The 144,179-nt window shown below is 40.1% G+C and overlaps 6 protein-coding genes and 1 long non-coding RNA gene across 7 annotated transcripts in view; 5 read left to right on the top strand and 2 right to left on the bottom strand.

Moving 5' to 3' along the window:
- LOC143317356 (peroxisomal acyl-coenzyme A oxidase 3-like) overlaps positions 1-17,230 on the top strand; it is a 28,743-nt gene extending 11,513 nt beyond the window's left edge. The window contains exons 8-19 of the mRNA XM_076725490.1: positions 295-383; positions 2,333-2,429; positions 2,811-2,993; positions 3,192-3,314; positions 3,404-3,524; positions 3,607-3,729; positions 4,223-4,336; positions 4,641-4,756; positions 6,318-6,492; positions 6,583-6,650; positions 7,173-7,259; positions 14,116-17,230. Of these exons, the coding sequence (XP_076581605.1) occupies positions 295-383; positions 2,333-2,429; positions 2,811-2,993; positions 3,192-3,314; positions 3,404-3,524; positions 3,607-3,729; positions 4,223-4,336; positions 4,641-4,756; positions 6,318-6,492; positions 6,583-6,650; positions 7,173-7,259; positions 14,116-14,235 (1,416 nt within the window). The 3' untranslated portion in view covers positions 14,236-17,230. The remainder of the gene's footprint in view (positions 1-294; positions 384-2,332; positions 2,430-2,810; positions 2,994-3,191; positions 3,315-3,403; positions 3,525-3,606; positions 3,730-4,222; positions 4,337-4,640; positions 4,757-6,317; positions 6,493-6,582; positions 6,651-7,172; positions 7,260-14,115) is intronic.
- An 8,382-nt stretch (positions 17,231-25,612) lies between these two features.
- htra3b (HtrA serine peptidase 3b) lies at positions 25,613-45,217 on the bottom strand. Its single transcript, XM_076724909.1, has 10 exons — positions 44,550-45,217; positions 35,429-35,528; positions 34,811-34,943; positions 33,493-33,582; positions 29,347-29,541; positions 29,111-29,143; positions 28,780-28,894; positions 28,643-28,700; positions 27,575-27,670; positions 25,613-27,455 (listed from the first exon to the last, which is right to left on the bottom strand). The coding sequence occupies exons 1-10, from the start codon at positions 44,962-44,964 to the stop codon at positions 27,287-27,289; spliced, it is 1,404 nt and encodes a 467-aa protein (XP_076581024.1). The 5' UTR covers positions 44,965-45,217; the 3' UTR covers positions 25,613-27,286.
- A 13,144-nt stretch (positions 45,218-58,361) lies between these two features.
- sh3tc1 (SH3 domain and tetratricopeptide repeats 1) lies at positions 58,362-82,436 on the bottom strand. Its single transcript, XM_076725672.1, has 19 exons — positions 82,325-82,436; positions 80,990-81,061; positions 79,782-79,912; positions 79,220-79,325; positions 78,848-78,988; positions 74,296-74,494; positions 74,102-74,178; positions 70,490-70,685; positions 70,261-70,391; positions 68,994-69,027; positions 67,536-68,890; positions 66,864-67,004; positions 66,555-66,776; positions 66,255-66,435; positions 65,761-65,911; positions 64,353-64,475; positions 63,938-64,088; positions 61,417-61,613; positions 58,362-58,616 (listed from the first exon to the last, which is right to left on the bottom strand). The coding sequence occupies exons 1-19, from the start codon at positions 82,434-82,436 to the stop codon at positions 58,362-58,364; spliced, it is 3,975 nt and encodes a 1,324-aa protein (XP_076581787.1).
- Positions 74,771-77,785, top strand: LOC143317514 (zinc finger BED domain-containing protein 4-like). The gene is made up of 2 exons (XM_076725673.1): positions 74,771-76,538; positions 76,695-77,785. Exons 1-2 carry the CDS (start codon positions 74,949-74,951, stop codon positions 76,965-76,967), a joined length of 1,863 nt encoding a protein of 620 aa, XP_076581788.1. The 5' UTR covers positions 74,771-74,948; the 3' UTR covers positions 76,968-77,785.
- Positions 82,437-86,156: 3,720 nt separating the features above from the next.
- On the top strand, positions 86,157-95,530 carry znf16l (zinc finger protein 16 like). Its single transcript, XM_076725496.1, has 3 exons — positions 86,157-87,000; positions 88,436-88,627; positions 91,740-95,530. The coding sequence occupies exons 1-3, from the start codon at positions 86,250-86,252 to the stop codon at positions 92,444-92,446; spliced, it is 1,650 nt and encodes a 549-aa protein (XP_076581611.1). The 5' UTR covers positions 86,157-86,249; the 3' UTR covers positions 92,447-95,530.
- Positions 95,531-105,202: 9,672 nt separating this feature from the next.
- Positions 105,203-126,842, top strand: sstr1b (somatostatin receptor 1b). The gene is made up of 2 exons (XM_076724249.1): positions 105,203-105,458; positions 122,768-126,842. The coding sequence occupies exon 2, from the start codon at positions 123,948-123,950 to the stop codon at positions 125,052-125,054; it is 1,107 nt and encodes a 368-aa protein (XP_076580364.1). The 5' UTR covers positions 105,203-105,458; positions 122,768-123,947; the 3' UTR covers positions 125,055-126,842.
- Positions 126,843-139,718: 12,876 nt separating this feature from the next.
- Positions 139,719-140,293, top strand: LOC143316739 (uncharacterized). The gene is made up of 3 exons (XR_013076600.1): positions 139,719-139,872; positions 139,960-140,030; positions 140,233-140,293. It is a non-coding gene; the product is annotated as an uncharacterized LOC143316739 (long non-coding RNA).
- The last annotated feature ends 3,886 nt before the right edge of the window (positions 140,294-144,179 follow it).

The raw sequence follows: 144,179 nt of genomic DNA, 5'->3' as shown, positions 1-144,179 counted from the left end.
AAACACTTCGATTGTTGAAAGGTGGTACTCCAAGTCTTTGTCGTGGTGGGCCAGAAAGGAAAGAGGCTTGACATAGTTAGCCCTGTCCTTGCTTTCATCATGTCCCGTAAATGATAGCTCTTGTTTACCCAGATACAATCGATCAGTCCTTTTCCTTGTTGAGATGTCTCCAAACATTTTCAATAGCTCCATTGATTCCAAGTGTCCTGCTGTGGTAGGCTACACCCTGAACCGGTCGCCAGTCGATTGCAGGGCAGTGTCACATCCAGTGAATCTATAACAAATGTGCTGCAGGTGAGAGATCCCAAGACCCTACTGGCTCTGCCTGGTGTGCTTGTTGGAGACATGGGCAAGAAACTGGGCCAGAACGGACTGGATAATGGGTCAGTGATAGCACATTACAGAATAACAGTACATAACAGTTTGTAAATACTATTTACAATTTTTTTAGGATGATGTTTCTTTTTATCCCACTCTTTTGTATATACTTGCTGTTTTTAATTTGCATGCACACTACTCTATCCGCTTTATTGATGCTGCTGTAATTTGGAATTTCCCCTCGCGTGAATATCGAATTGAATTGAATTGTATTGAATTGAAAACATTAGCATTGTTTTCTTTCAGTGATTTTTTTTTTTTTTTTTTTTTTTTTTCACGCCTTTGGTCTGATATGAATTGCTTTTTACAGTGGCCCAAGGCTCTGAATGTGGAGAAAGCATTTTCACCAATTTGTCAACACATGCTGTATGCTGCATTTAGAAATGTACCACTAATACAGAAAACACAAGACAATACAGAACCTGCTAAACTTGTGGCTAGAAAATGATGCATATGCAGATGTATAAATGTTAGTGTGGTGGTACAGTATACTGTATGTTGAGAGTTTTGATACACAGTGTATGATGTTGAGTAGCAAAGAGAGGTAGACTGTATAGTCCCCAGCTGACATTGTGTCATTATAGATGCTGTTGAGTGCAATGCAGTATATACACTCTCTAGCTTTGAAAAATACATAATGTCATAGTCTTAAATTTTTAGAATTCTACCGATTGAGTCTGACAAAATAACAAAATAAAATCGCAAGTCAGAATTTACTCGCTAGCTTTCTCTGAAGTGCTATGGATGGAGTTTGAAGCAGTTGAAGAAACAGTGTAACTGTTAACTATTTATGAAACTTCTAATAGAATAAAACAATACAACTGTTAGGTCTGAAGACCACTTAACCAAATGACTCTAATGCCAAGGCACAGAGAACAAAAACACAGGTAGCCCTTTAATGGTCAATAAGTAACAAAGGAACAAATAACCAAAATCTCTCCACAGGAGGAGAAACCACAAAACACAAAAATCACTATCTAACTAAGAGAGTCCCGAAAACAAAATAGCACAAAACTACAGAGGCGGCAGGCAGGAATAATAATATACTGACAGTCAATAAGCAGCAGCTGCATGGCAGCGCAAACCTCACCAGGAACGGTGACACAGGGAACAGAGATCATAAGCTGAATTCAGGATACCAAGACGATCTGACAACCAGAAGCAAGAAATGCAGAGCTTAAACACACCTGCCCGCCACACCTCCAAACCTACACAAAACAAAGAGATAATGAGACACCCAAAACACAAAAATACCAAAAAAAAAAAAACAAAAAAAAAAACCCAGAACCCCCACAACAACACTGAAAGATCAAACTTAGCATGAAATGAGTTTGATTAAATTCCATGTCAGTTTACCTACCATGTTTATTTTCTAGTTTTGTTTTCTTTCTTTACATATTTCAAGATCAGGATCAGGATTGTTGCAAACTAAGTTAGAATTCAAAGTGCTGTGGTTTTATCCATACACCATCCACTGGTCATGTAAAACAGCAACATGTGTTCTTCAGTGCCTCAATAAAGCCACTAGATGGAACTACATTCATAGCTTATAGCAGAGGAATGTAAGATTCTTGAAAACAATAGAAACTGACACTAAAACATGCAGAAGAGGTGACTTTAAAAAAGCAGTTATCTCCAGTGTATCATTAGGCATTACGCATAGGCAGTCCAGTACATTGTGGGCACTCAATTCAAATTATGGAGCAAGTCATACCATTTCCAGCCTTTACTATGCCTGCTACGCCTGAAGTGGATTATCAATTAACAGATGACAGAAAATGAATCTTGAATCAATATTCATTCATTGTTTAAGTTTAAATATATCAATTTAATATTTGTTGTTTCACAAATCACAAATATTTGCTGCTTAAAGTTTAATTTCATTTTGTTTGTGTGTTTAATAGTATTTGTTGTAATTCTGACATTTATTCTTTGATTGCCTTTTTCCCATCAGATTTGCTTTGTTTCATAATGTGAGGATACCTCGGGAGAATCTACTGAATAAGACTGGCGATGTTACTCCTGATGGACGCTATGTTACCCCATTCAAGGTTAGTAAGATTTCCACTCTTGGCCAAAGAAAGCACTCCGGAGACATTCTAAGCACCAATTTTAGTGAGTTTTGTCAACATAAACATACATATAGGCAGCAGGATAATCCAATAAAGGCATAAAAGAGCCAAAATAGGTTTTTGTTATAGTGGTTATAAAAATGTCATTTATGGTGCTGTTAGATTGCTGCTAGACCTCCCCGTTATTACAACCTGCCTGCCTGCATGCCTCCCTATGTGTGCGTCAAGCAGAAGAACAAACTTAAAATGTCATTATTGAAATGATAAATGCCAACAGATATTGATCCTATATAGGTAGATAGATATAGATATCCTTTTTCATTATGTTGTTTTCCCATGTCTCTCCATTGTGTCTTTCAGAACCCCGACAAGCGTTTCGGGGCATCTCTGGGTGCTCTGTCAGGTGGCAGGGTGTCCATTACCAGGATTACTCTGGTCAACCTGAAGCTGGCTGTTATTACGGCCATCCGCTTCTCAGCCATCAGGCGACAGTTTGGTCCCAAAGACACAGAGGAGATTCCCGTTTTGGAGTACCAGTTACAGGTCAGAATGCAGGGCATGGATTTTAAAGTAAATCGTACCGTATCAAACTACAGAGCCCCTTATCAGAGTTGCAGATATAAGCCATGTCACAATTTTATTTCATTTTGTCGTTTTGTTGTTATTCATGTTTGTCTCTCATTTTGAGCATGGCTGTAAATGTTTACACAAATTCATTCGATATGTTGCATGTTGTTTCAGCAATGGCGTCTGATCCCATACCTGGCAGCAGCATATGCTCTTGAACACTTCTCCAAATCCATCTTCATGAACTTTGTTGAGTTCCAGATTGGACAGATGATGAAGGACAAGAGTGACAGACAAGTCAGTAAACATGAGGGCATGTGTCCTTATCTAGAGTCATCATGTTGAATGAACTATAGTCTTATATATCTGCTGTATGCATTTTCCAGGCAGAGATGGGCAGAGAAATTCATGCCATAGGCTGTGCCAGTAAACCACTGGGCTCATGGACTGCTCAGAGGGGAATCCAGGAATGTAGGGAGGCCTGTGGTGGACATGGATACCTGGCCAGTCGGTATCAAACATATAGATACTCATACACACAAGCACACACTCAGAGACCTATCTAACTTATGTTTTGTCTCTCTTTCAGTGAACCGGCTGGGTGATCTGCGTAATGACAATGATCCAAACTGCACATATGAAGGAGACAACAATGTCTTGCTGCAACAGACCAGCAACTACCTGCTCAGCTGGCTCCATGCTAAACATCATGGTCATTCCCCTATGCACTGATTGATTATTACAAGGTTTTATTGTTGTCAGTTGGAGGTGATGGTGATAACTGAGTTCTGTATATGGGTTGTGCCGATTGCTGATCATATCGCTCGTTGATGATTGACGCGTAGTTGCTAGTGCTGAGTGTCCAGCCTGCTAGCATTATAGCAGTTAGCTTGCTAACCACAGTAGCTTGCCAAGTATCACTGAGTAGCCAAGCTTGCACGGTGTCTGATCCCATACGTGACAGTATGGGATCAGACACCATTGCATCATAACCATTCACCATCTCATTTGCAAAGTGTGCAGTTGAACTTAGCTGTGCTACTCAAATTCACTTAAGCCCTTCAGCCTGCATTGATAATCTACAAATAATTTCAAATATATGTTTGATATTTTTAAAATATTAAGGCTGTGTGGGTTTTGTGCTCTTATTGATCGTCATGTGCAAATCTGATTGAGTTTTGGTTGCTATTGTTTTCTGGTTTCAGATGGTGTGCAGATTGAGTCTCCTCTTCACACTGTGGATTTTCTAGATGATTACCGCAAGATCCTAGGAAGCAAGTTTACAGCAACAACGGTGGACCAGTGTATGGACTCCGCAGGTATTCCAATATTTGAGCGTGTCAGGTTTGGATTCATTCCATATGCTGTTTCCAAACCTTTTGAATTGTAAAACTAGAATTAAGAAGAATTATTTCCAGTACTGTAATACTGTAAAAGAAATACATACAGTTCTTATTTTGGCATTGTGAGAGGTATTTCACATTCACTTACTGTGAATGTCTAATCTAAAGAAACAGTATCTGTAATGATTTCCCAGTTCGTTGATCTTCAGGTGAATTTGATTAACAACTGGGGCAGATCAGGCCTTAGAAAATCTGTAACCTTTCTGTGATACAAAATCAGTGCCAGTGGCAGCCTATAAGTGGCTGGTGTGCTTCCTGCTGGAGGAGAGCCAGAAGAGGCTGGAACAACAGAGGGTCTCTGGAAAGGATGAGTTTGAGGCCCGGAACAACAGCCAGGTAAGACGCATGCACACACACACACTCTTGCATAGACCCAGTGGCCTTTTGGGTCCCTTCATGAATACTCTCAGCTATGCCCACAGCTCAAGCTGAAAACAAACTCTTGTACCAAGTCATTAAAATTCTACCACTGCCACCAAGAGCCACAAAGCAAGCAATGCCACTATCTTATCCCCAAGCTGCTATCCCTGACAGTAGTACAGGCTGTCAGCTATACAATATAAGTCATCCATATTGCTGTTACCAGTCAATCATCTGAGTATAGTGAGCCTGAAAGCACAGGCAGCAGAGAGGAGAGAAAGCAGAGAGAGTAGCCCTTTGATCCCAGTGATACCAGTTGAACAGTTAGTCAAGGTTTTGCATTTGAAGCAGTAAGACAGAAGACAATACATTCCTGCAAGGTTTGGGTTTGTCTAGTTTGGCTATTTAGCTGTATCACATTCCTTTTCTGTAAAGTAAACATGTTCACCTTTTCATAAAATCAGTGTGCTTTCAATGTCACTTTTCATGAATTGACCAATCACAGACTGGATGAGGTGTAGACATTAAAAAATTGTTGACATGCTACATTGGCAGCCTCAGGGGCAGAAAAGTCAGCACAGAGGTGCCAAAAACTGCAGTTCCATAAAAAATGGTCTCCATAGATATCAAAAACCTCTATAGCTAATTTCCATGTTCATCACAACTGTACAGAGTGTGGATTTTTATACAACTCATAAGTTATGCATAACTATTATTATGCATAAAATGCTCAATTGTCACCAACACCAGTTTATCCAGCTAGTTAAATAATTACCTGAAGATGTCGATTAAGTTGTCGATGCTTCACTTAAAGTTTCTTTGGAGCTGGCTGCTAGCATGCTTGCATTAGCTGTGGCTTCTGCAGGGCACTTGGATTTCAGGCCATCAAATACACTACGTTCTTCAGCTTTCAGATATATTTTGTGTTTGACCAGGTTTCCTCAGGCTAGACGTGTTGCCCTAGCCAGCTTTGCAATTCACATTAAAAATATTGCTTGTTGTCTGCAATGAGTTTTGAAAAGTGTAACCACACTTGGGACAGTCTTCAGCTCACCCTGCTTTGCAAATGTGGTTTAATACCACAGGTCACATAATTCTGGGGGTAGTGGATTCCCTTATTTGATGTCACTGCACAGTCCTCCATTGCCTTATGTCATGTTTGTTTCATACTTATTGAATAAAATCTGGAAACTCCAGTGTCACTTTTCAATAAGCTAGTGTGGCAGCTTTGTCCAACTTCCAGTCTTTGTTATGTACAATGCACCAGAGATATCACTGTGTTGGACACAGATTGATACACAGAAAGATAAAAATGACATCATTTAATGATTAAAAAAATGTTATGTGAAGTCTCAGTTGATATACAATGAGTACCACCTACGACGTACACATGGTTAGATTTTAACTATGACTATGACAAGAGTGCCTTCATGTTGTACTGCTTTGCTTTTACACCTGAGTTTATAGCAGAAGTAAAAGGTGTGTATCTATTTGTTTGTGTGTGTGCGTGTGTGTATGTGCATGATCATATGTTTAGGTTTACTATTGCCGTTCCCTGGCTATGGCCTACATTGAATACAACTGCCTCCAGAGATTTCATAAGCTGACTACTGATCAGGACACACCACCTGGTCTCAGACCTGTACTAAGCAAGCTGTGTGCCCTGTATGGGCTGTGGAGCCTCAGCAGCCACATGGCCACTCTGTACCAGGGTATGTACCATCAACTGTATACTGGGTGCATAAATGTAGATAACCAGTTCCACTGTATTGATATTTGTAACACACATTGTTCCTGTACAGGTAATTACTTGAGTGGACGGAAGCCTGCAGAGTTGGTCCAAACGGCCATTCTCATTCTCTGCTCCCAGGTACAGAAACATCTGTCTTTGTGTCTCTCTGTCTGTCTCGCTTGCTCTTGGTTTGCGCAACTCACACCAGTTATTTTTTGTTATAAGTAGGTGGACTGGAAGGCATTATAAACATGTAATTAAGTTACATTACTCTTGACAGATGTGAACCAGAATTTTCTGAATCACCACACTTTGTGAATCACAGCCCTCTACTGACCCATTTAAACAGAGCTGTGGCCCTGAGTCATACCACTTGGGCCCAAGTCAGACTTGAGTCACACTCATGATTTAATAAGACTTCATCTCAATTTATATTTGTGTATGTATTTTATATTTGTAGTGTAGATAATACAATATAACACACCATCCTCTGTATTTGTTAGTTACACTGCATTTTATAGTGTTTACTGTTATTAGCTCCTGTCCTTACTTTCTGTCTTCATAAGGCTGAATGGTGAAATTATGACTCTGGCAGATGCTGCTCCTCCACCTGACTTTAAGATCAACCTTATCTGCTCTGTCTCTGTGTCTCTCCTCCAGCTGAAAGATGATGCAGTAGCATTGGTGGATGTTTTTGCACCTCCTGATTTCATTCTCAACTCTGCTATTGGCAATGCTGATGGACAGGTAAAGATGTGAATACCTGAAGCCTAATTATACCTCAGTAAAGACATTTTTGTATCTCCAAATCTTTGCCAACCAGCTAAATACTCAAAGAAATCACTTTTGCTCTATAAGTAACTATTAAACAGTGGCCAATCTGTTGTCTTGACATCACTCCTGCAACATATTGTATAATGACCCAGTTAGAATGAGGTCATAGCCAAAGCTATGGATGCCATGTGGGGGACAGTTAGTGGATTACACAAATCATCACCAACAATCAACAAGACGAAAAATGTAGCTGACCACCTATCCGTGACCATAAACCAAGATGATGAAAAGAAATCATTAACGTACATTAGCTAAGTTGGCTCTGTTGTGGGTATATATTAATGAGGAAATCATAGCCGAACAACAAACCAGCAACTGTAAAAAATCAGGGAGCTAAATACTTCTTATTTAGTATAAGATGTATTTTGCTGAACAGAATTTCCTCAGCTGTTGATAGAAGACTTAATCCTTCAGTTCATAAGAAACATTCCAATTCAAAGTCACCAAATGTAGAGACAAGGGCTTCAATAGAAGAGAAGGGAAAAAAAGGTTGTTGTTGTGGACAAATATAAAGTTGTTAACAACAAGCTTATTATCGTGTTTTCATTACCTTAGAATGAGCTTTTTATATCGACAGAGGGAGCAGGTCCTTTTCCACGGAGTCTGCCATGTTGCACTGCCATGTCAGTCGCCCACAATGGACAAACTAAACAATGGAGCGTCTTTTGTGCTTTTTGTGAGTTTCATGCCCACTGTAGGTTCTCCTATATCCTTGTAATTAAACACTTTATAATAGCTGTTTGAAATTGATACATTTTTGTGATTATGTTTCAACAAAATCTATAATATTCTAGTGGCACACTCCACCCCCCATACAAATCCTTAGTTATGGACACAACATACAGTGAACCCTCTGTCGATGCTTTTTTCAATTTAATTCCACATGCTTTGTTAATATTACATTTAGGAACATTGTTGCCAAAATTTGTTAATAAGAGTAGAAATTGTAAAAAAAAAAAAATGTTTGGTTTGATGAGGTGTCAAACCACAGACCAACCAGTGGTAATGGTTACAATTACTGAGTCACTGTGACCAGTAATCATGTAAGCATGCAGTTGTTTTTTGCCTAACCCTAACCCTCTCAGTCACTCCTCATTCCCATGTTGTCCAGCTCTTAGGCATAATATAGTCTGGTAAAATCTCATTACTGGAGGAAGACTGCAGAGCTTTGGCTGCTGTCTCTCCCTCTTCCAGGAAAACCCACATAGCGCTGTGTTTGGTCATAAAGCCATAAATTGTGTTTGACAATGATGATCCTCTTTGCACTGTCTGAGAACGTCCTTCTCTGTAAGGCTCAACTAGTGTTTGTTTTCCCTGATAAATTACAACATCATGCAAACCCACAGGGTATTCTATTACTCTGTGTCAGCTTCAAGGTTAGTCATGTTTTTTTAGCAGCAAATTTGGTTCAGATGTTTTATTGTATCTGTAATATTTGACAAGTTTGAAAAAGTTTATAGTTTAATCAAGGAACCTGCTAATATACTGTCTCTCCATTCTCCTTCATGCTCCATTTTACAAGTCATGTACAACAAGGTCTCTCTGAGTGTCTTAACTATGAAGAAGTCAGATATAAAGCAGCAAAATAAGAGCAGATGACTAATGGGCAGTACTATGAGAAAAATGCATGACCAGGCAACATAAGATTCAAGTTTCCTGTTTCTTCTGGAGGCTTTTTTAATTAGTTTGTTTAAAAGGTATGAGCATGTCTGAGGTGCAAATAGCTGACTTTGGTATTGCTTTATGTATTTATGTCAGTTGTTTTTATATCCCGAGATCTTGAAACTTCTAACAGTTACCATGAGAGAGGGAATCGAGTAAGCAGGATTGAATGCAAGATTGGCATTGAATGGATCTGGCATTTTGCTTGCAGCATTTTCAATAACTTGACATATTAGTAACTGCAAATATTGTGTACATTGAGTGCACTTCTTCAGTTGATGAGCGCAACAAATTTCTCTCCTTTGTTGGTCAGATAAATGACATAGGAGAAAGTATCATTCCCTCCTCAAAATGTTTCAAAACTGTTCTTATTGAATTACCTCAACCCTATAAAAGATTAGATAGCCAAAGTCATAGGCTTAATTACTTACCTAATGTACCTATGTACTTATTTACAACATGAAATCACCCCCCCATTTGCAGGTGGGTGCATGTGAATGTGCAGTGTTGACATTTGTCCATGGCATTCTTACAGGCATCACATAGGCATAGGCTACTGCATCAAACTGGTAGGAACTAAGTCAGCAGACTTTACAGAGAGGTAAAGGCAATCACTGTTTTCATTTCTTTTCCAAATTGTTAGAAAACTGCATCGTCTTTTTGTCACCAAAAAAGCAATGTTGACATGCAAATGTAATGCAATAGACTGGGGTTGCTGTTTTGCTTATCGCATTCGAATATTGTCTACTGTACAGCAGGTTGAAAATGAAATGTCAAGCTTTTTCATTTTCATTTTAATATGTCATCAAACACCCATATACAGTACTGTGCAAAAGTTTTAGATAATAATTGTTAATTTTGTTTTATTTATCAATTTACAAAATGCAAAGTGAGTAAACAAAAGAAAAATCTGAATCAAATCAATATTTGGTCTTACTATCCTTTGCCTTCAAACCAGCATCAATTCTTATAGGTACACTGGCACAAAGTCAGGGATTTTGTAGGATTATAGTCAAGTGTATGATCAACTAATTATACAATTATTAACAGGTGCTAATGATCATCAATTTCACATGTAGGTTGAAACACAGTCAATAACTGAAACAGAAACAGCTGTGTAGGAGGCTTAAAACTGGGTGAGGAACAGTCAAACTCTGATACCACGGTGAGGTTGTGGAAGACAGTTGTCAAAGGTCGTACACCATGGCAAGACTGAGCACAGCAACAAGACACAAGGTAGTTATACTGCATCAGCAAGGTCTCTCCCAGACAAAGATTTCAAAGCAGACTGGGGTTTCAAGATTTGCTGTTCAAGCTCTTTTGAAGAAGCACAAAGACATTTGCAACGTTGAGGATCGTAATGACCGGCCAAGGAAACTTAGGGCAACACATGAAAAACACATCAAGCTTATTTTCCTTTGAAATCGGAAGATGTCCAGCAGTGACTTCAGCTCAGAACTGGCAGAAACCAGTGGGACCCACGTACACCCATCAAATGTCCGGAGAAGTCTGCCCCGGTCTTCATGGAAAAGTTGCAGCCAAAAAGCCATACCTCTAAGACTCTCCAACTGTTGCACAGACCATCTGACGACCACCTGGCCCACCCAGCTGATGCTCCTGCAGATCCGACTCATTCCAGTCTGGAACCCACATCAAAAATGTTGTCTGCCAACACTGCATCTTTCCCACCAGTGGTGGCTAGTGGCGCTCCAGTGGCTCGCCATTCCACTGTGCAGCCAAATTAGTGGCCTTCATCCCTGGACAGTGACCTCCTCTTCCTGTCATAGGATCCTGAAGAAGACTGTGCTCAGATGCTCTGGATGTCTTCCTTGCCCTTAGCCTGCAGGAAATCCTGCCAAGAGTATATACAGCCATCGTCTCATCATCAACTCTTCTCCCTCGCCACATTAATACTAATACTGATTCCAAAATCAGGGACATGCATTTCTTCAATGCAGCCACTCACTGCCTCGCTGGAACCATGGTCATTGTTGTCCTGGATAAACTCCTGGGGCTGCTGCACTCACTCCCATCCTCTACCATTCAAGTGATTGTCCATGCAGGGACAATCACTCACAAAGGTTTTAATCTGCTTTGGTATTGTTTGTCCCTCCTCTGTGCTGACAGAGTCCACCCAACTGGCTGGGAAGCCAAATGTGAAGAAACTTTCAGCTAACTTGCAGCATGCTGTACAATCTGCTCTGCATGATTGACTGTTTACATCCCACACTCCCTCCCCAGAACCTCCATCTCCACCTATAGTGGCACCTCAGAGGTGTGTTTGGAGAAAAAGGATAGGGAATTTCATGAGAACAGTACCTTTTCATCTGTTAAGCACAAGGGTGGAACCATCATGCTTTGAGATTGTGTTGCAGCCAGTGGCACAGGAAACATTTCACTGGAAGAGGGAAGAATGGATTAAATACCAGCAAAGTCTTGAAGCAAACATCACACCATCTGTAAAAAAGTGGAAGAAGTAAATAGGATGGTTTCTACAACATCCTAAACACAACTGAAAATCCACAATGGACAACCTCAACAGGCATATGCTGAAGGTTTGCGCCACAGAACTGAAAGTCTCTTAACTGGTTACAAAAAACCCTTAACAAGCTGTGATACTTGCCAAAGGAGGTGTTACCAAGTACTGACCATGCAGGGTCTCCAAACTTAGTTTGGTTAGATCTGTAACTTCATGCTGTCAGGTCAGGTCATCGTTTACTTGCTTAGCTATCCACAGTAACAGAAATTTTGACCACTGGTACCGAAACTTTCACATCACTCTAAATACATAACATAAACAAACATATTTGATAAGGATCCCTTCTAAGGTTATTTAAGAATAGTGATCGAGATACATATCTTGAGCCTGACATTTTACAATATAAAAGTCAACTTGCTCCCTGGTAGACAAACTATGTACTGAAGACACTGTTTCTAAATGACCTCAAATGATTCTTCAGCATTTCTGTACTCAAATTTCTGTTTACTTATCAGCTGACACAGATATTGATACCATTATCCACCACCACTCAACAAAAGTTGGGATGCTGTTTAATACATTAAAACTGAATTCAATCACTTGCGATCCAACTGTATTTACCTTTAACAGTGTTACCGAACCCATGTGGCATATCCTTCATACAGTCCTCTGTTTCACAAAGTGATGATCCTCACTCCATCCTTGTTTGTGAATGACCTTTCAAGGATGCCCCTTTCATGCCAAGTCATGATACTATCACCTGTCACCAATGACCCCGTTTATCTGTGGAATGTTCAGGTGTTTGCTGTGCAATATCCCCAGTCTTTTGTTGCTTTATTTTAGAAACATGCATCATATACGTTTTGACATAGGGTACCTGTAGGACAGGTAGACAAGATGACTAATAATGCAGGATTCAGCTCAAGACTCTGGTTATTTCAGTTTTGTGATTTAGTAATGCATATTCCTAAACAAATTAGCTGTGTGTCAAATTGGTCGAAACCAACTGATACACAGTCAGTATGGGGCCTTTGGTGTCCCTGGGTATATGAGGCCCTAGAGTAGTTGTCTGCACTGCCTGACTGATAATTCATGTTGTCATGGATATGAGTCATCATTATGATTTATTATTAGTGTTTATATGATTTATGGTGGTGGTGAACTAGCAGCCTGTCCACAGTGTAACCTGTCTCTCGCCTAATGTCAGCCGGGATCGGCACTTATGGATGGATGGAGGGATGGATACATAGAAAGCGGATATCTCCTGTGGTATACATGTGCAAGTAGTTGCTCCCATGCAGTCTGGAAGCACAATGGAGGCGCAATAGATACACAAACACAGAGTTTAGTCAGCACCTGACCATTGGTCACGTGTCATGTCCTTCTCATCCCCCTTCCTGTAAATTTAATAACACCAAATAATCAGAAAAGACAAACAGTGTGAAGTCAGAGTTACTCAGCCAAGTTTCTCACCAACACATCTTGCTGTGAATCACTCCTGCTCAGCTGCGGTCACATACAAATACATAGTGAGGTTCCAAGCCATAATGAATCAAATGTGTTTGGGCTGTTTGTCTGAAACCAGGAAGAGATATGACATTTGGATGGGCAGAACTATGTTTATAGTGTGCTGAAGATGATAGCTTTGCCTCTAATTTTGGTTTGTGCAGATCCAACAGTGAGTTTGAATGCAGGTTTTTGATGTCTTGTTAGGCAGGAAGTGATGATGACAACTCAGATTATTCAGGAGGGAAATGCTTTCAAATCAAAACATGGCATGAAGAAGATCCACCCACACCATAACCAAAAGGTCACAAGTTCAATCCCCTTTTCTTCTCGTATTCAACAATATTAATTTGTGCTGTTGTTATGCCCTTGGACTAGACACTGAAGCCCTAGATATCTGGTCGACCACTATAAATAACCCATATTCACATGGTGGTCATTTTCCTCTGACACAGCCCTTAGTAGGATAACAGGTAATGTTACCATTCAACCAACAGCTAACGTTACCATTCAGCTACTTCCGGGCTAACATAGTGTTACACGATGGGAAAAGTGTTAATTCTGAAACAGCAAAGCACATCTTGGACGCATTTATTTAAGCCTGGAAATAAAATGTATTGGATGTAATCAAGCTTGCAATGTAACATAACATATTGTAATGAAGCAGGTGTGTCTTTCCAGCCTCTTCATGCCATACAAAACACTCACTGCGAAAGTACTTGGATTATACTCAGAAATACATCACACATATCTCAAAAACCAAACCAAAAACCAGTGCAATTAAAAGTGCCAACTGTAGAGGATTTACATGTACATGGCCGTGAATAACTTATGCATGGTCATTGGGGGGTGTTGTGTTGTGTGTATATCTGACTCTGTAGCTGTGGCACAGGTCAAGGGCTGTGTCCTGGATCTCCAACTGCATCTACTGGCATCACAACAGAAGGGTGCTTTAGGATATGGTTCCAGTAATTTAGCAGAAAGTTTTTTATTAGCTGGGATATTGAAAGTGGAATAGGTTACAAGAAACAGAAGATTGGATATGAATCAGGACCTTTTTCTCAACAGTGAGCACTTAAAAACACCTTCTCTGACTCATCTCTTTGTGTCTCTTTCATGCAGCTTTACAAGAACTTGTGGTCAACAGTGATGCAGGGCAGCCAGGTGCTAGAGCGGCCATCCTGGTGGAAAGAGTTCTGCTCAGACAGGCCTGTGGTTGGATCCCTCCGTCCAAAACTCTAGACCCTAGACACGTTTTGAGCCACAACCCTGGACATGTGTTTGGAGTGTCCAAATTCTAGGTGTAAAATTTGTGTCAGTTGCAGCACAAAATGAAGATAATTCTGAGTGTCTGAGTGCCAAAATCTTATATGCACCCTGTCAAGTGTTTATTATGAAGGGAATAGTAAATGAGTGGTTTTGGACATGGTCCTGGGCTAAAACCAAAAACCCTAAAATGCTTAAAATTCTCCAAATCTGGTACACTCTGAAGAAGTGTGGATGTACTCAAGAACCCTTGAACCCTAACACACAGTTACACTGATGGAGAGAATGCCAGAGAGCGGCAGTGACACAACAGCAAAACAGCTTAAACACCAACTCTCAACAGTTCATTTGTCTTTTTTACCCTACTAAACAAACTTTTGCTGGAGAAAGGTGAGTTGCTAGCAGGTTGTTGCTGTAGCTGATAAACTCATTATCTAGTAGAACAGCTTTTGAGCTGCTTAAAAATTACTTGCAAATGACATTGTTCCGTTTAGAGGATATGTGATCCTTATGCTTCACCACCACTGCTAACATAATAGTCTGGCTTTCAGCTACAGTTACCAGCATACATGTATGAAGAAAACTGCATACCATGTTTCAAATGGTTCCCCATTCATTCAAATGTACTCTCAGTCACAAGCCAGGCACATGCCCTAAAAAAAGTCTTTTCAGACTTACCAAGACGGCTGACTTCATGACTCCGTGCACACATGAATAGCATAAAAATAATTTACTGATACAGTTTTTGTGAAACAGCCATTTCTTCTGTAAGGCTTGGCTGTTTCTGGGCAAAAGTGGGCAAAAAGTTTTTTTGGGCCAGTGGTCATCATCTAATGTGCGTTTTCAATTATGACCTCTACACCAAAAATCACCTCACAGCTCTGCACCGTGTCTACGCTTGACTGTCAGTCAGTCGTGTACAGTACCACAACCATTCAGAGGCTTGGAGACCAAGGGAGCCTTTCTAGTATATCTTCAAATACCCCTTTCCTCCAATAATGTAAGTGTATTGATAATATATTTGAAAATCATTTGACATACAACACCAGTCAAAAGTTTGCACACACCTTCTCATTCAATGGTTTTTCTTTATATTTTTCATTTGCTTCATTGTAGATTATGATTAATACTGAAGACATCCAAACTATAAAGGAACACTTCCTCCTCCATGCTTCACAGTGGGAACCACACATGTAGAAACCATCCGCTCACTTTTTCTGTGTCTCACAAAGACCTAGCGGGTGGAGCCAAAAATCTCAAATTTGGACTCATCAGACCAAAGGACGGATTTCCACTGGTCTAATGTCCATTCCTTGTGTTTCTTGGCCCAAGCAATTCTCTTCTTCTTCTTCTTCTTCTTCTTCCTCCTCAGAAGTGGTTTCTTTGCAGCAATTTGACCATGAAGGCCTGATTCACGTAGTCTCCTCTGAACAGTTGATGTTGAGGTGTGTCTGCTACTTGAACTCTGTGACACATTTGTGTGGGCTCTAATCTGAGGTGCTGAGAATTTGCGGTTTCTGAGGCTGGTAACTCTTATGAACTTATCCTCTGCAACAGAGGTAACTCTTGGTCTTCCTTTCCTGTGGTGGTCGGGAGCCAGTTTCATCATATCTGTTGATGGTCTTTGCAACTGCACTTGAGGATACGTTCAAAGTTCTTGAAATTTTCCAGACTGACTGACTTTCATGTCGTAAAGTAATGACGGACTGTCGTTTCTCTTTATTTAGTTAAGTGGTTCTTGCCATAATATGGATTACAACAGTAGTCAAATAGGGCTATTCACTGTATAGACCTTTGTACAAACCCTCCCTCTGCACAACACAACTGATGGTCTCAAACATATTAAGAAGGCAAGAAATTCCAGATATTAACTCTTGACAAGGCACACCTGTTAATTGAAAACCATTCCAAGTGACTACCTCATGAAGCTGATTGAAACAATGCCAAGAGTGTGCAAAGCTGTCATCAAAGCAAATAGTGGCCACATTGAAGAATATAAAAAATAAAAAATATAAAACATATTCTGGTTTGTTTAAGACTTTTTGTTCACTGCGTAATTCCATATGTGTTCCTTCATAGTTTGAATGTCTTTAGTATTAATCTACAATGTAGAAAATAAAAAAAAAATGAAAAAAAACATTGAATGAGAAGGTGTGTCCAAACTTTTGACTGGTACTGTATATATATTTTTGTCACTCCAAGAAGGGATGACTTTTGAGATTTCAGTTGGACTTTAAATAATCTTTCCTTGTACTTAACCACACTTCATGGATATGGTGGACAAATTATGCAATTATACAGTTATAAAAGAGATATAGTGATTTAAAAAATTTGTGGCATCTGCTTTAATGTAAAGGTTTGTGTGTCACAGGAATTCAACAACCGACAGTCACTATTCTTTGTACTACAGCATACGAACCCTGATTGTGTGAATTATGTATGTGAACCATTCATAACACTGGTAATACAATTTGCAGTGTCAACAGTGTCCATGTCCTTATGATCTTGAAGGTATATTTTGAGATTTTTAAATGATAAGAAATTATTTCAAAGCCTGTGGTTGCTTATCTGTATGATATCACTTCTGTTTCATGATGGTGAAGTAAAGATTTGTGGATGTAAAAAAGGAAATAAAAAATGTTTCCACAGTATGTATCACTTAAACACTTAAGTCACACATACATGTGTTCACATACATGGTTGTAAACACACTGCCAAAAAATTGGACTTGTAACACAAATGATCTTGAGGTGAATGTTTTCAATAGCATTTTTTTCTCAGATTGTCTGCATTCAGTGTTGATACAAAGCAATTGGTGGATACCTTGTTTTGACATTTTCTACAATTACAAATATTTTTCCACAGGTTTTCACAGACTTAGATACAACCATGGGCTTTATGTGGCGACTTCTTGCAAAAATCTTATTAACTTTTGTTTGAGCCAATGGAAATGTCTTACAATAAATACCTCAAAATTGAATGGGTATCTAAGTGTAATTTTTTTAGATGTATTTTTAAGTTGATGGAAATTAATTCAATTCAAATCAATTTTATTTGTATAGCGCCAAATCACAACAGACACTTTCCATATAGAACTGGTTCAGACCGAACTCTTTGTCTAGAGAGACCCAACAATTCCCTCATGAGCGAGCATTTGGAAACAGTGGCGAGGAAAAACTTCCTGTTAACAGGCAGAAAACTCAGGAAGAATCAGGATCTAGGTGGGCGGCCATCTGCCTCGACCATATAGGTGAGAGACAGCGAGAGACAGACCGAGAGAGACAGACAGAAATGCAATCACAGTAACAGTGAGGGGATGTAATAATAGTAGTAGCAGTTGCAGTGGATGTCAGACAGGGTCATGGCAGAAGACGTAACTGTACTTTACTGATCCACAAACCAGATTCAGCCACTATGCGTGGAACCTGCGAGATGACAAAGCACAAAGACTCTGGGGAGGAAGCTAAGTTAGTAGCATGCCATGGAAGGACAGGAAAGTGTGCAGATGGAGAGGGAGAGAAAAATGGAGGAGCTTGGTGTATCTTTGGAGGTCCCCTGACAGTCTAATCCTATAGCAGCATAACTAGGGTCTGGTCCAGGGCAAGCCTGAGCCAACCCTAACTATAAGCTTTATCAAAAAGGAAAGTTTTAAGTCTCCTCCTAAATGTAAATACAGTGTCTGCCTCCTGGACAAACACTGGAAGATGGTTCCACAGGAGACAATCTTGATAGCTAAATGCTCTGGCTCCTGTTCTGTTTTTGGAGACTTTAGGAACCATAAGTAAGCCTAATTGAGTAAGTGAGTAAGTACTCACTTAAAACACGATTTTTCTGCTGACAATTACTCTTTCCATCAGTGAGAGAGAACAGAGAAATTTTGAAGTGTACATTTTCTGCCCCAGAGTGATGGTCAGACAAGTGGTCATTTTAATGGAGGACTTGTGAACAAGAAGGCTCACTAGCCTGTGAATTTGGGAAGGTGGGTGTCCTGGCAGTGGCCACTCAAGTATTAGTGCCTTGACCTTAATGCAAGCAGCAGCAGAGACCAAGTGGAACATCATTAAAAGTGTGTCATGACAAGCTAACAAGCTAAACATTACCTACTAAACATCAGCATGTTAGCAGTGTCATTGTGAGCATCTGAGCATGCTGACGTTAGCATTGAAGTACAGCCTCACAGAGCTGCTAGCATGGCTTGGTCTTGGTCTAAGCTAAATTACAGCTTAGCTTGTGGCAGTTGACAAAATTAAGATGTTGCTTGCAGTAAGCGGGAAAACAGATGTAGGCAGGAGGGAAATGGGAAAGGATGATGAAGGATGGGGGGAAGTATCGGGTTAGGGGTGAGGATAATGGCTGAGACTGAACACTAAATAAGATGATATGAATCACATTGTTGGCTGTGGCTGTTGCAACAAATCCTTTATTGCTTCACAGTGCAAAGTGTCAACATCTTGTCATTATTCTCGTATTGTGGTTTATAGATTTCTTTGGAGAGATGGCAGAAAGACTGACCTGGATTTCAAGATGACAAATCCTGGTTAATGAACTTTAAAACATTTACTTTTTCCTTTTTTTTTTTTTAATGTTTATGATTTACAACCAGATATCAGGGCTCATATGTGAGAACAAGTGTTGTGTCATAAAGTCACTGAATCATGACAATAAAATCACTGCAGGGGTGTTTTGAGGCCACAGACTTGGATGTACTCTGTGAGCCTTACGGAGGTGACATCAGCTCAATGACTGACTGCATAAAAAAGTACATTAACACCTGTGTTGATAACATCATACCCACCAAGACTGTCAGATACTATCCCAATAACAAGCCCTGGATCACCAGTGACCTGAAGGAGCTGCTGAATAGGAAGAAGAGAGGCTTCAGGGATGGGGACAGAGATCTACTGAGTATTCTATTTTTATTATTATTATTATTATTATTATTATTATTATTATTATTATTATTATTAGTAGTAGTAGTAGTAGTAGTAGTAGTAGTAGTGCCATTTTTGTTGTTTTTTCAACAATTTATGTGCAGCATTGTTGTTTACAACATGCATATGCACATAAATATCTTGACTTCAAAATATGTTGAATTTCAGACCATACAGCTACCAAGAAAATGTTGTGTTTAGACCACAGTGATCAGAATCATACAATCAAGATAAATCCTATTTGTGGCAGTTGGTGGCAGTAATGCGTGATAATGTGACACCACTTCACCATTAAAACACAGAAGAAGACAATTACCAACCAAATTAGTGGCTAATCTGGCTGGCCTCTGTGTGCTAGTTATCAGCTGAGCCAGTTGCTGATCCAGTGGGTTGCCAGGTTAGACGCAGGAGTTACCACCTTGGTCGAATGAATAGTCAGCTTCTCATTTCCCTCTGCCTCCTTTTTGGTTGTAAAGATCGTAAAGATTAAAGAAAGTAAATGGTTAAAAGTTCAACAACTAGGATTTGTTGTCTTTAAATCCAGGTCTGTCTTTCTGCCAGCTCTCCAATAAATCTATAAACCACAATACCAGAATGATGAATAGATCTTAACTCACTTTGCGTTGTGAAGCAATAAGTGATGAGCCACAGCCAACACTGTGATTCATATCAGATTATTGAATATGTTGTCTCAGCCAGAATTCTCCCTTCCCCTTCCCCCAGCACACACACACACACACACACTTCAGTTATGAATGTCTACTGGAATTTCAATTTTGAATAACTGGTTTTGATAAAATATATCTGAGATTATCTGCATACCCTTTTTTTTTTTTTTTTTCATAAAGCTGGACTTACATAAAACAAAGACAAAAGCAACTGGCAGTCAGTGTGAATGCTTGTTATCAGGTCATTTCAGCTGGCACTCATTCATTTCACTGACATGTTACATTTATAGTCACAGCATCCCCACATAATGCCTGTTTGAACCTACCACAGAACAACTCAGCACAACCATGTCTGCTTTTTCCATATTGAGGTTCTTGTCAGTGTTTGAAACTGTGTTTTTAGAACCAAACAAATAATGTGGTCTCAAATTAAAGGACATATGCTCATGGAAACGGGGACAGTCTTCACTGCTAGGGAAACAACAAAAATAGACTTTTAGACATGTCCATCGTTTGTTCATCCAATTTCTACCACAAGCTAAGCAAGGTAGCCCAACTGTTCGTCTCCACAGTCAGTTCCTCCAGCTCCCCCTGGGGTATCCTGAGGTGTCCCTCAGGCAGATGGAATATGAAGGAAAGAACTAGTGTGAAGGAACAGCAGCTCTGCTGAGGTCCTTCTGGATGTCCTACCACATCTGCCAGCTCTTTCTGGGTCCATATGGGAAAAACACCTCCAGTGTTTTCTTTGTTTAGGTCATATCCAAGTTAGAAGCTCAGAATACCTCTATAGGGATGTGGATGAATCTGATCAGATGCCTCAACACCTGAATTGGTGTCTTGTCACTGTGAAGCAGCACTGGAACTACTCTAAGCTGAGATCCTCACCCTGTCCCTAAGAGTAAGCCAGACATAATGGATGCTAAATTCAGGCACTTGTACCCATGAAAAATGATAAAGTGCGCATGTGCTGACCGTGCATGCAGCCTGTTGCAGTCGCTCCTATTTCTTTTCTACGTTTTTCGTCCAGCTCTACTGGGTGACAAACTGGCAGCTATGCAGGTGGATGGCCCCCTAGTGTCCTGGATTGTGGACTACTTGACTGGCAGAGCACAGTATGTGCGCCTGCAACTCTGTGTGTCAGACAGAGTGGTCTGCAACACTGGGGCCCCACAGGGGACTGTTCTCTCTCCCTTCCTCTTCACCCTCTACGCCACGGACTTCAACTATACACACAGAGACCTGCCATCTTCAGAAGTTTTCTGATGACTCTGCGATAGTTGGATGCCTCAGCAAGGGTGATGAGGATGAGTACAGGGCTGCTGTGGACAACTTTGTCACATGGTGTGAGCAGAACCATCTGCAACTAAATGTGGCAAAGACTAAGGAACTGGTAGTGGACGTGAGGAGAACCAAGGCACCAGTGACCCCTGTTTCCATAGGGGGGTCGGTGTGGACATTGTGGAGGATTGCAAGTACCTGGGGGTACATATTTACAATAAACTTGACTGGGCAAAGAACACTGAAGCTCTCTACAGGACGGGCCAGAGTCGTCTCTATTTTCTGAGGTGACTGAGGTCCTTCAACATCTGCCGGACTATGCTCAGGATCTTCTATGAGTCTGTGGTGGCAAGTGCTATTCTCTACGCTGTTGCATGCTGGGGCAGCAGACTCAACAAACTGATCCGTAAGGCCAGTGACATTGTGGGGATGGAGTGTGACTCTCTGTCGGTGGTGTCAGAGAGGAGGATGCTGACTAAGGTACGGACTATCTTGGACAATGTCTCACACCCACTTCATGATGTGCTGGCCAGGCACAGGAGTACGTTCAGTGAGAGACTCATCCCACCAAAACTCAAGACTGAATGCCACAGAAAATCATTCCTGCCTGTGGCCATCAACCTGTACAACTCCTCCCTCTGAATGGCCCTTGGACTTTTCACTGCCTGATATTATATTATACTGATACATATTTGACCAAATTCAATTTTGCACATCCTCTGTATATACTCTGTTCATTTCAGTGTAAATATTTGTCTCAGTATAAATATTTTGTTTTATATTTGCTTTTTATATTTTCTTTCTCTTTTCTTCCTTTCTAACTTTATTCTTGTAAGGAGCACCTGCACAAAAATAATTTCCCCCCGGGGATCAATAAAGGAATTCTGATTCTGATTTGATTCTGAACTAATTTTGACCACAGGTGATGGTTGATTAGCTTGTGAACACCTTCACCTTCAAAGTTAAGTTTAGTCAATAGTGCAAAATAAACAGGGCAATCAATTGCATTCAACAAAACATTTGATTATATAATATATCCAGAGAGAAGGCGGATATGTTTTTCTTTGAATGAGCAGTCTTCAAAAAAAAACTCTTTTGACCCACTACATGGAGGGGAAGAAGCAGAAAGCAAGCCAGGAAGGTGTTCAAAATAGCCATTGCATTCTTCCACTACAACAGTAGGAAGAAAATTAGATCTGTACACCTGGCTGTGAGCACTCAATAAACTTCACTGGATGGTCATTGATTAGAACAGCCTCTTGAAAGGCAGTTACAGGGTCACATTACCTTATCATCAAAATTTATTGCAGCTATATGTGCACTCAGTTTTTCCTGTTGCTGTACATTTGGCCATAATCTCTTGATGTAAAAGAGTCAGTGCTAAGAACAGGCTACTAAGGGCAATATTGGCTATGACTAGCCAGCAAATGCTAGACTGAACTCTGTCATCACAATAATGCTATTTATCATGGTATAGTAATTCGTTTGAAATAACCATACTGTACCATACTTCATCACATTTTATTATTCTCTTCTTTTATTTCTAACTTCCCTACAAACAAAAACAACTGTCTCACATGAGACAACAATGTAGTTTAAAAACAAAAGACTCAGAAACAGTAAGAAAAAGTAAGACTAATTTCTTTGAAAATGGAGGGTGGATCATCGCCATCCACTGTCACTCTGTGTTAAGCAGTGCCGCTGCTCCTGGGGTATCCTGAGGTGTCCCTCAGGCTGCCCACAGAGACACTTGAGCTATTGTCTAATATGAACTCCAGACAATGTCTGCAGATACCACAAAACCAGAATGATGAATAGATGTTTACTCACTTTGCACTGTGAAGCAGTAAGTGGCAAGTGCCATAGCCAACAATGTGATTTATGCAACCTGTACGATGTCACTGATGACATGATGTTACATCTGCTGACAACAGCGACTGATCAAGTGAATGACCTGATTTCTTGTCATATAGCTTGTTATCTAGCTGCTATACTTCAATAATGGACACAGTTTCACTGAATTTTATAATAAGTTTTTACTTTTATCTAACCAGTGACAGAAAGGCTATTTATAATCTGAATCTAAATTTCTTGTCACATCGCAAGCTAAATGCTCAGAAGCCACTTTGATCTCTAATCACAATGTTAACATCAGAGCTAAATTTGATAAACAGGTACACTGCATAGTTTTAACAGAGTTTGCAACCACCTAACAACTATGTGGAGCTATGTGGCTTTGCCAACAGACAAAATATGGAGATAGCAACGATATGTAAGGACAGACAATGACTTCTACAGCTGTATCTGTATTTTTTTTATGTTAAACAGTAACCACGATGACACACAAAATGCTGGCTACGCCCCTGTGTGAGAGTGCCCACTGTGTTAAAAATATGCTCAAGATCTGTCAAGAGCTGGGAAGGAAAGCGTGATTACAGCTAAAAATGATTACCATCTGCAGTGACTTCACTGAACCCCAAAGAGAATTTCCTTTGTGTTTTTCTCCTCTACATCCAGCACAGGGGAATTGTTTCCATTCAGAAATGTTTGTGACTGATCATGAGGAGAGTGCAGCCTTACTGCTGTACTGCATTACTGTGCTGAACACCTCCAAAATGTTTCCCACAAAAACGTCCTCTGAGCGTTTGTGTATGACCTAGAATTTGGACATCCACACCATCAAAACATTATAGATGTAATAAACAAAGTCCTAAGTTTGTGAAAACTTTGTGGAAAAAATTGCTCCCAAAGGCTGATGTAGAGTACTGCTTTGTTGGAAACTTATATATAAACATTTGGTTTGGTCAATGAGATAAAACCATGAGTCTATTCATACTAATAGCACAAACAGTTATGAATCAGAGCAGCAGCAGTGGTGAAACTATGTAAAAAATCTGCTTGCTTTTTATGCTCTTCATTCCAACAGAGTCCATCATTTAAACTTATTCCAAATGCATGTGGATCACATTTGGTTATGGACAGACAACTTACAATATCAGAATCAAGCCAACCATAAACCAGAAATACATGACAATACTGAACATCTGGTTAGACACAAATACGATCTTGTTGTGAGCCTTAAGAATAAAATTTGACATAAAAAAACATCAAATTTGGAAACTGCCGTCATATTAATGGCATGTTATACAATCAGCCCATTAAGAATCCACCCCCTGGATTTTTACCTCATTGTGTGTATTGTTGAGGCTTTGCCACTGTGGTGCAGTCTATCAGCTGACTAAAGGAAAGGTCTGATATAAGGGGAAATGCTTTCTATCTTTCTTATTACACCAAGCAAAAATACTACAGCTGTACCAATTAATATTTGCATAGTAAGATGGATCAAATGTAATGTAATGTTATGTGACTGTCACTTCTAATGACCCCGTTCCACAGAAATCCACAGAGAATTATCACCACCTCTGCAGTTCACCTTTGCACTAGTTTTGTAGCCTTTTTCAGCTCATTGTTTTAGTTTTATCAAGTTTTCAATGGAGCAGTATACAGTGCTTGTGTTAGAAAACACTGTCAACATCTCACCAGCAAAAGGGAAGGCCCTCCAATGGTCACTGGAGTGCTAGGTAAGGAAGCCCACTTGCATGCTCTATATGCACTTGGACAATGGTGCGCTTTGGAATGATGCCTTATAATGCCTCCGACACAAGTATTGTATATTGCCCACTTTGTTGAGGGGATGTCAACAATTCAGTCATATACAAATATACAGCATGACACAAGAGACGTCAAACACAAACAAAAATATAGCTGTTGATTCCAAGTTCAGACCCTTCTGCGCTCAGAAGAAGGAAGCAACTCAAAAAGCCTAAATGAAAACTGTAAGCAGTAAAAAGCTGGTTTCAGTCTTCACAAAGGCGAGGAAAGTTACTTCAGCTAGTTTAATTCTATTTAAAGAAGGAGTGAGACCAGTCACACACTTTCATCAATCACTGAGCCTGCAGCATTTCAGTTATTGCACACTGAAAGTTTCCCCATTTGTCCCCCCATCATTAGATTTGAACAAAACTTCACATGATGTGTGGTTAATACTTCCCCCCAGAGCACACCTAAAATGGTGAAATTCTGTCTTCTCGGTTTTGTGGTATGTTTTTGGTATTAGTAGCGTCCCAGCTTTAAGGATTTGTCACCCACTGTTGATCTCTTTTTGATCAAAGCACCAAATCAATGTAAAGCAGCATTTAAAACAGACTTTTCATGCCATTCCAATTCCATTTTAGTAGAAGTACTCTTTCTTAAATTTAAGTCAGTTCAATTCAAATAAAGGTTTTGGCTAGTTATTCAGTTTGCTATGCATTTTTTTCCATGCTTATTAAAAAAATCCAAATTCATCTTAAGTACACATTAGTTTAATTGCTTAATTTAAAAAAAAGAAAAAAAGAAAAAAAAAAATATTGTGTCCATGACACACACACACACCAACACACATTGGTACTTTTATGTTGACTGCAGGGATTTAATCAACCCAAAGGGAAGGCCTTCATGCAGCTTCTGAGCTGTCTTTTTAAGACTAATGCTGTTAAGAATCATCTATAGTCTATGAGGGAACTCAAATGGTGAGTGATAAAAGCACAGTTGCTGAAGATAACTGAATTGATAAAATTGGCATTTTTTGCACATAACTTTTATTTGATAAAACATCAATGATTTGAGTAACACAGACTTGATATCATTAATGTCTTTATCGTTCAGCACAATTCTGTCCACCTCTTAGCATTCAAGTTAGCATTGGTGCATTTATTGTTTAACATGTGCATGGGCCAGACTGGCAATCATAGCCACACACAGTGACTTGCATCATGCAACTCCATTCAGAAAAGTATCTATACATCCTTCTCCCCAGTTGCATCCTCCTGGGGGACCCCAAGGTGTTTCCAGACCAGATTGAATATATAATTCCTGCAGTGTGTGTTTTGTCTGCCCCTGTGTCTCCTCCCAGTTGGCCATGGGAAGAACACCTCTAAAGAGAGGCAAACACAGGGTCATCCTAATCAGATGTCTGAACCACCTGAACCGACTCCTTTCCACCAAAAAAAGAAACGGTTCTCATCTGAGCTTCTTGTAGTTGTTTAAGCTCCTAACCCTGGCCCTGCAAAATAAATTCTGGGTATTTATATAGACAGTCTTTCTCTTTCAGTCATCACCCAAAATTCCGGCTCAGCTCACCCTGAACCAGAAATCCCTATGGAGAAGCAATTTGGGAAGCAAATCAGGATCAGGATCAAATCAGGAAGACCAGGGACTTCTGCTGGTACCAGGTTTGGGAGAGAAAGTTGCTGGCGAGTGGTTGGGCTCACTTACACAGCAGAACATAGAGGTCAAGCAAGGGTTAAAATGCAGATCATGAACTGCAATGTCCTTGATTCAAATGTTGCCAGGGATCAACCAAACCTTTGCTGCATCTCAGGTGAAGGTCAGGTCAATAGCCATATGAGTGGCAAGTGATTGCCAGGGTCTTGGTGTGCTCACCACAGGCTAAGAAATCACTTTGAAGGGGAAACAATGTAGATGCTGTTCTGGCCATGAAACAGTGGACCAGCTCTTTACCTTTGCATGGACACTGGTGGAGATTTGTGGACCCCCACTCAGAAGAAATTTTTTTGGGGAATACAAAAATGCCTAAGAGCAAATTTGTTAATCATCAGCATACCATCATCACTTTGTTTTCAAATTTTAATAAAATTGAATAGCAAATGTTTCAATTTAACTTCACATTCATCAATTTTGCTTTTATCTTGTAATTTTTGTAATGTGCACCATAAGATGCTGCCTGACCACCATATTGCCTCATATTGAGAACATATTTTTTTAAGTATGTAAGTCAAAATGAACATATATTAAAGGGATTTGGGCTTATGTAATTCTGTAGGGTGTTAGTGTGTGCATCTGTTCCAACATTGACCTGATCTGAGCAGGTGGAAGGCACAGCTGTAAATCCTTGATACCAAAATTGCTTCACACCATGTTGTCCATGGGTTCCTTTTACTTTGGTACATTACATAGCCAGTTGCCAAAGTATCAGAAGATGTGTGCGCTTGTCAAAAGTTCCACTGCACTGGTGCAGAGCTTCCACCATCTGACATGTTCTTTCACAAAAACAGGATGGCCTAACTCTGCAAGCTGTGCTTCAAATGTCTACTGCATGATAATGTCAGGCTCAATGTTAAAGAGAAGGTCATCGTTGTCCCTTCTGACTTCCAGCAGCAGTGCTGTCTCCTCCTGCAGTGCCCCCTGCAGGTCAGCCGTGGTCATTAGAGGTCTGCCATTCAGTTTCACAATAATGTCACCATCTTTGATACCACCTCTGGAGACAAAGAGAGGGATAAAGAGAGAGAGTTACAGGTGAACCATTCATTTTACTATGGAAATGAGAGACAAAGTGTAAAGTACACTGCTTTTGTTTAAGGAATTAATGAAACCTACTTATGTGCAGGTGAGTGAGGAACAACCTCGTGAACATAAATCCCACTGGGAACATCAGGAAAGTCTGGATTCTGCTGTTTTAGCTCTTCAATTAACCTGGAACAAAGAAATACATGTTTTTTTTCAGGGAAAGTCCATTATCCAACCCAAAATTTGTGACTTTTATTTCAGGAACTAAGAGGTGTATAAGAAATAAAACTTACTGAATATTCTAATTTAACCTTCATGTAGCCAAGAAAGCCTCATTGAGATTTAAAAAAAACAAAACAATAAAACCATTTTTTAAAAAAGGATTATTATTATTTTTTTTTTACAAGTATTTACAAATGTTTTGATCAAGACAGGCTGCCAAATGTCAAAATAAAAAAAAATAAATAGATAAAATACGTAAGACTAGTTAAATTGGGAAACTTTTACAGAGTTTACAATACACAGAATCAAAAACATGTAAGCACTGATAAGACACATCCACTTAGTCAAGCAAAAGCAAAAAAGTTGCTGACATCAGCTTCTGTTTTACAAGCCATTGAATATGAAGCTTAAATAAAATACAGCCATCTAGAACAATTCCTAAATATATCCAAGAAGAAATGTGCATAATAGTTTTGCAGTGGCCTGTCACAATCATCGGAGGTCTCTTCTCACCATGTGGAAATAACCAACTGGTTTGATCAGCGTTCAAAACATGCATGCATATACATTCAAATGCTGAGAGGAAGAAACCTTATTTAGGGTTTTCTATACAGTACATTGTGAATAGAAGAGGACTCAAAGTAGATCCTTGTGGGATACCTTTGCTACTTTCAAGAACTGTTGAGGTACTTGCACAGTTAATGTGTCTATGAGTTGAAAAATGTATGATCAAAGTCAAACAATTATGTATTTAACATAAATTAAAGGGTTTTGGGTTGATGCCATTCTGCAGTATCTGACTTTGAAAAAGGCCAGCAGTTGAGTATATGGACTATGTGAAAATTAATTAGTATTAAATTAAGAACTTAAAAATGCCTTCACTCTATCCTTATGCCATATTTACCATCAAAACAATAATTATCAAATCAGACTTACGCTGGTGTGATGGTCAGCATCCTGATTCCAATGAAACGTTTCTTTATTGACCTCACATCTGAAAGAGACTCCAGTTAGTTTCTGTAAATTCAGCAGGAGACTCAGATGTTTAGTCCTAGCCCAGTGATGTCACTCACCTTTACTATGCTTGTCGAGCGAATCATTGAGGAAGCGAGTGATCCTGTCGGAGGGAATGGCAAACGAGATTCCTGCTGCAACCTTCAGGGTGTTGATGCCGATCACCTCCCCATCCTCAAATACAGAGATATAACAGGGCAACATCAAAATTGGCTATTCACACTTCTAAGGGAAAATTACAGGAAGTACAGCAGTAGAAAGGGTTTCTTAGGCTATCAAGAATAAGATTTCAGTGCAGTGGTTGTGCAATTTATGTTTGTTTAGTTTAACAACCAGGCCTAAGTGGAGAAAAGTATAGTGCTACAGTCATAACATCTTCAAAAAGCTTACCAAATTGACAAGAGGTCCCCCTGAATTCCCATACTGTGAAGGAAAACACAACAGTACTGTGACGTACAAACTGCATAAACACCTTACAACATGGCATTTTTACAATGTAAACAATTTAAATAAAGCCATGCTCCAGACTGACTCTAGCTGTGTACAAAAAAAAAAACATATACTGTGCTGCTTAATAGTAATCTTGACTGAAATCTGACAGGTTGTCTGCCTTGCTATATTCTCACATTGATAATAGCGTCCGTCTGGACATAGTCCATGTCAGAATCCCTGAGGCCCAGCTCCTTGCCGTCTCTCTGAGCGGTGCTGACAATGCCAGTGGTGACGGTGTTCTGGAGGGCAAATGGACTGCCAATTGCAACCACGAACTCCCCAGGCCTCAGGTCTGCACTGTGGCCCAGAAACAACACAGACAACTTGGTCTGGGAAGAAGCAAGGAACAGACAAAGGGTAAGATAATGCTGTAGTAGGGTATTTGAGGAACCACTTACAAGGACACACAATCATTCACACTCACATTCACACCTACAACCAATTAGGACTGTCCAATTTAGTGAGCTAGTAGTTATGTTTGTGAACAATCCAATCCATCTTTTTATCATTGTGCCCAAATTTCATAACCTGAAGTGCCATATGGTTTCCTACAAAGAGCCATCTGAGAAGCCATCCTTAGAAACTTCAACCAATCACATAAACAAACCATATGACACAGTCTATCAAACTCTTGCTGAAGCCAGTCAGGAGAAGAACAAAAACATCTTTTCCATCTAGAAAAGTCTTCTGAGCCATTCTATTCGCTGAATCGCCTGCCTTTGCTTGACCAACTGAATGTGTCTTATCAGTGCTTGCGTGTTTTACAGACAACATAATAAGCTATCTGTCCAGCAAAGAGAGGTTAGCAGTGCAATATGCCCTGGTGGATGTTTGCTACAATGGTGCCTTCAGCAAGAGAAAGTGCAGCACTAGAAATCTGTGGTTGCTTATGGATAAGAAGTTGGCATTAGCTTGAAATCTAACGTCGATTGTTGCCCAAATTCTGAGGCAGCAGTCTTTTACGTTGCTGGCTATTAGAAAGTGTTAGTCAATATGACTATGATAGAATGAATGTGTCACTGTTTTATGCAAATACAGTTCAAAATAAAGGTATTTAACTAAGAACATGGAAGTTTTCATCAACAATGACGAAGAATCAAAAGTATTCAAAACAAATTAATGTGCAGACAGTGAGGGCTGAAATCAAAAAACATATATATTTCTGCCTTTTGGATACTTTTTTCTCAAAGGACATGATTTAGATATCAAGTTAAAATGACATTCATTTTAATTTCAGTTGGAGTTTAAAAGTTTAAAACTAGCCAGCTGAATCACACAGTACATAAAACTGAGCAGTGCACCTATAGGTCAAAACCAGTTCAGAGACATTCATAACAGATTATGGTAATAACTATTAATGATCACCTCCATATGCTTTTGAAGGGGTGGGTTTCTGTTGGACTCTTTCCAGAGGAGCACTTCTCTCCAATAATACTGGGGGAGTGCAAAATATGTACGCTAACTCACAAGTGGCACATAGAGCAAAAGTATGATCCTGGTTGTAAAAAGTTTAACTTAATCTGTGCTGCATTCTTCCTAAAGCAACTTCTTTCACAGCTCACAGATCTTGTGCCAGAAGTTTATACAATTACACTTAGCACACTGTGGTTCTGGGAAACAGAGCTCAATGTGTGTTAAAAATAAAACTGAATTCTGCAAGAAACTGCAATGTTGATGACTTTAATTTGTGACGCTTGAAATTGTTATTTGCTATTTCAATAGTCCCCAAATTACAGCTTTGTGATGATCGTAAAAACAGCTGTAAAACATAACAACTCAGTAAATGTACCAGAACATTCGAAAAGTCAAATATACTACACAAAGTATAGAAAAGACAAGTTGTAAAGAGTCATGTAAGTAAGTGTCCACAAAGAAACAGGGAGGGGTTATGATGAAAAGAACGGTTGAGGAGGTGAAGAGAAAGGGTGGAGAAGAATGGAACTGAGTATAAACACATGCTCAACAGACAGATGGTGTGACGGAGGGAGAGAAGGAATAAGCTGAAACTGCTCTGTGTAGGATTTTTTAATGAGTGTTTTGGATTGTGTTTCTTTCTCCCACTCCTCCCTTTCTTGGTCCTGATCCAGCTCTCTCAGTTCTGATGCAGAGATGTCAACCTTCGGTCATGCTGGGACCTGAGATTCAACTGATATTGTTTTTTGAAAGCAGATGCTGATATTTGTGTAGTGAATCACCCACCCATCCACCCAAGTATTGCTCAAACCCACAGCAATGTATTTAATTTCTTGTGAAAATCCCCAAGTTTCCAAAGATACCAAATCAGGCTCTCCAGATGAGACACGAGGCTTCTTAGCATTTGGGACAAAAAAACAAAACAAAACAAAACAAAACAAAACAAAACAAAACAAAACAAAACAAAACAAAACAAAACAAAACAAAACATGTAGGTTAGTTCTACCCTCAGTGCCCTTAACCAAGGCACTGGCTAAGAACTGGAGTTGGTCCCAGCACAGCACTGCATAGTGGCTGCCAACTGTCCCTTTGTCCTAAACATCAGAAAGACTTTAGCCAGTGTCTCTGCTACAGATACTTTGGCAAATTTGATATTGTGAGTCGTTTGTCTGCGGAATGAATGGTTACACCTTGCATGGTGTACAAGATGCCTCATATTAGGCTGGGCTTCATTGCCCATAATGTTGCCTGATGTTAAGAGACTAAATTTAGACTTTAGACTTTAGACTTTAATAATTCAAAAAGAGTCATACAACTAACACTGACCACTCTGTGACTATTTTGGCACATGAATGTTACGTTAAAAGCATTGTTCAAAACCACAGAAGTTCCATGACACCATATAATGGCTGAATATTGTGAAAATTGTGCTCAAGACATCAAGAATATTGGGCCTTTTACATGAAGCACAAAACAATAAAATAGCCCAGAACTCAGCCTGTGTCAATGTTAAACGTGGTACGACATCATATCATTCTGGGGGCTGGTGGTCATAACATTACATAACAGCAATTTAAGGGCAAAACCAGAATTTAAGAGGTTAATGAGCCCTCCCCTGATTCTAAAAGAAACACAAGCACTGTCTCAAAAACTATAGGAAGAGCATAAAGTATGGTATGTTTATCTTTATAGCTGCAATGAGGTGTTTGCAGTCCTCTGCCAAACATGTGTTTCTCATGTCATATCTACTGCATGATCATCCTACAGCGTTACCAACAGACAACCCTCCGGTCTGACAATGTGTTATATTATAGATGTGTGTGCGGTGTTCTCATTTAGATCCTTCATTTAAGTCATACCCCAGATGTTCATCTCATGCACATCTGGTTATATGCTGGTAAAGATGAAACAGTTTTGTAAATTATGCAGTCTTGTTTTGCAGTACTCTTGCTTCTCTGTCTGTTGCTAATTTTTCTTTAGAAATTTGAAATGAATATATTTGACTCATCTCTCGCTCCTACTGTTTAATACATATATGTCTAAATGTTTAAGTGAAAAGCTTGAATCATAGTAGGCTGGAATAACTGTGACAGTGAAGACCTCATGTCTTTTATGGATAAAGTTTGTAATTTGGCAATAGTGGCCAATAGTGCTTTGCTCTGGCTTGGTAAATTGCCAAAGCCTTTTTGTTATTGGGTCTGTTATTATGTCATTTCATTCAGTATTGTTCATGAACAAATGCTGTCAAAACCCCAGAACTTCCAGAAGATTGTAAAGTGTCCAGATATATTAGGCTGATTTTCAGGCACACTATATAAAATGTATCATCATGTATCAGAATGTGACTGGATGACGATGCAGCCATAAAAACATGGCCTCTAAGAATTGTGGTATTTCACTGGGTGTAATCAGATCCTTTCCCTTTAAAGCATCGTAAAAGAAATTTCAAAGTGGAGACACCATGTTTAAAGGGAAAAATCACTCAGATGCATATCAGCACTTACTTTGCCACGTATGGAGGGGTTTTAGTGAAAGGTTCTGTTTTGCTGGCTTGTATGTAGTTGATTTTCGTGTGACTACAATGGTCTGGCTCAAATTGGTGGCAGAATTAAAACAATTTCATTCTGAATCAGGCAACTTAAATTAGTTTTCACTGTTAATTACCTATATCAATAACCACATTTTAAGATACTGTATATGTTGGGGTAATTCACTTCAAACCATGAACTGAAAGTTCATCATCATCGCTTTGCATTCATAAAATATCCATATAACATCACATAAATAGTTTGAGATGTCCTTAAGAACCCGAAGGACCCACCAAAGAAAAAACATACAAACTATATCCAGTAGAGCTGTGGACTCACCTGTGGATTGATTTTGATGGTCGCAATGTCGGACTTTTTGTCAATATCTTTGATGTTAGCTTCATATACATCACCATTATGCAGCTGGACCTTCAGGAACGAACAGAAGAATGAGATTTCAAGAAATTTGACATTTCAAATTAAAGATAATTCATTCATAGGTTTTGGATTAATCCATTTCTGTAAAGTTATTTTTATATCAGCTCCAGTATATCCAGTACTTCTTCATTTTCCTGGGTTAGTGCCCAATGTATTTCCTAAGAACTAAGTTTGTCAATTTTAAAGGTCACTGCCAGTACAATGAATTTCAAAATAGCCAGTATTTGGTGGCAATACTTTATTACACATGCCACATCCACACACAGCACAGAATTGAGAACAATTTGAGGTACAGTATCTTGACAAAATTGCTCCTCCAGTGGACATGTGGACCACAGACCACTGATTGGTTGATGACCCGCTGCTTCTCCTGAGTCACAACCATCCATGATAAACTTCTCTGCATTTGTTCATTGAAGTGCCAAACATTGGCAAGTATTTAAGCATCAAACTGTTATTCTTGCTGTGGTAAATAAACCTATGGAATAATACTGAAAACATTTGTTGACTTTAAAATACTCCACCCAGGAAAGCAATAAACATGGCAAACTTGCATACTTGTGAAGAATCTGATACTAGGGTCTCAGTAAAATCGGTTAAAGTTATCTCGCAGACAGGTCTTCAATCAATATGCCCGTCTAAGTGCATCATAAGCATTGTGTCAGTGTTGGATAACAATGACTGCACCTGAGCCAAAGGAATCCTTCCACATTTTGGGAAATACACTTAATTGCTTTCTTTTTGAGTTTTAGAAGACAAGATCAATAATAATCTCATGTTTGTGTGTTAAGTACAGAGCTAGAGTAAGGATGTAGTTAGCCTAGCTTAGCATAAATACTGACCGTGAGGGGAAACAGTAAGCCTAAAGCTCACTGATTAACATACTGTTGTTTAATCCGTATACAAACACAAATTTAAAAATTGCAAGTTTTAGTTTTACACTGAGTTAGGTGCCGTGACTGTGCTCAACCTCCTGTAGTCATTACTGTGAGGTTGCCAGCATTGGTCTCTTCATGCTGAGCAATATGTTGCACAGAGATGCAAGAAACAGTTTGATCATATAAATCATCCTAAAGCCAAAACTTGTTGTTTATACATTCAAGCCTACGATTGGCAAACTGGTTTCAATGAATAACTTAGCATATGATTTAGATGAGTAGGCTGTGAATATTCAGAGTGAAACATAAATGATGACTGTGGAGAAACAGTATTTCTATACCTTGAGGTGCTGTTGACCGGACACGGGTGTGGTGCTGGAGACTACGTGGGCATTGGTGACAATCAGGCCGTTCTCTGACATCACAAACCCCGATCCACTAGACAGAGGGATAGTCCGACCAAATAGAGGATGCCTGCAGTGTGAATAAAAACATCAGTGAATTTAGCTGGACGGAATTACAGAGAGCAGCCATGACTGATGAGAATTTTGCTAGTTCCATTATTGTAAGTTTGAAGCTTGAATAACTGTTTATTCAAGGTAATATTTTGAGTAATCATGACTAAATATTGCACTAGTGTTGATAATTATGGTCTACTCAAGAAGCGTCACATGATTGAATGGCAGCTAAAGGACCCTGGCAAAGTCGCTTGTTTCTTTGAGACTAAAAAACTTTACTGCAGATGGCACATTCTCAGAAAACAGAATGATAAGATATACAGCAGTATCCAAAGGACAGATTCAATCTACATTATGAAACCCATTAAATCTAAAAGTACAGCTGTTTTTCATGTAATCTAAAAGTTGACCTTTGAACGAGCCCAAGCTGACGTGATAACATATCCCCTACAAACACGCGCGCACACACACACACACACACACACACACACACACACATACCTGAGGAAGAGTTCGATGTGGACAACAGCAGGAGCAATTTTCTCCACCACGTCAGCTATGAAGTTGAACTTGTAACGTGGACTTGCAATTTGTGAAGGACCTATACTGGCAAGAAGAATTATGTATTTTAATAATCAGTCAGCACTTTGATTTAGCATAGAAAGAGAGGCAACAGTACAGCAGAGGCAGACTCCCAAGATCACAAAACTGTTCCATTTTTACAAGCTTCTAACCAGATGTGCATGAGATGAACATCTGTTGGTTATGTTCTGTTCTGTCTGTTGGTATCACTGCAGGATGATCATGCTGACTGGAGGACTGCCGACACCTCATTGCAGGTATAAGATAAACACACCATATTGCATATTGTTCCTATCCTCCACTAAGTCGGCTAGGAAGCTGAACTTCTTAATGCTGACAAGTGAAAGACTTACACTGGCAAGAAGAATTCTGTATTTTAATAATCAGATTAATCAAATCAATTTAAATGACCTATTATCTGATTAAGGACCATATTTTCCCATGTTTTTTGAGTCCAAGTATTTGTCCAGTATTGAATGAGAGTGCATCAGCTGGCAGCCACAAAACATGCTGCAGTTTAATCCCTCTGGGTGTTTGTGCACCGTCAATGTACGTCCACTAAAAGTGTTTGCTTTTGCCACTGACAGGCTCAGATTATTATAATAAATGTTTGACAGCATTATGGAAAGCATCCTTACACACATACCTTTTAGCTTAAGAGTAAAATCCGTTTTGTTTAAACAGAAACAGCTGTTATATCTCTCTCGCCAAAGCCACTAGACTCCATTCACAAAAACAGTAATTTTATCATCGTAAAACACACTTCACTCAGACTCAACAAAGACAAAATACGACTCAACAAAAGCTTCTGTTTGTCTTTTCACTGTTCAAACAATTATCGGTTGTAAACTCTTAATTCACTGAACCATGAGAGAAGCGAGAGAGAGGGTGACACATGGATCCAGAATATTTTCCCATCTTCATTTAAACATCTATGGACTTACATATGTAGGATTTCAAAAGACAATAGAAACTGGCTTGTGACTCCTGTCTGTCTCGCTGTGCTTTCAATGGAACCGCCACAGCTGTCTTTTTTCCACATTTGAATATTAATGCCGTCGCTGTCTGAGCTCGATGAAACACTCCTGAAGTGAGCTCAAGTAAGAGGCTTTTGTCTGGGCAGAGCAAATTAATGACAGTGTGACTCTAAGCTTCATTGTTGTGAAATGAACGGAGCAGTTGTCTGTGATTATTTGTGCATATGTGTTGTGGTAGCAACTGGCTATATGGGTCAGAGCTGGAAGTCAACCCTTCACTGTTCTAAACATTAGCATTTCACGTGAATTGAGGATCTGTTTCCTCCCCTTTTCTTACTGTGTCTTTGTGTTTCCCCTCTGTCTCCTGTCCGTCTCACCCCTGTCTGTCATGTTTGTGTATGTTTCACTGCAGGTCATGGCTGACAGGTTTGGTCCGGCCTCCTCCTCTCCTGAGCACAGCCGTTCTCAATCAGACAATCAAAACTCACCTGCTGCCACAGCATATAAGCTCCGGCGTTTCCACCCAGTATTCGTCGACACGTCAGTTTATCCACGTGGTAATGACCAAGACTTGAAGAATCGCCTGAGTATATTTGATCTGTTTTTCCTGTGTGCTTACTGCCTTCCTGACTTTTTGTGCTCAGGTGCCTAACCGCCGCCTGTCTCAGTCCATGGCCTGCCTGTCTGTGCCTAATGAAATACTGGATTTGGACACAGGCCTGTTCCTCCTCAGTCATCTCTCCAGTGTTTTGTGACGCTTCTGAATCCGTCTGTTGCACATTCCCTGAAACATTTATCAAAACCACTGACTTTTTACTCGTCTCCAGCCTCCTCTGTCTATCTGAGTTGTAGCATTTTGGGTCCTTTTGCACAAAAACCCTAACAGGAAATGTCTATCTGGGTCGTGTTGCAACCTCCTGCACTGCTGAAGCAGTAATAATAAGTTACACGTCATCACTACAGCTGCACTGTATGCTGCTGAGCCAAGTCAGCCTTTGAGGAAAATGTGGTTTGTTATTTTAGACTGAAAAGAGATTCTCAAATGACGGAATCCAACCAAAGGCTGAAGTCAGTGGGTTTCAGTCTCAACATTACTAGTCTTTACAATCAGCATGAAAAATGTTTCTAAAAATGAAAATGCCTAATTAATAATTCTTGTGTGTTGGATTAAATTTGTGATCTGAGAATAATTTCTCATTTCTCATTAGAGGAGTGATGGAATTACATTTTTTTTCGGTAGTATCTGTTCCTGTCGGCTTGTTTTTCCGCCCTATAGTGACCCAAATTTTTTTTCATTCAATGTGAATGTCGTTAGCCATAAAAAAAGGGCGAAGGATTGAAACCAGTATGAATGTCTAATTCCTTGTGTTGGGTGCCTTTTCCGATGTATTTTTAGTATTTTAATGGCTAGAGCTACCTGGAACAATGGAACAAGCTGCATTGACCTATCACCTCATAAAGTTGATACAGTGAACAGTTGCCTCTTCACACATCCAAAGACGTAGTTGTGTTTGTGCCCACCTCACTTTCCATTCAGCTCTGTTTTGGTCTCCACCAGAAATATCTGGGTCTTTAGCTGTTAAATGCCCCACAGTGTTCACCAGCAAGTCTCTAACTGTGTCTGTCTGCTGTGTGTAGTGCACAGTGAGCTTTTTGATCTTTTTCTCCCAAACAGCCTCTGCTGCTAGAAAATAGGTCAATGAGAAAAGAAAAACTGAACCAAAACAGTGCAGTCATAAAACCAAACGAACTGAACAAAGGTGAACTGAAAGACAGTAAAGAGCTCCACAGAGCAGAACTGCAGAGTTGGTGATAATTCTCTACATTAATTATATGAATTCACTATGTGCCACTTCTATGACATTACACATACTCATTTGATCCAAGTTCAATTCTCAGTCAGAATTAATTTTAGGCACCTTCATATTTTCATATCTGAATTAACATTTGAATTTCATCACATGGTCCAATGACACAAGCCATGTCTTTAAATATGTTTAGCCAGAATGTTTTTCCATTAACAAGATAATATACACTTCCATAAGAAAGAGAGGAAATGCTTCTGTTGCTTCTGGTAGAAAGCTGAAAGAAATGACCTTCTCTGTGCAGAAGGATTTCTCCCCAGAGAGACTCACCGACCAGATGGAGGGTGTTTAAAACAGCACATGTGAAAGCTTTCTTGAGCATGGAGTTTAAATCAGTTAGATTGGGAAAAGATTGAAGTGTAAACCTGAAATATGTTATATGATCATAATCTGTTTATTAATCAAGCCTTTAAAGTTGGACTAGTTTTATTTTTTGATTTTTTTTTTTTTCATTTGTGCCCTGGTAATTAGGGCAATTTTCTTCAAACTCACTTCTACTAATTTAAATGGGCATGATGGATGATTTACCGCGACCAATTTGGGAGTTGGGACTTTCAGGTCAGTCAGCCATATATTTTTAGTTTACCACACCCATAAGGATGTAATGCTCCAGTGATAAGTGTGTGTGTGTATGTGTGTGTGTGTGTGTGTGTGTGTGTGTGTGTGTGCCAGCCACATATCCTTTAAATCCAGACATAATAAATGGTTTGTGATCAAAGGGAAACATAAATAGAATTTGCTGCAACTCTGGCCTGCAGTTATTTCCTGTTTCCTCAGTTGGTATCTCTCACTGGGATGGATGTGTGTGTGCATGTGTGTATTTGTTTCAGGTGATTGTAAACTTGTGAGTGGGGACTGTGGTGATGATTGTAGCAGTCAGCAGAATAGCATTCTGTTTCATTCATCAGCACAAGTCTGTCTGCCTGCCCAACACTTTGTTCTAGAGAAACTTACTGTATCTCAACAGCCACAGCTTGGCATGAAATTTACTGTGGATATTCTTGGTCCTTAAAGAATGACTCCTGACCATTCCTTTAACATCAGCTAAACTTTCCACAATCTAATGGGAAGACTACCATGTAATTTAGTGAGCACATTCATGTTCCCCCACAGGAGGAACCCTTCTGTTGTGGACACTCCATCAACTTTTGACAAATCATGCCAGCATTATGTCAAAAAGTCAACTTTGTACTTAAGACTGAAATTTGCTTTTGATATTCATGATCCCCACAGGATGAATCATACTTGATGTGGTGACCCTTGTCTTTTCCTGTGTCACCCCCTGTGGCCTAAATCTCTACATTATGACCATTATAGAACATGACCTTTCCTCTGGTGCCACCTTGATGATTTACACATTGCCCCCGGGGAAGATGGCAGCAGTGATACAGTACCTCCAGTGCATTCTGTGCAGATTTTGTCTGTGGTAGCATGGCCATGTGTTCACTGAAGCCATTTTGAACAACTTAGACTGAATTACAACCATACCTACTCAAATATACACAGTGGTGTTAAAATCTCTGGTTTATATAGACATCACTGGTGATTTCATGCGGTTGATGGGAGTAAATCAGGATATTCAGGGTAAATATCACAATAAGATGAGCCAGTCTTTTCAGAAGCTGTCTGACCTGCACTGAACTGACCATGACCAAGTGTCCATGGAATACTTGTATTCAGATTACACTGGGAATATGGCACCACCAGATTCCAAGTCTTTCATGACTCATGTGTACGGAACATGCTGTGCACAAGGAAGTAAGGAAACATCTTCGTGCCAGAAAGATTAAGATGTAAGATGATTAAGATGGTCAACTTAGTGCACATGTAAAGCAGCAATATCGTTTTTACATTATTGATTACAACTGTAGAAGTCTTTATGCAAATTGTATTGAGATCAATGAATATTAAAAAATATATTAAAATAAGTTCATATTATTAGCCTTATCTGTCACACTGACAAACATTAGTTAAATCAAGGTAAAAGTGTGAATTTTCATATGGAAGGTGGCAAACGTAGACCAAAGGACTGTATGACGACTGTTATTGATGATCAGCAGGAATGCACAGCTGGACAAATTGAGATGGGGCCAATGGAAAGCATTGGCAGACCATTTGAGTTACTTTCATTATACTTTCAGCATTCGCAGACAGGAGTAGAAATCACCGTTCCGCACATTCCCACAGTTGAACCAAGAGCTTTAAATTTAACTACTTCACAAAGCTTCAGTCTCTGCAAGTGGATGTTAACAGTGTACTGAAATAAACTGAACTCAATGGCTGGAGGAGACTGGTGGTCTACCTTTGTTTGGAACAATGTGGTAATGTGTTTGGCTGCAGTCTGTATGAAAGGCTTCCTCCAATCAGCAGCCATGCTCTACTTTTACAAGTTTAGCATACGGCAGGAAGGTTCAGACTGCACAGTGGGAGTGTGTGAAAGAGAGACGGAGAGAATGTCGGAAAAATGAAGAGAGTAACAGAATGTAGTGAATGAAGGATAATTATTTAATGGCCCGTAACTTTTCAACCCATATGGTTTGGAATGAAGTCAAGGCTAATAAACTGGAAGTGAATGCAAAAGCGTGTACATCAGTGTAACAGAGAGGATGAGACATGTACGGAAGGGTAGACTGTAAAGCAACCGATGCTGGCATTGTTTCCAGAATACTGGTCATGTGTATGCATGTAATGAATATGTGTTCGTGCCAAACATATATAGAGCAGAGCTATAAACCTGCCATCATGGTCACTATTTTTTTAACACAGCATTTTCAATTGAATCTTACTAGGTATTTACTGTACTTGGACAGAGTTGAGTTCATTTCAGCGCTGTGCTGCTAATTAACACCTGATGCTGGGCTGGTTCAAATGGTTTCTTTACATGGCTGGAAAGCAATGGAGCAAAGGATAGTGACAGTTCTCTGGGACTGAGCTTGAAATATTGGTTGAAGGAACCAATAGAAATATGTCAGAGCTGCAAATACGCAGGGTCTTCCTCCTGAACGACAGGATGTTTAGATGGCAGCAAAAAGAGGGTAAATACTGCAAAAGAGGCTTAGTGTAAGTTCAGTCTGGTAGACTATCTCCTTGTGCATGCCCTCTAAGTCACCCTGCACAGTTTCTTGCTACCTCTGAGGTCCACAAGCCCATTCTTGTCTTCATCCAATCACAACCTGACATGCTTACCTTTAGCCAATCATCTGTATGCTGTCAAACTTTAAATATGGTCTCTCTCTCTGCTGACAAGCTGTTCCAATCCCCACCCCCATTCTCTTCACCACCTCAAGGGGAGTTTCCTTCATACTGGAAGCACCTAATCTATGAGACTGCTTCCCATGATAAACTACTTCCTGCCGAGGTCCAAGTGCCAAAGTCTATTTCCTATGTTCTCAATAAATTAAATCTTCAAATTTCTCATCCTCTTTCGTTCTTCTTATAAGTCTCTAAAACTGTGCTCTGATTAAACAGGGAACCTGGCTCTCTAACTCAGACATACACTTTTAAAACTAGCCATCTCTCTGGATGGCACTTAAATAGAAATGCCCAAATCTCAAATTTTAAGATAGTTAAAGGCTGAGGTTCAAAGTTTGTTTATGATTATTAGCAAGCACAGCGAAGCAAATGCAAAAATGATAGTGGCTAGTGGTTACGAACATGTCCAGCATGCTAACACTTGCTAATTAGCACTAAACGCAAAATACATTTGAAGCTGATAGAAACGTCATTATTTCAGCAGGCATTTAGTCATAATCCAAAGTACTGGACAGACTGAAGTTTTGACCTGATGATGGCACTAGATGTTAGAGGCTCATCAAAGGATACATTGACTGGGAACCATGAATGTCTGTGCAGAATTATGTGCCATTCCATGTAGTAGATGTTGAGACATTTCAGACAGAGTGAGTGAAAGATTTGACCTGCTGGTGGCGATGAAGGAAAAGTCATGAGATCATGAAAGTTTTTAGGATTCATCCTCTGGAGACAACGCACATCTTTAAAAAACTTGTTGGCAACCTAGTAGCTGTCACGACATTTCACTCTGAACCAAAGTGATTTGATGGACCAGATGAATAACGCTGCCACCCCCTGAGCCGCGGAGCTGTGTGGCTAAAAACTGAATTAGACATCAAATCAGAGACCTAGAATATTCTCACATTCTCCACTGATAAACTGAAAATAAAGCACTTTTATATACACAGTCATTCGCTCATCTTCTACCAGCACCAGACACACAGTGCTGATCTCATATCAGTCTGAGAGCAGTGTGTCTCAAGACTGCTGTGAACAGTTTATGGAATGAGAGCCGTCCCATTGCAGGGAACAAATCCAACTGTCTGACCACCACCAGCGCTGAGGCTGGATCTCCCCATGCTGCTTAAAGGAACAGCATTTCATGAAGCAACTGCACTCTCTGACAGAAACATTCATGTTTATTGAGGCCAACTCATGAACTGTGGGCCTGTGTTGAGGACCTTTCTCGGCCAGTCTGCAGGACAGAATAACAGCCTTATTACTTGAGGTGTGGTTAATTCTCACTGTCTGCTCTGTTTCAAATAACTGGCTCAGGTCTGCTTTAACAGTTAAACTTGCACCTGCCCTATAACAAGTGTTTATTGGTGCTGTGACGCATTACTGTGGTGAGTCAACATGATATTGTAAGAAACACTTTCTACATTTATACCTTCCACTTTTTGGAAAAGCACTAAATTGATTTTACAATGAGACTATTTTGCCACCCAGTGTCAAACTTTACTCCTGACTGATTGACTGACAGATTCTGGGATTTGACACTAGTATCAGTATTTCAGAATTAAAGACCCCATTTACACTTTGTTTGTCTTGGGCAGGTTAGATAGTTATCAAGTCTCTAAAAAACAAAGAAGCATTCAAGATGGATTGAAATCCGATTGTTTAAACTGCCTCCAGACATGTGTAATCTTTACTCAGCCCGTTGTGTAACTGTGTCAGTAAGCAGTCTGTGGAAACAGCCACTCACTGTCTGACTTTCTTCAGACAGCCAGCATCCATCTCCTCTGTCTTTGTCATAATGACATAATGCTACAAAAAAAAAAAAGAAAAGAAAAAACACTGAAATTAGCTCCAGCCATTTCTATACATGTGATCAAATACAAGGCACACTGGGCTGTTGTTGTTCTTATCTGATCCCTGATCAGTTCAGTCACTGTGTGATCTGTGTGGGTGAGGGAGCGGGGTGAGTTACCATTAGCCGTACAGATCTGTCTCACTTGTAGTTTAGAAACACAGGTCATTCATTTGTTTGTGTCAGCTTATGGACTGTTGTTAGCTCAAGCTAGCTAAACTGTTATTGTTATAGTCCAACTCAATGGTTGTACTTAATAGCCTCAAGCGCATCACCACCTCCTGCTGGACTGGTGGAGGGACAGCCCTGTCTCCGTCAAAGTCAAAGTGAACTTTATTGCCAACCAAACAATGCAACAGGTGGTTACGCAGAGGATTGAAATTGCGTTTCTCACTCCAATGTGCAAGTAATATAAAACACACAACATATAACATAACAGTGCAAACAGACGACAGCACTGGACACAACATATACAGACAGACAATGGACATATGATTTATATAAAATGTTCACAGTGTGCCAGAATGTAGTTAAATTTTGAGGTATGTTATTATTGAGGTGCAATAATAAAAGATGCAATGTATAAAGTACAAGTGCAGAAGCAGCATAAAACACACATCGCTATCGAGAGCTGGAGTGACCACTGCCGGACAGGGAGAGAATTCCAAAAGTATATTATTTTATGTTTGATTAATGAAAAAAAGGTAAAATTTAATTTAAAAAAAACATTTTTGAAATCATCTCAGATTTTATTAATAAACATGCAAATCCTATTCAGCCTTACTATATAAGTTAAATGTATTGGGGTCAATACATATTTCCAGAATGTATAATATATTAAGACGAACTAGATGTTAAAACTACTCATTTCTAGAAAGAAAAAATAGGTTTTAACTCTTTTCTTTGGTTTCATTTTGGTTGTTAGTTCGAATGCCTTGCCTAATGACTTGACCTTTCAGTATAACTTAAAATAATATAAAACAAAATGAAAGAGGGTGAATAGTTTGGAAATGGGCCCCGCTTGGTTCCTACAAATACTTGGTCCGGCCCTGTGAAGTGTGGTTCACCAAATCATGCCACCATTGCGTAAATCGTACCTGAGCTGGTCTCGCACGGTCCTTTCTGGACCTGAGTGATGCCTGAGAGTCCCTGCTGCAGAGCCTTCCTGCTGGTCGCCTTCAGCTGGCACACGTTGCCGTACGTCTTCCCGTCGCTGCCGCACACTTCGTGCCTATACTTGCACTGACAGACACCCTTGGAGAGCCGCTTGCCCGCCTGGTCTCTGCACTCCAGTCCGTCCCCGCACGGCAGGTCCTCTGTGCGCCCGCACGGCTCTCCCTCTCCCTGCGCGCACACCAGGCAACAGTTGCAGCGGTCCGGCACGTAGCCGCTCGGGCAGCTGGGGCTCGGACAGCTGCTCACATCGCACCGGGTTGGACACTTGGCTTTTGGCTCTGCGCTGGAAGAGTCCTTGAGGTAAAAGAACACTGCTGTGTACAGGAGGATTCGCATTTTTGATGGAGGATGTTGACAAGATTGAAGCAAAGAGATGGGAAGAAAAGTCTAGGCGCAGATCATACTTCCTGAGTCCTCACTTTTCATCATTTTTGGGAGACTTTACAGATGGAAATCCACGACAGAACGATAAATGTCCCCTTAATAATGCAAAACACATCGGAATAAAGCGATCCTGATGATAGAACGTGTATCTTTTAGCAGCGCGTAACTGTGCGTCCAGAAGCGGCAACGAAGCCACCAGCTGTGGTTTGAGAGAATCCAGTGGAATGAAGGTAAGTTTTCTTTCTCTTCTCAGGCTCAGTAAGCATCCACTCAGTTGGCAGGATGAGCGCCTCTAGCAGTGAAGCCAGCGTTGTGCAGAGTTCTGCCGACACGTGTCGTGCCAAAGTAGTTTCAGGGGGAAAGGATGCGCGTCCCCTGGCCGCGGGAGCGCGCACGCAGTCAGAGAAGGTGGTTACTTTGTTCTGCTTCGATTTCGCCTGTGAAATGAAAAACATACAACATGTGGACTGTTTAATGCACCGGTTTAGTCTTGTAATTTTATCAGCGAGGTTTTGCAAAGTCCAAAGTGGTTGGTTTCTCAAAATGAATCCCTTAATTCTTCTGTTTGTGTTTGAACTTCGTATTATTCATTGCACAGAACTGAGAACCTCTTGTGTTCAGAGAAATACATGTGTGGTAGACTACTGTAAGCACATGCTCACTGTAATCATTTTAAAACTGCTTTCCTCAATTAGCTACATCCACCGGACTCAAGAGGCACATTAAATACAGCACTGTAAACAATTTTTCATGCCTGTAATCCTCTTTTCCATTGCAAATACGCATTGTTCTGAATTGTTTTGAATTCTCCCTTGTTAAAGTGTAAACAGTAATAATATCATGATAATATCTATGGTGTTTATATAGAGACTTTCATAACACAAAGCCATGACAGTACTTGTGTAATTGTTGCTAATATACTGCTTCATAATTCATTCATTCATTAATTTGTTTATTTCATTAGTGGAAATTAATTTAAGTTGCATTTGTCCTTTAAATGTTATTTTATTTAGTAAATGTAACAGTGCCTTTATTTTGAAGGCTAAATTGCCTGAGAATCTCCTGAGCCTGCTCTCGCATGAGCAGTACTGTTAAGCAGCAGCACTGGGGACTTTAAGTGTACATGAAACCTCTGAAGATAAAAGGCAATTCCCTTTTCTGCAACATGCAGCCAATGAAGTATTTTCTTACTTTTCTGTTTTTTACTTCGTACTTTTGTTATTTCACATGCTGTGCATGCTATTTTTATGTTAGATTAACATGATTTTAACTTTTATTTTCTTGGCAATGTGTGTTTAGTTTTCAGGGTGGATTTGGAGAGAAACTGCAAATAAACCAGTCGCAAGAAAATGACTTGTGTCTGCCTGTGCTTTGAGGGAATCATAACTTGTCCTGCCAAGCTGGACATGCAGGCTATCAAGATATGGAAGGCTCTATACCGCACAAATGATGCCCTGCAATCAAGTGTTTTATTTTGCATGTACTACACATCATGCTGAACAACCTTGGTGAATCAAGACTTTTCCTCTTTCCTAGGTAAATGCACAGGGGGAACACATTCTTTCAGCCAGCATTTTCCTTTTGCTAATGATTTGCTTTGAAGAAATGTTGAAGAGATGCGCTCAATTTACAGCTGAGATGCAATATGTAACATGTTACATGGTGAACATTTCCAAATGTGCAAGAGCAAATTAAGAGGATTTAAAAGCAAAATGGAAAATACACGTAAATCTTCATGTAGAAAAAAAGTGAAATTATACATGAACTTGTATATATAAACAATGGACAACTCTAACAATTTTTGGTTTTGATGTCATTCAAAAACCTTTTCATTCTCTAATGGAAACATCCACCAGAAGTGATACCATTCATTTTTGTTTTTAACAGACAAAGTGCACGAAGGAGCAACAGTTTTTTGGCCTTTCTATTCATTCTTTCCATATCTTTCAGTGACAAAATTATTGATGAGTTCAGTGAAAGATGAAGTATTTTACCCAAAATAATCACAAAATTAGCAGTATCTGAAATCTTTGCATTCAGGTTGTACATACAACAAATTATATTGTTATAAGTAAATGAAAGTGTGTTCAATTTTTAATAACAACTGACTATGAATGTCAGAGAAAAACAAAATAGTGTAGGAACATTTAAGAAACAGATGGTCAATGGTCTCAGCCTGTGAAGAATGCAAGGATCCACTTCATTAACAGAGGATATGATAGATAAAAAGAAAAGGACTGTCTCCTTAAAGGGGCCTCTACAGCATCCCATACAGAGCCTGGGTTTAAATCCCTCAGTGTTTATTGGTTAAAAACAGACTATTTTGTTATCACAATGCAATGGAAAAGTGGATTACAGGCATGAAAATATTGTTTACAGTGCTGTATTTAATGTGCATTTTGAGTCAGGTGGATGTCGCTAATTGAGGCAAGCGCAACAAAGGAGATTCTCAGTTCAGATAACCTTGATTATCCAGGAGCTCAGAAATGATGATTTGCCTCTTTTGGACTGCGCTTTGATCCCCATGAGGACTACTGGTCCTGATAAGTTCTGTGCGTATACTGGAAAAGGTCCCAAAGAGGTAACAAGAAGTAACGACAGACCATGGAACTCTCTTTGATCAGTTACAGTAGAGTGTGTCCTGAAATCCTCACAGATGTTGTCAACACTGATTACTTTGATCAGAATCTCAGAGCGGTGATGGTTACTCAGGATACATGGACATGTAACACATAACCTTTCCCAATCTATGTAGCTGATCCTGGGTTGAGTATTGAAAGTGTCAATATCTGCGGTTCTTCAAAATTTCTTTGACCCAAGCTTTTACATTTCTGTTTGATTACAGATGACTCTCGGGTAATTTGCTAGGTCCGCCAAACAGATTGGCAGTGTTGGGATGCCTCTATGTCTTCCCCTTCCTTGTGTCTCCTTTTGTTTTTCCCCTGACCCTTTGTGTCTTGTAATTCCTCCCCGTCTTTGTCCCTGTTTGTGTGTGTGTCTGGACTGGGCTGTTCCTCCGACCATGATTCACCTTCACCTGATCCTCGTGCCAATCAAACACCACAGCTGCAGCCAATCCACTAATTGCCCTCCACAAGATAAATACCTATTCTTCTCACCAGTCTTTGACAGATTGTTGGTCTTACCAGCCTGATATCACGTCTCAGCCATTAAGCTCTCCTTGTTCCTTTGTTCTTAGCTCAAGTGTTTGCATTGCTTTTGCGAGTGACTAAACTGTCCTCTCCTTGTGTTTAGTGCCAGCTCCAGCCAGCTCCAGTCCTCCACCTGTAAGCCTGCTGACTTACCTCACCTGTGAGCCCACTCCTTCCTGGATCTGCGTGGATCATCTCCCCAAGTGATAAATTTACGATTTGTGACAATAAATCCTTCTCCTAATTCAAATCATCTAAATCTGTGTCCTACTTTTGTACTCCAGCCATTTACTCAACCCTTAACAAATAGTTACCAGTAAATATTTTGTTAATTGACTAATTGACTAATCATTTCAACTGTAACTGTGTGGTTTGTTTAATCATTTAATAGTTTTAATCTGTGTATGTCAAAGCATCATATTTTATAAGCTCTTAATGTAAGCTCTTATGAGCAAAATTATTGGGAAGAAGACTGTAAGCCTTCCTAACCAGTGAGAGCACTACTCAAATTCTTGAATCCCACTGTTGGCCCAGTGGTATGTTCAGGCTCCATGTGCTTGCTGCTTTTTTTTTTTTTCAACTTTCTTTTCAAAACATGAAGTCATTCATTTTTCGCTGCAGACTGGGGATATGAGGGCATGCTTTCATTACTGTCCCCTTGTAAGGGCAATTTAAGACGATCAGACCATGCAGTCAACAAACACACATACACTTACACCTTTGTTTTACTCATATTGCGATGATTATCACCAGCTACATGCATTTCAAGGGTGTGTTTTATGGCTAGTAAAAATAGCTTTTTGTTTTTGTAAGATGATCGTTGTCTTTCAAAAGTCACATAGGTGGTTTAAGATGGTATGGCTGATGTGGTTAAACATATGTTTTTTAATCTCATGCGCGCTGTATGTCAGTAGTCTGCCTGAGTCATGAAGTCTCCACATAAATGAAGCTGGTGTTATCATAGCTGCTGGTAATGATGGTTGAAACTACAAAAACAAGTCTTAGGTTGTAAAAAGTGGAATTTTCCTTTGTCCCAAATGACCTCACTTAGCAAAAATTTTGCTTCTCTTCAGGTCTTTAACCTGCTTCACACATGGATAGTAGAGAGTATACTGTAAGAACCATCCACACACACACACACACACACACACACACACACACACACACACACACACGCACACACGCACAGACTACAGATGTGAGGCTGTTTTTAATTCTTGCTTTCCTCTCACAGGCTGACAGTCACAGAGGGGGAAGCGGGCTGTGGACTGCTCATTTCCACGGATCAACGACAGTCCAGGTTTGTTTGGACAGACAAGAGGCACGTTGACGCGGACACATGTATCTCATCCAGCTGTGGGTGTGCTTATTTGAAATAGTCTGTCACTTGAGAAAACAGAGGGCTCCTTGTTCAGCAGGCACACACGCTGTTTCTGAAGGTAATGGAGGGATGCAGACGGCACTCAGTAATATTTACCCAACCATTCTTTCTTTTCCTGTGTCTCCAACGGACGTTTGTCACCTCATGACTCATTAATTATACACTATTCAAGCCTGAATACCTAAACCCAAACTATTAATGTACCATTTGTTCTATTGACGTTGTTCTACAACAACAGAAACATATGTACATGTGAAATGGCAAACCGCAGCAAAACTTACATGGTCTTAATTAAAAAAGTTGATTTCTGGAACATTTATTCATGATGGACATGACTTTGACTTATGAGGCCAAGTAGGACAAATGGTTTTCGACTCAGATTCACCTCACATAGTATCTTTGCAGCATGTCTCTGCCTCCACTCCTCCCTCCTCTCAGGCACCTCCCTGGGGAGCCTTTTGGCTTTGTCCTGCTGAATGTCTGCCACAGACCATGTCCTGTAATTTCCTGCTGGTTAAAATGCCATAATGATGAGTTTATTTACTAAGGAGCACAGTAAATATTTAACTCCCCACCATCTCTTGTAATGTTAATCCTGTCCAAATGGGACTTAATTGTTTAAACCACTATGCAGTGTTTTCTTTTTTAATAAGTCTTCAATCTCATGGATCAGCTACTCAGGCTGAACTAACTGGAAAGTATTTCATCAGCTGGTAAGTACCTGTGGTAACATCTTGCTGCCTCCTGCACTTTTCTAACACATTACTGTTTTGTGTCTGAAAAACTGATAAAGGCTGATGACTTAAGCAATTCTGGATTCATGGCTGGTTAGGTGGAATGCCTAAACTAAAATAATAAAGTGTGCACACAAAAAATAAAACCCTTTTTAACCCTGAGTTCAGTTTCCTGTTTCAGTCAGTAGATCAATCATTAGAGCTCAAATCTGCATCTGTATAAACTGTCCTACCACACCAGGAAGTGAGGAAGGGAATCCATCTTCAGAATCAATAGTCTGTCCAGTTCTTCTTTCAATTCTTGTAGGTTGACTTACCATCCAGTTAACTGGAATCTCTCTTTTTCAGTGGGTGATGTCTTTGGCTTCAGATTTGTCGACAATTTCTCCGGCTACCAAAACCTGACCTAACTGTGGGTGTGTGACAGGTCACATACCCACAGTTACATTCACACACTCATCAATATAGGTTATATTTTACTTCTAATTTAGTGTGAAATGTCACCAAGTTTTAATTAATAAAACATATAATTCAAATCATATTTCAAATTGGTTTTGATGCACAACAAAACATGTTCTGAATATCAAATTCAGTGTAACATTCCTTCAAATGCTCCACAAAAATGACCTTGATTTAAGGTTTTACAATTACATCCATCCAACCCTTATCACATAAAGCAATTAACTTTGTACACCAAAAATCACACCAAAATCAACACAAACCATGACTTAACAGCAGTAAAACAGCAGTTTACCGAACTAACATGGCTCACAGACAAAGGAATTGTGGTTGCTAGCTGCGTTTTCTTCCACATACACAGCTAACACTATTAGCGTTAGTCTATGGTATTTTACATTGTATAAATTAGTCTAGCGGCTAGCGGATTTTTTCTGCTCTTCATTTCTCGACACGTAACATTATTATTTTTTTTTTCTAATTTAACATTTTTAACTATCATACTTCTTACTCACCGCTGAGTGGTTTGAATCACTTCACCTCCAGACCGATCAGCGCAGTTAATATCAGCTTCAATTTAATCCAACAAAAAGTTTGGAGCAGAGCCACCAATATTAACACAGCAACAATGAGATGAAGAAGATGGCAGTCTCCCGCGCATCAGGCTCTCTAGAGCAGGCATCTCCAAACTATTCCACAAAGGGCCGAGTGGCTGAAGGTTTTCTTTCCAACCAGGCAGCAGCACACCAGACTTGACTCATTTCATCAGCTGATCTCAGTCTTCAGAGAGCTGATTGGTCAGACTTCGTGCTCTTGATTGGTTGGAGGAAAAACCTGCAGCCACACGGCCCTTTGTGGAATAGTTTGGAGATGCCTGCTCTAGAGACTAGTAAGAGCTGCTGGGAGTTTCCAATGACTGGCGACTCTGCACTAGATTAGGCTACATAATTGGCTCACTTTAGTGTCACTCATGGGAACAGTATTAACTCTTCATATGCCACTTACAATACTGCCACTTCTGAAAACCTGGGTTACAACATGGTGAGACAGAAACAGACTGTGGACAGAAGTTGTGTTACTCTTTCTTCTTATTAAAAAGCAGCTGCTTAAGTTACTATGTTTAAGGCCTTTTTTCTCCATGTTCTCGGTTCGGACACGTGGAGGGGAAGAAGAGAAAAGATTTGTGGTATACAGTATGTTGCAGTCTGTCATTGTTTATACTTCCACAAAATAGTGCCAAAGTCAGACATTTCAAACAAATGAATTTCCTACATGTCTGCGAAGTGAAAGCAAACATCGATGACACCTCCTCTGGTCAGCCAGATTCGTCAGGTGCTTCAAACTAAAACGTAATGGCTTGTTTGTAATTGTCACAACACCCACAGTAGCATTTTTATCTCCTGCTGAAGACAAAGACCAAGTTCCAGAACAACTGAGTGGGCAGTGAGCTGCCTCACTAATACTTTGCTGCTGAAAGTGTCCCAATTATCAGTTGTTAATGACTGTAAAATTCATGTTTTCCAATCAGTATGAAAAGCAAAGGTGCATGCAACTTGGTATGGATATTCATGGTAATGATTCCCACTTATTTTGGTGAGATTTCTATAGCTACTGTATACTTAGCCCACAGTCCTCAAAACACAGAGACCGGATAGTAATTCTGTAAGATTATGGCTTCAGAGGCAAGGCATGCTGCCAACCAAATGAACACCTTCTCAGCTATAGTCTTGGGTGCACTGATGTAAAAAACAAAATTAGTGCTACACTATATTGCCAAAAGTATTCACTCGACCAATCCAAATAATTGAAATCAGGTGTTCCAATCACTTCCATGGCCACAGGTGTATAAAATCAAACACTAAGGCATGCAGGCTGTTTCTACGAACATTTGTGAAAGAATGGGTTGCTCTCAGGAGCTAAATGAATTCCAGTGTGGTACTGTGATAGGATGCCACCTGTGCAACAAGTCCAGTCGTGAAATTTCTTCGCTCCTAAATATTCCACAATCAACTGTCAGTGGTATTATAAAAAGGGGAAGTGATTGGGAATGACAGCAACTCAGCCACGAAGTGGTAGGCAAAGTAAAATGACGGCGCAGAGTCAGCAGATGCTGGTTGCCAACTTGCTGTAGAGTCAATCGCTACAGACCTCCAAACTTCATGTGGCCTTCAGATTAGCTCGAGAACAGTGCGTAGAGAGCTTCATGGAATGGGTTTCCATGGCCAAGCAGCTGCATCCAAGCCATACATCACTAAGTGGGGGGGATTATGGTGTGGGTTGTTTTTCAGGAGCTGGGCTTGGCCCCTTAGTTCCAGTGAAAGGAACTCTGAATGCTTCAGGATACCAAGAGATTTTGGACAATTCCATGCTACCAACTTTGTAGGACAGTTGGGGATGGCCACTTCCGGTTCCAACATGATTATGCACCAGTGCACAAAGCAAGGTCCGTTAACACATGGATAAGGGAGTTTGGTGTGGATGAACTTGACTGGCCTGACCTTGACCCTATAGAACACCTTTGGAATGAATTACAGCGGAGACTGAAAACCAGGCCTTATTGTCCAACATTAGTGTGTGACCTCACAAATGCGCTGGTCAAAATTTCCCATAAACACACTCCTAAACCTTGTGGAAAGCCTTCCCAGAAGAGTTGAAGCTGTTATAGCTGCAAAGGGTGGACTGATGTCATATTGAACCCTATGGATTGAGAATGGGATGTCACTTAAATTTAAATGTGAGTCAAGGCAGGTGAGCCAATACTTTTGGCAATATAGTGTAACTTACTAATGACTAAAATCAAGTTTATGTAAGGTAGGCAATATGCAGGTTTGTGCATATTGTTATAGTGTTCACAAGACACTCAGCCCCCCTGCTCCAACTTGTCCCTCACACCTCTCCAGGTGAGAAATCAACTCAGGAGGTTAAGGACCAGGAAGGCCGCAGGACCGGATGGCCTCAGTCCCAGGCTCCTCAGATCCTGCTCTGATCAGCTGAGCGGGATCATTGGACATCTGTTTAACCTGAGCCTGAGACTGGGAAGGGTGCCACGCCTCTGGAAGACGTCCTGCGTGGTACCTGTACCAAAGACCCCGCATCCCAAGGACCCTAGCTGCTACAGGCCGGTGGCCTTAACATCCCACCTCATGAAGGCCCTGGAGCGGCTGGTCCTTGCCCACCTGCGCCCCCTGGTGAGCTCGTCCATGGACCCGCTGCAGTTCGCTTATCAGCCTGGCATCGGAGTGGACGATGCCCTCATCTTCCTCCTCCATCGAGCTCTATCTCACCTGGAATCACCTGGGAGCTCTGTTCGGGTCCTTTTCCTGGACCTTAGCAGTGCTTTCAACACCATCAGGCCAGCCATCCTGAGACACAAGCTGGAGCTTTCAGGGGTGGACCAATACCTCACATGCTGGATAGTGGACTACCTTTCCAACCGCCCACAGTATGTGAGGACACAGGACTGTGTGTCAGGGACTGTCCTCTTCAGTGTGGGGGCCCCCCAGGGAACGGTGCTGGCACCGTTTCTCTTCACCCTCTACACAGCAGACTTTTCACACCTGTCACCCACCTGCCACCTGCAGAAGTTCTCTGATGACTCTGCCATTGTTGGCCTCATCACAGATGGGGACGACAGGTCATACAGAGGACTCATCCAGGACTTTGTGGACTGGTGCCACCAGAACCACCTCCAGATTAACGCGGGTAAAACCAAGGAGCTGGTTGTGGACTTTCGCCGGCGCCCGCACTCTCCACCAACACCAGTGAACATCCAGGGAAGGGACATTGAGATGGTGACATCTTATAAGTACCTGGGTGTTCATCTGAACAATAAATTGGACTGGACTCATAACACCACTGCACTTTACAAAAAAGGACAGAGCAGACTCTATCTGCTCAGGAGGCTGAGGTCTTTTGGGGTGCGTGGGGCACTCCTAAAGACCTTCTATGACTCTGTTGTGGCCTCTGCCATTTTCTATGGTGTAGTCTGCTGGGGGAGCAGCATCACTACAGCTGACAGGAAGAGGCTGGACAAACTTATCAAGAAGGCCAGCTCTGTCCTGGGATGCCCTCTGGAACTGGTGGAGGAGGTGGGGGGGAGGAGGATGACAGCCAAACTGTCCTCCATGACAGACAATGACTCCCACCCCCTCCAAAACACACTCACTGCACTGAGGAGCTCCATCAGTGACAGGATGTTACATCCAGAGAGTGTGAAAGAGCGGTATCGCAGGTCATTCCTCCCTGCAGCTGTCAGATTGTACAATAAAAACAACCCCAAGTAATCAGTGCAATAGTCTGGACAATAAGCTGTGCAATAATACATGTACATAACAATCTGTAAATACGATCTGCAATTTCTTACAATTTTTTTACAATTTCTTTATTTTTATTTTTATTTAAATCTTCACTCTTTTGTATATACTCACTCTTTTGTATATACTCACTCTTTTGTATATACTGTTTTTGTTTCTAATCTGCATTGCACTTCTTATATTAATCTTTACTAATCTTTACTGATGCTGCTGTATTCTGAAATTTCCCCTCGCGGGACAAATAAAGGAATATTGATTGATTGATTGATTGTGTTATTACTGTATATCATTACCAGGCTCTCGATTAAACTGCATATGAAACCGGAGACTTTAACAAACAATTGAATGTCTTTGCATTATATGCCAGCATGCGTATTTGCAAAAGGGGTTGATTTGAACAGGAAATTTAATAGCATTACCCAAGCAATAGCCTGCAAAAAGTGCTGTAGAAACAGTGAGAGATATCAATGTAAAATAAACCTAAAAGGATAAAAGACACCCAGAGGCAATCTGTTTCAACAAACACTTACATCTGAGGGAAATCTGAGATCCTGAGAACTCAAGAGTTTTTATGTTCAGCATCCCAGGATCTAGAGGTTCAAAATGATCATGTGGTAACCAATCACACCTAAGATCTATAGTAGAATACCATCTGACACTGAAATAAAAGAAGGTGTCAGCTGAGCCTGGTGGCCTTATATATTTAGTCTGGCTGAACCATAAGAGGTAATGTTGCCTGATAGGGTTAACACAGGGCACAACACACAGCACTCCCATCTCTCTCTCTGTTAGGTATTAGACTGCAGGCATTCAAAATGGGCAGACTTCAGATCAGATTAACTTGACTTTTATGAACATGCACATTGTTACACCTGGATCACGATGACTTGGCAGTAAGACACTGTTTAAAAGGGTTATTATTCACCCAAACTCCTAACTCATAAAAGTGGTGGGGCAATGTCTTCCCAACTCCAGTGGAAATTAGTTCAAGTTTTGTTAAACCAAAGTTGCACAATTGTGTAATAACAAAGATGGAGTGTACAGTGTGCTGTACATAGCAGATGACTTCCCCCAGACACTGGTTTATAAGATGCATCCAAACACCATATAGATTCTGAGGCTGGTTACTGCCTTAGCTGGATATTCACTGAAGCCAAGTGCAACAGATACTGAACCTGAAAGCCTGTTATCATAGCTTCATGCACCTCCTCCTTCTTTTGCTATTTCATCCCTCTGACAGACTTCAGCTGTTTTCCAGTTTCATTTCTGTACCTTGGTGACATTGAAGCATTCCCATCGTGACTGCTCCAGTCGATAAATCAAAATAGCAGAAAATAATAATAAGTTTGTGGCATATAGCTACTATCTCCCCTTGTATTTGCGGTCTATATTCGCTGACAGATGCATATTATACAGCATGTGGTGGCTGACCACTGAACAGTACATGGCAGTGTGCCGCATCATAACAGAATACTTTAGAGTGTATTTAAAGATTTCCCTCTTGAAACCACATAAACCTATTCTAAAATTACTCAATTTCTTCATCATTACTTGGCTTCCTACATGGAAGTGCAATTCAAGCATTGAGAACAAAAACCTTATTTTGTGCAGGGTCAATCTGAAATCTGCTTACACTGTGTCCAGCTATTTTGTCAGATTCTGTTTGATTCTAAAAGGATGACAGTTCACATCCAGGTCAGGTGTGCCTGGAATGGCAAGTGAAAGCTCAAGATTACACTGTTGAGTAAACTAATAGCACAATCTGCAGCTTAGCCTTACTTATTGCCTTTGTTCCCTCTTTTCCATTGTGGCGTTCCTTTCCAAAATTGGTTGGTTTGTTTTAGCTTTTCATGAAGCAAACATAAAGCATACATAATCACCACATGATGTGTGACATCTTTTTACCAACTTCTTTCCGAGTTACCTGAAATATTACCACTTGCTTTTTGGTAGAGGAATTAGAATTTATGTATTCTTTTCACTATAGGTAAGACCAGATGAAAACATATTGAGGTATTATCACAGAATGGTATGTGGCTGCCACAAGTGACATTTTTTCTGGTCAAACTGATGTGAATTTATTGAGACAGTTATGCGAACTTATCTCTAAATGAATGAAAACAGATTGTTCATGTGTAATGTTAAGTGTGTGTGCGAGCATGAGCATGAGTGACATTGTCTGATGATTTTGGCATGTGTCTTACAAATATAGGCATGGCATTTGTGGCAGGTGAGACTAGTTTTGATGTCTATCGGTGTACAGAATAGGCATGTCTTCCTTTTACCCCTTCTTTCTTGAGGGTGTTTGTGGAGCTGCTCGGACTTCAGATTGACACATAAATATGAGAAAGAGATATGTTCTTCTAGCTAACATTATGTTGTTTTGTCTGGAAGGTGTGGTTCCCATGGCATGATGAGTTTGGAGGTTGATGCTTCTAGAAACAGTGGCTCTTTCCACCTTGCAGCTCTATAGCAAACAGTGTCAACCTAGTCTCTGTCTCTCACTATCCCAACCATATCCTAAATCAATCAATAGAATGGGAGATTAAACCCAGACTAATCTGCTCTCCACAGGTTGCAAATTCAATGTCCACGAGGCTTGAAACTTGGTTAAACATCTGTTTGAAGCCTATCTGTGCACTGCAGTCATTGAACTCAACACTATAAGAGGGCACTAGCAGAAATCATATAGCATTTGACCATACACGGCAGTGGGAGTATTTTTTTAGAGCTCTCCATGAACGTTCTTTTGTCAATATTTTTAATGATTGAGTCAAACTACATTATGCATCTCCACAAGGTGTGGCTTTAACTAATGGATTGTCATCTCAGTTTTCAACAGGTAGAGAAAACAAAATAGGGTTGTCTCCTTAATTTTTAGCTTTGGTCACAGTGCCTCTCCCTGAAACTGTAAGAGCAAGTTATCACCTGAGGAGCATTAAAACAAGTACCAGAGCACATAAAATGTCATTAAATATATGCTGACAAATCTAACCTGTCTCACAATGGTCTGAATCCAATTCACGTTACTTATTAGTGGGTGAACAATCCAATGCCTGGTGAACTCTACTTGAAGGATCAAAAAGCTATGTTGCTATGAACACTTGGCTGATAACCTTTCTGATTTAAACTTGTGATTATGAGTAATCAGCCATATCACATACAGTATTATGCAACTTTCACTAAGGAAGGTCTTGAAAATAGGTTTTCCTTTGGGATCATTTTCTGTACCAAAAAGAGAACATTCATTCAGCCATTTGCTGAAGGTTTTCTTGCACTTAGCAAAACTTTAGTTTCTTCTCAAGGTGTCTTCCTATTGTCTGTTAGTCTTGGACTGTGAGGTGCTGGTATTATGCTGTTCTGGTGAGATATTTATCCTCCTAACATTCAGCTCTGCAGCAAATCCTCTTGCTTTCTGATAAAAAAAGAGAGACAGCTCCCGGTCTATTAGGAAGTTGTGGTAGATGGTGGCAAGGCGGGTGCAGAGCTGCAGCTGAGACTTCTTGTTACCCAGATCCATCGCTGCAGCTAGAGCCAGGTGGTAGTAGCCTGCAGCATCAAATGGGTCCTGTAGAGATAACATAAAAATGTCCCTGTAAAAAGTATCATTTAATGACATATTGGTCATTACTGTTCATGCAAATACAGTGGATGCTTCACATGAATAGCTGACTATACATGAATACAGAAGTCAAGTGAGGCCATGGTTACAATTTGTTTTATTCTATTATTCTGAAATCCCCAAAGGATATACACATTGCAGTTTGGTGAGAAACACTTAAACATAACTTTTGTTTGTCTACATGAAAATTCCACAGGGCACCTTTAACTAAGAGATGATTACTGATTACTGAGAGACTACTGAGTCGCATTACTTGGAGTTACGAATCTCATGAAGAGTGAATCTGAAAAAGCACCTTGACTGACTTTGATGTATGATGACTTTTTAGATGTTGAAACACACAGCGATGGTCTTGGCTTGGAACATGAATTGATGCAAGTTCATTGTGCCCACTGCGAAGAGGATGAGGTAGCATACTTTGGGCATTGTTGTGGCTCTCAGCCACAAGGAAATCAACATTTTTTTAAGTTTTGATAGACAAGGATTGGAGCCTTTGCTTCAATTCTGGGAAATAGTCCCAGTTACTACAGAGCCACAGGAATTAAGCTCAGGAACTAAGCTATAAACTAAGTCCCTTTTGTGCATTCCCTGTTATTGTGTGAATGTGTTGAAGCAGCCACAAGGTTTGTGTTCAATTCAGGACTGAAACCTCCCTGATAGTTCCTGTGACATTAGAAAGTACAAATGCCACAGCAGGTAGTTTTTGGGAACCATGGCTGAAGAACTAAATTTACACCATGGTCCCTTTGGTGGAAACAAAGTACTTCCAATATACAGTACTGTGCAAAAGTTTTAGGAAGGTGTGGAAAAATGTTATAAACTAAGAATGCTTTCAAAAATATAAACAATAATTGTTTATATTTATCAGTGTACAAAATGCAAAGTGAACGAGCAAAAGAAAGATCTAATCAAATGGTGTTACTACCCTTTGCCCTCAAACCAGCATCAGTTTTTATATGTACACTTGCAAAAAGTCAGTGATTTTGTAGGATTATAGTCAGGTGTATGATCAACCAATTATACTAAACAGGTGCTAATGATCATCAATTTCACATGTAGGGTGAAACAGAGTTATTAACTGAAACAGAAACAGCTGTGTAGGAGGCTTAAAGCTCGGTGAGGAACAGTCAAACTCTGATACCAAGGTGAGGTTGTGGAAGACAGTTTCATGTCACAGTTCATACACCATGGCAAGACTGAGCACACCAACAAGACACAAGGTAGTTATACTGCATCAGCAAGGTCTCTCCCAGACAAAGATTTCAAAACAGACTGGGTGTCAAGATGTGCTGTTCAGTCTCTTTTGAAGAGGCACAAAGAAACAGGCAACGTTGAGGATCATAGACGCAGTGGTCAGCCAAAGAAACTTAGTGCAGCACATGAAAAACACATCAAGCTTATTTCCCTTCAAAATCGGAAGATGTTCGGCTGTGCCATCAGCTCAGAACTGGCAGAAATCAGTGGGACCCAGGTACACCCAGCTACTGTCCGGAGAAGTCTGGTCAGAAGTGATCGTCATGGAAGAGTTGCAGCCAAAAAGCCATACTACTACATACAAGGCCAAGTGGCTCAACTATGCACGAAAACATAGGAACTGGGGTGCAGAAAAATGGCAGCAGGTGCTCTGGACAGATGAGTCAAAATTTTAAATACTTGGCTGTAGCAGAAGGCAGTTTGTTTGCCGAAGGGCTGGAGAGCGGTACAATAATGAGTGTCTGCAGGCAACAGTGAAGCATGGTGGAGGTTCCTTGCAAGTTTGGGGCTGCATTTCTGCAAATGCAGTTGGAGATTTGGTTAGGATTAATGGTGTCCTCAATGCTGACAAATACAGGCAGATACTTATCCATCATGCAATACCATCAGGGAGGTGTGTGATTGACTTCAAATTTATTCTGCAGCAGGACAACGACCCCACACATACAGCCAATGTCATTAAGAACTATCTTCAGCGTAAAGAACAAGAAGTCCTGGAAGTGATGGTATGGCCCCCACAGAACCCTGATCTCAATATCATGGAGTCTGTCTGGGATTACATGAAGAGACAGAAGGATTTGAGGAAGCCTACATCCACAGAAGATCTGTAGTCAGTTCTCCAAGATGTTTGGAATAACCTACCAGCCGAGTTCCTTCAAAAACTGTGTGCAAGTGTACCTTCCTTACCTTTTATTTCATTTAGATTTGTCTTCTGTTCATTTACTGCATTTTGTTAATTGTTGAAAATAAACTATCAATGCTTACATTTTTGAAAAAATTCTTAGTTTATAGCATTTTTTCCACACCTGCCTAAATCTTTTGCACAGTACTGTAGCTCTAAACCAAGTCAAAATAATGAATGAGAACAATCATAATACCCTGATTCTAAAAAAGTTGGGACACTGTGTAAAACATAAATTAAATAGAATGTAATAATTTTCAAATCCTTTTGGACATACAGTATATGCAAGTGAAAACAGTACAAAGACAAAAATCTGCTTCAGATTTTTGTTTGTACATGCTTATTCTGAATATGAGGCCAGCAACACATTTCAGGAACAAAAGACTTGCAAAGTCGTGGAATGCTCCAAAACACCTGTTTGGAACATTCCACAGATAAACATGTTCATTGGTAACAGGTGATAGTTATTTTACATAATGTAGGCATTATTGGTAGGTGTCAAATTATTTAAGTGCTGGTCGTAAACTCCAGATTCACATGGTTTGAGGGATTCAAAAAACACCATGCCAGGTCAATCATTTAATCCCTTACCTTCAGGTCATAGAATAAGATGTCCCCCAGTGTCTGATACACCCTGACATAGTACAGTGTTTCCTCATCAAACAGAAGCGGTGTTGGACAGAGAGTCAGAGTCTCAAGGTAATAGTGTTCAGCCAGTTCATACTGCTCCAGACAGTGGCACAGAGAAGCCAGACGGTGGTAAGCCACTCGCTTATTCAGATGCTCACCTGTATGTACAGTTAAACACAAAGATGGACACAGTTATTCAGTTATAGCACATTTACAGGATATCTGTAAGTTACTGTACATTTAAAAATAATTTTATCAGTAAGGTTATCATTTCACCTGTGTGCCACTTTGATTCAGAGCAACAAATACCAACAACTACTGGCTATAATACCATGAAATTTCATACTGATATTTATCCTTCACAGAGCAAAATTTTCTTCTGGTTGTGGCCACACTCTGACTTTAACTTTAGCCAATCTAATGAAGCAAATTCTCATACTTGGCACAATACATGGGATTTGAGCCACTGATGAACCCTTCATATTCTGGATACTCCATGAACTTTCCCCATACATAAGATATTTTATGACCTATTTCATGGATGAACTTTACATTTTTACATTTACATTTACATTTACAATCATGCTCACTAGTTGTTGAACCCCCAAGATTTGCTTTTAGTGCTACCAGCAAGATTAACTTTACATTGTTAACTCCACTACTGGCAATGCTCTATAATTAAAGAAAATCATCAGCACATTTATTCCTGAAAAATGTACTGGTGTGGATTGTTTGGGGATTTCAGTGGCAATTTATGGGATGTTTTTAGAGGTCCTCCCCGCATTAGAAATATACAATTAAAGTTGAAAGTGGCTCTGTGGCTGTGGTGTGAGAGCAATATAAAAAGGCAAGGTGGTACACTTCTGCAAGCAGAGAACAGGGAAACAAGAGGTAAGACCCAAATGCAGCAGGTGAGAATCAAAACTCCAAAAAACAGTAATGGTCCAGGTAAACTAATCAAAAACTCAAAATCACTAGGAAAGGGCTAATACACTAGTCGCACAAGATACTAAGAAGAACTGACAGACTGAGGGGGGAACACACAGACTAAATACAAAAGGGAGGGAAGCCTAATGAGGGACAGGCAGTGTTAGGGGTAACGTGCAACAAAGCAACACATCAGAGTATTCAGATTACTTTTTCACCACAATGAGTAATGCAAAAGATCAGTGTTTCAATTCAGCTAATCACTTATTTTAGTTACAGTTTCAAATAAACAATCTGTAGCTGTATTTATATTTCTCTTTCTCTTCTAAGCTCTGGGGTGCTGGGCAGCTGAGACTGCCAATGACACTGGGAGCCATGATGACCACCTTTGTGGCCTCCATGGGACCCCATGAAATTGGCAAGTGAGTCTGACTGCTAGATGTCAGCAGAAAATGGCAAAAATATCAAAACAAGGATCATAACCACAGAAGGCAGTTCAAACAGGAACACAAATCCAACTGGGAGTCGGCAAAAATCAAAAGTCCAAAAAGGCAAGGTCCATGAGAACCAAGTAAAAAAATTCAGAATCACTGAGAATAAACACTACGAAAAGGCTGGAATGCTAGACAAACAAGGTACTAAGACAAACTGGCAGAGAAAAAGGGGAACACACAGATTAAGGCCTTGACACCTACATGGATATGTTGGAAATGAAAATTTTCCTCTGCGTTTGGGCATTGTTCACATGCAAATGCCATATTAGATCACTAAAATATTGACTTCCTAAAAAGCCTTCTAAAATGCAGATTTTTCCAAATTATGCTTTGTACCTGTATGTATATGTGCAATGAGACATTTAGGAAATGACATGAATGATTTTGCACATGCCCATTGTTGCTTTGCGTAATTAGCATGTGTTTGAAATGACTGCAGAGAACTGGTTAGTTTACGTTTGGTCAGCACTGTTTGGGTGTTAGCCAGAAAGGAGTTAAATAACTACACATTAATAATTAGACACAGTGTTTGTGTTTTTAAATTACTCTGCCAAAAGGAAAATAAGCTCACTATGCATGCTCAGAACGTCTTCTCTGGTGTTTGATGTATTGCTGATGTAGTCTTCATCGCCACCTACTGGTCCAGCATGCTTGTTTGGGATTTTGAAATTGTTTGTTTGTTTTTCGATTTTGTGTGTATGGAGATTTTGTAAAATAAAGTTTTATAAAGTAAAAGTCAAGTAAAGTAAAGTAAAATAAAGTAACTGCATATGTGTGGTCAAGGCCTAAATACACTAGGAAGGGAAGGTAAATGACCCTACAATTATTACCTGCTGTGCTGCATTCCATAACATCTGCTCAGGAGTCGTATTCATTAACTCCTAGTATTAAAAGTAAGTCTTTCTACTGTGCAGATAATCAGTGTGGTGCTCATCAGCTCCACAGTAAATATGTAATGTAACTGTATTATATACATAATTTCATGGAGTATATCACAATATGATGACAGGACTGTGTCTCACTTTTAATAAAGAGCAAATGCAACTGTAAATTTTCCATACCTAGAGCGACACTGATGTCCAGGGCAGTCTGAGCAAACTCCATAGCGTCCCCATACAGCTTGAGACTGAGCATAAGTTCAGTCAGCTTATTACATAACCTCAGTCTTGAACGAAGACTGTTGCTCTTCCCAGCAAGAGGCAGAGCACGGTCCTACATTGTTGGAATACACAGAGATACACGGGACATTATAATAGGCATAAAGGATGTGCAAAAACTTCAGAAAGTAGGAAAAGATAATAGATAATGTTTTTCTAAAACGGGGATCAATAGTCTAAACCTGCATCAGAACTGAATGAGACAAATATAAAGGGTGTCCCTGAATGAGGCTATCGTATGATGGCAGCAGGAAGTGTCAGAAGTAATGAGAGATATTTTTAAATATTTGTATTTATATTTGTTTTATTCAGATCATACCCTGTAGAAGGTGATAGCCTTCTCCCGGTCATGGCAGCTGTTGAAGTAAATGTCTCCTGCAGCCTCCAGAAGCTTCAGGATGAAACTGGTGTCTCCTGTACTCAGAGCAACATCCTGAGCAACCTGACAATGACATCAAGCTTTCATTCTAAAACTTTCCATCTTGAAATTTAGTTTACTTGTCAAATGAAGCACAAAACTAATGCTAATTGAGCAGCTACTTAGGGTCCTGTAGCTCAAAGAGGCAACCAAAAACACAAAATACAACAATCCTCTGTACATCTTCAGATAAGATTTATTTTTCTAGTTTTTGAGGTATTTTTTGTTTTTTGGACTCACACAGTAATTTCATCATAATGTTCAAGAACAGAGACATGTCATACTCACCACTTTGCTGCTCTCACTTTCTCCTTTTAATAAAAATGCTGTTTTGAAGTCTCGAAAACTCAACACTTCCTGCACCTTTTTCAAATTAAAAACCTACCTGAAAAGAGAGGACTGTGCCCATTCAGCTGCTGGCAGACTTTTCATGTGAAACATCTCGGCAGGAAGTGTTTGAGTTTCGCTGAAAGTAACCTAACAGTGATAGAAAAAATGGCAAAGTGGCAGGAAATAATTTGTAGATGAAAACAGTATTTCTCTATCCGAACCAAAGGTGTATGGATAGAGGATGCTGTATGCTGTACGGATAAAAAGGCCCTCTGAGGCAAATTTGTGATTTGTGATAACTGTAAAAAAAAATTTGGCTGGACTATTTGTGTTGAAAAGAGAAGATTAGAGCAGCAGAGCGGTGAGCAGGGTCAGCTGGTGATTACTTCCCCAATGGGGCTACAGGCACTAAGGGCTTGTGCTTAAACACCAGCAATGTTAGTGTTATACACTAATCTGGTACACTAATATTTAACTCCAACCATAGAAAACTGTTACATTTACTCAACTAACTGAGTCAGAGAAGCCAGACCACTCCATCCAACAGCTCAGCTTGGCTACTTTATCAACTATTTAGAGAACAATTTAATAAATAAATGAAATCTAATATATCTGTTGAAATGAATATTGAAATTAAATTTCAACACAAATACTTCATTTGATATTTTCAAATAATTTATTAAGCTTGCCGACCCTGAAATAAGCTTTCTGACTAGGGTGGCACCATACTTGGACCCTCTATTTACTGTTTGTGATGAATATGACATGCTGTTGTAGAAATATATGTTATACCTAATCATTACAAATTTATCCAGACAACAGGTACAACAGGAGTTTGACTTTAATTAAACGGAGACTCCGGGGAATTAAAACTTCAGACAGATTACATTTTAGTTTCAAAAGTTTCAGAGATTGTGCTGCCCATCAGTCAAGTGATGAACATGAAAAAGTTGTGATATCCACATAGCTGCTCTCAAACCTGAACATAAAGGTCCACCAATTCAGTCTGGTCCAGCAGGTGGTAGATCTTCCCAGCCTGCAGCCAGCCAGATGCCTCCTTTTCTCTGCAGCCCAGGTCGATGAAAATAGCCAAACTGGTCTTGGTGTGGTCAAGAGCCATCCGGTGTGCCCTGGAAACATTCAAAAACTTTGGTCCTGTGGCTCCAAACTTCAAACTCAAACTTAAACTCATCAGTTGAGGTGATTCCATTACAAAATGGTTGCATTTCTATTTCTCTGTTGATAACAGGTTTACATTTTTGTCCCACTTCAGAAGAAGCCGTATGCAAAGCCCACTAAAAAAGAGCTGACTTGAATGCTTCTGCTTGATGCATTGCATATACCCTGCCCTAAAAAAATAAACATTGTATTTTGCTGTTTTATTGAAAAAGTAGTCATTGAACGACACAAATAAGAACATAAGTGAATGTTATAGCGAACCTATTCCAGCTCCACACAAACTGACGCACACACCTTTCTGTGCCCAGAGTGAGGTAGAGTTGGCTGATGGCTTCCAGCGCGTCTCCCTCCTGTCCTCTGTCTCCAGTGCATCTCAGCAGCTGGACCTGGTGCTGACTGTAGATGATACACTGAGCCTGGTCTGGACTCTCACACCCATACAGTTGACACAGGTGTCTGGTTGCACTGAGCTGGCCTGGCAATAAGTGATAGTTCAATTTATTCAATTGAAAGGAGGAAAAGTAAAAAACAACCTTAGCAGACATGATAACACAGAATACAAAACAAATGCAAGTGTGTGACTTGCACACTTACAGTCTAACAGATTGGCATTTATAGCCAGCAGCAGAGCCCATTCGTAACATCCTTTTCCATTGTCCAGCTGGTGTTGCTTCACATAGTGCTGTCCCAGCTCCAGCAGCACTGAAATAAAGTTTGCCTCATGACCTTCTTCATCAAGCTCAGAGAAGAGCTGCACAGCCTCAGTCAGGTTTCTCTGCGCTAGTCCTTTAGCTCCAGCCTTCAGACATAGCAGCCCTTCATAAGGATGAAAGTCGTCAGAGTCATCACACAGTACTGAAATCCATTGAAGAACCATCTGTTAAGAAGCATATATAATCTTACCTAGGTTAGCTAGAGCTACAGCCCAGTTTGGCATGTCCTCATACTCTTGGCAGATGTCAACAGCAGCTCGGTAGCTCTCTGCTGCCCTCCGGAAGTCACCCATGCATCGAAGTGCCACACCACGCATGTTAAGGACCACACCTTTCCATAAAATGAAACACATTTACTTTAACAGCCTTGAAATAGCCTGACGTTAAATATTCTTTTCCCTCTCAACTCATACTGCATACTGTCTTTCAGACACATTTTTAAAACTCAAATGTCTTCAGTTCAAGCATAAAGTGTCACTGCAGTTCATAATAGTGAAAAGCAGTACATATTAACACTAAAATATTGGCATAAATCATTGTACTTTGGGTGATCATTCAACCCAGAAGTGGCTCTGTAAAATCTAATTAACATTAATAAGAGAAGGTCAAGTAATTTAATGTTCTTATGATCTTTTTTTTTTCAATCTGTTACATGTTCTTCTTTTTTCCCTAATTGCCAAATTCTTTAGGTTATTCAAATCTAGTGGAGATGTACACTGTAAATGCCCAAATTGGACTAGTTTCTGACTTTCTTCCTGTGGCTTCTTAGTTCTTGTTAATATTTACTTGCATCAGTGCTTCTGTAACACTAGAACTTTCTTTCTTTTCTTTCCAACACATTATGCAGTAGAAACTCACAGACCTTCCTGAGGGGTAGTGCAGTGCTCCGGCATGGAAGCTAGGACCAAATCCAGGATATCCAAACCAACATCTGGCTGATTGTTGACAATGTGAAGCCATGCCAGCCAAATTAGGGCACTGTTTCTTTCTGGGACAGAAATGGGGAGTTGTTGTGCAGGCGGCTGGTTGCTGATGAGAGAATGCATATGGCTGATTGCTTGTTCAACCATTCTGTGCTTGTAAAAGAGTTGGCACAGACAAACAGTAAGCTGATAGCTCAAAACGTGGTGTTTGTCACCTCCTCCTCCTTGGGCTTTATTAGTAGAGAGTGCTTGGTGTAAATATGGTGCCATTTGAGGTGGGATGGGGACGTCCTTTTCTGTGATCTCACACAGTCTGTTGACACTGTCCAAAACTAGACCCATGCTACTAAGGCAGTCAGTCAGTGTAGCAGAGGGATGCAGAGAAGCTCTTCTAGCTGAGCTGACACTGAGGTGGGGGAGTTGGAGTTCACTGTACAGCCTTCCCAGGGTCAGGTATCCATGACTGGGAGAGATGCTCCATGTTCTTTGAGCTTCAGTACAAAGAATAAGCAGCCTCTCAAGATAAGGAACAACTTGAACTCCCTCAGCACGAATCCAGTGGTGCTTGGCCAAAAGGTGACAAGCCCAGGCTTCAGCCATTTTGTTGTGAGAGAGAACAGCTTTCTTGAGAATGTAATTAAGAGCAGAGTTGTTCTCTAAGCAGTCGAGGCAATCTGGCCTTCCTAATAGCAAGGCAGCAAGTCGCTCTGTCAGAGCAAAGAAACTCTTAGTATTTTTCTGCAAAAAATATATGGTAACCAGGTTGGAATAGATGCTGGCCAACAGCCTGAGGTCCATGAAGCCTTCTCGTGGCACACTGAGGGCTTCCTCAAAGTAAACCCGTGCCTGGCTGAATTTTGACTTCCCAGCACAAAGTCTACCCAGCAGAAAGCACAAACGAGTCTGTGACCAAAAGAGTTGCTTCCTCTTGGCTGTTTCCCTTGCAACACCAAGGAAGGCAATAAGCTCATCCTCATCAGAGTGACCGGTGAAGGAAGAAGAGGCAAGGATTTCAGAACTCACTCTGTAAAGAATGCCAAACTCTTTGTAGTCTTGTCCCTCCAAAAAAGAGAAGAGGGGAATGAAGTTCTCACTGTTGTTGGTTCCTTTTTCATCTGGGTGAACCCTGAAACAGGGAGGGCTTGGATTTTTGGCCTCTGTAGCCAGGATCGAGTCCTCTGGAGTCCTGTTCATGGTCACAACAGAATCCGAGTGTGAGTCTTTTTTTGGATCAAGAATCCTCTGAATACCTCTCTTCAGGTCAGACTGCTGAGTATCAACTTTGCTTGAGGAGCTGACTGCAAAACAATAACGGAATGAAAAAATCATATAAATATAGAGGAGACAAAAAACAAAAAACATTGACATGACATTTAGGTGTCAAATACTTACGTGACGTTGTCTTTTCAAAGTCTTGGTGACTGATCACATCTGAGATTGAACAACAAAAAGAACAAGAAGGTGAGAAAGCTTGATGATTCACACAGCAATTCAGTTCAGATCAAATTCAGATTCAGCAAATACAATTTGACTAAGAATGTGTTCAAACTGAAAACAGCCATGCGTTAAACAAAGCAAGGGCCGTTGTTTGGGGTAGCCTATGTCAGCCCCTCACAGTGGCAAGTGAGAAGTTTTACTATGATCCATAAAGTCCAGTTTGATTTTTGACATTCATGAACAGAACTACAGAATTACTTCACAGATTTGACTGAACAGTGCAGTGCTTTCCCTGTTGACACTGCATTATGTCACGAGGTTCAGCCTTGCTGCATTGGAGCTCCTTTTCTGTCAACACCTCATTGAAATGAATGAGGAGGTTGCATTTCTTAACAGGGTGATAATGCCAATCTCAACACTGTTTTTTGAGACTGTCCTGACAAGATGAACAACAGCATCAGTCATGTGTTTACCTGAAGACCTCTAGTGGCCAAAGGCAGACTAAAGAGAAGCAATACTTCGCATGGAATAGTGCCTTTTCTACTGTGACCTTAAAGGTCCCTAACATGTCCCATTTTATGATGTATCTCAACAACAAGTAAACTGATTGTGATGACTCCCCTGACACTTCATCTAGCGCCACAAACAAGTCAAAACACTTATACAGTTTAATATCTCAAGAACTGTTGGATTACCATGAAAATGTGTACAGACATTTGTGGTCCCCACAGGATGAGTCCCACCAACTGTGCTGATGCCTTGATTTGATCTTGAACACCACAATGAGGTTGACATTTTTGATTTCTAGCATGTCTTGACAACTATAGCATGGACCGCCATGAAATTTGGTTCACTGATTTTTGTCCCCCACAGGACGAAATGTAATAACTTTGGTTATCTTCAGACTTTTCATCCAGCACATTATCATTTGGTTAAAAATTCAATTTGTGACCAAATACCTACAAAACTAATGCCATTGCCATCAACCTCAGCCATAACCAAACCTGCTGCTGCCAGAGCCCGACAATATTTTCTGATTCAGCTTGGATAAGCTGTGGGACTTTTCATGACATAATGTGATGTTTTCTCATAAGTCTAAAGCACCATTGCTGCAAGGAATCACATTTTCTGTTTTGGAAAATCTGAAATTGGATCTAGATTTTCCAATTGGAAAATCTGTAAAAATCAGTGTGACCTGTGAGTCTTTCTGCAGCCTTTCTGTCTCACCGAGTTTGTAGTTCTGACCAGAATCGTCTTGAAATTTCTTCTTCAATAATGCAGTTATTTGCTCTATGACTTTGTCCTCTTGCAGACTTAAGAATGTCCCTTCCTCTCCATCCAACAAAATATCTGTGGAACTGGAAGGGTCACAAAAAAAGAACAAGATGCAGTATTTTCATATATGCTTTTGTAAAATAATTAAAATGGCGAACACAGTTCTTGGTGGTAGACTCACTTGTAAATGTCTGCAGATGGTTTCACCAGGCTTGTCTTGACCAGACCTATTTGTCCTGTTGACTCCTTCCTCCCAGTGAACCAATCAAAACAGGACACCAGAAGTCCCACAATGATGATGCGATCAGCAGGTGCCACGCTCAGCTCATCTGGGCCCTCAGCATCATACGCCATTGTGGCCACACAGGTTCCTCTGGCTGAACAGAGGTGAGGTAAAAGGAGGATAAAATGAGAAGATATCCCACAACTTTCAGTAAGGTTTTGTGAACTTAAGTTGACCATAAAATATCATTGATATCGCTCTGTGGGACCATTACCACAGAGTAATATTAAAGTGGAGTTGTTTACAACCCTCATACTTTTATTTTCATTATAATATCCTGTTCCATTGTCAACAGACACTTTTAATTGAGTTTTTTCTCATTTATCTTTTACATTAGAGCACTACCATATAACTTTTTCCATGAATTTTAGTTGAAATTGCAGTCGAAATACAATTACTGAAAGAAACTGAAGTGGCAGTTAAAATGACATCACATCCTCATACCTAGCAATAGCGATTGAATACGTTGATTGCCAGTGACTCCAAAAACCACATATATGACCATTCTTAAAATGACATATATCAACCTTGGAGAGTAACAGCAACAGGCGTACCAGACAATTCATCACGCGGTTAACATGGTGAAAAGGTCACAGTTCGCTTAGGCTTAGGTACTAACTCATGGGTTACAATAAGTACGTAACTGTTACGTATTTGACGTAACTTAAGTTAAAAGGGGTCAACGTTGACTTTCAGTTTCACATGGGGCACGAACAGTGGTCTGTAGAAATTCTGTTTCTTTGACCCATCCATCCACCCTACCTTCCTCCATATGCAGACTTTCTTGCTCTTTACACTACATCCTCTTTTGCTCCTGCCATGATTACTACAGCCACTACAGCCGAACAATAAATGTAATTATTATCATAATAGCCTGCTGACATAGATGACCTCTATGGCTGTTTTTCTGCTGAGGATGGGCTGAAAAATGCTGAAAGAAGCCGAATTTTCAGTTGAAAATTAAGCATTTAACTAAAGCCCTGCTTACACATACACGGATATTTTGAAAAACGGAGACATTTCCCTTCGTTTACACGCAAACAGAGAATTCGCCTCTGAAAACAACGCATTCCAAAAACTCTGGCCAGAGATTTTGGAAAACTTCGGTTGCACATTTGCATGTAGACTGAGAAAAATGGAGAAAAAGGTAGCCAACGTCACAGTGTGCACCAGAACTTGCACCTGCACCAAAAGAGCGACCTATGTTTACATTTTCATTTGGCTATGGTGATCATGGATGCATTCAGAGTGGCAGTCGCATTTATGTTGGTGCAAGTGTGTCAGTGCGTGAAGCTGGGGAAACACGTCTCCGATGCTAAGACCATCAGCACCGGTGCAACCACAACAACCTGGAGCTCAACGCTCTAAAAACAGTGGAGATGGTTGTGGACAACAAGAAGAACTCAGCCTCAGCTGTCCCCATCACCCTCTGTGACTCCACTATTGACACTGTGGAGTCTTTCCGCTTCCTGGGAACTATCATCTCCCAGGACCTCAAGTGGGAGCCGAACATCAGCTCCCTCATCAAGAAAGCACAGCAGAGGATGTACTTCCTACAGCAGCTGAAGAAATTCAGCCTGCCAAAGACAATAATGGTGCACTTCTACACAGCCATCATTGAGTCCATCCTCACCTCCTCCAACACCATCTGGTACGCTGCTGCCACCGCAAAGGACAAGGGCAGACTGCAGCATGTCATTCGGTCTGCAGAGAAGGTGATTGGCTGCAATCTCCCATCTCTTCAGGACCTGTACGACTCCAGGACCCTGAGGCGTGCAGAAAAGATTGTGGCTGATCCCTCTCAACCTGGACACAAACTCTTTGAGACACTCCCCTCTGGCAGGAGGCTGCGGTCCATCAGGACCAAAACCTCACGCCACAAGAACAGTTTTTTCCCGTCTGCTGTCAGCCTTATCAAGAAGGCCCGGAACCCCCCCGACACTCTTTACACTCCACCTCTGCCTCATCTTGTCACATTGACATAAATACAACTCCATGCGTTACATTAACGCTCAGATTGGACTTCCTTCTGAAAAAAGACTGTGTTTCCGGAAAAAACAAACAAACAAAAAACAGACTTGTGTATATATATTTATATATTGTTATATTTTGTGCTCTTATTTTTAATAGACGTGTCATACACCAACTTCACCACAACAAATTCCTTGTATGTGTAAAATCATACTTGGCAATAAAGCTTTTTCTGATTCTGATTCTTCTGATTCTGAAACCCTTTTCATATGTTTGCGTTTGCAAATACAGCTGTTCTATTATATCAAGGAGCAGAGACCAATGAGTGCTTGGAGGTCAGCAATTTTGCAACAACCTCTCCCCCTCCAACACCAAGAGCCAGTCAGCATCACAGCTAGTGTCACTGGTTTTGGGTCTGACCTGGGTGAACTGCTGTCTGGTGGGAGAAAACGGATACGTGTGCAAGCTGTTATTTTTGAAAACAGAGAGGGCGAAATGTCCGTTTCTGAAAATAGCCGGCTACGTGTAAACATAGTGTAAGTGCCAATTTAAATATATCCCCTTGTTACGTGTATAGAGTTGTGTGTGTGTCTCTCTCTCTCGTCCTCTCCTCCCTTTGTCCTGCAGGTGAGGAGTGGAAGAAGTGGCTGCCACCTGTGAGCTCCAGAACACACTCCAGCCAATTAGCCAATCAGAGACAGAGGACACCATTTAAAAGTCTCTCTTGCTTTGCTCTCTCTTCTTTGTTTGCTGTCTAGGAAGGTTTGTGGTGGGGAGGTAGGACTGAGGTAAGGCTGGGGTACCCTATACATTCATGCATGTAGGAGGAAATTGTTACTTCACCAGGTTATGGGTTATTGTCACTGCTGTAATTTTGTTATGTTCAGACACTTGTAGATAAGATAGTCAGGCCTTTTGTTTTCTTTTTCTTTCCTCGCAGTTACTGTTGAGCTAGGCCCTGTTTTATTGTACTTTGTTTATTTTGTTTGGCACGACCCCTACAGTTCCTTCTTCCCCCACATTTTTCAAATCTACTTCTGTTGTTTACCTTTTCGTGTAAATATTGTAAATAAATCTCTTTTTCTTGACTGCTTCACATCTGCCCTGAGTTTTCTCTTTGTTGGTTGTCAGCGTTATTGTTTCCTGCTAGAAAAGGGAAATGTAACACCCCTGAATAAAACTGAAGTATCAGCTGAAGTTCCAGCACTGAAAGGAGCTAAAAATCATTACAGTGTAAGTGACAAAATGAGCTGAAGTGGAGGTCCTTAGAGAAATGAATGACTGTTGTGAAAAAGTGAAAAACTTCTTGAAATATTAGCTGAAGTATGAAAAATGTAAGTTACGACTCAACAAAGCTGAGCAAGATATTATTTTGTACTCAAAGGTGAAGATCTGAGACCTTGAAGGGGGTCTGAAGTGTCAGTTTAAATATAAGCCCTAAATAAGTCAGAATGAATACTCCCTAATTCCCTAATATGCTTCTGGAATTATTTCTGTGTGAAACTATCCTTTATACTATATATATGGTACTGCACTCACCAAACTGCAGAGGGAATTCACAGGCAGGTTTCCCATCACCAACTAAAATGCTCTCTGCAGTGGATTTGAGAAACCATCTGTGGACAGATGGGATCATTACCACAGAGCAAAACACCACATATCTTTACTTTCTGGTCGCAGTACAGTGAGACGAGTCACATACACATACAGCTTTGTGTGTGGATGTGACTTACTGATGAAAAGGGATGACTGGCTCAAGAGCAGGTTTGGGTGCAGTGCCACGGGCTCCATCAGCTAGGCAGAAGACAGTCCACCCTGAGCCCAGGAAAGGAGGCTCAAACTGGGCTATGTCTCCCTGCTCCAAGTATAGATCACCTCCAGAGGTGGAGCTGTCAAACATCTGGTTGGTAGTACAACTAGCAAACAATGAACCTGAAGACAAAGAGAGTGAGGGTGTGTGCATGTGGAATAAGTGTTAGGATGTGAATATGAAGCTTTTATTCAAACTGAACTAATGAACTGGCTGTCATTTCCCTTTTCGAAGGGTGGTATCGAAGGAGAATTTAATGCAAGGTAAATTTCATGTCTCAGTACAAATGCTGCTCATTTCTGATAGCCTGGAGTTGAGTCCAATTAATGTATTTATTAGAGATGTCCGATATTATCGGCCCATATTCATTATCGGCCGATAATAGCTTAAAATTTTAATATCGGTATCGGATTTTTTAATGCCTCAAAACCCCGATAAAATAATGCTTGCGTTTCACCCAAATAGTGCCTATTGGCTCCTGAAACGTTTGTCTGCGCAAATTTGATGACATCATCAAGCTGCGCCCACAAACACTAGTTGCTGCAGTGACAAACTTTCTCGCTGGCAAGTTGCAACATGTCAGTGGTTTGGAATTATTTTCAAGTGTCTCCGTCGGACGTTAAAGTTGCTATTTGCAATGAATGCAAAGCTTCAGTTATGCGAGGTGGGACCAAGATTTCTGCCTTCGGTACATCTAATTTAATCTCCCACCTCAGGATAAACCATGCAGAGAGTTACGAGAGATTTGTGCAGCAAAGCAATGAAAAGAAACAGAGCCCGGCGGGACAGAAACAAACGACTCAGATGCAGATGACGCTCAAAGAGTCCAACGAGAAAAGACAGAAATACGCCAAGGACCACCCCAGGGCAAAAGCCATCAATAGGAAAATAATCGAATGTATTGCACTGGATAACCAGCCATTCTCAATCGTACAAGACACCGGATTCACTAAACTTGTGGAGTTCCTCGAGCCACGCTTCACCATGCCCAGCCGCAGGTATTTAACAGACGTTTGTTTGCCCGAGTTGCACAGAGTTGTTTACAGCCACGTCGAGAAGTTAATAGCTGAGGCTGTATCAATTAGCTTCACAACAGATATATGGTCTTCCAGCGTTAGCCAGGTTAGCATGTTGAGCTTGACTGCTCAATGGCTAGACAACGACTTTGTGTTGAAGAAGTCTGTGCTTCATTCCCAAGAGTGCCGCGGCTCTCACACGGCAGAAGCAATCGCATCGGCCTTTGAAGGCATGTTTGAAACGTGGAAAATCCCCAAAGAAATTGTGCACGTAGTTGTCCGAGACAACGCGCGTAACATAGCTAAAGCTGCGTCGGAGTTTGGTGTCCCAAGTCTGCCCTGCATGGCACATACTTTGCAGCTCGCTGTGAATGGAGGTGCCCTGTCTCAGCGCAGTATTGCAGATGCTCTGGCCGTGGGGAGGCGAGTGGTGGGACACTTTAAGCATTCGCCACTTGCTTACAGTCGTTTTGAAGACATACAAAAAGAACTCAAAATGCCAGTGAAAAAACTGCAACAAGACGTCTCCACCAGGTGGAATTCCACCTATTATATGATGCAGAGCCTGGTGGAGCAAAAGAGGGCTTTAAGTGCATATGCTGCTGATCATGAACTACCCACAACATTGACAGCATCTCATTGGGGCATTATGGAGAAGGTCGTCAACCTCCTGCAACCCTTTGAGCAGCTAACCAGGGCCATCAGCTCTGCAGAGGCCACTGCTGCAGATGTCATTCCTGGTGTGGTGTCACTGACACGACTGCTTGCCAAGACCGATGAATCAGACAAAGGTGTGCAAACAGCCAAACATACCCTATTGGAAGCTGTCCGCAAACGATTTGATGGTGTGCAAACCGAACCTCTCTATGCAATTGCAACCATGGTTGACGCTCGCTACAAAGACCGTTATTTTGACCCGGATAAGAAGGAGGGAGCACGGAATATGCTGCTGAAAGTTGTCGACGAAATCGCCAGTGTGGGCTGTGATCAGCAAGAAGAGGCTGCTGGTGCCAGTGCAGGTGATCCAGGCCAGGAGGACCAGTACCACCCACCTAAGAAGGCCCGAGCTGGGAGTCTGTTGGACATGTATGAAGAAATTATCACAGAGAATGATGTCACCAATCCCACTACAGGCGACTTGGCATTGCAGGTGAGTACATGATAAATTTTGTCAGCAGATTTGTTGAATGCTTCACATGAAAATGAAATAAACAGACACTTGTAGTGCTTTGAATAAAACATTTAAATTGTTCTGTTTTTGTGTTTGTTTTTTTTTTTTTTCTTTTCCCTTTTAATTTTCATTTAGGTTCATGCATACCTGGGAGAAGCCACCATCCCCAAGACGGCATGCCCTTTCAAGTACTGGAGCTCCACCCAGATCCGCTTCCCTGCACTTGCCCAAGTTGCACGCAAGTACCTCACTGCACCCTGTACCAGCATAGACAGTGAGCGGCTGTTCAGCGCTGTCTCCCATGTCATAGACGAAAAGAGAAATCGCATACACTGCGACAATGCTGAGATGCTTATTTTCATTCAGAAAAATCTACCTCTCACATATATGGACAAGGGAAAAAATTAGACCAGTCATATAGGCGAGACAGCATCAGTCTTTTAGTCTCATTTGTTGCACTTTAAAGGAGGGTTATGTTTACTAGTCTGGACTGAAGCTATTTTTTGTGCCTTTCTTGTTTTATTTGCACATGTTGTTACTTATTGAAAGAACAGGGTGGATTGAGCCCATTGTATGTTTTCTATTTTATTTACGAAGGGCAGGCAGTCTTTTAGCCCTGTTCATTGCACTTATACTAAGGAGGGTTTTATTTACTACTCCAGAAGGTTTGGACTCAAATGTTGTGCTTTCTTTGTTTTTATTGCACACTACCTTAAGGTTGCATATCTTTGTTGTTGCTCATGTAGAGCAGTGCTGATTGAGCCCAGTTTATAACTTCAATGTTTGTACAGAATTAGCCCAAGTAATGGGCTAGGGACACAGGCAGCTTACACCTTTTTAAATGTTTTTTTTGGTACTTCACTTGCCTGAAGTATTTTTTTTGTAGCTTAAACAAATGTGCAGTTTACAAAATTGTACAGTTTATTTTGCACATTGTTATTGACTCATATTTGTGCATTCATTCAATTAAGGTGATTACGTTGTGGTTAAAGATGCAGTTCATGATACGTCCAACCAACGCAGGCTCATTTATCATAGAAAAAAAGCAATGTCATATACTATGCCTGTTATTTTAGTTGATTTAAGATGCAGATATGCTGCACATAACTGTTCAGGTAAAATCAATGTTTTATTTGTGAACTCAAATTTGCTCTATTTGTTCTGAGCATAGAGATTCTCAGGGAATTACAAAAAGAAAAATAAACATGGCACTTTTTCCCTAAATGAAGTTGAAGTATTTCTTATTTTGCACAATGTTAACATTTGGAAAGTCTTGTTCCATTCAAGAATATATCCAGTGGTGTATTAAAATTAAGCATGTTGTGTTAGTTCCACAACAGGAGATATGTGATGTTACCTAAATTAGTTTTGAGTAAAAAATAACCCATATATCGGTATCGGCTGATATCGGTATCGGAAATTGAGAGTTGGACAATATCGGCATATCGGTTATCGGCAAAAAAGCCAATATCGGACATCCCTAGTATTTATGCTACAAACCACAGGATTTAATAATAGTAGATATGTAATTTTAGCATAAATTCAAGTGCTAAGCTCCTTTTAATTCCAGCTGCTGATGGTGAAATGTTCGAACAGTGATCTCCCATCTGTGTGAATCATGCCAATATGCATACAAGATCATTTGGCAGCTATGTGACGTCCTCTCGTGAGACTAGGGATTTCCCCTGACATATCAGAAAGGGAAAATGAGTTAAAACAGAGGTGCATTGAATATGTCTGAGTGTATTTTTAGCAGTTCTCTTAAAAAGTTGGTAAAAATGAGTTCCTCCAGTGATATTGCACTAAAACACCTTTTTTTTCCCCGTTTCTGTCTGTTTATCACTATTTACAATACATAAAGTCCAGTTATATTCTGGACAGATGAGGATTATCATCAGTTATGTCTTGCTGAGATTGTGAGATAAGAGAAGATACAGTAGATATAGCCTACTCATAAAGCAAAATAATGTGCTACATGACCTTTGGCCAGTCACCAAATCTCATTTTCCTCCATGGATTCTTTGGGTGCCAAAACTGTCCAATAAATGTCAATCCATATGATTTTCTGTACAGGTAATGGTTCATTTTTCTGACAATTTTTCAAAAACTGATGAAGGCTATGAGATGCTGTTGAAAGGTGTGGGAAACAGTAGTGACACTTTCTAAACCTTTTATCTGCCACTGCTCAATGCCATGAATGCTGTATATGATAAAATGGTTGGCACTTAAAGAACAATTCATCTTATTTTGTACAGTGAAAGACTGAAAAGACTGCACTTATCACCTACCTTCCTGCATGAGGATGCCTTTGTAGATAAGGTTAAGAGTGTCCTCCTTAATGGAAACCTCAATGGAAATGTCTTTCTCCAAAGAACCAAGCCAAACCTTCTGATCAAACAACAGATTCTCCAAACACTGACCCAGGACACCTGGAGGAGGTAAGAAAAGCAATGTGATGAATCCATTCATATTCAAAGCTAGAACTACTGGCATCATTTTCACAAGCAGCAGCCATAGCAGTAGTAGCAGTGGCAGTAACAGCAACATGCTGGTGTCCATCCAGCAGGCGCAATTAATTAAATTAACAATTTAAATGATTCCTTATTAAGGTTAAAGTTAAGTCTCACTGTTACTGACAACTACTTCCATTCCAAACCTACCTATTGTGTAATATGTGGTGAACTTCCATATTTCCTCAAATGTTTTGAATGTCACAAATATAACTTTTTCTTCACTGTCGATGGAGATAAGATGAGTGGACAACTCCTTGACACAGAGAAAAGAAGAAGGTTTATTGTAAGATACTTTGATATGTGTGCAGGTCAAGTTTTTTTCCAAAGAAATATTTATTCACAAGAATATAGTCTGTTTTTCTTCCATTACCCAATAAACCAATAATGTCCAGTACTGATTAACTATTATTTCCTGAGATGAGTCTATCACAGATGTAAGTTGTATTAAGCCACATTAAAGGAATGAATATGAGTTTTGAACATGCTGAGCAGTGACAGTGTGGCTATAGGCAGTGAAATAGAGCATTATACTGTGGGAGTGGTTTAAAAGGTTGACACATTTGGAGGTGGAAGTGGACTTTTTACAGCTTAAAATGTCAGGAGCTGACTATAGGCCTGGTAGCCAGAACATGTCAGAGTCTCTGTGTGTGTGTGTGTGTGTGTGTGTGTGTGTGTGTGTGTGTGTGTGTGTGTGTATCATGAGCTGTACCGTGAATAGAGCATTGACCTCGGTGCTGTCAGCTTGCAGAATGCGCAGTTTCCCTCTCAGCATTTCCTGTGACTCCTCGTCTGCAGGAAGACGCTCGGGTCCCCTGACCACATCCAACAGCATGGACAGAGCTGAACACAGAACTCATCAAGTCTATTGTTGCTTTGTAAAACCGCTCACTACATATCTTGGACATGGTACTTTAATAACCACATTAAAGGGATCAGATGTTTTAAGTCTCACTGATATTGATCCAGTATCAATCAGGCTCTAAAATATATCAATCACATTCAGATTTATATTGCATGTGAAAGATAACGTAGTATGTAATAGTATTACTAGCATTAAGAGCAACTCCTTCAGAGTTGACAGAAACCAGAGTAAATCAAATGGAAAATAAAACTCTAGTGTTACAGTAGAAATAGATTCTGGCGTAGGAATAGTTCATTAGTGCCAAACAAAACAGCATAAAAATGCTCAAGTTATAGAATGCTCCAAAAACACCTGTTTGGAACATTCCACAGGTAAACAGGTTGATTGGTAACAGGTGATAGGATCATGATTGGGTATTAAAGGAGCATCCTGGAAAGGAGGATGGAGCGAGGTACACCACATGATGGGATGAAGGACATTACTACTTAGGCTCAGGAACACTTTGTAAAACCATTGTAAGTAAGTTTGTTTTGCAAATGATTGCATTTTGTTTTTAATTGTTGGGTTTCGATTTCAACAAAAAGACCAACCCACACATGATTAAAATACAAAGTGACACTGAGCTAGCTCAGCTACCTCTAAACCCAGTGATCTGAGTTAATGATGACACTGTGCCTGATTCAGATTAATGAGTGACTTTAGAGGAACTCACAGGTTCAAGGTATAAACCACTTCAAATTCTCTCATGTGACTTTCCACTGAGGTCACTTTAGTTTTACAGTTCACATGTTTGCTCTTATGACCCGCCCAGGTTCACTCCTGAAAGCAGCATTTCTGCTTGAACACAACGATTATCAAAATCTAATGACTGCTCAAAATTCTGTGAAAAGTCACTGGGATTCATCCTCTGGGCACCTTGAATATATGCACCATATTTTATGGAAATGCATCCAGTAGGTGTTTTTTCAGACCTCACAGGTGAAACAACAGGCCTACATCAACAGTAGCAGCAAGTAGCATGTCTAACAGCGGGAGTAACACTGCTCTAAACATACCTGTTGGAAAGTTCTCCTCACATGTTGACAGAGTTCCCTTCAGACTTGCAGCATCTCTGGAGAAACCACGTACTGTTAAAAATATGAAGGACCGCTGTTGAAGTCACACATGTAACCAAGTTCAAGAAGTGTTCTCTATGTTTCACATAAGTGACGTTTATTTTAGGCGCCATCACAGGATAATGACTCGTATGGCTGATGATTCTTCTTCATATTAAAAATCACAACTGAAAGACAAGCTCCCCCAAACAGGATCATCCCTCTTAATACTGAATCTTTAAAATACATGACACTGCACTGCACTCAGCCTGTCCTGACATTGTAAAGTGGCCTAAATGTTGGAGCAGTGACCAGACGATCACTTGTTCAGTTCCCAGACTGGATGTTTGACTCTGGTCCTCTCCCTCACTGCCACTGAACACTCAGCTGATCCAGTGCTGCTCAAATCTGGCTGCATTGGACAGCTTCCAGGTAAAGGTCTTGCATCTTTACATTCCACTTCATTTAGGTATTCTTATGGGATTTTTACAATTCGATCCCAGTCCCAGTACCATCAGGATTTGTGACACCACAACTGGCTTGGAGCTCGTATGGAAGTTAGACGAGTGTGAAATATCCAGTGCACGCAGGAGACAGCTTGTGTACATCAGATAAAATTTCGAGAAAAAAAATATTGGTGTATTCACAGATTGGGAATTTCTCAATGAGGGAATAGGAGGAGATGAAATTTTAAACTTTGTTTTTCTGGATTATTATTACTACTATTCAAAGCCTTTTTCTTTTCATAGGGGATCTGAAACTGGTGAACATCCCCTTAAGATGTACCAAATCACATGAAAGGCAGCCTTTGAATGCATTTTTTAATTGAGAGCAAAATTCAAGGATAGCTTTCATAATATATTTCAATTTTACGGGAATGGCAATGGATGATTGTAATTCATTAATTGGTCCATCAATTAACACCAACTTTGTGAGGAAACCCCTGAATGTACATATCAATTGAAAGGTAAATGAAGACGCAGCTGCAATGGTTGGTATTTTTCGAAAGAAAAGGTGTAAAATGATCCATCAAAACTTTTCTGTCAACATTTCAGCACTACGAAGACATGTAGTTGTACTTTCACTGTCATATTCAAAGGCAGGAGTGAGATACGACCATGCAGTGTATTACACAGACCCCATTAAAACGAAACAAACATATATATATATAAAGACAAACACAGTTTAACACACTTACCTCCAATGTTACATAACGACTTCAATGCTTTGGTACATTTACAACATGGTATCAAATCTGGCTCTGAAGTGTCTGCAGTATAAGTATTGTAATAGTACCCATTCTGCTGTGTCGGTTTGATTTGTCCACCACCTCCCACTGTTGTTGGCCGTCTGTAGACACCTTTCTCCCGGAGTCTCCCCCGGTGTCTCGGTCTTCCCCGGCTGACATGTCCAACCGCACAGTGTTCTTGTTCCCCGGTGGTCATTCAACGCCACGCTATCACGCGCCTCTGCCCGCGGCGGAAAGTTCTCTGCCAGTCCAAAAGTCAGGTGCGTCAAGCTAGCCACAGTAAATGTCCTGGCGTGTCTTTTCAAAATAAATGTGTCATTAAAAAAACAAAAAAAAACAAAAAAAACAAAAAAAAACAAAAACAAAAACGTGTGATTTCAGCAGATGTGCGAGTGGTTTGTCCACGTCTTACGGTGTTGCACATTTCTTCAAATGAATGTGTGCTCAGATTGGTCAGAATCCTGTCCTTGACAGATGATGTTACAAAATGTACAAGTTTGCAGATTATTTTGAAGAAGGAGAGCGTTTTAATATACTGTTGGAATTTATATTTGAATAGTAGCATTTACATGTTTTATATATAGTTAATATATTATATTAACTTTATGCAATGCTCGTTAGTATAGTCTTATTACAGTATTTCCACATCAGAATTTCAGCCAAAGCCGTGGAATCAGTATAACTGAACAGTTACCTGAATATGTACTGACAAGCCTAAACCCTTATCATATTAATGTTGTTTGGGTTATTACTTTTTTAATTATCTATTTCTATTCATACTGAAGGTTGTATATCTGCATATCAATTCAAATAACAAAATCCATTCTTTACTTTTTGTGTGATTCAATGAGGAAAACTTCCCACAATTCCTCCTCAGTATTCAACAGTGCAGTTTTCCCTTCTTCCATTACTAAATCACTGAATGGGCTGACCGAGGATGACATAGGCCTATATTTTATTAATTCCCTTACATAAAGACCAGCTAGACTTACTTCATAACTAAAGAACTCTTGTCATGTTTTGGCAACATACACTCTCTCTATCCTAAACTTTCCACCCAAAGTTTCCCTCTCTGTGTGAATGTGTGTGGGCTTGGGTCAGTAAGCCAGAGTGTCTGTTTTCCCTCAAACATCCCAGGAACAGACTCAGCATTTCCTTTCCTCCAGTCAGTTCCTCTGCCAGTTCAGAGCTGCAGCTAAGCATCAGCAATGTTTTTCTAAAACTGGAGCAACACTCAGGAATTTATGACAGCAGCAAACAGACAACCACAGGGAGGGAATCACAAGATATGTGAGGGCTCAACACCTAAGTAATACACATTCTGCAAGATGTCTGAGGAATCTAGTGTCGTAAAATACCTCAACCTTTTATTACACTTTTACTCCACACACAGTAGTTGTCAGATGACATAGTGGTGTAAAGTACAAGAGTCTTTAGTAATATATGTGAGTGTGAATCCCTGAAAATATCCCACGCTTTTTTTGGTCCCTGTGAGTCCACTTCGGGGAAGCAGAGCAAGCTGAAAACACAACATCCAAGCCAAGTTGTCTTCATTTCATGTTATCAATGTTTTTCATATCACAAAATGGTGAAATAACTTTGACCCTTTATATAAGGGTTTCTAAGTGGTAACTAATGGCTTTATTGATGTTTTATCCAACGCACAGCAGCCGCAGGGCATTAAACCACTCATTAAGAGAGAGAGAGAGAGAGAGAGAGAGAGAGAGAGAGAGAGAGAGAGAGAGAGAGAGAGAGCGCATTCATTTTACATTTTCATTTGCAATCAAAATCCACAACCCATAGCTTGGAATCCCTGATAACACCTGAGGATTTGTCTAATACCTGGAACTGAGGGGATCTGTAGTTTTCCCCTCCTTTTCCTCTTGTGTCTTTGTGTTTCCCAGTTTATAAGCATCGGCCTTCCCACCTTGTCCCTGCTGAAATACAAAATCTCCGGCATCAATAAATCCATTATTGTTCTTAATAATAATACTAATATTACTACTACTACTACTACTACTACTACTACTACTACTACTACTAATAATAATAATAATAATAATAATAATAATAATATAATAATAAGTATAATTTGTACTGCAAATGACAATCGCTCCTTGTCTCTTTGTATTTTCATGTAGTGCATTTCAAACAGCACAGCTTGAGATTTTTGTGCATGTTGGATGAACCACCTCTTGCACTTTGCTCACTGAACCATTTGCTCTCCTCTGTGTGCAGTTTTGCAGAGACAGTACACATGAACTTTTGTACACCGTTTTTTCTCATTTTCTTTTTTTCCCCTCTGATGGAAACAGCTCAGTGTTTCTGATAATACCAGTACAGTTGTGCTCCAAGTCACCTCTCATTAAATAGACAGAGGTCTGGTCTTACATACCTTTCCATATAGGAGAAAAGAAAAGAACCCACAACTGCTGTCTCCTCCCCAATTTAAGTTACTGTGGGGCAATGAGCTGAGGAAATTGTCCATTTCGATGTGGTCTGTTGCCAGATGGTAACAGGCAAGGTCTATGTGATTGCTGTTGAGCCAGAAGTCAAGGTGAAGGAGGGTGCTGAGGTATTTTACTTGAGAGGCCCATCTCAAAGATGTGTATGGAACAACTTGGTCTGGATTCAGATCCCCCACAGGTCCCTGTCCCTGCTGTGGCAGCCTCAGTATCGGGGGTAGAACCTTGCTGGATAGTGAAGATGAACCAGTTCAGCAGTAACATAATAATGTGTCAACCTCTGTGGAAAGAGGACATTACATTCACAGTTCCTAAACTGTACAACTGCATTAATGGATCAGTAACAACCACAACAATTTGTTGTTTAGTGTTACTTACTGTAGTAGATGCCTGAATGTTGTCAATGTTTGAATGCATTCCCATTGAACTGCAGGTAATGTTGAGGGGTCAGGAGTCAAGAAACTCTCTGACCACTGACCAGTATTGACAATGATTAACTACCTTAAATTATGCTAACATTCTGTGGCTTGGACAAACCAACCACATAAACTGAAGAAGGCATGAATTGCTTTTGTTCAGTTCTTCACCCAGATTGGTTTGTTAGTGACATTGTGATATATCAGTTGGATCATAATCTGCTACAGTAGACTTGAATGACCTACGTGGGATCACGCAGCGTTACATTGTTTTCCACAGAGAAGAAAATCACAGTGAAGTCCCATGTCCCTGTCCCATGTTCTCTTATTTGAAGTTAATGATCTGATGAATCACAGCATGTTTCCCCCCCCTTTTTTTTTTTTGTTGATTAGCTCAGATTGGTCTGTTCACTTCTGTTCAGTTTATGATCAAATGACATGACCTGAGTTTATTTCAGGTAAGATAAAATTGTTGGTTGAAGCCCTTGATTCACAACTTATTAACATTTATGAACTGTAAAACTTGATGGGGTATTAGAAAGTGAGAGACCCATAAGCATTAATAATTACCAACATTTATAATATTTCCAAACAGAAAGGATAAAAACCTGCAAGTAGAATTTTTCACAACTTCACAACCTAGAAGTTGTTTTATTAATGGATTATAACTGATCACTACAACATGAGAAAGCAATACAACTTGTAAATCTTACAAAAAGCAAGCCTAGAAAGTAGCACCATGTTATTGATAGAAGTCTCAACTGGTTTCCTACTCCAAACTGTAGAGAGCGCTGCATCTGAACATTGATCTTAACTCTGCCGAATTTAGCCATCACTGCGACTGTGTAAGTTGTCAAGTAAATTCATATGAAGAAGGACACTTCCAGTTACTGCCTTCAAAACAAAGGCATAATCGAGAACGCTACGCTCTTGCCTTTGTTTTGTAAACACACTCCTGTTACATCCGGCGTTACTCCTGCGAACTGACAAATATCACTACAGTCTTTTAGCATCATCCAAACATTAGCTAGCTGGGTAGCTTTTAGCTAGCCAAACTCTCCAGAAAATAAAGCTCGCAGTCTGTATAATCTATGAGTCGCAAAAGAAACCACAGTTTCGCTGAAACGAGCCTGTCTCCTGAACTCCACGGCGCCTTCATGGAGCCTCCCGGGTCAGCGAGCCGAGCCGACGGCGATTTTCTGGAGCTGGAGACCGACGAGGAGCTGCTCTGCTCGGTCAGCGACATCACCGAGCACCTCGGCAGGAACATCACGGTGGTGCTGGAGACAGCTCTGTCTGAGATCCGCAAAATGGTCAGCATCAGGATACGAGTCCTGAAAATGGAGCTACGTGAGAAAAGCGAAGAAATCGAAGAGTTAAAGGACAGGCTTGATGCACTCCAGAGGGATGGTAGGGACCCTTTCCCTGGCGTTACGACCACGGAGCCGTCTGCAGATGCTGGCCTCAAGAAATCTGATTTCAGCCCCCTCAATAAACACAACAGTGTCGACCCCAGGAGAGCCAAAGCTGTCATGCCTGGTGTGAAAAAGGAGAATATAGATGCCATTTGCGACTATCTGATGAAAGACAAGAACTCGAGGGGGTGTCCTGAAATAGACGGAGATCAGAGCAGCCAAGCCAGCGGCGACAGGGACGCTCGCCAGGAGCAGGACCCGCACTCCCTCAGCCTGTGGCCGGACAGCGGAATGGCGGGCTCCGGGCCTGGCCACGGAGACCCCGAGTCCGCCACAGACGACATCTTCAGTATGCTCCCTTCTGGCAGCAAACGGATGTATGACTACGAGTGGATAGCACCAATGGAGTATTCTTCAGACCTGAAAGGTAAACACACAGACCAATGGTCAGGTGTGTGTGTGGTGAAAGGTGTTGCTCGTCAGCTGAGGACTCTGAAAACAGGAGCTCTGCAGCCAGCTGAGGGGACGGAGAGTCAGGGGAAGGTTAACATACCACAGCTAAGTCAGAGTGATGAGGTGTGTCAAAAATGGGACTTAATTAAATTATGAGATTTCAGGATAAAAGCTTTAACATGTAAAAACCACTCTGGGGCTGTGGCTGCCTCCATTTACCTGCTAGTATTCAACCATTGTGTGAGGAAGACTGCAGTATGGAATATTTCCTAGGATTTGTGCATCAGTGGGATTAAGTACTTTGATTGGTCATATGTAAACCAGTGGGTGTGCCAAAAGCAGAGAATGACCCCTCTGCCCTTGTTATAACAATATATCTCTTATTCATGTTATATCATGACAGTTAAACAGGAAGTTTTGTGTCACTGTGGCAGCAGTATACCACTAACTTCACTTAATAACACTTTCTGAACTGATTTTGCACTAAATTCTACTAAATTTTCTACTAAATTCCATAAAGCAAGAGAATTTTAGGATTTTGTGGACCACCACTACTTTGTAAGTGAAAATAATCAAGTATGAACTCATACTTATGAAAAGCTAAGTAAAAATTTAGGAGATACTACATTGTATTGACGTTGAGCGACTGGTGGGGTTCACCCTGGACATGTCCCCCAATCACAGGACTGACACACAGACCGACAGCCATTCACATCTATCAGCTAATTAAAACTAACCAATTAAACTGCATGTCTTTGGACTGTGGGAGGAAACACCTGCAGGAAAGCCAACACAGGCATTCTTCATAATTTGGATTGTAAATAAATGTCAAATTTTGATTTAGTTTCTAATAATTTTTATTTACTTTGCCTATTTTTTTTTTTTTTTTTACTTTATTTCACTTCAGTTCATACTTATTGTTTCACAGTGCTGATTTGGATTGCAGTATGACAAAAAAGGACCTATTAAAACTCATTCATCACTAAATAAATGAAAATGAAATGTCTGTTAGAGTAACACACAATTATCAGTATGATAAGTGTTAATAATACATGCACAACCAAACAAGGAAGGCAAGTTAAGTGATTGTCTTGCACAAAAGCCACTAAGAAAGGATATTTGATTGTCCGCCACCTGGTCAGGGTAAGTCTGTATGCTGAAGAATCCATGCAGAACCATTAAAAACAATCACTCAGATATGACCAAACTGAAACTTAAGACCAACTGCCTTTCCCTGCAAGAGCCTTCATTTTGATCATTGTTTTTATTCTTATTATTTTCATCAGTTTGTGCTTTTGCTCATGGTAACAGGCATGCATATGATGAAATTAAGGAAAGACGATCTGATAAATTCAGGCAGTACAGCTTTCCCTAAGGGTTCAAGTTTTATGTGGTCGTATTTTTCCCAGTCATGAAGGAGCCTGAGTGCGAGAACACCCCTATCTGTGACACAGAGGATGATGACGAGGGTGAGTCGTCGAGGAGGGACGGGGGTGGACTGACCCAGACCCGGCTCTCACACGTCCAGCCGTCTGAGTTCTCCATGGAGTCCCAGAGCTCTCCAGGAGAAGGAAAGGGCAACACAGACAGGCCCACAGCAGGTGGGTACGAATGTGGAGAAGGGGAAAGGATGATGACCAGATTTCTAAAAACAAAACTGAAAGTGTAACAAAGTTCACAGAGAGACTGATAGATGTTAGTGTGAGACAGATCTGCATTAATGACTGTCACATGACTGTGTAACCATCAGGTAAGTTTGAAGCCAGTGTTCCTGTCATGTGTGTTGTGGAGTGGTTGCAGGGTGGACCCAAATGCAGGACGCAGAGGTAAAGTGAGGTAAAGTTTGATCCAATACCGGGGGTTGTGGAGAGGGGCAGGTAAGCAGGCAGGTAGACGAGAAGGAAAGAACACTCAAACATGATAATACAAAATTACTCAGAGCAGCAAAACAATGATCCGATGATGAGTGGGAGCAAGGTCGAGTTAGAAAAACCTCCAGGCAGATGAGCTGAGGAACAGCAGGTGGGCAGGTTCAGAGGGTGTGCCTCATAAGCAGAGCTCCAGTAGCCGGGAGGGTTGCCTTGCCCACACCACAGACACAGAGAGAGACAGAGAGGGGGAAACATCAAGAAACACAAGGGAAGAAACTGAGACATGGCGACGACCGTGAGTGAGTATCAGCCAGAGGACTGGGACCTTCAAAGCTGCACTCAGGCTCAGCTGAAGTCAGATCCTCAGTGCTTTTGCTCTGTTACTCTCTTTCAGCAGTTTCCCTGTAGACGCCCTCTCCTTCCACTCCCCGTGCTGTTTTGTAACATGCTTTTTTAATAGTTTTGACTTGAGCCATTCAACGTTTTGAAAGCAGAGAGCTTCACGCTCACCCACACTCAGTGAACTGCTCCACTTTTGCTCACTTGACCTCAGGGTCTCCATGGGCCTCAAACTAAACCGAACACCAAACTTCCATCAAGTAGTCAAAAGGCTGAATGAGGCAAAACAGAAGAAAAAGTGCAGAATTTAAATGTGCCTTATTTAAAAGTTTTAATTAATACCGTGGAAGCTGGAAAAAAAACATTGGTTGTTAATAGCATTTCCAAATGCACATACATTGACTAAACTAAGCTAAAACGAGGCTGTAACTAATCAGAACGGAGCACATGATTGGTCAGAACAGTTTGTTGTTGTGTCCCATAAGTCCGGTGACATGATCTGCTCCTTAAGCTCTTCCACACACAGGTGCCTTTGTTGTGCAGATATGTCATTAACATTTTCAGGACACACAGAGGTTTAGAGGAAGAGGTTTTGACCCCCTCCGGATGAAAATCCTTCACAATGAGTCTATTTATTTCAGTTACCCAACAACACACACGGCAATATCATGTGCACACATAAGACAAGACATCTATTCATGTATTCATAAGAGCACAATCATGTTCAACAGCAGGGCAGTTTGAGAAACAGCTTTGTCAAGGTAGACTCTTCTGACCCTCTTGACATATTTCAAAGAATATTATAAACAGATTTCTCGTTTTTCAGAACCTTAAATATACTATATGTCTAATTTCAGTCTGTCCTCCCTCCACTTGCTATAGATAAATAGCACGTGTTGAGACTTTTTTGAGTAGATAACGACATGTTGAGGTACATGTCTAACCAGGAAAGTGATCGTAGCTTGTGATAAAAGAAAGGTAAGATTGAAATGCCACTTCTGCTGTGCCTATGTGTGCATGGGCTGTAAACCCCCCCCCCTTTGCAGTCTCCTCAGACACAGAGAAACAGAGACATTTAAAAAGTATAAATACTGACATGTATTTTACTACTTAATTCACTTCATATTAGTCCATGGTCATGTACATATAGGGCTGGGCGATATAGCCAAAGTCTTCTGTCTTGGGGTATTATTTTATATCATGGGAACGGTAATTGTTATGTCATTTCAGTTAAGACATGGATCAAAGTAACCATGTCGTAGCACGCTTCATCACGCGTGGACCTTCCATACGAACAAAAACAGCTGCCTCACATGAGACAACAGTTAAAAACAAAAGACTGAAAACAGTTAAACTCTTTTTCAAAATGGAAGCTTTAAGGTTCCAAGTGAGAACAGCAGAGATGTAACAAAGGTGCATTATCACCACCAACTGTTGCTCTCAGCTCATGTGAGAACATGATAAATGATCCTGATGCCCAAATCACATGATCTTATAATGCAGCTGGATTGCTGCCCGCCCTAAATATACAGCAGAGACACTAAAGCCATTTTCCCATATGAACTCTGGACAAACCACAGAATCAGGTGTGGACATTGTTCAGCAAGATACTGAACCCCCAAAAAACTGCTCCCGAGTTGCAGTTTCAGTACATGCAGCAATATACAGGCAAACAAAAAAGAGTAATAAACAGCTACTCTCCATCCAGTGTCATCAATCATCCACTGCCCCGCCTGTGCAGAACAGTGCAGACACTGTGAATCATTTCTACCGTCACCCTATGTCCTCTGCCCAGGGTGGATCACTTTGGAATTGAGATCGGCTGAGCCCCCAAGACTACAGGAAACACACCAAATGTCCTGAGATGGCACACCCAGCTGAGTGGTGTGTGTGTGTGTGTGTGTGTGTGTGTGTGTGTGTGTGTGAAGCAGCATGCTGCAACGGAGAAGGGAAGAGAGATTTTATGACGCCAACTCTTAAACATTACCTTCAGACTTTATTGTCTTAGAGGGATTTGTTTTCAGAGCCAGTTCAACACAGAACCATGCAGATATAAACAGAGCAGCTTACAGATAAAGCCAGTACATACTTCATTCATACATCCCAGCACACCACACCACGCTGTCAGGGAGGCACTTTGTTCAATGCTACAGTAGCACAGGACAAAACTCCTGCTGAGGCGAGCATTTCTCCATTTTATAGTCCTGTACCTTCATCCCGGTTGCAGTAATGTGATTTAAAGTCTGCTCGACGTCTGCATTTCGAACATGACCAAAGAGTCAGAGCTGTAACAAACTCTGGTAAATGCTGCTGCCATGTCTCACCCTGAAAAAGACCACAAGATTTCTTCCACTTCTCCTCGTTTCCACTAATCAATGCAGTGGTGTTTGTTGAACACAGCATGGTGGAGACGCACTGTGTGTGTTCTCAAAGTACAAAGTTTGTCATAATTAAAACTTTAATGGGTTGTTATTGATGAAATAATGTTTGTTTGTGGTTTCAGGCCAGCAGTTTCCCAGCCACACCTATATCTGCTCTCTGTGTGGAACCTTCTGCCCTGACTCTGTGTTTCTAGAGGAACATGTCAAACTCATACACTCGGACTGTGCTGATGCCCAGAATCTGCAGGCCCTGCAGTCTTCCTGCTCAGCTGCACCCGCAGTGGGAGACGGTAGCAGTGACTCCAGGATGGGTGGAGGGGGGCAGAACGAGGGCAGCGCAGCAGTCGGGGCTGGTGCTGGCATTGGTCGGGGAGGGGGGCATGTGAAAAAGGATATTAAAATCGAGGGCGGGTATGAGTGCGGGGACTGTGGCCGCCATTTTAACTACCTTGGTAACCTGCGGCAGCATCAGCGTATTCACACTGGAGAGAAGCCTTTCATGTGCCCAGAGTGCGGGGAGAGGTTCCGCCATGCAGCCCGCTTAAAAAGCCACAGACTGGTGCACAGCGGAGCCCAGAGCCCCTTCCCCTGCCCCCAGTGCGGCAAAGGTTTCTCAGTGCTCTCTGGACTCAAGAGACACCAGCGAGTACACACCGGCGAGAGCCCATATGCCTGTCCACAGTGCGGCCGACGCTTTAAGGAGCTGGGGAACCTGTACACCCACCAGAGGATCCACAGTGGGGCGACGCCCTATTGCTGCCAGCAGTGTGGACGCAGCTTCCGTCATCTGGGAACTTACAAGAGCCATCGCTGCACCCCGGCACAGTAACCAGAGCAGCTGCTACTCTTCCTATGCTTCTGGATATCAAGAAATTCGAGGTGTATGTGAGAGACGGGACACGGTGCTGACTGAGGCGTGTGTCTTCATTGTGTAGCTCTCTGCTGACACTGAGGGAGGAGCTGGTCACGTGGAGGACATCCTGAAACGCTGCCTGAGCTTTCGCGTTCTGTCACATTCGTAACATTTCGCTCCTGCATCAGGCATCAAGACAGGCTGCATCACTGAGCCTGACCCCGTTCACAGCAACAAAACACTGTTAACTCCAGATCTCCATCGACTACATCACATACATAGCAGCAGATGGACTTTGCTCAGTTGTCATGATACTGTTTTTCTTGACTTTGGAAACTTCAGGAACATCTACAGTTTCATGACATGGGAGCAAACTTCATCCACAGACAGACTGCGGGGGTGTGGTTGAAAGCTCTGCAACAAGCTAGTTTCATTGAGATTAGAACGTCTCATTAGAAAGCTCATCAGAGGCCATCAGGCACCACACGGAGCGCCCATGAGGTGATTGTGTTTTCAGGTCAAATGTGTTACCATGAGGGGAGGTGGATCCAGCCCCGAAACCCCAGAGGATGACTGGAAGGCATCATCAGTGCAGAGGCTCATAAGAAGACTACACCACTGTTTAGTATGTTTGAGCCCCTTTACTATAATTTGCTTATACTTTAAAGGATAATTCCTGTTTATTAAAAATGTCGTCATTCATCATTTGGATCTGTTCTAATAATATTGTACTCAAGTCCAGTGGGGCGAGAAATGCAAGCAGTCAGATGATCAGACAGGCTCTAAACAAACCGCCTCATCAGAGAAAGTGAAGGTGAACACTAAAATTAGAACTTTAACAGCCATGATCACAGTTTACAGACTGATGTCCCACTTCAACTTTGACCTGCTGTTCTACAGTTTGTGTAGTTTTCTGTGCAGTGAGCGATTAGCAGTCACTCACTTGAACCAAATATAATGGTTTAGATAACCTGGATAAACTGTTGGCTTGTCTTCAGTTCAGTTCAGTATACAGAATATTTCAGTATACAACAGAAATGAGCCTGAATAGACTTGAAGCTGGCTTTAGAGAGGTAATCAGTCAAAGAACATTTCATTTTGTACAAGTTACATTGTTGTTGTCTACACTGTTTTAATTCAGCTGAGAGGGCAGATCAGCACAGTGTGTGAATGCAGTTATGTTTGTAGCCAACCCTAAAAGTGATAGCCTGCTAAAAATGTCAGTGTCAAACACAAGATTTGCTTGAGAAGGAGCTGTACAAATGTAGTGGTTTTCTTCATGAATAAATGTAGCTCTTGTCGGCTTCCCAGAGGAACAAAGAATCCGAATAAGAACATTCTTGTCTCATCCATTCCAGTCTGGTGACACAGTAGAAGGTGCCAACACAGAGAGCTGTGGCAGAAACAAGGCTCACATTCCAGGTGGATTCCTTTGTAACAAAAAGGCTGCATTTCTACTGTTGACCGAAGATAATGTGATTATTAGCAACAGAGTGTTTGGTGTCTGAGCAGCATTGGTAGGAAGTAACTTAAAAGTACACTTATTCAAGTACTGCACTTAAGGATTATTTCCATTTTATAATTTACATTATTCATCTACTCCACTACATGTTGGATGTCAGTATTGTACTTTTTACCTTAATACATTTATTTGACAGCTTTAGTTAGTTGTTACTGCACAGATTCAGATTATTCGTACAAAATATCTAAATCAACTAATAAATTCTGATGTATTATTCTAGATTAAGCTACCCAACACTATGTAAAGTAGTTGAAATTAGCTCCACACTTACTAGATACTCCTTTAATGATGTGTAAACGTTAACTCGTCACTAATTAGAATCCGGTGATATACATTCTTTTGAGTACTTTTACTTAAGTAAGATTTTAAAGTATTGTTGCGGTGCAGTAAGGCTCAGTTTCCTGAAGTAAAAGGTCTCTCCACTGCGAAGAAGCCTTCACATTCACTGAAGTGATTCTCAGACTTCCTGGATTGTATTTCAAAGGTATCTCACTGGTATCTGAAGCAACACAGCGCCTTGCTTTGTACTAATGCAGGGCTGGCTTTAGTATGAACGCCCGCTGAAACCGCGGCTGCAGCACAGCACCTTTCCCCGGTCTGACTCTTATTTCTTCCAAAATATGGGTAACTTACATAAATCAAGTGAGAGAATAAATCCAAATCTTACCAGCCATTAAAGCCTTCAGGCAGTGGATGTTTGAGGCTTCATCCACATAGAATCTATAATTAAATATTACCTTAATGGACAACACACACCAGATAGACACCTTTCTTACTGTTGTATTAGTCGTGTGTCACATAATGTCATGATGTTCATCAAATGATGCCTCGCTATATACCTTGGCAGGTGTGTGTTGCATTTAAGGCTCAGCGGATCAGAGCAGCAACATTTCAAGGAAGTTTATTTATTATTTTTTATGGCACAGTATCTGAACTAAAGTTGAAACTGAAAACACTGCTGACTGGATTTCCTGTCTCAAATACATTTCAGTTCTCAGTATGTCATGAATGGCTGCAAGAAAAATAGAAAACATTCCGAACACCATTGAACTCGGTCTTGAATGGAAATGCTTGAGAAAGACATGGTGGCATGTATGATTTTATAGAAAGATGAGTCAGAATTAAAGAACATTTCACACTGATACTGTACATGTTTCAACCCAACAGGAACTCAGAGAGTGAAGTAATCTGGGTACTTTAGACATTAGCCACCAGTCTGGCTTTGATTAGTAACACACAGCAGTGTTGAATAGATCTAGTGGTTTAGATTATGAACCCATTCATTCATTTCTGCCTTAACCTGCTGAGCCTTCAGGACTCTGTAACAACAGAACAAGATCTCATGGGTCACACGTCTTCATCATGACACTGCTTGGTGCTACATGTAGAGCAGAGAGTTGATCATTCGTTTTTAACCAATGCAATGTAACAGACGACTATATATTGATTATTTTATATGTTTGCCTGTATGATGGCTGAAAGTTGTGTAATGAAAAAAAAAAAAAAAGAAAGAAAAAAACAGCCTTGAAGGTAAATGTCATCCCTGGTGTCCGGTGTGTTTACTCAGTTGGTCTGATGATTCAGTGAAGCCCGTTGACCTGTCACTCAAGCTCGTCTGTAAAAGGAGTTTGCAGCACCGTGTGGATGGAAGATAAAAAAAAAAAAAACAACAACCTGTGGAAGTGAAATTCTGATCATTGACAATCTGCTTTCATATAAATGGTTGTCTTCATGTCATGTATGAGTGTGTTTTTTTTTAAAACAGCAAGCGATGGAACGTAACTAATAGTAACAGCAAGTACAGTGCTTAATACGCACAGTACTTGTATTTTACTTGAGTATTTCCATTTCATGCCGCTTCACTATGTGTCACAGGGGAAGTGTTTTTACTTTTTATTCCACTATATTTATTTGACAGCAATAATAACTCCTTTTCAACTCAGATTTTACAAACAAAACATGATTTACAGTATAAGATATGATACACTGTCGTTCTGTACCCAGTATGAATAAAAATTAAATTTACTCCATCCTGACTACCTATATCATCAAAATGTTCTAAAAACGTTAACGCATCAGCAATGATAATCATATTATGTTATTAATAATAATATAGCTTAATGGATCATTTTACTTTACATTTGGATTAAAATAATTCCAGAATGTTATTTTTTTTAAGGGCCATGCCATTAGTTTTGCATGATTTAACCCTTTTACTAAAATTACATTGTTTTTACATCACAGTTAATCACTTTGCACATAATGCTGCTGTATTTGATCAATGTGAACATCTTTTTCTAACATCTGTTGGCTTCCATTCCTTTCCATACGGTGCGAAAATGGTCCAGCAGAATGACAAACTTGCCTAAGTTGTGCAAATCAACATAGGGAACATCGAGTCTGTATTACCACATAAAAATAATGTCACTTTGAGAGATGTTTGAAAATTGTCCACAAAAATGTGAAGTGATTCGTAGTTGAGCTAAAACATGAAAATACACTTGTACAGTCTGGACTACTGTCGTGTTGCTTCTTTCACATAAGTAAATGAGATTAGCATAGGATGTTATCAGATAGTATTGTAGATTAGAGACACGTGATTTCAAAATTTCTTTGAATTTAATTTAGTTTGAAAAAATTGTGGTCAGGGCGGCTCTGCTGTCAGACCCTCATGTTTTTGTGTCTCCTCTCTACTTCTTCCTCCTCCTCCTCCCCTCTTCTTCGTTGCTGCTCAAAATGTTCTCTCTGCGCACTTCTCCATAGGTGGATTTTGCGTAGCTATATACCCTTATAGGCTTCCATAGGCCAGTAGTTTAACTTTAGTGTATTTTACAAATGTGTTACAGTTCTTGGTTACCTATTCAGGTGTTGTGTCAGTTAGAGACACATGACTTCAAGGTTTAATGATCATTTTAGCCTGGACAGTTATTCTGGACCCTTATTTCTGTTTTGCCTTCCCCCACTTCCTTTTTCATCATCCTCTTCTTCCTCCTTTTTTTAAACACTTTCATTAATGTGTTACTTCATTTGTACTTTGAATCTCGGTATTTCTTAAATAATGGTTACGGCTGTGCACTCCATCCCCTGTGACGGCTTGAACATACAGAGACAGATGCAGAGCAACACAGCGGCTGAATGATGAGGAAGCCTGCTTTTGTAGAAGTAGAGAAAACCCTAATATACACTCAGGACCAGTATGAGAAGTGGATTATTCAATATTATCTCATTTTGTGATGTTATATACAAGTGAATGACGTGGAATGAGTTGTGTGGATGAACTGGGGAGGAACCGAAGGCTCCCTGCAGATGTTCAAACAGCATCTGTGATACTTTATACTTTCCCCCTGTAGGGGGCGCTGGTCCTCTACACACCAGTCTAGGGGTCAGCTATGTGTGGATATGAGCACAGGCTTCAAAAATCTTTTTGAATGAGAAAACTGATTGGCCCACATCTAAATCACTGTGAGATTCAACAGTGACGCAAAAGAAACTGGATTTGACATTTAGTTTTTTTCTGATGAGGAATTGTGAAAAATATGCAGTGGATGATGAGGGGTGCTGGGAAATGTAATTAAACATCTGATTAAAGCATAACAAGGGCTTATTGTAGCTTCATGACATGTGTGAGGACGTGGAAAGATCATGTGATCAACATAATTTTGAATCATTAGAGAATCTGCAGCGCGTGCATCAAATCTACCAATAAATCCCCAGTTGAAGCTAAACAGGAGCAAATGAGCTTCATGTGACTTCATTTGGCTTAATGACCTAAAACAGTAAACTGATCCAGGATGCTCCATCATAATGACATGCTACAGTATGATGAGAATAGCAAGTAAAAGAGGTTATGAAAGAATTTATGAAAATAGATCCTTGATTGAAAATGGGAACTAATGAGTTTGCTGCAGATCAACATGGATTGACATCCAGCCTTATAGGACATCTACATTGAACAATCAACATTCCATTAAAATCACACAAGATGACGAGCCAATCAAGTTACTGTTTGATATAAGTGTAAGATGATACTGATCTCCAGAGAGAAATGAAGTATTACAGCAGGTAGATAGCTATGGAAAAACCTTAGTGAAAAAAAAACAAAAACATCTGAGTAAAGTAACATAGTAAATATCATATGAAGATGCTGTCTGTGCCAAGAAAATGGCATGTTTGTATATTCTATGCTTGTGTATACTTGTATTTATATATATATATATATATATTCTTTTTCAATATTGAGCGCTCCTGTGAGCTTTCCTCCGCCATTAATTTCAAGTCAAGGGCTACATCTGAAGGCTCTTTATTGCATCAAAGTTTCCCTCACTTGTGTCTTTACCTTGAATGTTAGTCCATCCCACAGAGAGATGTAGGAAAACCATGAAAGCAGATAAGAAACAAGAAAAAATTAGAGAAAATGAGACGTCTATTTCTGATGATGGTGACAGCTGGATCACAGCTGGATCAACTGTCATTCGGCTGTAACAGCTGTGGAGACTTTTAATAACTGTTTGCCTGCACACGTGCATTGTGCTAATACATGTAAAGACACAGTCATCAGTGTCGGTCATCTCTCTGTAACCTGTTACCTGTTTAACAAACATCTGCACATGAATAACAATGTAGTAACAATGCAATAATGACAATAACTGTGTAATGTGTCTGTATGTATGCTGTGTACTGTGTCCTGCTCAGAGGCGGTGCAACCATTTCTACTGGCAGTATGTGTTTATATTATTTATTCATTATTTGCATCTGTAATTATTATTGCTGCTTCTTCTTCTTCTGCTGCTTGCTCTAGTCAACTTCCCTTCTGTGTGATACACTGAAATCCATGTGGCATATGTTTGACCGATGCACAGGTAAGTCTCTTCTCATTTGGTGAGATACTTCCGCAAACTTTATTCTTATATCTTCACATTTTTGTCATTACATAACAACAGATCACAAATGTTATTTTCCCCAACAGCAGCCTTGAAATTATTTTTTTTACATCCCTTCTCAAGAATTTACAAAAGTGACTGAATTTTGATATTATTTTGTACATTTACAGTACCTTAAGATACAATGTGTACCAGCAACTGAGAGGTTGAACATTTTAATTAATTACATTAACTACTACAACTACAAATCACACATTGTCCACCTTACTTGCTGCCTGTTTCCAAACTCTATTTCCATATGTTTTAGTTTCCTGCCGTCCAGGCAGTCTTTGCTTTCCACTCATCTCCGTTAAAACTAGTGTGCAGGATTTCTTCAGGTAAGTAATCTATCATGGTGACCTTTTGATTGCGTAGGGAGCAGGGACTGATTTGTAAGCTATTGGTGCATTAAGAGTCAGCTCCTTCCTTCTCACAGACTGTCAGTGTCAGTGTACCAGTGGGCCTTGCATGTGAGTTATCTAGAAATAGTAAATCAGAAGCAACCTCGCTTTCTGTTTGTGTATTGGCTTTTCTCCACTCATCTAAGAGGCTGCATTAATATCCTCTACCTCAGGTCTAGCCATTACCATTTGGAACAGTTTGCAGAACTGCGCACTGGTTTGAAGAACTATATTCCCCACAGGGTGTAGGTAAAACAGCATCTTGAATCAGTCTGTTTCCATGAGGTTGACCATAAAATCATGTGCAGGGCAGTGGTTATCATTGATTTCTGCCTCGTATGGATTTGCTCACCTGCTGCTACTGTCAATAACGCTATACTGCTTCAGAGGATTTGACAGGACTGATGTTGACGTCACATTGCTGCTAGTCAGCTTCACAATACATTCTGAAATCCACTTGTGGAATATATTGTTGATGTACTGCAACAAAGGCCCCATTTCCATTAGTCATTTCAGGTGTTCCATATTGATTAAATCCAACCTCAATTTTACACATTGTCATTTGCACTAATCACATATCTGGAAAAGGAATCCATCTTGGCCTTCCCATGTTAGATACAAATCTAGAAAGACACACTCCAGTGCAGAGGGTAGAGCTGTATTTGTGTCCAGACCTGTGTCGAAAGTGCCAGCAGAAAAAGCAGCAGAGCAGCAGAGTTTCCTTCCTAGCTAATGTGTTTAAAACACTTAAGTATTCAACTTTGCAGGACACTTGGATAATTCAGATGGATGGAGTTTGAGAATGGCAAAAGTTTGCTCATCGTGCAGAAGTTTTGACTGGGAGGAGATGGACAGATGATTGACAAATGGATTTACATTTACAACTTTACATATTTCTATCATCTCAAATGTTTTGTGGATAAATAATAGACAAATTCTATTTCCTTTGCAATGACTTCCATAATATATTTTCAGCCATTAAATAACACAGTGCCTTGTAACAAATTAATACAAAAACCAGGAAGTTACCCGCACAAATAAACTGTCTGGTTTGTCCACTCTGCTCCTTCAAAATAAGAGACCTCTGCCTGCCTAGTAGTACACACATGCAGTGATGAATAAAATAATTAATTAGTGTAAGTCTAATTAAGTCATACATCTTGGTAATGGAAGACTAAACATTCTAAAATAAAGCACAAAAATGTGTGTGTGTGTGGGGGGGGGGGTCGGGGGGTGGCATTTAAGACTCTTTCTTAATTTGAAAAACAACCTCCTGCCTAGCTAATTAAAACAACCACCTTATGCATATTGTATGACCAAACAATTATTTTACAAGCTTGACTTTGTGCGTTGAGGTCTGTGATGGGTGGCACTAAAAAAGTTCACTGATATGCTAAAAACTATATGTGCAGGGGGCTTGGAACAGCATCAACATTGGGAATATGTCTTGGCAGTGACTGCATAGCTCAAGCTACTAAAAATGATTTAGCTAATTATTTCACTTACTACTGCTGCACCTGGTCACACAGCCAAGCTGCAGCAATGGGGCGACCTTAAGCATTCCCAAGGACACCGATGCTGCTGGAGGTAAATGGCTGATGATGCAACAGAAGTCACATTGAGGAACATTTGAACTGATCACAGACATGCAGTGCTGTACAGGCACAAAACTCAGCTTGTTCATCTGATTTTTGAGTCCACTGAGGAGTAATTCTAGTTTCATTTCCAGAGGAGAATGCATATGGCTTTAGAGATATGTATACTGGTGCTTGGTGTGGCTTAATGACTGTTGTCTAGCCTTTAATTTATTGTGTAGTCTGTGCATGGGGTGGCTCATTGTGTGGCTGTATCTGCTATATAGAATAGATTTTTGTAATACTGCATTAAATGGGAAACATCTAATTAACTAATAATTAACATTGACAAAGTGTGTGTCTGTGTACATGTGCGTGTCCATTGTACAGTATGTGGTGTACAGTATCTTTCTGTCAGTTTATTTTTCTTTAATGCAACATGATAATGTTAACTATAATACACTTAATATAAGCTAGGAAGGTGAAAACAGTATTCTCCCCTGTGTATTCCCGCCTTGTCCTGGCTCTTTGATTCACTTAGACATCTCAAGAAAACAGAAGATGAGATAACAAAAATAATTACCTTGAGTCAAAAAAGTAGCTTTTTTGAAGATATTAGGATAATTATCTGGTGCATAATGGATAATGTAATGTATGATGGAAAATACATAATGTAAGTTATGTATCTTAAACCAATGAGATGAGTATATGATACAATTGGCCACAATCCCTATCACACGATAATATAGGCTATTATGTACAGTGAAAGAAGTCATGTCTTAAGTAATACAACTTATTTGCACTTCTCATACATTATTCAGGACCAACATGGATATAGGATTAGTCTGGTGCTATTCTGTGTATTCATCCATCCTGTACTTCAGTGCAGCATCTCCAGCAATAGCAGGTATAGGTTGTGAGATATGGTCAGTGAGCACAGGTTCTGGATTTGGTCTGTGACAACAAAACTCCAGGAAGCTGCACACAGTCACTGCACTTAACTGTTGTTTGCCAAGAAATAGTTCCAGCATATAACTCCCTAGTCTCTATGCTAAAATAGACCAAACACATCCAGCCTCCAGATTTGTACTTAATGCACAGACATGAGACTGATCAGGGAGAAACCAAATGAGCTTATTTCCAAAACTAAGTATTGCATTAATGTCAATAATTTGATTGCACTTCCAATAGCATATTCAGTATAGGTAGAGTGCATCATCCGTACACAATTATCTGTCTTTGTTTCTGCCAGTCCACCTCACTGGATCTGCCTCTTCTTCTGCTGCAAACTTCAGCATTGTGACATATAGAGAGACATGAGAGTCAGTCAGTATCATCCAGCCTTTATACAGTTTCTGTCAAGACTAACTGAGCACAAAGCCCATCTTCAGCACAACACAGGTTTCATGGCTGAACACAACAAATCTCTGTACAGACATGCTGTTCACCTAAAGGCACTAGGCGTCTCTCTACTATTGGCAATGGTTGCCACGGTGACGGCAGCAGGCCTTGTAATCCATGATGTTTTATGTGAGATGTTTGGCATGCCAAACCCTTAATGAGCTGCCATACACACACACACACACACATACACACACACACACACATTCTTAAGGCAGAAATTCTGAAGGTAGAGTCTCATATCACATTCAGCACCTGCTACCAAATAAAAAAAAAAGGTATGATATAATGCCGCTTCACGGCTGTCAGAAACTCACTGTTAGAGTGAACCTGTTCAGCTCAGAGGTGAGCCATGTGGTGCAGATTATAATAGCATTAATAACAATAACAATACTTCCCACTGCGCAAATGCCATCTGACACTGGAGGTTTCATTTGGCATTTAATAGGAATCACTCATCAGCAACATGTTAGAAATTCATGATATTTATATGCATTCATGAGAGAGCAAAATGTCATTTACAGTGGAGGTTGTAAACAAGCACAAGAGGGTGCCTACAGAGGGATTGTTCCATCAGGTGACAGATGGTGGCTGATGTCTGATCAGTCACTGGCAGCTTTAAAGCTCAATTATGCAACACCAGCACATAGAATAGCATTAAATGAATGGTCTTCTACACCATTATTGAATCCCTACTGGAATTAGGTTGGCATTTGAATACCAATGATGAGGATTTTAATTTGGCAAAATAATCTTAATGAAAGTAAAGTAAACGTTCATGTTTCATTTGTCAGTGGCCATGTGGTGGTGCGATTGGTAAAGTGTTGGAAGAATATCGTTGTACCAAGTGTGGTATTTTTAGTGACAATTACAGTAATTGTGGGCCCATGGGCCTTATGGGCCCATTGCCAATTATAGAAAAACAAATACCAAAAATAAATGCATGTAATGTTGAGTTCATATAAATATAGTACATTTTTGAGATGATGTTTTGGGACACTGACAGCAAAATGATAGTATTTTGTGATATATTCCCCTGCTTACATCTCGGATCAGAAGAGCTGTGCTAGCATTCAAGGGAAATTGCAACATGCTGTTGCTTCATACCAGCAGAGGTTTCTCCCACCACTGCTCCACTGTCACACACTCCTCCATGTGTGGTACTTGTGATGTTGATCAACTACGATTTATGGCCATGTGTGTTCTCGAAGAGCACAACCTTTTCTCCCTGATCTGTGTAACCATTTGTTATAAATGTCTCTAATTGAGATATAATTGATAACATTTATTTTTCAAGGTGTTAGATGACAAAGGCCGAGGCAGAAAAACAATGTTTACTCTCATTTTGCGTGATAACTGTCCAATAATTACCAAAAGTCATAGCACACTTATCTGCCGTGTAATCCCGATTTGAATGATAACATGAAGTACACAGAATACGTGCCAAACAAATGTCTGAACAAAATTTCATAGCAATTCATCTGATAGATGGTAAGATATTTCAGTTTGGACCAATGTGGTGAACCAAGCAACAATACCAATAATCAATAAATAGAGTCTGATGTTATAGAGTGTTATTGATGCTGTAAAAGGTAGACGGTAATTCATTTTATTTCATTTGTACGTTCATTTTATTAAGATTAAATCACTAGTTTTTGCCTCCCTCAGGAATTTTACAGTAACAGCAGGCATCAAACACCACCAGGCGTTTAATTAAAGGACTGAACAGGACCTGTCCAGGCTCAGTGCCAGTCAGGTGTCATCACTGAGTCAGCAGGTTCCCGTGACACCAGAGCTCCCACCTGCTACTATCCCAAAAATCCCAAAATGATACTCACACATACTGCTCCTCACACTGTCCTTACAACTTATTACTTACTTATTGTATCTTGCAAAATTTTACTTTTAAAAACTTGATCCTTGAAATATTACAAATTTCATCTGAAATATGTCTTTATTGATTAAAAGAAATACAATTACATTTTTATTCATATGGGTAGTAACCTTTTTTTTTCCCTTGGAAAAACTAATCTATTGAATTTATTCATTTTTGGCCCTAATATGCCACCATAGTGCTGGCACATTTTAATGTTAGTTTTTCACTTCCTATACCTATCAGAATGTCAGAATTCATGTAAAATTCTGCAAACTGGCAACCTGATTTTCTCATGTTTTTTTTCTTATAGTAGCTTCATAATTGCTTTGGTTCATTGTTGTGTCTTTGTTTTATAGTTAATTGGCACTCTTTTGTGAATTTTCTTCACCTTGACACATTTCTAGTAAACTAATTCTATCCAAATCTTCTATCTGAAATCCCCACTCTGCATTCCTATTTATCACTGATCTCTTTTTTCCTTTAACTCAATGCAGTAACCCATTTTCAGCCCATCAAGCTTTCAACATTTTCCTCTTATCTCAAATAAGATTTAATTTTCAGGGAAATGAGTGGGTTATGTCTCCCACAGAGGTAGCAGAATGTATCAGGCAGAGGTGGAGCTGAGATTTGAAACAGCGGCAAGAAAGGAGATAAAAGAGCAAGTAAGTGTGTGTGAGTGTGTGTGTGTGTGTGTTGTGGGCACATAAATCTGTTTACACAGTTACATTGTGGGAACTTGCCCTCCTTTAGGGGGCCAAACGCAGGTCCCCATAATGTAAATCATTAAATTTTAGGGTGAAGACTGGGGTTAAGGTTAGGTTTAGGTTAAGATAAAGGTAAGGTTAGGGTTAGGCAAGTAGTGGTTGTGGTTATGGTTAGGGTAAGTCTCCATCTATGTAATGTCCCTAACAATTATGGAAACATTACTGTGTGTGTGTGTGTGTGTGTGTGTGTGTGTGTGTGTGTGTGTCTGTGAGAGAGAGAGAGAGAGAGAGAGAGAGAGAGAGAGAGAGAGAACGTGTCAGCGTGCTACAAAAACAAGTGTATAACAGCACAGAGGGAGAGAAACAGGGGGCTGAGAGCGTGTGGAGAGGCAGAGGAGAGTGTAGTGGCATTAAGCAGCTCAGAGATCAGTGGATTCTCACAGATGCACAGCTGCTGATGGGAAGAGGGAGACAGAACAACACAATACAAGATTCTCTTGCTCCAGCGGAGGAAACCAGATGTACTGTTCATTTTCATCATCACTGTGATTAGCATGGGAGGACAGCAGCATCTCTGCAGCTACTGATACGGTAAGTTACCAGCACACACGTCCAAGAATGAAAGTTAATGATCAGATTCAGTGTCAGGTTCAGCTTTCTTTCTGCAAATGTGCTATCATACTATTTGAATGGGACGCTGAGTATAAATGCAGTTTTTGAGATTGTCACTTTCCCTGCAAATGGCAGCCCAGACTGATTCAAAATGAAGACAGGTCCTCAGCAGCTTTTAAAAACATTTATTTTGTCTGACCTTCATGTTTTGTGTGGCCAACAGTCATTTCATCAGTGACAACTCATGCAGTCTCCTGCATCTTTGTAACTGCTGTCAACATGGTATTATAATTTACTCAGTTGCAATTTTTTTTTTTACAAAAGAATTTATACATAACATGTTGTTATCATGTTATCTCAATAAAACAGGTGAGATAACAAAACTAATTACCTCAAAGCAAAAAGATATTATCTTATGCGGTGTGCAATGGTGCTGTAACCTCTGTATCTGAATGCAATGAGGTGAGTATATGAGGTGGCCACAGTCTCTCTACGATAACATAGGTGATATATTATATACAATCTTGTTAGAGGACTGATTCTTTATGATAGATAATATACTAACTCAATATACACTCAGTTGCCAGTTTTTAGGTACACTTAGCTAAAAATAATGCATTCTAATCCAACTGTCCTGCAATAAATCTATTATTCATGAAGGCTGTACTGTTTCAGACCTGTGTTGCTTCAGCTGTATGATCATTTTGGAGGATGCGATTTGTGGTGCTGTTGAGTGACACTGTTATTTTGCAGAATTGTTTCTAATATTTAACACACACCATGAACTGCATCCTCCAAAATGACAGCAGTATGTGTGTTTCTACACATGTATCTTCCTGTCAGGCTGCATACAGCCCAAACAACCTCCACAAATAAAGTGGGGCAGACTGTCTGAAGCCTGAGAGGTGAAAAAAGAATTTAAGGTACTCCCTGTTGTTCCTGAAACTTACTGCTATCAGCTTCTCTCCTGTCATGGTGGCTGGACTATGAAGACCTCACCCCCATCTAACATCTCCATCGAAAATTATTTTTAAATTACGAAAATAAACTGCAGGCTATAAAATTATTTCTGAAAAATGACAAATGTTCATTACAAGTTCCTGATGATATGGGAAAAAATATGCAACAAATCCTCAGTTTTTCAAGCAAATGTTTGGGTTATTTATTTGATGATTAATCAAACTGGAGCTGAAATCATTAGTTGATTAATCAAGTTGACAAGTGGAAAAATAATCAGAAATTTCTGATAACTAATTAAGCGTGTCTAGCAGAAATGATGAATGATTTGCTACCAGAGATTTGATGACATCACCTCTGACTCTCAGATGTTTCACTATTTTCTGACATTTCATTTTGTCAGTTTTTTAAGAAAAGAATTTACAGGTTAAACAAAATTTGATGTTCAGATCAAGCACCTTTTTTTACTCAACCAGGTATAATAATATGTGTTGCTACATCTAGAATGTCCACCAGAGGTATGCAGCAGCAGTTCATTCTCAGCAGCATCATAATGTCATTTTCAGAATCAAACATGCTCTTCACTGCAGGCAGACAGGGGGAGCGATCAAGCAGGTCAGATGTCATCCTCACCTGCTGAAATGAAATGATCAGCCTCCTGTGACTGTGTTGAGAGAGTAGATAAGTTTGGGAGCAATGTTCCAGTCAAACCTCAGTAGATGGAAATATCTCTGCTTGTTTCATATAATAATTGGAGGGAGGTTACAGTCTCTGGTGTCTGTTTTTTCCACGTGTATCTTAAAGTGGTGATTTAAGGAGCACGACATCATTTAAATCATAGGATATTATTTAGAGATTTGGAATCAGGGTTTCTCTTTCTCTGTGCCAGTTGTCTTCATTCATGTGTGTCAGGTGTTGCTAGATAGGTAACGCACAATTGGTAATAACAAAGACAGAGATAATATAACCAAAGCATTGCATTGACATCAACATTTTCAAGATTCCTAGCATCGAGGTAAAACCAGAAACATGACCTCGAGTTGGGTTCAGTGCTCAAAATGTAGTTGTATAAGTCATCTTGCGTTGGTCAGGTCTCACAAGAAAGCTCCATTCTGTTAAAAGTGGACTTTATTTTTGTGGGTTTGGCGATCGTTTCTGTTGATAATAGTAACATTGCTCTCATCAACTTAATTGCTCGAACATCACAACAAACTCATGTAAACCCATCTACTGCAAATTTTTATGCAAAGAGAAATGTAGCACAAAGATTAAGAAAGTCCACAAAAAGAGGAAAGTGGGATAGCTTTGGGTTGGGGTTAAACAGACACACAACTTTCAACCAGGAGACCAGGGTTTGTGTCCTGTGAGTGAATGAAAAAGTTAATTTTCTATAAAACCAAAAAGTCGCAAAGCGCAATAGAAACAGACCTCATTTTGGTGTCTCTTCTTCTGCAAAGGCTTAAAACTTCTTACCGTTCCTATACAATTAGCCGGAAATGCCTAGCAAAGGCCTATCCCAGGTAAACTGAAAGCTGTTGAAAGCTGTTCTTGGACTACGTGGAGCACATGCATAGTTTTGGTCTTTCCCCCATTCAAATTCAATAAAAATTGGTAACAATACCACAGAAAATAAATATTTGACATATGTTCTTGCAATTGTCTGGTGTTTTCCAAAAAATGATGTTTACTATATTTTTCTGTAGAAAAAAAAAAAAAAAAAGTATATTTTGGCTATATCTAGGGCATTTATATTTAGGGTATCTATACTTATATTTAGTCTATATCTTTATATTTAGACCTTCTCCCATATTTAGCATTTCAAAATGTGTCATATCCCAATTTGTACTGAATTCCTTGCTTTGAGTCGAAATTACGTACTGAAGCAACATATCCTCATTTTCAGGATTTCTTTGGCTATATGACAATCCAGTCATCTGCACAGTCAGTCGCAATTTGCTCAATCTTCATATGAGAGAAAAGGGGCATGCACTTCATTTTGTTGGCAGTTATTGACTGAATGCAGTGACCATTTTGAAACTAACAAAATGGCAATGTGTATATGCTTGCTGGCGTCACAATGAAGAAACCGTAGAAAGTTAGCATGTGGGCTGGCTATTTTAAAATGATAAAACAGCTTTCTGTGGATTATAAAAGTGTTTTTGACTAAATATTTTACTGGATTGGATCATCTAGACCTTTGACAGTGTAACAAGACCATTTTTGATGGAGTGTTGTCAACTGGTATTTTCATGGATAAGGCCTCAATTTTATAATAATGTCTTTTGGAATTGTTGGCATTAATTGCACCTGCTGTTTTGATTGTATCTTGAAGTGGTTTGCATCAATCAATACCCAAGAATCTATCCAAGGCCTTACCATCCATGTACTGCACGAGCACAAACTTAAATGAAGCAGTTGTGTACAAGGGGTGTGATGGTTGGAGTTCTTCACACTGTGATGGCCTGCAAAGGGACCGTTAGAGTGTTAAGAGGCATCTAACTGATGAATTAGATCCTCCACCATCTTCATGAACATGTGTACATAACAGTAGTGGATGTACACATGCATTCATTTGCTTTTTTGGCCGAATGTCTGGAAGGAAAAAAAGAAGAAAGAAGAAACTTTTTAAAACAATAGATTTTTGTTAAAAGACTATAGCTAGCAAGTAAAAATCGGTGGCCACAGATGGGACTCAAGGCAGTTCCTTATGGCTTCCCCATTTGTCGTCAGGCCCAATCATTCAATATGTAGGAAGCTCTTTGAAGAAATAATGCACCATCTCACATTCTCAAATACTCAGAATCTTCTAAAACACAACACAAGTACATATTTTGACCTGATGCACATCTTCATCTTAAAAATCAATTTTGCACAATTTTGTCTCTGCCCTCAAATCTCAGAGTACAGCTTGATTACGGTTGCTTATTCAGTTTTCACACTCGTATTTCTGCTGCACTCGCAAGCCTGATTCGCTGTCTATGTGCGATTGTTTTTCAGAGGCCCTTTCCAAATCACAAACACCTAAGACTGTTATTTCTCAGGAAATAAACCTCGCGAGGGAAGGGAAACATGTTCCATGAAGAGTGATTTTGATTGATAGGGCTAATGGTACCTGTGTCTGACTGCCTTGAGAGTCAAGGAACACCCCGAGGGCAGAGCAGTGCTAACAGTTTGTCTGATTGGTTCTTCCACACTCAGCAATTTCCTTTCCTGTCCTTCCATCTTTGCTGCATAATAATTCTGAAGGAGATGTATGGGAAATGTATTTGAGGCCTCTGGAGGACAGACGTGTGGTAACTAATGGTGTGTATTGTTAAGCTGTGTCTTTTGATCATTCCTCATTCTCGATTCTTTCTCAAGAGAAACTTGGTGGTTGGCGGTACAGGTCAGTTCACTCAAAAATCAATTCTGAATGCACTTTTCTGTATGCAAAGCACTGTATATGTATATGATTATTTAAAGATCTCATATTATGAAAAATTCACTTTTACTGGGATTTGGGGTGTTATTTTGGGTCTCTGGTGCTGCCACACTCATACTAAGTGTGAAATAAGACCCTCCATGCTTTTTGAAGTGAGATAGGGATTCCTGAAAGCAACAGGCTTGTAAGAAGCAGGCACATTCGTATATTCCCACCCACCAGCCACCACTCCCCTCTCTATCTCCCCTTACATCAAGGTATAATTACGGCGTCTCTCCACCCACCAGACACAGCGCTACCTTCTCACAGATCCGCCATTTCGTTATTGAAAGCATCGTGTTAGGAATCATAATGTGGAGGTGCCACACGCAGTGTTCTGTTGTTGGCTGTAAAGACGAGCACAAATCACTCCATTGACTCCCAGCCGCAGAGGACAGGAGAGCGACGTGGATTGGATTCATCTTTGAAGGCAATGTCCCCACTACAGTTGGCAAAAACCTGTTGGTGTGTGCTAACCACTTCGAGACTAGCCAGGAGACTTTTTCTAAAGGACTTCAGACTTTACACTGCTTCTTTATTAATCCCAATCTGGGAAATTGTTATGTTGCAGTAGCAATTAACAAAAAAACATACAGACGACCACAGAGTATATACAAGAAATTTTTTTTAAAAAAAGTAGACGAAAAAAATGACAAAAAATATATACAGGAAAAAGAGCAGTGAATGCCAGATAAAACACATGCTACAACACTCTTTTGTGTGTTGTAGCATGTGTTTTGCCATTGAGAACGATGTAAGGCTAACCCCTAGCTTCGAGACTATGACTTCAGCCATTAAAGGTTAGCTAGCTGCTACCGTAGCTTTTGGTACATCACACCACAAGTTACAGTAGAATCCACACATTTTGTATAATAAGTTTCTGATCTTGCAAATGATTTAATGCATACTTGAGGGAGATGTCAGCATTTACAAATATTTAGCTGTGTTTATTTTGCAGTTTTACACGAACTAACTAAGTAGCATTTTGGCATATAGGGCAGTTTGAAGCCTTCGTATCTTCCCTGGGCATCAGGAAACTCCCAACGTATCCGAAGTACTACACATGATGGGATGACTACATGAATCTTCCACCCAAGGAAGCCCCAGGACCAGCTCACAAATCTCCTAAAAGCTAAATACCTGTACGACTGAGAAAACTGAACATTGTGTTAGTCAACAGGTTCTATAATGTCAACAATTTGACTGTCAATAAATTTTTATTGTATATCTGTAAAATATTTCACGTGAATTCATGTGTAATATACAGTATTTGCTTAGGAAAAACTTTGCTATATGTTCAAGAAAAAAATATGATCTGAATTTGTGGCATTGGCTGACTATATTTATTATGGTGTATGAACAGTGAAGTTAAGTAGGTTATTATAGATAAAACTCACTGCTCTATCCTGCCTAGCTGTAAAGGACTGTAGTCAGCCCTGTAAATGTTGGCGTTCTGCAGCGAGAACACATTTAGGCAAACAGGTTCTAAACCTGGATGGTCGATCGTGCATGGAGGCCTTTCATCCAACTTCTGCAGCCGTCTTGTAACCTTTTATGCATAACGTAAGGTGAGTATCTGCAGTGGCATGTTATCTGCAATCATACACTACAATCATAAGTGCAGTTAAAGATAAAGACCTGTGGCACCTCCTGGCAGCATATGTTCTCAGGCTCTGACTGCATTGTTGCACAATTTCCACATGTGTACCAATACAAACAAATAAAAAAAAAGAAGATTCATGCATATATACAGCTAAAAAAATGAGAAACTTTGCTTACCAGCATTTGCAACCAATAATAGCACCCGCTTTTTAGACGTGAATGTGCGTGCTCGCGCTAGCTACTTTTTCGCAGCCTGAGGTGAATGGCCAGTAGTGTTGGTAAACAGTGTCCTCTCGCCCATTCATGTGTAAATGAGAAGGAGAGCTGAAACTAACAGCACAGTTAGACCGGTCAATGTCTCAGCAACCCAGTAGTTGAATTTCATGATCGACTCCTCTATTGAACAGTCAGAGTCAAGAGAATCGAGGGGCAGCACCCAAGTTCACCATAGAAACACCAATGACGATCCAGAAGGAAGTAACCCCAGAGATAGTATATCGCATGAAGAGTTGCCCCCCTCCTCTAGAAACCCCCTCCTCTTTATGTAAACAACCAGGACCTTCGGACTCTCTGCTTTCACATGATACCTGGCTTGTGTGATTTGCGTGATGGGGTGAAATCTGCAGACGCACTAAATTGCAATAAACATACCCTATTTTCGTGTTTTCCTTACATGACCATATGATTTCTTGGGGTATGAATTATGTTTCATTTGGGTGGCAATACTTGGTAGAGGCTTTTAGCTGATTTTCTCCCCGTCATTCTGGTGTGCTACAAGCTAGGTTTGGTGTTCCTAGCCTGAGCATTGACCATCTAAAATGCAGGCATCTCACACTGCCCCCTGTACAGGGGGCGCTTGTATTTAAGAGAAAAAAAATAGAAAGACATTTTTTGACTAACCATTCAGAAGCGTCCTGCTGAATTCTCTGAGTCTGAGGTTCTGTAGGAGCCTCCCCTCCTTCTTCAGGATCCGATTCATGTTCAAACATGTACGGTTGAACTACTGAAGCACTCGGTCCATTCATTGCTGCCATGTCCGCTACTTTGACAAGGGTTGAGCTACGTTAGAGTCTGAGCTCTCCCCATTACCATGGTAACACTTTATGGGTGGGGCAGCAGCAGCTCATTTGCATTTAAAGCTACAGACATCGGAAACAGCGCATTCTAAAAGGGATTGAAAGAGAGGGAAATATAGGGGGGCGAGAAGCTTTTCCTAAAAGCTATTTCCAGCAAACAGCTTAAAAAACATGTTTTCTGGAACTCATAGACCTATGTAACTTATTGAAAAAGCTTCATAATATGGGACCTTTAACATTGTATTTAAACTGGTTAGGACATACTGAAATACTGAAAATGCAGCAAATATTCAAAATAAGATAAGGAAAAATGCCTTTCTAAAATCTCTATTACATATTTTTCATTCTTCTGAAAGTATTATTTCATATTATTAATATCGAACATCTTATTGCCATTTCCCTATAATAATTTGGTACTTTTTTCAGTTTCAGATTTTCATTCTCTAGAAACTGGAATTTTCATGACATCCCACAACGTAAAAATCCTGGAGCAAAAGCATGCCTGTTTCCACTTGTCATTTCAATGTCCAGATGAGATTTAAGACCCTTTCATTTACTTCAGGATTGTCCTCTTCAAGTCCAAATGGAGGTGGTAATGCACCTAGTCTATTTTTGACAAGAATGAAGCCACATTAAGCTGCACCGAGCAGATCAAGCCAGGCAGGAGGTCAGACACAGAGATGGCATAGACAATCCAGTCAAAATAAAACACCCAGTGCAGACTCCTGATTTTATATCAACAATAAGCACAATAAAAACAGACTAAAAAAGAAACCATGTCTTTATGAAGCCTACTTATCCATGATAGAAGCACAAACATCAAAGAAAAATGGCCAAATCAGCAGAATCTTAGCAAGAACAAGCAACAAAATCAAGCCTCCAAAACACTCTTTTGTTCGGTTTGAAGCCATGTCAAAGATGAAACAAAACCGTGTTGCAGCCGTAACACAATGCAGCCGTGCCTGGTGGAATATCTAGGTACCAGTTTAGCTAGCATTTGTTAGCCTATGTGTACAATAGATTTTGATGAGAACACTTCTTGGATGCATTTACAGTTACTTTAGACTAGATAGGTATCTGGTCCACCCAAGACACATGAGGTGACTAAGTGTAAATGAGGGCACCACACAACAGGTAATTGGGTCTGTTCATAACAGGAAGGAGTATAAATCTGCTTATGCAGCAATTCTTGCCCACGGTGGTGTTAGAGAGGAGGTCAGGATGGCAGCAAAATTAGAAATCAGCCTCTGAGGACTATGATGAAAATTTTTGAAATTCATATTAATCTTGACCAGAGTGGTAGTGTAATCCTGTTTTATTGATTGGCAGTGTTTTCTGTGTGTAATACGCAGACTACAGTTCCTCGTAGAATAATCTTCTTTAATCAACACTAACACAACAAGACAATGTACCTTCACTTTATCAGGATTCACAGCAGATTACCCACTCTACTGTTGCACATTACGCTCAGTCTTTTACACTTACGACTGTCCCTCATAAAACAATAGCTGGTAGGAGATGAAATTACTCTTAGGCAAAGGGCACATGAAACAGCAACGTTAAGAGCTTAATATAGGGTTATTAAGTAATTACAATAACGCAAACCCGCAGCATGTCCAGTAACTAAGGTTTCACTAGTCAAGACATAGTGTCACTGGCTGTCTCTAAAACATTTGAATTGTTTGACTTTTATTTAACTGGTTATTATATGTCCTGTCATTTTCAAATAATTATTATTATTTTCAAATTAACATATTCTGAGCAAAAAGTTGGTTTAAATCTGTCACTGCACTGACAGTAATAACAGTGTGGTGGGAACGAACAGATTATTTGAAAGAGAAATATCTAAATATTACATATAATATTTACAAATTATCTTAATCTGAATGAATTTTAAATAACAGAAACAGTTTAAATAGCTATCAATTAAAAAAAGCAACAAAAATATACTTTTTGGTGAACCTTACTTGGAAAAGACAGCAAGCCTCACAGAAAAGAAAGCCGTTTTTTGCTAAGAATACAAAAATGCGCTTGCATGAGGTCCATATGCTATATACATGTTTTTTTCTTTTAATATATGAATTGTACTATGTAATTCCAATTTGTTGCCAAATTATGAGGCTTGAACTGTGACCTTTTGGCATCAAAAATCTAACTTGCCATTGAAGCTAGAACAGTGACTGTAAATTTTGACACCCATTAAATCTTACTGAACATGTATTTAACAATAGTGTTCTCCATACATTATCAGATATTCATCAAACCTCAGCTAAGACCAGGGTAGTTGGAAGCCCGAGCAGAAGCTTCTTCTATATTTAATCGCAGGCTGCACTCTGAGCTGCACATGTCTAGGAGAAAAAAAGGAGATGGAAATAGGCCTCAGCGTGTACACAGTAATCACCACAGTGAAGAGTGAAGAGAATGCAAATGAAAGTGAGAAAAATGCTTTCAAAGGACACTCTCCATCACAGTTCATTTTTCTTGCACTGTGCCACTGGCTACATGATTATGAAAATAGGGCGAACATTTTCAATAGGGGCCAATTTCAGCTCTGCTCTGGGGATTTCATTTAGTGTTTGCAGCCCGCTGGAAGGAACTGATGTTTCAAAAAGAATGAAAAATCAGGTCATGTCTGAAGGTAATGGAAGTTAAGTTAAATGTGTCTTGATATATCAAGTTCAGAGAGCAAATAACTCCCATTCATATTAAACAGGTCTCCGCTCATTTCCAAGCAGCCTGGACACTTAAAAACACTTTTCTTCCCACGATAGGAAAAGTATAGCAGCAAAAGTAAAAAGACACCCTATTTTCATTCAAATCACAAGTCAATAGCCTGAGACCTGTATCAGAAAGTTCCACTTATGCTGAATAACTGGTATCAAAGAGCTGGTTATCAAGGTAAAATGTGAACAAATAAGATGCTATATAAACATGAGGAATAAAATCCAAATGTTCCAAGTAAGGTTATAAACAATTGTAGAGGTGATTATATCAGCCCTTTAAAACCTGCAATAACTGTTTTTTTTTTGTGGGCAGCGGAAAACAGGTTGTGCACACAGCATTTACATATCATCATCTTTCAGACTGACATAGTGAATGTCATAGCAACAGTTGCTTTCCATATCCAGCAGCTACAGGGCAACATTCATTTGGAGTCCATGCTCCACTATGTTCATCACCGGCTGGTCTCTGTCTGTCTGGTACTGAACAAGTAGAAGAAGTGGGTTTTTGTGGTGGGCTCTGAATTTAATGCTATGAGAGCAGCGAGAGTGAAGCAAAACAGTAAAGCTGTGCCTGAGCAGCTAAACAATGAGATGAAACTCACTATCAATCTTTGAAAAACTGAGGGGAGCTGTAGATAATTCATCACTACCTGATTATCACATTTTCACATCATCATTCGAGAAATTAGTGTTATAAATGTATCCATTATAGCTGCTTAAAATGTGGTTGTCATTTTTGTCAAAAGTTTTTTTTTCTTTAGACAAAATTAGAAAGGAAATATAAAAATTATCAAAAAAAAGAAAAAAAAAGACAAAAAATTTGAAAGGAGTGAAAGCCAGATGAGGTTTCTCTCATCAGTTTGGTGAAATATGCTGAACTAATTAACTGTGTGTGCAATTAATATAAGCTAATATTTGCCATTAGTGTATTGTTTGTTAGAAGTTCTACTTTAAACCCAGAGTAGAATGTGAACTACCGATTAAATGGAAGAATATTTGTTTCACCAGCATGTTTTGGCACAAGGCTATCATCTGGTCAGTTTACAGAATGTGGTGGACTCCACGCAGCAATCACATTTTATGGGGAGAGGGGATGTGACAGATGTTATCTGACGCAGTAGGAGCATGGAGGTGGGGGTTTATTCTCCTGGAAAGGAGAAAGGCAGAGAGGAATGACAGACGATAAAGGGGTCGAGACAGCTCGACAACTGTGGGATAATGCAGCATTCACAGCGAGTTCCTCGGCTGAGGGATGATTGCAGGCGGTATAGAAACTCTTGAGTGAAGCTTTCTGCAGCTAGCTATTTTCACTGATTTTGTTTTTACTCTCATAAAGTGATATGTACTGTGCTGACATACTGCTGTAATAAGCCCATCCAACCATTTCATTCATTCCAAATGAAATGATACCTGCCTGTCTACCTACATATATGCCAACCCACACATACTTTGCCTGTGCACCCAGTGTGCATGAAGTTTTTTTTTTTTTTTTTGTTAATGTGATGGTACATGAGCTAGTTGTAATAGAGTTACCGATCACAATAATGTGCTGCATTCATAGCACAGCACACACATCCTGAGTCTAGTGAGTTGCTGCAGCAGGAACAGACTCATTCAGCAGCTAACCCAGTAACACAACGCACAAACCAACAGCAGTGAGCAGTAACTGCTCAGGCAGGTAACTTATTCAGACTGAGAAATACATTTGTGATGGCTATTTTGCTTGTGTTTATATGATTGTGGCATTTAACTGAGTTGTTTACTTTGGAGGATTTGTTGGTTTAAATGAAATCTGAGTTAAATTTAAAAGAGCTGCAGACTTGCATACAAAGTGAATGGAAAGACTGTTAAAGTGCTATTAGATACAAAGGGCTCTATTTTCATTTCCGCTGCCGGTGCGGCGGAGGAGCGGCACAAAGTCAGGTCTGCTTCGCCGATGGGGCGTGGCGGCGCAGACTTTGGTATTTTCGTGCACTGCGCTGCGGGTGCAACTACTCCCCCTTCTCATCTCAGTCCCACCCAGCGGCGCAACTCGGAAGGAGGGAGGGGAGAAGGCGTGGAGTGGGTTTGACACATCCGAGTCCAATCTTCACCAATCACACCAGCTCCTCGCCTCACCTTTAAAAACGCCGCTGGCAAGGCGCATGGCAAGTTTCGAGGATGACTGAGCCTGTGCAGGAAACTGTCCAACGCCCAAACCTCTCCCAGGAGGAGACTGACGTTCTGGTCCGGGAGGTCCATATCTATGTACCTGTGTACATTCGGTCAGGTTGAGTGACCATTACGCGTGCCGAACGGCTTGCGATGTGGTCAAATGAGATACTGATCAAAATATATAAATTTAGACAACAGAAAGCGATGATTTACTCCACATTCAGTCTGATTGTGGCTTTCCAGTAGAAAACGTTTAGAACTGCAATTATTTATTGAAGCCAATAACACAACGGTGTAGTGTCCAATAGGAAGCCTGGGAGAGTCTTTGGAAGGCAACACGTGCAGTTCATTCTGGTTGTTGTAGGTTTTCTACCTTTTGAGCAATAGGGAATATCACAGCCCTTTTCTGTCACAACGTAGTACTAATTCCAAAAATATTTGCACCTTTCTGCTGCACAGACATAACAGTTTTACGATTTTTTTCTAGCAGTGAAATTACCCTTAAAACACGGTGTTAATGAAGTGCTTGACCTGTAAAATTGTTATGAAGTTGTGTTACATTTGGGGAAGCTGCAGTGACCTCTGTTCACATATTCCTTGCAATGCGTTGTACCTTAGTTTTCACTAGCTAAGACCTTACTTTGAGGATAATGATTGTGTTAATTTGGCTTGTGTTAATATGGATTTTCCTCATTAACGATGAATCCCATGAAAAGACTAAAACCAACAATATGTGAGTCCATCTCTTGGACCAGAGTGTGGAATAGGGACTCACTGATCCTGAGTGCCCTCCAATAACAGGACACAAATTCAAAGGCTTCAAGGCTTTTATCTATTCAGCAGATGGATATCTTTTGTGTGTGTTACACTCCTGAAAAACATTTAATTGGTAGTATATAACATACATATTCTTTTCTTCGTCTCTCTAACACACCCAAGCACGCATGCACACACACACACACACACACACACACACACACACACATAAATGTCTGATATATTCCTTATATCAAGCAGCACTAATGCAACTTCAAAAGGATGATTGTCTGTCATTAAAGCATGCAGAAGGACTGGACGCTGGAGTGGAGCTAGCAGCCCATTGAGCACTGGAAGTCTAATTAAGACTTCGGCCTCTTTCTTCTTTCTCATCTATCATTGATGTTTCTGGAGAGGTACAGTTTATCCTGCAGATAAGCAGCTGTTATGTCTCTACTGCTCATACATACAAACTCTCTAGCAGTTCTCTCTTTGGCTACCAAAGAGCTCCGTCTCTTAACTGACATGATATTTGAATGCATGGTCGAAGTGGAGTGATATGTGGCCTTTTGACTCACAACAGTTCCATCAAAACCTATCTAGCATTTTCAAACTAATCTTGCTGTTGGGACCTCACCACATGGATGGGCAAAGACAGGCCTGCATCTAAAATCAAAAGCCTGAACAAAGGCCACAGGACAAAGAACAAAGAAATACCACCAAAACCCCATCAGGCCATGCAAATCACACCTGAAGCTAAGATTTGACTTGAATCCAAATCCAGGCTTCACACTGGACAAGACCCAACAGAACTCAGGGGAATCCCCCTGATATATCGATGATGATGTCATCATGGATATAAGAATCAATCCTGGAACGGGGGTTCCACCTCGCCTTTCCACTGCAGTGTGAAGTTGCTATAGGAGGTGTAATGTTTCCAATGGAACACTGACCACATTCGGATCCTCAAAACAATCAGCTGTTTGAGTATAAAGCAATCTCACTTTATCTGCAGAAGGTAATAAAAAGCTCTCTTTAATTAAGCCGACTCTCCACTATTTCCTCCTCTGCCTACTACGACCACAAACGATGCAACACAATGGCCCTGTCACCATCTGAGCTCTAAGAAATGCCAGACACCCCGGACAGACTGAAACACGCGTTTAATCGCTCCTGAAGCAATTTTCAATTCAATTCAATTTTATTTGTATAGCGCCAAATCACAACAAAGTTGTCTCAGGACGCTTTCCATATAGAGCTGGTGCAGGCCGACCTCTTTTATCTACAGAGACCCAACAATTCTCTCATGAGCAAGCACTTGGCAACAGTGGCGAGGAAAAACTTCCTTTTAACAGGCAGAAACCTCAGACAGAACCAGGCTCTGGGTGAGCAGCCATCTGCCTCGACCGGTTGGGTGAGAAAGGGAGAGCAAGAGAGAGAGAATGAGACAGAAAGAGACAGACGGAAATGTAATGTACACAGTAACAATGACAGTGGATGTAATAACAGTAGTGGCAGTTGCAGTGGATGTCAAGCAGGGCCATGGCAGGACACGCAGCTGTAATCCACCATCCAGATTCAGACACTATCCATGGGAACCTGCGAGACTCCAGGGAAGAAGTTAAGTTAGTAACACTCTGTGGTAGGACATGAAAACGTGCAGGTGGAGAGGGAGAGAAGGACAGAGGTACTCGGCGTATCTTTGGAGGTCCCCCGACAGTCTAATGCTATAGCAGCATAACTAGGGTCTGGTCCAGGACAAGCCTGAGCCAGCCCTAACTATAAGCTTTATCAAAAAGGAAAGTTTTAAGTCTACTCTTAAATGTAGAGACAGTGTCTGCCTCCCGGACAAAGACTGGAAGATGGTCCCACAAGAGAGGAGCTTGATAGCTAAATGCTCTGGCTCCTGTTCTGCTTTTGGAGACTTTAGGAACTGTAAGTAGGCCTGCATTCTGGGAACGCAGTGTTTGAGTGGGGTAATAAGGTACTATGAGCTCTTTAAGATAAGAAGGTGCCTGACCATTTATGGCTTTGTAAGTAAGAAGGAGAATTTTAAATTCTATTCTAACTTTACAGGGAGCCAGTGCAGAGTGGCTAATATCGGAGAAAACACATGAACGCATGAAACACAAACAAACACAGAGAGACAAACTTTGTCAAGACTGTCAAGCTGCCTCTCTAGCATTCTTGTCAACAATTGAAAGCTCATTAGCACCACAACATGACGAAACAGCATGATGGGACCATCTCTTATCTGCGAATAGTGTGCTATGAGCATAGACTGTATAAAACATGAACGCAGTCTCCTTGATGCCACCCCTAGGTTTCTGAAGAGCCGTTGTGAAGCTCATTGTGGTGGCTCTGGTGGTCAGCCGTTTTTACAGTGGTACTTAATGCATGTCTAAGAAATGATTTGAAGCAGTCAGTTAACCCGAGTTTAGATACTGACATATGGATGTTGCTTAATTATAACTTTAATGAGTTAACATTAGTTAAATAGGGTTCTTACAATAAATGTTTTAGCAATACTCGCTTGCATAGCATAATTATTATTGCACCTTTTGTTACTGTATTAAGGAATGTATCAATCACATATATGGAAACATACTTTGAGCTCTCTTATGATGTCACCAAGTGGCAGGATATATAGTGAGTCATGACCTCCAATAGTGATGTAATTTTCTCCCTTTAATGTACGTTTTACTTTTTAATACAAAGTCAGAAAGACCAAATAATTTGAGGTCTGAGGTTGTTGATTACTTTAGTCACAGCAGTTTCAGTGGTTTGGTATGTTCTAAAGAATGAAATTCCTCCAAAATATTATTTTCTTTAAGAAAGGAGTTAATTTACATCTTTGCACTCTACATCTTTTCCAGCGTCTTGCTAATGAATGGAAAATTGGATATTTGACGATAGTTGATCAGTGCATTACTATCTAGGTTGGGTTTCTTTACTAAGGGTTTTATAACAGCTATTTTGAAGGCATCTGGGAAGATGTCTGTTTGCAGAGATGTAGTTATAATCTTCAAGACATGATTTGAAACACTGTCTAAATATGCTGAAGGTATTCAACACATGAGCTAGACGACTCAGTGACAGTTTTGCAGAACAGCAGCAATGCTGGGTCTAATCAAAGTTATTTTGTTATTGGCACAAGCTCTTCAGAGAACATTTCGTAAGCCTAATTTTCCTTTCCTAGTTTTTGTGCTCTTGTGTTCAAACTTTATACAACACTGACTAACTTACTCTCAGAGATTTGCAGTTTTACTTTAGCTTTACTAATGCATCAAGTCAGAAAAGCTACTACTCTACTGAGCAACACTAATGAAGATACTATGTCCAGAGCCCGCACTTTTATATAGCTAACTCACCAGCCAATCAGAATAAAGTATTGTCTGTGGTCATGGTATAACTTCATCTAACAGCAAAACAATTGGGTGAATAATAAAGGCATATTGAGAATGATTTCCCTCATGGCAGCTTTACAGGTGTGTTCAGTTGTTTTGGATGATCAGACCTGCTGTGCTTATGTCATTTTAAAGTTAATGTAATGAACAGTTTCAGTTTCAGACAGTTTCAGTATCAAAAGGCCTGATGTATCCAACTTGGTTGGTTATGATGATTCAATCCAATAAAATATTTAGGCCTAATCTGTAAAAAAAAACATGTCACATCCTGAAAGCATGTAAATGTAATGTAAATAGCTCTCCATGTTTCACTTAAACTTGAATTCACAACTATATTTTTTTGCTTCAGTTACTCTGTGTCAGTACAGTTGATAGTAAATCTGAATGTGGGATAAGATACCTCAGTCACCTTTAATTAGAGCCCAAAATTATGACTGTGTTGAAGTGTTCCAGAGTAATAGCCATTTTATCTTGAGCATGTGAACATGGGTACATGGTCATCTGCAGGCATTTATTTGCAAAATAAATAAATAAATAAATACTTTAAAATTATGTGTGTTCAAAATTCTGTTACTCAATGCCAGTTGCAGTTGGTGATTCACCGATAAAACTTCTGTGTTAACTTTCAAAAGAGACCAAAATTATCCATGGACTCCAAATGGTCCAAGAACAGCTTTCAATTTATCTTTGGGTATGCTTGGATAGGTATTTTTATTCAAAATTTGCTTGAATGGTAAAAGAGAAATCAGCTGTGAGGTTTGACCATAGTTATCCGATGGTGTTTGCCCTGGACACTGCTCCTCTCAACTATTACTCATGTAATCAGTACTGTTACATACAGCCTGTATGGGAATATGACACAGTATAGAAGATTCTGAGCCTGTGAAATGATACAGACATTCATATTGTATCACATTCACAATGCAACTATTTTATAACCCACCTACAGTTAGTATTTGTTCTGTAAATAATTACTGTGTGGCCTCAGGTAATTTAAAGAAATGTCTTTAGGCTTACAGATTCCTGGTGCAGTGGTGTATCAGAAAAACTATTGCAGTGTCAGGACCTCTTAGGTATGACTCACTTGTACATTGGTGTTGTCCTTGGTGTCTGTCAAAGGCAAACTAAGTGACAGTTCTTTGTTTTGTTACAGGCTTTCATAATTGAGGTCACAGAAAACGGGAGCACATTGTATCCTGAAGGGAAGCTTCAGCAGGAACCTTGTGGTTTCTGTTCACTCTGCAACAGCTGTAAGATTCTTTCAGTGAGCGCCGGAGCCAAACAACATCAACTTCAAGCGGACATTTAATGTGATTTTACCTGCCAGAATGCTCTTTTTCAATCAACAGATGTTTTGTATGTACTGGGTCTCTAAGTTGTCTTACCCTGTTTTTGATACCCTCTCCTTACTCCTATCTGTAACAGATGGGCACAAAGATGTAATCATGAATGACTGGTAAATAATGGCCTACTAGGAGTCCTGTGAATAAGGGTGCCTTGAGAGCAAATGCCACCCTGTTTTTTCATATCTACAATGAAAAGAATGATGATGTTGTCTGGACTTTACAATTACAAATCATTGACGAGCAAAGACACCAAAGACCTAAGAAATTCGAGGATATATAGTGTGTGAGAAGAAGGAACAGTGGACATTTTCTTCTTGGATGACAGTTATTAAGGCCATATATGTATACATACATATATGTGCTTTTGTAATATGAACATGATCCTCTCCTCTGTAAATTATCATAGAAGCTAAAGAGACAACAGAGAACCGAAGTCCTAGCTGTTGTTGTAGCTTCCATAGTTCAAGGAATGTCTCACTGAGGTTTTAATTCATCATATTTGTGAGATTTACTCTCTATATTCTTAAGATAAATGAGTACTACTACAGCACTTATTATTAGAATTTGAACACTTCATGATTTGTATCAATGGTTAATTAGATAGCACTCAAAAGACTACAGCTCCAGGGAAGTTTTTCCGAAGTGTCAGCCCGTGTAGACACCATTCAGTACTCCTCATCTATTTTCAAACCTGCAGTCACTTGCTTGCTTGGGCTTGTGGGTAATGCTGTGGCTGAAAGTGTGCTCTGTCTTAATTATTGAATAAATGAAAAAAATACGTTTGTAAAAAGAGAAAAAAAAAAAAAAAAGAAATGACCATCTCCGTATAGACAAATATAGGGGGCTGTGCAACATATTGTCAATCCAGATTATGTTTTAGGACTGGCTCTTTGTGGTAATATGTGGTATTACAAATGCCAACAAGCCCAAAGTTTGGTTTGCTAGCATCATTCAAATGTTAGCATCACATACCTACCAAAAGTAATCATGGATTTCAATGGGAGCCAGGACTATGGGTCATATCCCACAGGGCTGCCCTATAACACGAGCATGGACAATGAGGACTACTACCAGGAATCTGACGCCAGTAAAATCATCATACCATCAATCTATGCTCTTGTCTGCTGTGTAGGCCTGACTGGCAATGCTATGGTCATCTACGTCATTCTGAAATATGCCAAAATGAAAACAGCCACCAATATTTACATCCTCAACTTAGCAATTGCTGATGAGTTATTCATGTTCAGTGTTCCTTTTCTGGCCACATCAGCTGCTGTTCGTCACTGGCCCTTCGGGTCGTTGATGTGTAGATTGGTGCTCAGTGTAGATGGTATCAATATGTTTACATCAATTTTTTGCCTGACTGTGCTGAGTGTGGACCGTTATGTAGCGGTGGTCCACCCGATCAAGGCTGCCCGCTACCGCAGACCCACTGTAGCCAAAGTAGTCAATGTGTGTGTGTGGGGTCTGTCACTCATAGTCATCCTGCCCATCATTATCTTTGCAGACACTGTCCCAGCGCAGGACGGTGGAGTGGACTGTAACTTCTTGTGGCCTGAAGCAGTGTGGTCAGAAGCGTTTGTGGTCTATACCTTCCTGTTGGGGTTTTTGCTGCCAGTCGGAGCTATTTGCTTATGTTACTGTCTAATGGTGGCCAGAATGCGAGCAGTGGGGCTAAAAGCAGGCTGGCTTCAACGAAGGCGCTCAGAGAAAAAGATCACCCGCATGGTGCTGCTAGTAGTGGCAGTGTTTGTTCTCTGCTGGATGCCCTTCTACATCGTCCAGCTGGTCAGCGTTTTCCACCGGCCGCCAGACCCCATGGTCACTCAGCTTTTTGTCATTCTCAGCTATGCCAACAGTGGTGCCAATCCTATCCTGTATGGCTTTGTGTCTGACAATTTCCGGCGTTCATTCCAGCGCATTGTGTGTTTCCGATGGTTGGAGTCTGGGCTGGATGCAGAGCAGGTGGATTACTGTGCCATAGCTTTGAAGAGACAAGCAACATGTAGCCCTCTGGATTTTCCCAAGGACTGTATGGCATCTGATATGGTGCTTCGCAATGGGACATATACCTCCCGTACAACTACAGTGTAGCAATCAACCACAACATGACCTAAAATGAGGAGTCACCCTGACATAAAAAGTCTAGAGTTTTTCAACTTTAAGATTGCACAGGGGAGATTGATATTTCATTTTGAGTGATGCACATGTGATTAAAAAAAAAAAAAAAAGACATAGTTTTTCAAAATATTACCCTTTCTATGTGATATCTCTGTGAAACTCCAGTGCACTGTACAAATATTTACTTGACAAAATGTAAAGTCTTTAATATCAGGGGTCATGTGAATTTTGGGACACATTTCACAAAGCTGAGAAACCCTGAAAAACAATTAAATGGATGAGCAGAAATGTGCAGAACAGCAGTCAGTACAGCTGGATGACATGTTGGGCGTAAAACTGACAATGAAAACACATAACTGTAAGGATTCCATAAGTTTTCCAATGGACACGGATGTATAGAACAGGTGAATGTAAGCAAATAATGGTAATGATTGTTAACATTTTGATTCTGTGTTGTGACCAGTCCTAGACATAAGAGGCTGCCAAGAAACATAAGAAGGCAAGGAGCTAAGTATAAATGTGAAATTCCATGTTAATTTGTCACACTGTTATTGTTTATTCATTGAAACACTCTAATAAAGCACCCAATGGCACTCCCACAATCCCCAAACTCTACAGTTCATAGATGTGTTTCAACAACTAAAACTGAAATTTATTTTGGTCTGAAAGTGATTACACAAATATTTAGACAAAAAAGTAAAATAAAATCCAAATTTCTCAATTAAAAAACACGAAGGCAGAGGTGGGATTAGTTGTATTATACTGTCTGACATGGTAAAGTGAGTTTTTTAACTGAACACTGTTAAAATTGCAGTTGCAGATGTTTCAAATGAAATGGCTGCACGACTGATGCCAACAAACCAGTCCGATAATACATTTTTAGATTTCTTAATTCAATTATTGTTTGACTTTTTTTTATTACATTGTCCTACACATTTTTATTTCGTTACTACAATAATTTTGCATTACATGTTTTTAAAATATGCACATTCACAAGATCGTTGTGGTTTTGTCTCATTTTAAACAGTTTTTAGATATTTTCAGGTTAAGATCATTTATTCACTTTGTATATAATTTGTAGTATTTTAAAATTTAGAACAACTTGAATTCAACAGTCAATAGAAAGCGTTGGTTCATGTTAGGTAATTGCATTTATGATTCTTATGACTCTTTTAAATATCTTTACACTGTTGCAATATACTTTAACACAATTACTTATTATGTGTTGTCATCCCCACAAGTTAATTAAATAGATCATTTATCATAAACTTGCTTTGTGAATTTATTATAAGTCTGCCAAAAGTTACATATTGTGTTCGAGTTAAGATCAATCCTATCTCAATCCAATTTTCTATTTCACAAAACTATTAAAAGTTGTTTCAAATTCCACAATTACCAGAACAAACTAAATGTATACCACCTGCAAAAGCAGAATTTTTTGCCATCAGTTTTGGACACCTTGCTTATTCAGTGCACAAAATAAACCATAATGGACCAAAGACAGGCTGCAAATTGGAAGGAAATTTGGGGATCAAGGGTGCTATTGGGAGTTCTATAAAATCATAATGTATGTCTGTTTTTTTCAAATGCTGTTTAATTGGTTCTGTGTAAGTTTCTGTATTTGCAATGTTTGTTAATTATTTGTGGCTGGATCTGTTTACATTTGAGGTTTGTGTTTGCAAATTGAGTAAGAGCTGTTCTGCTTCACTCGTGCAAAAGATGACAAAAAAAAAATAATAAATGTATGTGTTGAGTTCATGTTTCTATATTACAGTGGCTCACAAAAAGATTGTCTTCACCTGAGGTTTCTCTAGATACTTTACAGAAAATGCTGTCCTAAGAAAATTCAGCAAGTGCCCCTAAATGGTATATGTTTATGTTCAATGACAGCAGGAAGAGTAATTATGACTGTTGTTGCAGGGGTGTCAAAATCACTGAACTCACTGAAGGAGCCATCTTAAAAAATAAAAATGAATGCATGTGCCAGACAACAGAATCTATTTTTTGAAAATATCCGTTATGCTCATTTCAAGTTTTAAGTGTATATTTTTTTATCTGCCTTTACTTCTCTTGACTGCTGTCAAGTGGGTGAGTGAGTGAGTGAGTGAGTGAGTGAGTGAGTGAGTGAGTGAGTGATCTCACACAGTGCATTCTGCCCTGCTGTAACACTGCTACATTTTCAACAGCACACAGGATTGGTTTAGGATGCAGAATGTAGTGCAGCGTGTTGTGGACAATATGGAAACAGGACAGTAGCCTATAGGCTATTATTAAAAAATCCAAATAATTTCACGGTCTGGAACAATTTGATCTAGCCCCTGGGCCTTGAGGTTGTCACCTGGAATGGTTTTTAGTAAACAGGTGTGCCTTATCAAAAGTTAAACAGTGGAATTTCTGGCCTTCTTAATGTGTTTGAAACCACTGGTTGTGTTGTCTCAAGGCAATGTTGGCATACATGAAGTGGTCCTATTCAACTACTATAGAAAATCATATTATGGCAAGAACCACTCAACAAGCAAGTGACAGTTTTGTTAACCTGTCAACCCCCCTCCCATTCCCTGTTAGCAAAGAGAGTGCAGGGACAGAGATTATTTAGTATGCATGTAGTCTGTAGTCATTGATCCTTTATTTGACTGAGATTTGATTTGAGATTTGAGAAGTTAAGATTACCCTTATTAATGCTTTGCTTTTGAAGCTGAGATAATACAAGGAGGTAGAAGCATAGTCAAAATGACCTGAACTGAAACTGCCATCAGGATATGAACAGCTGACCTATCTAACAGTGTCGTCTTTACGTGGCACTTGTAAAGCACAACCATTGGCAAAAATGTTAGAATAGAGAGCAGAGTAGGCTGGCTTTAAATCATCAATGTATAGTAAAAGGAACAGCAGACCCAAAACACTACCCTGTTGAACTCCACATTCCTTAGATCTATAATCAGATAATGTTCTTGTTAAATAAAATGATGTCTTACTTCCTTGTATATCTGAAGTACTCTACCTATCTTTAGGTCACCTGGGACTTCACCTGACTAGATAGGAATATTTCTTATAAGCGCAGCAAACAGATTTTAACTCCCCTTACAGAAAAACCACATGAATTTCACATGTGCAAATCACATGTGGTCACATGTGATTATATGTACATGTGATATTGCACATGTGGAATTTAACATGTGAGAACATGTTAAATCCACATGTGAAAGATGTGGAACACATGTGATTTGCACATGTTAAACATGGGAAACATGTGGTTTTGGAACATTTTTCATGGTGTAATGTGTGAAACCCATGTTATTGGGTGTGGTATCATGGATACCATGTTGTAACATGTGGTACCATATGTGTTTCACATGTGGACACATATTACCACATGTGTCCACATATGAAACACATGGGAAATTCGTGTGGTTTTTCTGTAAGGGGATCCTGCAGCATCCCTGACATAAATAGATAAGTAAATAAAACATTATGATTTGACTCCTGGTTGTATTTGTCTTTCCATGCTGCTCTGTAGCAGAAGGAAAGCAGAACACAAATATGGATGTAACACAACTGCAATTTTTGTGCTAAAAATGTAACTGTGGAAGAAACACAAGATGATGTTTATATACTTGTGTGTGACAACAAATGTTTCAAAAACACGTGATGCAGCTTCAATTTACGTTTTTCACAATCGGCATAATGAGGAAGCATTGTTCATCAGTATGTGTCAAGTCACATAATGTTGATGCTGAATATATTAGCATAATATTGTCTAACAACATAATTGATTCGTCAATATCCACACTTGCAACATGACATCTGCTCCAGGAAGGCAAAGCATGATTAAAATGTTGTGATATCTGTAGGCACTTCTAATTTCTATTTCTTGAAAAAAATGGCAGCGTTTAGACATCCTATGCTAACGTTTAAAAAAAATCTTTTCTTTAAAGCCACATCTAATAAAAAGAGAAAACCCCAGCAACAAGCCTCATATTTTCTGAAAGACTGATAAAAGAAATGTTGAATGAGAGATTACATTGAGTTACAGAGGCTAGCCCAGACATGACTTCATGGCATGATTGCGCCTCCCTATGCAGTGCTGAAATAATTTGGAAATAAGCAATTAAGTCCTCTAAATGTGCAGGGTACATGGTAATTGAAGTGCACAGAGCTTGTAACTCTTCAAAAAAAAATTGAAACAGCAAAATTCAAAATTATGCACCATTAGTGAATCAAAGGAACAGAAGTCATGACTATGCATAAGTATCTCTTTTATTTAGCCATGTTATGTGTAGGATTAGGTCATCCTGCACTTCTCAGAAATTCTTATCTGATATTGAGGACATTGAGGACAACATTTATTTTGCAGGGGAGGAATGTGGCACCTGTAAAAACATTTTTTTTTTAAATACATGTTTAGTTCCTTTAATTAACATGTTGATTAAATGGACACTGTCAGTTCTACAGATTAATGCACTGGCCAGTAGGGGGCAGCGTAAGCTGGCTGTGGCGCATTTTCTGCAAGCAAGATAGAGACGACCTGTTGCAGTGGAGAGTCGAAGCACATGGTCTGTGATTAACATGAAAAAAAAACATGTGCACAGTGCTGCTCGACCACTAGCTTGTATGTGTTGCCAGTCTTGCTGCGAAGTAATAAAAGTGAACAATTTTCTACACCACTAATGCCGTTGCAGTCTGAATGGTGTAATACGTGCATGGTAGCACTGCTATCTACCCCAAACTAAAACATTACCTCGTCTAGGTCTGCTGCTAGCTCCAGTACACTGCTGTTAGCTGCCTGTCCTTTTAGCTTGTCGTTACCTATTAGCATTGAACAACTGACAATTATCTAGGATAATTAGCAGTACATGTTAACCCTCCTTCAGTACTGATGACTTTTCTATTGATAGTAGATAGCTATTCAATGTTTTTCTGGCTAAACAAAGTTTGTTTTTTTCAACTAATTTGTTGGCATCTTAATATATAATAACAAAAGCTCTTAACACCAACAATCAGTCTTTATTACCTCAATTCAGACAAACATATTGACTTAATATGTACTATACATTTTGTTCTTGATATGTTCATGCAAAGCTCAGCAGTGAACACTCATCTGTAAATGACAAAAAACAAAAAGTTTGAAGGGGAGAAAAAATGACTGAAAAGGAGACTGAAGAGGCTCTAAAGGATCCAAACAAATCAAAACCAAGAAAAAAAAACCTCTTACAATACTGTATTACAGTAGCTCAGAAGAAAGTGACAAACATCTCACAAACATTGCTTTACAAAAAAGAAAATTCGGCTCTTGCTTGAAACCTCCAATAAACCAGCAGCAGAGCCTTGTTCACTGTATCACTGTTAACACACAGGTAAGACAGAAACCATGTGTGTCAGAGCTGGCTCAATTCTGACAAACGCAAGAGGGAACGCAACTGCAAATTATATTTATTTAACAAACATAGGCAACAGAAACTAAGGATAACTAAACACAACAATTTGTATCTGTAATGTAGAATATCAGCAGTGAATGCGGGTGCATGGCTGTGTGTGTGTGTGTTGTGCGTGTTGGATGCAAACTAAAATGAACAAAGGCAACAGGTGAGCTGCAGGGTCAGGCCGGGAATGAGAAGCCAAGAGAATGAATGGGCGGATTCCACAGGCATTTAAAGCCGCAGCCCCGCCCACTAAGATGCACACCCGAGGCCGATGATCAATCGCGCTCTGAAACAGAAAGAGGAGAGGGCGAGCCAGACACCATATACACACACAAACAGATCCAAACAACCCCACCCCACTTGGGGTTGTCACATGTGACAGACATTGTATTTATATACAATTGTTTTGCAACAGCTATTACATTTGAAAGAAAGTTAATATGGCCTAATCAGTTTTTTTTATTAATAAAATCTTCATGACATTGAATCCCTTAATTGTTGACCTTGTATTTCCATTTGAAGGTGTTATTAATTTTAAGCAGATAATTAATGGATAAAGTAATGCATTGCAATATATTGGTTAGTGTGGATTATCTGAATGGTTATTAAAGCTATTAGAAACCATCTTCATATCTAAGTGATGTATGGTAACACACGTGCCACCCTACATAAGTGTGTTGATTTTCTTGCCAGAGTCAGAAAAAGTCAGAAGGAAGCATTTTAGGCTTGCATTTCCCCTATCAGCTGTAAAAAATGAGAAAAAGCATGACCACACAGTAAGTGTCTAGTTATGTAGTGTGATATATTAGGTATTATGGATTATCTGAACTGTTATCAAGGCAGTTAAATTCTTGATCTCCCCATCTAAGTTAGTCTCACATAGCAAGTTCAACATAGTTTGGCTCTCTTTGCATTACTTGGCTTCTTGACCATCGTCAAGATACATAGCCAGTATCTTGACGATGGTTATCAATTGGCTCAGTTAATTCTGGGTTTTCCGGTTAGGCTATGAGTGCATTCAGACGAAAAACTCGCCCATTACAACTAACATAATCAAATCCGTGCATGAACTACTTTAGAATAGAGAATAGCATAAGAAGCTGCAAAACTAGTCAAGACTAGCATAGCACAGAGTGTTTAGTATGCAGTTTTTATTTCCAATTATTATTACAAAGTCACTCACATTATTCTGAGCTGCAGTGATGGAATACAAGAGAAAATCAGCATCAACATTGTTAGAAATCCTTTCAAGAATGAAAGAATCTTTGCACAATTAAAACACAAATGTAATCGTCACTAATGTGTGATAAAGTTTATCTCTCTTTATTCTGTAAGTTCTGATTTAAGTTCCCCCTTCATAACAGAGGACATTATTCACATAACCACAACAGGTCAAATAGATCTATAAATCTTTGAACACATGACCAGTGCTGTATTATTCTGGTGAAGGTATAATACTTGTGTGGGGAAAAATATCAAATTTCAAAGTAAGGCAAAACTAATGTTTGGCCAGCTATGACTAATTACTTGACAAATATATTCCCATTGATACTTATTGCATTTCTCTTTACGAAAATAATTCAGTTTTGAAGCGATTATAAAAACATTTTAGCAGCACAAGAGGTTTTACTAGCTTCTGTCATTTCCGTTTAATTTCCAAATGGAGTTGGAAAGAGAGGCACAATAGACAGATCCCTGCACCGTCCCTCCGTCACTCCGCCCCTCTCTGTTTTATCTCCTGTCCTCTGTGGTTGGGAACAAATCAGTAGAGTCTGAGTGAAGCAGGTAATTCTGGACGTTAACCCTCACATCTGGTATTAATCTTTCCTCTCCTGATCTGTCTGTGCTGCTGTTGTCATTTGACCAAGGATTGATTGCAGTTCCAGGCCTGCAGCGTAAAGGAGAGTTGAGGACAGACCAGCACACACTACTTTTCATCTCATGAATATTTAGATCACACTTTCGGGTTGCAAAAGACATTTAAATATTGAATGCTACTCAGCAAATACATTGGATTTTCATTTACAACTATTGTAAGCTGATAAGAGTTGAGTTCATTGTACCAGTCATGGTCTTAGGTCAACATTTTTTCAGTCCAGGTCCAGGTCTAAGGTCTGTGCTAAAATGATACTTAAACTGGACAGGACCTTACAGGATCTGAGTAAGGAGCTGATGAGCAACAAAAACACACATGTGACTGATCTTAATGTGACTTCATGTGACTTTGACTTTAGGAACATTTTGGCCAAGAGAAGGTGAAGATCCACAAACAAATGAGTCAGTTTCTTAATTTATTATTTTCATTTGTTAAAGTTTCAGGTCACCAGTCAAATCACAAAAAAAAAACCAAAAAAAAAAAAAACATGTTTTCCTAGTAATACCTAGTGCAAAACCATACTTTATCTGACAAGGCCTTAACCTTAAAGGTACAATGTGTAGGATTAAGTGGCACCAAAAGGTGAAGTTGCAGACTGCAAGCAAATGATCACCCATCGCCTCACCCCTCTGCTATGGTGGCTGCTAAAAACACGAAAGTGTTGGGATCTATGCGTTCCCTCCCTTTTGCCTAGTGTGCTCCTGTGTTTCCTTGTCTGTCTCCCCCTGTCTGTCCTGTGTGCATATATGTCTAACTGAAGGGCGTGGCTTGCATGTCTGGCATAGCCTCCTTCTGTCCTGAGCACTCCTGACGTCAATCATTCAATCTGCCACAGTACAGTATATAAGCACCAGTCTCCCCACCAGTATTCACTGAATCGCCTGCTGACCTATGAAGTAACACACTGATCAACTCAGTAAACCTTTGGCCTTTTTGCCTGTCTGCCTCTCTGACTTATCCTGTCCTTTGTGCCCCAGTACCTGCCTCATGCTCCAGTCCGTGCCCTGCATGTCTGCCTTGTGAGTTAAAGCTTGGATTCCCTCTCGGGCCTGTCTCCTCTGGCCTGCTCATCAGCACAAAGACTTTTGGACTTGATACCTCTGACCTGCTTATTAGCTCCATGGATTGATTCTCTTGACTGTGAAAAGACTATTAAACTATTTAAAAAAAAATTGTTTGACCCAAAAGGATGCATGACAATCAGAACCACACCAACTGCAGGGCACTAGCTTTACACCTGCACTTACATCAGACAATTAATTTCTGAAGTAGCTTATTTAATACAGTATCATGTCTATGAAACAATAAGCATGAAATGCATTACAGACCATGCTCTATTTTTTACATAGTGGAACTACATGGAAAATGTCATAGACATTGTGACAGACCATGTTATATTATTTATGTAGCATTATTTATGTAGCAGAACTGCATCGTAGCTGAAGTTATTTCAATCCATTTAGGATGAAAAGACTAGAATAAAGTAAAGAGGCTACAGTGCTGTGTGTCTGTATTTACTATAAACAGGCAATGTGCTGACAGTACGGACCAATGTTAGACATACATCTGATATCTTGGACGTGAAATGATTTATTGCTCTCTATACTACAGACAAATAATATTAGAAGGATTTCATAAATTGTTCTGTTGTTTGGATAATACTATACTATATGCAGAGGTTCCTGCCAGTGAATTTGAATGTATGATGGTAGGTCTATATGTGGAGTTTCACAGGTTTCAGTATTGGGCCCCAAACTTTTTATTTTAAATATTAAAAGAAAAGGCAGGCTTTACTCACTAGCAGTGTGGCTATAAAGATGCCAATGGTCCATAACTTTGGCCCAGACTGAAATTGATTGCCATAAAAGTTTGTAAAGACATTAATGGTCCTCACAGGATGAATCTTAATGACTTTGATGATCTCCTGACTTTCATTTAATGCCACCAGCAGGTCAAAGTTTTCACACATTGGGCTCTATTTTCGTTTCCGCCGCTGACGTGGCAGAGGCGCAGCACAAAATCAGGTCTGCTTCGCCAATGGGGCGTGGCAGCGCAGACTTTGGTATTTTCATGCACTGCGCTGCAGGTGCAACTACTCCCCCTTCTCATCTCAGTCCCACCCAGCGGCGCAACTCGGAAAGAGGGAGGGGAGAAGACATGGAGTGGGTTTTTGACACAGCTGAGTCCAATCTTCACCAATCACACCAGCTCCTCGCCTCACCTTTAAAAACTGGTTTCAAGGATGACTGAGCCTGTGCAGGAAACTGTCCGATTCCCAAACTTCTCCCAGGAGGAGACTGACGTTCTGGTCCGGGAGGTCCAGGCTCGCAGTTTCCGTATCAGTGGTGGCTGGTGACTTAATTTGTTGGGAGGGTGCAGTTGCGTGTGACGGCCCAAATAGTGCCTCACAATCAGAACACAACACACAAAATCTAAAAAAACCAGTTATACTAGACCATTGTTCAAGTATCAATACAACTAGAGACATACTTTGGATATTTCTGATCTGAAATGAAGAGTTTTGGGGCAGAATTGATTCAGAAAGTAGGCTACTTTAATCAAAGTAGAGCATATGTTACAGTTACACCATTACGCCAGTTAAACTGTTAAACTACCAATACAATAAGAGACAGACATTGGATATTGTTAAACTATCAATAGAATCAAGAGACAAACTGGATACGGTTTAACTATCAACAGAATCAAGAGAGAGGAATTGGATATTGTTAAACTATCAATAAAATCAAGGGGGGACTTTGTATACTGTTGAACTATTAATACAATCAAGAGGGAGACCAGAGAGTAGTATCCACTACTTGTAGAGAAATTTAGCCCTCCTGTCTTTCAGGCTTGCAAATTTTGTCAATCACCCTCTGATTAAAATCTGCCATCCCAGTCACCAGCATCTTCTCCATGGACAAGATGGCTAAGGCATTCAGCCTGTCCTGAGTCATAGTGTTCCTGAGGAAGGTTTTGACCCTCTTCAATGCTGAAAAACACCTCTCAGCCTCTGCAGTGGACATGGGTGTGGTGATAATAATCTTCAGCAGTGTGACTGCCTCTGAAAATACGTCTGACAAGTTGTCCACAAATACTAAAACTGAAAAAGGTCCACAGCACCACAACAGGACTTGAATTCATCCTTGCCGTAGGTGAGACTCAGCTCCGTCCTCAGCTTACTTCCATTCAGCATTGGATAAGCCTTCAAGGTGGAGTTGAGTGTAACTTCAGGGAACAAGTTGTGGTACTCTTCAAACCTGTCGGCCTGCAGCAAGGTGGCACTGATGAGGTGGTCTGTGAAGGCGAAACGTTGCATTGTGTGTCCCATTATGGTATCACACACCTACACAAACAAACAAACAGAGAGAGAGAGAGAGAGAGAGAGAGAGATTTTATTTTAAGAAAAATACTTGTCCCATCACCTACATTGGCCTGCTGCAAGCAAACAGTTACCTTTCGAAATAGGACACTTAAAGTCATTATTTTAATTGAAAAGCTTTTACCCAAATTAATAACGTGTTATTAATTACTTCAAACTACTTCATAAATCTGCTGTGATAATAGAATAAATCAATGTTTTCTAGCTATTATTAATGGCCACTAGATGGCAGCTGTGTATGATAAATTACAGTGAAACACAGGTAACCAAACATCACTGGTAATTTCTGTTATTTTTTCCGCAACTACATAATAGTAGTGATAGTGGTTCTGAATGTCCAATTCCATTACAAAATGTACAGATATTCAGAAAAAAACAAAGACCCATTAAAGGGTAGGTGACGTCTAATGTTTTGAGGACTAATGTAGAAGACTGCACTGAAACATTGACAACAACTCATTTCTACAACAAAGACTCACCTCTGCAGCAATCCTACTGTGGTCTTCTTCCCGGAGAGCCCGGTGCTTCCTCAGCTGGTCCGAGCCACTGCTTTGTTCCACCACAGTTCCGTTGATCAAATCTCTGTGAATAAGACTCCGCCACTGGCGCAGGGTGTGCACCCTGCTGGTCTGAATGTTGGTGTTAGCATTTTTCCATCTATTAAATCACAATTTGATTTCCTCCATTTTTACACAGATGTCAAATTTTATTGAAAAGGAGCAGAAGGACAAGTGTGAAAAGCATAATCCCTGTTCAGACTAATACAGCAGGGGTTTATATTTTCACACATCTTGCAGGTCAGTGTTACTGACCACAAGCATTTCATGGTACATTTGTGGACTCACCACACATCCACGCGCGCGCCAGGGGAAGGACAATGGTAGAATCTTCTCAGGTTCCCTGACATCCAGCAACGTCTTCTCAGTGTCTCCACTCTGCTCATCTTGCCTCATCAGACCGGTATTTGGTTCCATTTTATCTTCAGTAAACAGGAGACAGTGATATTGTTTATTTTCACTTATTGAACTTAGCAAAGTGAGTGATTAACATCATCAGAATCAGAATCAGAATTCCTTTATTGACACCCGAGGGGAAATTATTTTTGTTGACAGTTCAACTCAAAGAGAATGATTTATTTGTTTATGGACATTTATTGAGCTAAAGGGAAGCTTAAAGGTGTTTGAAAGACTGTCAGAGGAAAAGTTGTTTGTTGATGTTTAAGTGATTGATTTGAAATTGAACTGAGGTGGAAATATTTGGGTTCGTTTGTATTTGTGTGATTTTATATGTTTTGAGGTGAACAGCGACTATAAGGGAAATAACTTGAGAATATATATATATATATATATATATATATATATAGTGTTTTTGTTTCATATCTAATTGTTTTTTCCCTGAACCTGTTCTGATTTAGTGGTTGAGCAAAAAACAAGGAGTGAACCCAATGATGCAGACTAAACAAAAAGGCTGAGCAGAAACATTCCAAATGATTTATTGAATAAGTATAAGGCAAACAAAATCCAACTAAATACAAAACCCAAAAAACAAAAGCAATACCAGGAAAACAACAATCTTTTGACAAACAAACTAGAATTACTCACGAGATTCACGGGGAACAAGGAAAGCCACACATGAGGGATGATGCAACAAAGACAAAGGAGAACTAAATCAGAAACAGGTGAACACAATCACAAGGGTGGGAAAACTACAGGAAGTAAAGTACACTTAGACACATGAGGGATGGCTACCAAAATAAAACTGGAACTAACAAACTAAATAGTCCAGATCCTAACAGAACCTGAAAAGGAATACAAACTCTCCAAAAGAAAAAGTCAAATAATACAAAATTTATTTATAATAAATGTTATGTGTTATTGTGAAAATCTAATTTTTTCATGTTCTCTACTTACTGTAGAGTAGGGGTGTCTCCTGCTAGATCTGGGGAGTGAGGGTTGATGCTTGGACTGGTGAGAAGGTTGATTTCATACTACAGACTTCAGGTAGCTACGGTGATAGAAAGAAATCCTGAAGCCCACCTCACCATATCTCAGGCAAGTTTATTATGGTGAATTCATGCGGCAGGATAGGCACAAACATACCTATAGCTGTGGGTACAGAGACTGTTTGCATCCCTCAGAAAATACTAATCCAGTGGATCTGTATGCTCAGGAAAAAACACTGCCTTTCAATCCAGGCAGGATAGTGAAAGCTCAAAGAATGCATTTATACAACTCTGGGAAATACTGATACCTTTACATGAGCAATAAAATTGACAAACATTCTTCTGAAATGTAGTGGAGTGGAAGTGAGAAGAAGCATAAAATTGAAGTTGAAAGTAAAGTACAAGTATTCCAAATCGTACTCAAATACAATGCTTGAGTGAATGTACTCAGTTACATACAAGCAGTTCAATTCTATCCAGGTTTCAGAACCTGTCCCTACTGCTAATGCATGTGTTGTTGAGATGGTTCTTTGATCATAATATAGTGTGCTGTGAAACTGGAGGGCATGTTTTTCTGTGTTGGTCATAATGATATACATCCATTTAGCCACTGCTTGTTTCAAATAGAACTTATCACATTCATGTAGATAGAATTTGTTGACTGAATAATATTCATCTCATATAATTATCCTTATTGTGGGTTTTTCTCTTATATGTATCTTTATTTACATTTACCATTATTTAATATAGCTATCTTAGAAATTATACAGTATTACACAATTAAATGCGTTTTATTACCTGACAACTTTTCATTCATGCACATTAAGGGCCTCAAAGTCAAAAACCTCAGGAGATATCTGTAATCCATTCAGTAGTCTTTCCACAAAATATTTAAAACGCACCAAAAAAAAAAAAAAAATAATGAATTGAATAAATGTGAATATTTTTGATTTCTATGTGTCAGCACATTGATTTATTCCAATTTAAGCAGTTGAAACCTGAAAATGTGATACAGCAGCAGGTGTACTGGCTTGAATTTCAAATCTTAATATGCTTTTTAGAAATATCCCCACCACACAAGCATAAGGTGTTACGGTTTTCACCCTATGTTTTAGATTGGACCCAAAGATGCAGACCAGAGAGAAGGTTATTAAAAGAACACAATTTATTAAGAATAAAAATGTAGAACAAAAGGCACACTCAAAAGGAGTGGAGAAAAAACTAAGGGAGCTCCATTGCGACGGGTCCGAGGCAAGGCACACGCTGACGCGGCAGGCAGGCAACTGAAACAGAAAAACACACCTTGAGTGGTAGTTCATAAGAGGAACATTAGCACACTCATGAGCAGAGGAGAAAGAGTTTGTTACAGTCACAAAACACACGATCACGCCAGGAGTCAGGACTCAGGAGGAAAGAGTCAGGAGAAGTTGGGAACAATCCGGCAGCAGGTAGGAGAGAGCTCCGCCCATTTAACCTGTGCCCAATCAGCATCATGCGCATCAGGTGCGCTCCGGGGAAGGCGGAGCTGGCCAGGTGTAGAGACACACCCAGCTAGACAGACAGGGGAAACAAACAGACAAAATCTACACTGGGGAAAGGGAAGTCTGCGGGATCCTAACATAAGGTACCATTCAAAGTCAATAAGCACATGGATTACATAGTTTTGCTTAAAAAAAATCAGCTAATGAAGTACACTGAAACTTTTTGTGCACATCAGTGTTTCAGGACAAATTATGTCAGTTCATCACATCTATTGAAAAAGATGCTATATCCAAGCTGGATATCACAGACCGGGGGCCCGTTTCACAAAGGAGGTTCAACAAACTCCGAGTCTAATCCTGAACCCTGAGTTGATCTTGCCTGAGATAGGAAACTCAGAGTTTCCGGTTTCAGAACAGGTGATTTGAGTTAGTTCAATCAACTCAGAGTAGGTTAACTCAGAGTTAAGCGCGTGCACCACGACTGTAAAAAGCCAATATCAATGGAGCCCCAATTCGATGAGTCACCATGGCAACGGGGAAGAGGAGGGCTGCGTTTTTTACCCCACTAGAACTGGAAATCTTAATGCGTTCATACGGCGAATTTGAACATGTTTTTAGAAAAAAGTGCAACACTGCTGCAGCTGCAAAAGAGAGTTAGGCGGCGTGGGAGAACATTGCTGCTCGGGTCAGTGCGTAAGATAAAATGTAGTCCTTTGCAATCACAATAATATTACAGGGGAAAACTGCGTGAATGGTAGCTCATGAATTTATTTCATGTAGGTGCAATCCCGCGGGGGAGAAGCGCACTTGGCAGCAGCTTAAAATGAAATATAAAAACATTGTTCAAACAGGTAAGACCTCAGCATAATTTAATGGGGGTACCTCATTTTGATCAAGTTTTACATTGTAAAGTAAATATTAAGTGGCTGTTTGACTGTGCAGTTGTTTTATCACCAACATAATGCTGTTTTCACACACATAAATGTCTTCTCATCTATATCATATTCTGTTAAATAATTAAGCCTATTTAAACTAACACAGACTTCTGCTCAGCCAACAGAAAGAAGGCAGATGCCCGTAAAACGGGTGGTGGCCCAGCACCGCCACCTCTAACAGAGGCAGAGGAGCTGGCCAGAATGTAGGAAGGCCAGTGGCTGAGGGAATCCCTGGAGGGAGCTCACCTTCAGAGCTCACCCCCCAAGACACAAGTGCCTTTATAAAATGTAATATGCCTAGGCCTATATATCTTTTTTAAGCCTATTCATAAAAGTATTTATTTCCCTTTCATGTCTTTTCTTTTGTCCCAACAGATTCTGATGGTGCTATCTGCCTGGTGGAGCCCCCTCACGCCACAACAGACCTTGTAACTGTAAGTAGATACGTAAATACTCCAAAGATTTTGCCAAATGGTAGTTTAAATATACTGAAACATATCACTCATCTAGGATGAAGAGCATGAGGAAACTGTCTGCTGCCTTTACAGAGGGGGATCCAGAAAGGCCTATAGAGGTAACATCTTGATATGTTACTGATAGTTCTCTTCCTATTTACATTTGTTAACATTCTGGTGGAATATAAAGGGTGACATTTAACCTACACTGAAGTATTAACACATTCTCATCCTTTTTAACAGGGCATGGCTGGGCAGCAGCAGGAGAGTCCCTCAACTTCCACTGCACAGATTGACACAGTGAGATGGATGCTCAGTAAACACCAGAGGTTCATTCTGTGGAATTCATGTGCAACTGTATAATTTAATGCCCTCCTTATGTATTCCCAGTTACCAGTAAAAGAGATTTATAAAATTCAAAATCCAAAAAACCAACAAAGAAATGCAATACTTGGACCGCCAGATTAGGAGGGCAGATCTAGAAATTGAAATACTGGAGCACAAATTAGAGGTGGGTGCATGGTCACAGGTGAATTATGTTAACTATTGGAACATTAACTAAACTAGCTCTTGTATTTGTAGGAAATAAAGAAGACCAAATGAAGGGTGTATTGTGTCTTTATTTGACTGCTGTGGTGGTGGTGGTGATGATGGTGACTCAATCTCTGAAGTGACTATGGCATATGGTGTCTCTGACTGCTCTGCCGTCCTGCATAGCTGGCAGGTGGATGGGGTCATCATCAGGGTCTTCCATTTGTAGGGCAGGGTGTTGCTCTCCTCTAATAGTGGCAATATTATGAAGAACAACACATGCCACAATAATATCACAGGCCCTCTCAGGGGTCACCCTGAGGTGACGTAGGCACTGGAAACGGGCTTTCAGCAGGCCAGTCGTCTCCACCCGGGCTCTGGTCCTGCAGTGAGCCCGGTTGAAGTTCTGTTGGGGGCCTGGCTCAGGGTCAGGGTAAGGGGTCAGCAGCCTAGGTTGGCATGGGTAACCTCTGCCACCCAGCAGAAGGCCATCAAACTCTCCTGTAATGTGTAGTGGACACATCAGAGTATATTAAAGGAGGGAGACAAGTGAATTATATTGTGCAAATCTTTAGGCTGCTTACCACGTTGCAGTCTGTTGTTAAGGTTAGACTCGCGATAAATCCTTGAGTCATGAACAGACCCAGGCCACTTGGCCTCCACATTGGAAATTAGATTTGCAGCATCACATATGATCTTGACAGTGCAGAGAATGACAGATGTTGAACTATGATGCAGTCTTTAACATTTTGAAACAGTAGTCAATCTACATGTACCTGCACATTTATGCTGTAAATGGACTTCCTATTCACAAAATCTGCTCCATTATGTGCGGGAGCCATGATGGAAATGTGTGTGCCATCTATGCAGCCAATCACACTGGGAAATCCTAAATGATATTAAAATTACTAATCCCAGTCTGAGGTTGCAGCACAAAGTCATTAACGTAATATACCATTCATCATTCACCTTGCAATCCTGTGGAACTCCTCCTTGATGACTCTGACAGGTTTATGTCCAGGGAAAACCACAAAGGTGAGTAATAGCCGTTTCAGGGCGAGGCACACTTCTCTGACCGCCCTGCATACAGTTGCTTTACTCACGTGCTCTGCATCTCCGACATTATACAAAAATCTCCCATTTGCAAAGAAACGCAGCGCAACACACAATATCTGCTGGGATGTGAGAGCATGACTCCGGCTGGTAATGTTGCAAATGTAAGGATGGATTAGGTTGTGTATGTAGATGATGGACTGTGACGTGAAACGGTACCGTTCAAAAAGGTAATTGTCTTGAAATGCCAGAACATCTATGCGCGGTCTGATAACCATCTCCCGACGAATATTTAATTCCCTGCGCAGTAATGCTGCACCTTCATCCACGGGATCGTTGTCAAAAGGACATGCCATGTTAGTGAAACAAGTGCCTACTGACTGATTTTTTTAAATAACAGACGGCAGAACTATGTTATCCCAAAACTCGCCTACTGACTGAATGAATGAGTTGACTCTGAGTTGACTTACTCTGAGAAAACTCTGAGGATCCGGTTTCAGAACAGCTGATCTGAGTTAGTTCAATCAACTCTTGAGCATGTTCACCTTGAGTTGCGCGCGTGCACAACCACTATAAAAAAAAAAGCCATCATCACTGGAGCCCCGATACCACGAGTCACCATGACAACTGACAAAAAAAGATCAAGTCATTTTACCCCGATGGAGTTGGAGGTCTTATTGCAGGCCTGTGGGGAGTATGAGCACATATTTCGGTGTAAATGTATCACCGCTGCAGCAGCGAAGGAGAGAGAAATGGCATGAGAGAAAATTGCTACCCGAGTCAACGCGTAAGTTTGAATGTACTATTCCACTGACTTAACATTTAACCGAACTTACGATCGTAGCATACGGTTTTGAATATAAATAGGGATAAAATCAGATTTTCATTTATGTGCAATCCAACAGGGGAGAAACGAACTTGGAAGCAGCTAAAAATGAAATATAAAAACATCATTCAAAAAGGTAAGACATATTTTGCTAGGCTATGATTGTACCTCACTTTGATTTTAATTTGATTCTTTTTTTTTTAAATTGACTTTGACATTGGCTATTAAACAAAGTAAATATTAATGCAGTGGCTACTTACAACATTTTGTTTTAACACGTCATCTCACTCAATACCCCACTGAGTAGATTAACACTTGATACATATACATGAACACTCAATAAAATACTAATTTAAAAGAGATTAACATTTGAGTTCTGCTCAGCCAACAGAGAGAAGGCAGAGTCCCGAAAACGGGTGGAGAGCCACCTCCACCACCTCTGATGGAGGCTGAGGAGCGGGCCCTCAGCCAAACCAACGGTGGCTGAAGGCATCCCTGGGGGAAGCTCATCTGAGCCTGTCACCCCCCAGGACACAAGTGCCTACATCAGATGCAAGTATACACTTGTGCCTTTAAAAAAAAATAAAACTTATATATAAAACCTCTTATATATAAAACTATATAAAATAGGGTTAGGGTGAAATATGTTAATGGTTTGAAACTCAGGGTTTCTTATGTTCTGTTACCATGGTGACTGACTCAGAGTTTCAGTTACCTCTCTTTCTGGAACGGAAAACTCAGAGTTTCCCTCATCTCAGCGCCCCCTGGATTGTGCTTGTGTTGGATTTTGTTTTGTTTTTTGGCTTTTCTACTTCCCTTAGTGTTTTCTTTCTTTCAGTGCCTACCAGCCACACCCAGTGTCACGCCCTGCCTCTACCCCAGTTGTGTTTTCCTGTTCAGCTCATCAAGAGTTCGCTTTTAGTTTAAGAGACTTGTTAAATAAGTTTTCCCTTTTTGTACCCTCATTCTGTCTACCTGTTGGTGCAAGGGATGTATTTGGGTGCAAGCCTGTCACTCTGTCACCAGTGTGTGTGTCACCAGGGCAGAGCAGAAGTAGTCAATATCACCTGCACTTGCTGTTCAGGTTTTGGTTTTGAACAGAGAGGTTGGGCCATTACTTTCTGTTGACTGCATCGTTGTTCAGGTTAGTAATAACATCTATATAGAATAACGTCAAATAAACATCTTAAATAAACATCT

The sequence above is a fragment of the Chaetodon auriga genome, chromosome 24 (genome assembly GCF_051107435.1).
Source record: "Chaetodon auriga isolate fChaAug3 chromosome 24, fChaAug3.hap1, whole genome shotgun sequence".
NCBI lineage: Eukaryota > Metazoa > Chordata > Actinopteri > Chaetodontiformes > Chaetodontidae > Chaetodon > Chaetodon auriga.
Note: the sequence above shows the minus strand (reverse complement) of the source record. Positions and strands in the feature narration are given on the sequence as shown.

Bases quoted from the DNA above. Each gene is read 5' to 3' on its own strand.
- htra3b (XM_076724909.1), bottom strand. From the start codon at position 44,964: ATGCGAATCCTCCTGTACACAGCAGTGTTCTTTTACCTCAAGGACTCT. The intron at 33,583-34,810 runs GTATAGAAATAC...TCGTTCCTGAAG, and splicing joins CCGGTCAACAGCACCTCAAG to GTCCAGCTGCATAATGGTGA. The intron at 28,701-28,779 runs GTGAGTGACATC...AGTCTCTTTCAG, and splicing joins GCTCGACAAGCATAGTAAAG to ATGTGAGGTCAATAAAGAAA.
- LOC143317514 (XM_076725673.1), top strand. From the start codon at position 74,949: ATGTCAGTGGTTTGGAATTATTTTCAAGTGTCTCCGTCGGACGTTAAA. The intron at 76,539-76,694 runs GTGAGTACATGA...ATTTTCATTTAG, and splicing joins CAGGCGACTTGGCATTGCAG to GTTCATGCATACCTGGGAGA.
- sh3tc1 (XM_076725672.1), bottom strand. From the start codon at position 82,436: ATGTCAGCCGGGGAAGACCGAGACACCGGGGGAGACTCCGGGAGAAAG. The intron at 70,686-74,101 runs GTGAGTGCAGTA...ACCTCTGTTCAG, and splicing joins TGAATTCCCTCTGCAGTTTG to CCAGAGGAACCTGTGTGGCC. The intron at 61,614-63,937 runs GTATGGAAAATT...CTGTACATACAG, and splicing joins GGACATCAGTGTCGCTCTAG to GTGAGCATCTGAATAAGCGA.
- znf16l (XM_076725496.1), top strand. From the start codon at position 86,250: ATGAGTCGCAAAAGAAACCACAGTTTCGCTGAAACGAGCCTGTCTCCT. The intron at 87,001-88,435 runs GTAAACACACAG...TATTTTTCCCAG, and splicing joins GTATTCTTCAGACCTGAAAG to TCATGAAGGAGCCTGAGTGC. The intron at 88,628-91,739 runs GTGGGTACGAAT...TTGTGGTTTCAG, and splicing joins CACAGACAGGCCCACAGCAG to GCCAGCAGTTTCCCAGCCAC.
- sstr1b (XM_076724249.1), top strand. From the start codon at position 123,948: ATGGATTTCAATGGGAGCCAGGACTATGGGTCATATCCCACAGGGCTG.